General features: G+C 50.9%; 4 protein-coding genes, 1 long non-coding RNA gene, 1 other non-coding gene and 1 pseudogene across 17 annotated transcripts in view; 3 read left to right on the forward strand and 4 right to left on the reverse strand.

Moving 5' to 3' along the window:
- Positions 1–9,804: 9,804 nt before the first annotated feature.
- LOC120096118 (small nucleolar RNA SNORA17) lies at positions 9,805–9,923 on the reverse strand (annotated as a pseudogene).
- Positions 9,924–11,038: 1,115 nt separating this feature from the next.
- Spring1 (SREBF pathway regulator in golgi 1) lies at positions 11,039–33,976 on the reverse strand. 5 transcript variants are annotated; one of them, NM_001109066.2, is made up of 5 exons: positions 33,742–33,937; positions 22,167–22,323; positions 17,411–17,562; positions 17,001–17,114; positions 11,039–15,456 (listed from the first exon to the last, which is right to left on the reverse strand). In NM_001109066.2, exons 1-5 carry the CDS (start codon positions 33,850–33,852, stop codon positions 15,373–15,375), a joined length of 618 nt encoding a protein of 205 aa, NP_001102536.1. In that variant the 5' UTR covers positions 33,853–33,937; the 3' UTR covers positions 11,039–15,372. The 5 variants fall into 5 exon arrangements, with proteins under 5 accessions (NP_001102536.1, XP_063127665.1, XP_063127666.1 ...); XM_063271595.1 differs by lacking the exons at positions 11,039–15,456; positions 17,001–17,114; positions 17,411–17,562 and adding exons at positions 17,569–21,771; positions 30,017–30,193 and having other exon boundaries at positions 33,742–33,899; XM_063271596.1 differs by lacking the exons at positions 11,039–15,456; positions 17,001–17,114; positions 17,411–17,562 and adding exons at positions 17,569–21,771; positions 23,400–23,467 and having other exon boundaries at positions 33,742–33,887.
- Positions 33,977–34,005: 29 nt separating this feature from the next.
- On the forward strand, positions 34,006–92,108 carry Rnft2 (ring finger protein, transmembrane 2). Of its 5 annotated transcripts, none has more exons than NM_001107144.2 (11): positions 34,081–34,226; positions 36,344–36,518; positions 36,982–37,040; positions 42,368–42,837; positions 45,986–46,062; positions 47,805–47,905; positions 52,350–52,503; positions 80,032–80,181; positions 81,424–81,489; positions 81,620–81,721; positions 89,408–92,101. In NM_001107144.2, the coding sequence occupies exons 2-11, from the start codon at positions 36,495–36,497 to the stop codon at positions 89,540–89,542; spliced, it is 1,338 nt and encodes a 445-aa protein (NP_001100614.1). In that variant the 5' UTR covers positions 34,081–34,226; positions 36,344–36,494; the 3' UTR covers positions 89,543–92,101. The 5 variants fall into 5 exon arrangements, with proteins under 5 accessions (XP_038945422.1, NP_001100614.1, XP_063127414.1 ...); XM_063271344.1 differs by having other exon boundaries at positions 34,187–34,226; positions 36,163–36,518; positions 89,408–92,108; XM_039089493.2 differs by having other exon boundaries at positions 34,198–34,342; positions 89,408–92,108.
- On the reverse strand, positions 67,007–77,813 carry LOC102553921 (uncharacterized). Of its 4 annotated transcripts, XR_005492027.2 has the most exons (4): positions 77,491–77,808; positions 74,985–75,121; positions 70,322–70,582; positions 67,007–67,111 (listed from the first exon to the last, which is right to left on the reverse strand). It is a non-coding gene; the product is annotated as an uncharacterized LOC102553921 (long non-coding RNA). The 4 variants fall into 4 exon arrangements; XR_595364.4 differs by lacking the exon at positions 67,007–67,111 and having other exon boundaries at positions 70,238–70,582; positions 77,491–77,813; XR_005492028.2 differs by lacking the exon at positions 67,007–67,111 and having other exon boundaries at positions 70,238–70,602.
- A 186-nt stretch (positions 92,109–92,294) lies between the features above and the next one.
- Positions 92,295–114,454, reverse strand: Hrk (harakiri, BCL2 interacting protein). Its single transcript, NM_057130.5, has 2 exons — positions 114,084–114,454; positions 92,295–97,178 (listed from the first exon to the last, which is right to left on the reverse strand). The coding sequence occupies exon 1, from the start codon at positions 114,427–114,429 to the stop codon at positions 114,151–114,153; it is 279 nt and encodes a 92-aa protein (NP_476471.1). The 5' UTR covers positions 114,430–114,454; the 3' UTR covers positions 92,295–97,178; positions 114,084–114,150.
- Positions 114,455–131,267: 16,813 nt separating this feature from the next.
- Fbxw8 (F-box and WD repeat domain containing 8) overlaps positions 131,268–142,150 on the forward strand; it is a 90,611-nt gene continuing 79,728 nt past the window's right edge. Inside the window, exon 1 of the mRNA NM_001107145.2 lies at positions 131,268–131,634. Coding sequence (NP_001100615.2) covers positions 131,323–131,634 — 312 coding nt within the window. The 5' untranslated portion in view covers positions 131,268–131,322. The remainder of the gene's footprint in view (positions 131,635–142,150) is intronic.
- LOC120096099 (U6 spliceosomal RNA) lies at positions 137,301–137,406 on the forward strand. Its single transcript, XR_005492131.1, has one exon. It is a non-coding gene; the product is annotated as a U6 spliceosomal RNA (small nuclear RNA).

Consider the following 142,150-nt stretch of genomic DNA (forward strand, 5'->3'; position numbering starts at 1 on the left):
AACTCATGCTCGCCACACGGTGAGTGAAGGCCGACCCTGGACATATTAGACTCTGTCTCAAAAATTAAAAGAGCATTAAGGAATGAGATGATACCCCTGTTATAAGATGGGTGGACCCTGGGGACGCTACACTAACAGAAAGAGATCATATACAAACTACTGCATGATTTCAGTCCCCGGGAACCTGCTACCTTCAAATCACAGGGAGAGAAAGAGGAAGGTTGGTGGCCAGGCAGGAGCGAGGGGAATGGAGGTAGTGTGGTGTGGGGTAGGTGTCCCGCTCAGTGTGGGGTGTGAAGATTGGTAGCATTGGCTGTGCCACGGCGAAGCCACACGCCACACGTGAAAATGGCTAACGTGGCAAGGCTGGGTGTATGCTGCTGCTGTGATTCTTAAAACTTAGGTGAATTATGTCACTGATGACCACAACAAACAAATCTCCTCTTCCTTCTAATTACGTTTTTAATTAGCATGTAAAGTAAAAGGTTCCGTTACGACATTTTCAGAAAACGGGGGTGGGTCATCCACTCTCTCTCCCCTCTCCAGTTTATTTTTCAATACCCATTCCCCACCTCAACCCCACAAACACTCTCCATTCGTTTAAACAAAGCATGTTTGCAGGGAGGAGCTGGAGGGGTACAGAAGGAAGGAGGAGGAAAAAGCTGAATCTGGGTCTCCAGTGGTTTCTCCCCCTAGCCTAGGAGTCTCAGAAATCCCAGAGAAGCCGCCGGACCCTTATCTCAAGTATGACGGGAGCTGGAGTGCCATCAAATATTAAAAAGGGTAGAGCGACCGGCATAGTTTTCCATATAAATGACACTACTTACATATATGAAGATTGCTTTTCAAATTCAAATATAATTATTTTTTTTTAAAGGCATCCAGCAAGCTCTGTCTCTTTCCCTACTCTGACACTTCTGGCTGTTGTCATGTTTTAGTGAGGTGCCTGCTGGCAGGCAGCCCAAAGCACTTTGTAATATGCCCTACAGATCCTCGTTGAAAAATGATCAAAGAGTTGGCAGCGGGTGAAGACCGGGCTGAAACCAGCCCTGCGAGGGCTGGGGCCAGGCCATTGTCCCTCTTGGTGGGAACAGCTGCTTAGCGGACACTGGTACAGCGTGATTATCTCTCAGGCGCGATCGAGAAAGGCTGTGGGTTCTCTGGGGGCCTGCACCTTGCATTTTAGCAGACAGCTTGGTAAGGATTCGGTGTCAAAGCCTTTTGAAATGTCTCCTTGACATGAGGGCGGAGACGGTGCCTGGGAATCTCATTAGGGTCCCTGTCTCCCTCTGCCACATTCCTCTGCCAGTAGGACTCATGGGGCACAAATGGCTCTCCTCTTCAATCAGCCTCCTGAAATTGCTCTGCAGACATGGCGCAGGGTACCTAGGCAGACCTGGGAAGCCAGCTCCTGGGTCCCCTTGGAAGAACGATCTGTGGATCTACAGATCTGAAGTGGGCAGTGTGGCAAACTCCGGGAGGTGGGGAGGGGTGGCAAGAGGTCGACAGTACTGGATTGGTTTTTGTTGTTGTTTTGAGACAGGGTTTCCTAAAGCTCTAGGCATCCTTGAACTCACTGAGTAGCCAAGGATGGCCTTGAAGGTCTGTTCCCTTTTCCTTCCCCTCAAAAATGCTGGGATTATAGGTGTGCACGTCCTTGTCTGGTTTAGGAGCTCCTAGTTGCTATAAATGGTAAGAAAGGACCACCAAGCAGCTGGATTTCATATTCTCAGTATAGTCTGGAGTCGAAGTGGGGGCTCCTGGGATGGAGGAGACAATAGGAATATTGTTCATCTGATACTTCCCGACCGTCACCTGTCCTACCCTCCACTCCCCACCCCCACTCTCTCTCGTCCCTTTCCTTGGTTCCTTGTCCAGGCTTGAAAGTTTAGCCACTGGTCAGCACGAAGTCATAGCGGCCGGCACGGTGGGAACCAAAGGTTAAGAAGGGTATCTGCCCGGTGCCAACGTGCCTTGGCGCCTAGGTGGCAGGCTCAGTCAGGGACCTGCCTCGGAGCTCACACACCTCAGAGGCCCGGTTGTTTAGTCCTCTGGGTTGGCGTTCATCCACACCCCAAAAGGAAATGGGTTGGTTTCCTTTCACTGGGGTGGGGAAGGGCAGGGATATTAACCGTAGCCTGCTGCCCGGTAGTGCTGGGGGGCGGAGGGGGTTCAGAACAATTTCAGCACCTCGGCCTCCACCCGCCGGCAGCTGAAGCGCTCCTGGCTTTGGTCCCCAGAAGCAAAGGATGATGGGAGGAGGGCCAAGTTGCCAAATGAATAAATGCATGTGCGTCTTCACGCTAATCACCGGCACGTATTTTCGGAGAGGTGAGCAGAAAGGAGCGGCGGGGGGACCCCCATGAATGTTAACTTTATTTCAGTAATGAGATGCCAGGTCTGGAACAATCACCGTGGTTAATATGCTGTAATCACAGTGATGAAGCCTGCACGCTGGGAAGGGAGGGCAAGGTGATGGGAAGGCGGTCTTAGAGATCAGGGGCCACCTGATGTGGAAGAGGGGACAGGAACAGGACAGAGAGGCTCTGGGGACAAGTCCTAGTGGGACAGGCTTTCCTGAGGGTGTCCAGGTCAGGAGGGAAGCATCTTCGTCCTCATGCTGGCACCCAGAAGTAGCAGCACGGGGAGGGAACAGAAGTAGCAGCACGGGAAGGGAACAGTCACCGTCATGGAGTCCACTCAGGTGGGAGTTAGGAGCACAGATAACCTAAAACAAAGCCACAGCTCTGGATTAGGCTGACTCGGTCAGACCGGGAGAGAGTAGGAAGGGAAGAGAGGAAGTGACCCACACAGTTCAGGTTCCAGGGGCCATGAGCAGCAGCACGGAAATCAGCAATGTGCCCAGAAAAGCTCTGTGTCAACAAATCCTTGGAGACCTCAGCTCCCACTATTTCTAGGTGCTGTTGGTGGCTCATTGCTGAAGTTGGTGATTCAGTGAAGACAGCAGGCGGAGAGAAGCACGCCTGGCACCCAGGGCTTGGGAGATCAAGGCCAGCAGACTGGGTGAGAAAGTCCCTATGTGGGAAGGAGGAAGGAAAGAGGGAGGGAGGGAGGGAGGGAGGGAGGGAGGGAGGGAGGGAGGGAGGGGTGGGGGTGTACAGTACAGCCTGGGAGTGCAGCAGAACACCAAGTGATTCTCAGCAAACCTTTTAAGGGTACCTCACCCTGCTGAGAGAAACGGCCCCCGTGGAGCCCTGTGAGAGCCTGAGAGGCTGCTGCTATGACTTAGGCAAGGAGTGGGGGCTGCTGGGAGAACAGGAGCCAGGGAGGAAAGTATCTTGGTTCTGAAAGGCCCACCTGGGCTCCCACCTCTCCTCTGGGAGGTGTTGATGGCATCTAGGATTGGTAGGTAACTATCTATCCCAGACTGTCTGGGATGGTCCCAACCATTAAGGAGCAGAGGGACCAATGTCAGATCCAGAATCTCACCCTAATCAGGATCCTGCCCCCGCCCCCTCGGCCCCCAGCTCCTCTCCCACCTGGCCTGGTCCTGCCACTTGAGCTAACGTAGAAGGTACTTCATCAGACAGCTGAGGCACCCTCTCTGACACATCTCATGGCTCAGAGCCACATTAACTGTGTCTCACTGGCGCCTGACAGTGACACAGATCGGCTGCTTCTGTCTCTGCCACAACCACGTGAGAAACAGGAGCGTTGGGGAGCCAACTTATTACCCAGCTGTTGAGAGTCACAAAGAAGGCACCTAGCTCTGTCTGATCAGGTTGCAGGTGAGAGCTGCCCCTGCAGGGTGGTAAGGCATCCACAAGCCCCTCCTATCCCAAACCATGCCGCACCAGGGCCCGGCCTCCAGTGTACCACAAACGGATGGGTTAATTTGCTTCCTGCCTGTCCCCATCAGATGCACAAGTCGCCACCACCTCAGAGAGTGTGGCTTTCACAGGGCAGGTGCTGAGAACCGCACTCATGCCGCAGAAGGAAATAAAAGGGCTATCACGACAGAAATGCTTCTACTGGGGGTCGGTTTGCTTTAAAAACTAGGTTTTTTTCCCTCTGCAGGGTGTTCTTGCAGGCTTAGACCTCGAGCAACAAAAGATCACGGTTTCCAGGTGGTATCTTTAAGGAGCGTTAATTAGGGCTCTTGGCACTTAGAACATGAAACATTTTAACATTTTCTGAAAAGCAATTTGCCGACATTAGCTAATTAAAACACCCAGCCTTCCACAGAGGGGTAGTGGGAAGTGAGTGGAATCCTCCTTTCAAAGCATCTGCTCTAGGGTTAGAAATTCAAATTCCTCTTGCTCCTACTTCTCGGTCAAGGTCCTCTGAAGGCTGCTCCTCGTTGCTCTGAGCAACATACTCAAGAGCACTTAAGGAAGGATCCCTGTTTCCCTCACATTTGGAATCTTTAACTGGGACAACGTGAAAGGACCTTGGGCACAACGGCAGGTCCACTAAGCCAGGGGCCACAAAAGTAGTGTTGAAGGCCAGATCCGGCCCTTGGCTTGTGTTTGTAAATAAAGTTTTATCGATACATAAGCAGGCGCATCTGTTTGCACGCTGACTTTCATAATTCTCAGCGTTCACAAAGCTGAACCTACCCGCTGAATGCACTTCCCCTTACAGAAAAAATATTGCTAAAAAAATTGGTGCTAAGCTGTCTGGTCATATCTTTCCATCTAGCAAGTCCTCAGTTGTGACTTGGGGATATTATTAGATTGAAAGTAGGAAAGAGAACCTGAGAAAAAAGCAAGGGTTGCCTTTATCTGAATCCCCCCCCCCATTTCCCCTTCCCCCTACACACACACTTAAAGCGACGGTCCAGGGAGCTAAGAGGCTGGGAGGGAGGAAAGGGTGAAGAATGGCTGTCTCACCTCTTGTTATCCAGCAACTCAGCTCTGAGCACATCACCTCACTGCTTCTGGCTTGTTACCCTCATGTGTAAAGCGGATCACAGTACCTGCTTTATGGAGTGGCCAGGCTGTAGGGCTTTTGGATGTAGGGGTGTAGGATATACCCCTGTCAGTGGCTTTGTAGAGGTCCTGCTACGGCTAGATACATCTTGGAAGGAGGAAAAGCCGCATGTAGAACCAAAGGCTGTCAAAGATGCTATGGGGATCTGATGAGGCCCACAGAAAGGAAATATATGCCAACCTATAAACATAAAAGGCATTCAACTCAAAAATGAAGACACCTGGGGAATGGAGGGTGTAGAGGTTGGAATCAGAATGTCCCCCATAGGCTCGGATATTGAATGCTTAATCCTCAATTGGTGGGGCTTGGGGGGCGGGGCTTTAACAGTGCAGCCTTGTTAGAGGAAGTACATCATGCTTTGGGGGGCGGGGCTTTGACAGTGAGGCCTTGCTAGAGGAAGTACCTCAGTGGGGCGGGCTTTGAGATTAAAAGCCTCTCATCACTTCTGTTTGTGAACCGTTAGTTAGCTTCCTGCTCCCAGCAAGGTACCCGTCACGCCTCCTTGCTAAAACAGACTCTGATCCCACTGGATCAGAGAGCCAAATCAAACTCTTTCTTCTCTAAGTGCACTTTGTCACAGTGGTTCTCATCACGGCAACAGAAAAGCATCTAATACAGTGGTGTATTAGGCACAGCCTGTAATCCCAGCCTCTGGGGACTGGAGGATCAGGAGTTCGAATTCAGGCTCCATTACTTAACAATTCTAAGGCCAAACTGAGTTTCAGGGTGCGACAAACAGAATGACTTTGGAAGTCTGGCAGGTCCCTCAAAACACGGAGCGACTAAATCGGATCCAGCAATCCCACTGCTAAGGACCTCCAGGAAAGCTGAAGCCCACACGCAACCACACGAATTTCAAAGCAACGTGATTCATAGCAGCCAAAAGCAAAAGGGATCCAAGTATCTAACAACAGAGGATCTCCTGAACAAGTTCCAAGGGCACGCCGCAGCGCCACATTCACGGGAAGTCCCAGAGCAGATCCTGGGGCTTCCGGCCTCTGCACTGCTGATGTTGGACCCAAGTTCTTGGGGCTGGGCTGGCCTGAGAGCACTGGGAGATGCTGGGGACCCGTGTGGCCTCCACCATCAGCACGAGTGGCATCCCTGAACACGTATTCCTGAGTCGTTAAAAAAAACACATTCTTAGGGCTGGCTCGGCAGGTAAAGGGGTTTGCAGTCAAGCTTGAGGAACTGAGTTCAATCCCTGGGACCCACACAGCGGGAGACCACAGCCTACTGCAAGCTGTCCTCTGGCCTCTACAATAATTCCATGTCACACACATGTCCACGTACTCATAAAGATGTGTAATCAAAAGCCTCCAGACATTACTGAATGCTGCACTGGGGGGTGGGGTGGGCTGTCTCCCTCCAGTGACTGGCTTAGGTCAATGTTTTCCAGGTCGTGTGAGCCACCTTCAATCCTAAAATACAGTAGAAAGACCCCCAGAGGTTACCGTTTAAACCATTCGCAGAAAGACATTCAGGCTAAGGTACACAGAGACACAGCAGGGCCAAGGAAACTAAGGAGGTAGCTTTTCTCTGAATTTGGAGATCAACTGGGAAGTTGGCCCTTCCGAAGACCGAGTATTGGTTAACTAGCACCACCACAGCATAGACTGAGCCGTTCAAACGGCAGTTATTTTCCCAGATCTCTTAGCTGGAGACAGCTATGTATGATAGTCTCTCTCTCTCTCTCTCTCTTTCTCTCTCTCTCTCTCTCTCTCATAACAAGGACCACAGGACGGTAAGATGCAGCCCACTTGCCAGAGCTGGCCTAAAATGCTAACTTCCCCTTCTAGGACATTCTCCTAAATCCCTTCCTGGCAATGACCAGTGGATAGAAAAGGAGGCTGGAGGGGTTGGGGATTTAGCTCAGTGGTAGAGCGCTTGCCTAGAAAGCGCAAGGCCCTGGGTTCGGTCCCCAGCTCCGAAAAAAAGAAAAAAAAAAAAAAAAGAAAGAAAGAAAGAAAGAAAAGAAAAGGAAGCTGGAGAGATGGTCCAGTCGTTAAGAGCATGTACTGTTCTTCCAGAGGACCCAAGTTCGATTCCTCGTACCTATGTCAGGTGGCCTCCAGGGCGTCCGACGCCTCGAGCTAACATGGGACACCGCCACCACACATATACATAACTAAAAATAATAACTCTTTTTTTTTAAGTGTAAACTTTTGCTTAAACAGTAGTTCCAACCCTGGGCCAAAGAACAAATTTCAGGGCAAACGCCTAAGCTGCTACTCCCAAGGACCCCACTGAGGACCCCCACTTCCTACGCAGTAGGGGCAAGAAGCTCTCTTCACCGTGGAGGGTAATCCCACCCTCACCCCCTGCTAAAGCAAAGGTTCCTTCATGTTCCTGTTCCCTGTCACTGAAGGAGGTTTGTCACTGAAGGACGTTTCGTCCTGGCCCGGACCGAGGCTGAGAAGGGTGTGCCAAAGGACAGTAGCTCTTTTCTATTTTCTCCTCTGTGAGGGCCCTGGTCCCCCAAAATGCCAGGCCTATGAAGGAGTCCTGATTTGCTGCTCCAGCAGATAGCTCTCTACTCATAGTCATTGTTTGGGGGGGGCGGGGGCATCCTGGGGAAGCCTGAACCACAATCAACATCAGGCTCGCATTAGGGATAGAAAAAAGCCTATGCAACTGGCGCCACCAAGTGGCAAAGTCCAGCAACTGTCAGCATGCGCGCCGCCAGACACCAGCCCTGAGCCGCGTTGGCTGCAGCCAAAAGCGAGGTCCTTAAGATCATGCCTGACTAGGTCTGTGGTCCCCTGCAATGCTAAATCAGGTCAGTGAGCTTATTTGTGTCAAATAAATCAGCTGAACCAACTGGTGAGCTGCCTTAAGACTATTTGTCTTGGGTTAGCGCTAAGCACAGACTTCGGGCAAAATACCCAGGCCGCTTTGGATGCCAGGGACGGATCCCAAGGAGCTGAAGGGCCGTCCAGATCCACACCCACCAGGAAGATTTGTGCTCCGCATGGGGGAGGGGAGCTGCATGTGCCTATGGGAGACAGCACAGCTCCAAACAGAGGCTGTTAAGCAACTTTTAGGGACATCTTCACACTTAGGTCCCTGAATCTTTTTAAAAATCCACCGTGCGGAAGAGGCTCTTGCTGATGGGGGTCGGTCACGCGCTGTTCCAGTCATGGATTTTCTTTCCCCATCCTGCCTTTTCAGAATTGATGTTGGTCCCTGGAGCCTTCCTTAGATCTTTTATTTTCTCATTTTAAAATTTTAAAGATTTATTTTTATCTTTATGGTGTTTTGTCTATATGTATGTAGCTTTATCGTTCGCATGCCGAATGCACGTAGGGCAGAAGTGTTGGAACCCAATGGACTTACAGACGGTTGTGAGCCACCATGTGAGTGCTGAGAATCAAACCCAGGTCCTCTGGAAGATCAACAAGTCCTCTCAATGGCTGAGTCATCACACCAGCACCATTTTTTATTCTTTTTATTGGTTCTTTGTGAGCTTCACATCACAGACCTCCCAGTCCCACTCATTCCTCCCCCCCCCCACCTGCCCTCCATCATGGCAACACCCCCCAACAGAGAAAAAAAAAACCTCTTCATGGAAACAGCAATGTGTCACACAGTGTGTCACACAGCGTACCCACTTGTCCACTCTTCTTTGCTTGCAAATGTTCATTGCAATGAGTCATTGGTCTGGTACAAGGCCCCACTGACTTCTGTTACTCTATCAACACTGGATGTTTGAACTCCTCTCAGATGTGCTGTTGTTGCCTTGTGTCATGGAGATCCTGTAGTCTGGATCTGTAGGACTGGCCCCTCCATGTATTCCAGCAGTTCATAGATGGAGTAGATGTTGGGGTTAGCCAATTTAAAGCCCTGGATCTGGGCCTGAGAAGTATCTGAGCTAGTCAGCCCACTGGTTCTCCTGCTCAGGGCTGACTCACCAGCAACCCCTGCAATCAGGGCCAGCTCTACCTTGCTGCCCAAGGGGGATGCAGAACCCACTTTCCTAAGTATTGCAGCTAGGTAGCCCTGTCCCACTTTCATGACCCTGGGCCAGATCTCCTGCCTGCCATAGATGGCAAGGGGTGAGGTTGTGGGAGGACAACTCTCCCTCAAGCAAGTTGCCACACCACAAGAAAAAGTTGCTGGACTAGCTCTCTCATGTTCACACACACCCTCGGGGCCAGTTCTACTGTGCTGCCCAGGTAAGGTGCAGGGGCTGCAGGAGGAGGGTGCTGCAGCAGAGGAAGGGCAGGGCCAGCTCTCCTGCCCAACTCAGGTGGTGAGAGCAAAGAGAAGGGGATCCGTCCCTCATCCATGCCACCACAAGGAAGGTAGCGGCAGGGCCAGCTCTCCTATGCTCATACCCTTGGACCAACTCACCCACAACTCCCGCAATGGGTGGGCCCACTCTCCCAAGTGCCACACCTGGCTAAAGGCAGGATCAGTTCTCCTACTCTCATATTCCCCTTACAGGGCCAGCTGTCCCATGATCAGGTGAAGAGTTCTGCACAGCCCTCAGACATCAACATGTCCCCGGGTAGCAGATCAGACCAGGGACACCTGCCTGGCCACTGGTGGTAGCAGAACCCTGCTACTGCAGGGTCACGGACCCAGACATGGCCCCTAGAGACAGCACAGGCCAGGATCCCACCATGGTCCCAGGTAACATCACTGGCTACTCACATCAGGCTGTTCCTTGCTACCCTTGAGTCTCCAGTTCTGCCTCTCTTCATTGTGCCTACATCCTTCTGCCTCTCTCTCTCTCTCTCTCTCTCTCTCTCTCTCTCTCTCTCTCTCTCTCTCTCCTCCACTCGCTCCCCTTAGTGGTGCCCAGGGTCTCTGAGGGTCTGGGGTCATCTCAGGCTCCCTTTATCAGGGAGTGTTAGGCTACTACTAATCAGATGTTCACAGGTCAGAACACAAAGCCTCTCTCCTCTCTGCCACCTACTGATGTACACACGAAACAGCAGATACTCCTGCAAGGCCTCTAGGGCAGGGATTTTTTTTTTTTTTTATTCTTTTATATGTGCAATAGTGATTTTTGGAGAATCAACAATATGCCCAGTATTCTTGACTTCTCAGGATTTGGGGGACAACGCAGCCAGTCCCCAAAGATGCTGGATGCAGTTCAGCTCCGGCCTTGGAAAATGCCTGGAACCTATCTGTGTTTTTACAAAGACTTCTCTCCCCATTGGGTAAAATCAGAGGAAGAGAAAGGGTTAAGAATGCAGCCTGCCCCAAATACAGCAGGCGTAAAATAGCATAGAGTGGATTCCATTTTTATTTATGAACAAGTACAAAGTATGCATTTAGACATAAACCGTGGCAAAGATTCCCGTAGCAGCTGTGGGTATCCTTTGAGATTAGGAACTGAAGGGTTCGATTTAATTTTGAAAGCTTGTGTTTTAGGGTTTCTACCAAGAGATGTCTAGAGAAGTCCTGCTTAGGAAATCTGACATGCCCTGGGCATCTTGGCTCAAGGCCACCGAGTACCTCGGTGCTCCGTAAAGGGAATCTGCACTCGTATAGGTCTGTGCATCCCAGAGTTCACACTTAAGACAGGACCACAACAGTAGTCTCCACAGGTGCAGGGCAGCAAGCCTGACAAGCAAACGGTACCCAAGGAAATCAGAGAAGGAAGACAAAGAGAACGTCTGTCCAGGTTTGAGCTAGCTCCGGGGTGCCTCTGAGAGGAGTTGCTTTGAGGGCAAGGGGGGTTCCGGTGGTTGGTGCCCCCCTCCCCTGTGGGGAATCCAGTCAACATCAAGCAATGGAGAGACAGGGCTCTGGTCATGTTTACCTCCCTGCTGGGATCTCCCGATGGACAAAGCCAGGATGTGGGACCAACAAATACGTTAGCGACCACTCTCATTGACAAGGACAGTGAGAAGCTGAAGCCAGAAAGGCAAGTTTATCTAAGTTCGTGGATGCCTGGACTCCTGGGAGGTGGGTCAGGATGCTGTTCACAGACTCCAGACCACTCACTGCTCTACTTACACTGTACACAACTGCGCATGCACCACACACACACACACACACACACACACACACACACACACACATGCAGACCCACACACGGCCAATTCACAGGACATGACTGGGGCAATGCATATGTTGTTGTCGTCAGAATCACCACCATTAATTAAGAAAATATTTTATTAATCTTTAAAAAAAATTTTGTGTTTCAGGCAGGACTCTGCACGGAATCCAAGCTGTCCTTGGACTTGGACTCACCTGCCCAGCCTTCCGAGTGCCAGAAATTGAACCACGTGCCACCATGCCCGGTCTTACGTCTATTCTGAAACCTACTGAGACGGCTATTGGTTTGTGTGGATTAACTCACAGTGAGCCCCGCTGCGTTTTGACTGACCACTTATTTTAGCCTCTTTCTTCCTATTGCTTACTACAGAACGTTTTGAAATGAAGCCTGAAAGAATTTTTCTTTCTTGCTGCCCTTTCTCCCCACCCCTTTCTTTTGCTTTTGGGTTGGAGGGGGGTGTGTCTCTGTATCCCAGGCTAGCTCAAATTCTCTATCTTACACCCTCGGCCTCCTGGAATTTCAACCTCGGCCCAGCCTCTTCTCGATTAACTTTCCCTCCTGCAACCACTCACAGCACTTGGTTCACATCCCCAAACCTGTCTTTCTAATTAAGTTAGGGCAGTGTTTTGTAACTCGGGGGTAATCTCTCCCTGACCCTCAGGAGCCGTTTGGCAGTGTCCTGAAATACTATCTTCCCAGCTGGAATTGGGAAGATGCCACTTGTCTCTGATGGGTTGGGAGGCCACGATACTCCTTTCCCTGGCCCACAGTGGCTACTATAGTCACACCACGGATGCTGGCAGTGCTGAGTTTAACTGAGCCCAAGTCTAGGTCACCACTGTGCCCAAGGCTGAACCGAGAACTCCCAGCACTGAGTGCTGACTTCATTACTTCCCCACCCTGGAGAAATACCATGCTAAAGTGCTGATTAAATTATGCGGTGATCCCCACAGGACACGCTCGCATAACAGCACGTTCCTGCCTCAAGGCCCTGTGCGACGCGTGCTTGGTGAGCTCACCATCCACCCAGCCGAAACCTGTCTGCAGAATGAGCTAGAAGTTTGCAACCTATCGGTGGCTTGGTGTCATGGACAGCCCGGTACTAGACCACCGCCATACTTAAGGAGGTAGGAATGCGTGTGTGTGTGTGTGCCTGAATACACAAACACCTCACACGCGTGTTTGTCCTGCCCTGTGTGGATGTCACATGGGCCTGCAGATAACAAGGCAGGTCAGAGGAAGAAGGAAGTAGCTGGTCCTTAGCTCTAGGCTCTGTGATTTTTTTTTTAGTTTTAGGTGATTATTTTACCCATCGTGCCAGGTCCCAAAAACAAAACAAGCAAGCCTACCTCAGGACAAGTGGCTAGCTATGATGCTTGTTAGCCTGCTAATGTACACACTGGCCTCCAGGATTCCCCAGTCACTACTACCTACGGCTCCTCTCACCCAGCCCTGCCCTGGTCTCCAGATTCCCTTCCCCCAGCTTCCTGTCTCTTTAGAACTCTGCCATTTTGGCCATGAGCTCTTGACACCCCACCCCCCACGCCCAACTGTTTTGTCTGTCTGTCTGTCTCTTTCTCTCTCTCAGTCATGCTTGCCCACTGCTCTCTCCCTGTCCTCTGGGCTCTTACAGGTGCCCCCTTCATATCTACAATACCTTCTCTCAACCGTATCTTGAAGCGCTCATGGCCTAGTGCTCTTCCACCCCGCTAGCCCTCGACCACACACCCTTGCCTAGTAGCTTCCCGGGGCTGCCCACACTGGCCCCTCGGGAGGTAGAGTCTCACTCGGGACACCTCAGGGCACGTTCACAGGTAAACACGTGACTCCATGTTCTAAATGAAAAGCCCACGACTCAAAGGTCACACTGTTGAGAAGCAGTGGTTCCAGGCTCCAGCCACACTCCAGTCCTGGCTGTGAGAAGCGGCCAGCTCATGATTTACCTGCAAAGCCCAAAGCCGGGAAGAACCAGACCCAGAATCCCAGTGCACCACTGCTCCCCACACCACTTCCTGCAAAGGCTCTCGGTCAGCCTTCCGGGTCCATCACTGCCATAAAGGACCTCCTCTACTTCACAAGAACACGGGAGCTTACCCTTCTGTGGTCAGGCAGGGTTGGGGAGCTACATTCTTCTCCTGTAACAGTTTCAAGACCCTCTTGCTATTATGTTTCTTCTCTCCAAGGTTCCAACTGTGGTATCCCAGCAAGAAGCCCAATGAATGCGCATTCAGACAGGAGAGAAGGGCTTCAGACCCGCAGCCCCTCACACTTAATAACAGTAACCGTCCTTTCTAGGCTGAGGATGTTCTCGCCCCTGCTCTTCCCCAGAGCCCCCCTAGACATCGTGTGATTCACTTTTGTCTTGTACACGAAACCACAGCCTCTGATTCTAGGAACCCCATCAAGGGAGCTCAAGAACAACCCTTCAAGGGAGGTGAGTGGGGGGCCCTTCCCTGGCCAGTGCCACGTTTGTCTGAGATGCTGAGAATTTCTGAAGATAGGCACCTCTGTGCAGGCGCACACACCCCTACTTGATTAAAGCACAAAACCACATTCCACAGCCGCAGCAAATTTGAAAGTGACATTTGTGTTGCTGACTTCTTGTGGATGTACATGACAACTCTGCCCTCTCCTGTCTGGGACTATCTGTTCTTCGGAGAAACGGTGTGGAGGTGATTCTGCACTAGAGGACATGGGGTGGATTCAGGATGAGTTCCTGTGTGGGTTTGATCATTGTGTCTTGGCTGCCACCCATCTTCTAACCCACAGAGTGAAACACAAGCAGACCAGATTCTTGACCACAACAATGCAGACTGTGAACTCACCCACAGACACAACGTGTCTTTCTGGTGCCCGGTCAGGGAGAGCTGGCAACCGGGCATGTCTGTTCATACTAAACCTGTGTCAACACTCTGAAAATGAACTCAAGGGAGAGGCCAACCAACGCCACAGCTGACCAAGGGTGGACTCTTCCCAGGGGAGGAGAGTCAGGAGTTCAAGGCTGGTGTCAAACACATACCACACGTCGGAACATGCCAGAACATTCCAGTATGTACCAGAACGTGCAGGATCACCCAGTTCTTTTGTGAAGTTTGAGTCAACACACCGAGAAGTCCAGGGCAAACAGAAAAGAACTACTGGGATCTAACACTAGACATCGATTCCCTGGCCAGGGCCGTGGCTCCGTAACAGTGAGTTTGCCAATCGTACACAAAGTCCTGGGCTCGAGCCCGGCATGGCAAGACAAAACAAGAGAGCAACCGCCCGTCAGTCTGTCCTTCCGTAGAGCTGAGAGAATACAATTCCGACGCGAACAGCAAGAGGAAGCAGGAGGGAGCTGGGGGAAATTCCATCCTGGAGGTAAACACAGTAGTGAGACAAGGTTCCCCGAAGCCACGGACAGGAAATCTTGAGACTCACAGTAGATCCCAGGTCAACCTGAACCAAAACCACACAACACCATGGCCCATCGTAAGGGTCGGCAAAAGGTCTGGGGAGGAAATGTGTGCTAATGGGAGAAAACAGGATGGGGAGAGTACAGGAGGCGGTGTCTTGACCTTAGGCTTAAAACCTCCTTTCAGTTACTATGGACACAGACCTGCCTTGGGAAGCTCTCTCGACTGCGGCTCGCACATTCTCCCGCTGATAGGGGATGTGAAGCTGGCCTTGGCTGGAGTAAGACCTGAGGCTTTTCCTTATAAACACCATCGGGGGTGGGGGGGTGGGGGGGGCAGAGAGCAGCCAAGAGTGAGCGGCTGCTGTACTCATTCACGCAGACACTCGCCAGTCCCCACTGGCTTCTGTGACAGACAAGGGAAAGGCTCCCCGGCCCCGAGGCTGAGGAGAAACAGTGACGGCCAACTCCACTGGGAGAGTCAGCCAGGGATTCATCTACCATTTCAGTCTGTGAGCCCACCAAGGCAGCTCTACACAGGCTCAGCGGGGCCCGGAACCTCCCAGGCTTTAGGCACCCTTGAAGGTTGGGAATGTGGATACAAGGCTTGCTGGTCAGACGTTAAAACAGAACCAGAACTGAGCGTGCACACCCACACTGCCGGAGCACACATGCACTTGGGATGACACTCAGGAAGTGAGGGCAACAGTCACCTCCTCCACTGTACTCCTCTGGAAAGGCAAAGGTGTCCTGCACAAAACACAGCGCCTTCCTCCACTCTGAAGTCAGGACCAAACAGAGGCGAGCACCGGCCTCTGACTAGCAGTCCCAGGGCCCTGCGAGGTGCCAGGACCTGGTCCAGCATGCTCTGCAGAATGGCTCTGTCCATCTGCTCCAGCGGTCGGAGACACTCAAAGCCACAGACATGGTCAAGGCCAAGGATCCTTGTGTGGTTTTCTCCTTCATTACCCAGTGGACCGGACTGGTTCTGGGTGTGTCTCTCCGTCAGGCCTCACGCAGGGAAGAGTTCAGGCGGGCTCTCTCCGTAGCAGTACTTGGCTATGGGGTCACGGTACGTGTTCTCATGCTGCACACTCTGTTGGTGAGGGAGCATGTTAGAGAGGGTCAGCTGCAGTGACAGCCACACTGTCCCCGCCCCACCTCTAGCGCTCCTAGAAGGTTTCAAGGGACTTTCTAGCGTGAAGGAGGATGGTGATATCCCTGCACCATTTCTTCTGTCCACCAAGGAGCTTCTGAACAACCTGGGCATCCTGAGACTACTCAATCCATCAGGGCCTAGGGATGTGGTGTAGCGGGCAGAGTGCTTGCTTAATATGCATGAAGTCTTAGGTTTGATCCACGGAACCTTGTAAAACTGGGTGGAATATTCCATCCCAGAATATTCTCAGCAGCACAGTGGGCATGAGACCGATCTGACTACCTGAGACACCCCCCAACCCCGTCTCAAACAACAAAACATGGGCAGGTGAGATGGCCAGGGGCTAACACAGTGCTTGCTCCCAAGCCTGAGGGTCTCAGCTCCACCCCCAGAACCCAGAGGAGGATGAGAAGTGAACTGTATGAGTTGTCCTCGGACCTCCGCGTGCATGTGGTGGCGTGCCCCGCCCCCAATAGTAAATATGGAAAAAACAAACAAACAAAATAAATCTGAAACAGACGGAGATATGGTGGAACAGTGGGATCGGCCTCTGACCACGGAGTCAGACAGACCCAGTCCCTGGCGAGGAGTCCTGACATCAAATGGCAGTCACACACTAGGGGCCTGTACACAAGCCAAGCATCCTTCCCAAGAGCTCTGGGCACAGCAAATGAAGTTGAGCCCAGACAATGCCCTACCCCCAACCCCAATGGTAGATTTTTTTTTTTCCCCAGTAATTTCTTGTCATACAAGTGATTTGAGGCTTTGGCTTGTCTACAGCTCATTAATTAGCCTCTACCAACACACCATATTAATTCCACTTAAGAGACTCGCAGCCCAGGCTCCGGGCACTCGAACCAAGTGGCCATTGAGAACTCTATTTGCACACGAGGAAGTGACTTCCGGCTCAGTCAGCTGTAGGAACCAAGTCAGGAGGAGCCAGTGAATCAGCTCCCTTTTCTGCCCACTCACCTGAGCGGCCCCCCATCGAGACCAGGGGGGCTTTCACATTCTCTGAGCTCCCTCTACCTTGACCCAGGATATTCTCAGGTAAACCAGAGACGGGAAAGTGGATAGACAAACAAAACCTGAATGTATACCAGAGGAGTGTGCTTGTGCAAGAGACGTGTGGCTGTCTGAGAAAGGGCGGTGACGAGTCCCTCCCCACAATGATCAGGAACTTGGGGAGGTGAGATGGGTTAGTGTGGAAAGGTGCTTGCCCGCCAAGGCTGACGACCTGAGCTTGGCCCTCAGGATCCACACGGTGTAGGGAGAGAACGGACTCTCGCAAGCTGTCCTCTGACTTGCAGATATATCCACCTCCTATCCCCCTGGATCCTGCCTCCTCTCAATGACTGGCACTGGACCTGACTATCTCACCCTGACACAGCAGAACGTGTCTGGGAAGCCACCCAGAGGGATCGGCTGGAGTTCTCCAGCTCCGGCTGGCTCCCTTTTGTATCCCCAGCACCACCTCTGACCTGGGATGAGGTCCTGCATTTGGCCAAGCAGAGCTCGAAGTGGTCCTCAACTGCCATGAAGAGGTTCTGGAAGGCCACGGCTGCCCGGTTGAGGAAGCGCTCCAGGAGAAGTTGCTATGGAAACAAGGCATTCAGTACTGATAGTAACTCCAGGCCAAGCCAGCACACTGGGAGGGCAAGAAGGAGCCCAGGCTCTCTCATTCACCAGATACCTGGCTAGCAGTAGCACTGACCTTTCTGCAAAGGGACCATCAAGTGTGTGTGTGTGTGTGTGTGTGTGTGTGTGTGTGTGTGTGTTGGGGGATGGGGGGTAAAGACCAGTTCCTCTCTGAGGAGAGGCCACTGCACCTACACAACACTGCAGGAGGTGCACAGAAGACAAGGGAGGGGAAGCGGGAGCTGGTAGGTACCTTGCTGGGCTGCAGACAGCAGGAGACACAGTACTCGTAGGCTTCACAGCAGCCATTGGCCAGGCACCCATTACAGCAGTACTGCTTCGTGCTGGGGACACTGACGTCGCAACAGCCATTCGCCAGCAGGTCCTTCCTCTCGCAGACATAGCCTGAAAGCCAGGGACAAAGCTCAGAGGGAAACTAGCCACCTGTGCTCCCTCTGAGGATGAAGAATTGCACAGGAAGAAGGCAGACAGGAGCCATCCCATGCACCAGGACCAGATGTGGAAGTCACATGTCTAGGGCTGGCTTCACCTGAGCAGAGGATGATGGGAAGTTGGACTCCTCAGTCATCACTAGATCTGCGTTGTTACCATGGCTCAATCGCTTTCTAGTCTACCGCTGAAGTGTGAGCTCATTGCCAGGCTAAGTCATGCCCATGCGGCTGGGTTGTGGAATCTTTCACCTGGGCCTCTTTAAAAAAAGTCCAAGGTAGGAAACGAGGCGCCCATTCACAGAGACGAGTGCTTTGCGGATTTAGAAAGCAAGCACACCACTTTTGACGGTTTATTGCTGTTGTGGGAATTTGAAGGGACTGTTAAAATAGGAGGCCACAGTCGACCTTCCTACTCTGCTTCCAGTGTCTGCACACAAACGGGGAGACACAACCATCCCCTAGAATTAGGGATGTTCTTGAATCCTCAGAAAAGAGGAAAACGTACTTCGCTCTACCACTGAGAAACCGCATCACACAGACGTGTGCATCCAGCGCCCGTCAGGCCTCCTCATTGGGGCTACTTTATGCTCAGAGCTTCTAGGCAGAGCTCCCCACACCATTTGGGGAGTAGAAAAGAAACATCTCTAAGTCTATGAGGGCCACCACCTAACCTCAAACACGTCCCCAGTGGCCATTTAGGCCCTTGGGTATGTGTGCATGTGAAGAGCCTCAGGTGTTGCGGGGTACAGGGGGTGGGAGGTATGTGTGGACCCTCAGGTGTGTGCAAGGGTCCTCAGGTGTGTGTATGTACCCTCAGGTGTGTGCAGGAGCCCTCAGGTGTGTGCAGGAGCCCTCTGGTGTATGTGTGTGTAGACCCTCAGGTGTGTGCAGGGGCCCTCTGGTGTGTGTATATGGACCCTAAGGTGTGGGCAGGGGCCTTCTGGTGTGTATGGGGGCCCCTCAGGTGTGTGCAGGGGCCCTCAGGTGTGCAGCAGCTGTTCCCCGCCAGCCAGTCTGAGCGCCCAGCTCTGTCCTCAGAGAACGAGGCTGGTGGAGGAGAACTTGTTTTTAGAACTGCTCTGGAAAACAAGGTCTGTGTGGGAGCTGGCAGAATGCTGACAATTAGGGACACTAGAGGGCCCTCAATACTTGGGAGACCAGGAGATCCAGTCCCCTCAGAGGGAGCCGTGGCTTCTGTTGTTTCTGCTACTGCATCTCAGGGGTGAGGAGATGCGCATTCTCGCGTCCTGGTAAACACTTCCCTCATGCAAGTTTCTAATGGAATTCCCAGAGAGTCAGTGAGTTCCTCAGGACTCTACCCTGGGTGATAGCAGCACTGCGACTCCATCTGGGTCAAGCACATGATAACACCGTGCACCCCAATGTCACCTGCGGACGCCACCATCTGGGTCAAGCACATGATAACACCGTGCACCCCAATGTCACCTGCGGACGCCACCATCTGGGTCAAGCACATGACAACACCGTGCACCCCAATGTCACCTGCGGACGCCACCATCTGGGTCAAGCACATGATAACACCGTGCACCCCAATGTCACCTGCAGATGCCACCATCTGGGTCAAGCACATGATAACACCGTGCACCCCAATGTCACCTGCAGATGCCACCATCTGGGTCAAGCACATGATAACACCGTGCACCCCAATGTCACCTGCAGATGCCACCATCTGGGTCAAGCACATGATAACACCGTGCACCCCAATGTCACCTGCAGATGCCACCATCTGGGTCAAGCACATGATAACACCGTGCACCCCAATGTCACCTGCAGATGCCACCATCTGGGTCAAGCACATGATAACACCGTGCACCCCAATGTCACCTGCGGACGCCACCATCTGGGTCAAGCACATGATAACACCGTGCATCCCAATGTCACCTGCAGATGCCACCATCTGGGTCAAGCACATGATAACACCGTGCACCCCAATGTCACCTGCAGATGCCACCATCTGGGTCAAGCACATGATAACACCGTGCACCCCAATGTCACCTGCGGACGCCACCATCTGGGTCAAGCACATGATAACACCGTGCACCCCAATGTCACCTGCGGACGCCACCATCTGGGTCAAGCACATGATAACACCGTGCACCCCAATGTCACCTGCAGATGCCACCATCTGGGTCAAGCACATGATAACACCGTGCACCCCAATGTCACCTGCAGATGCCACCATCTGGGTCAAGCACATGATAACACCGTGCACCCCAATGTCACCTGCAGATGCCACCATCTGGGTCAAGCACATGATAACACCGTGCACCCCAATGTCACCTGCGGACGCCACCATCTGGGTCAAGCACATGATAACACCGTGCACCCCAATGTCACCTGCGGACGCCACCATCTGGGTCAAGCACATGATAACACCGTGCACCCCAATGTCACCTGCAGATGCCACCATCTGGGTCAAGCACATGATAACACCGTGCACCCCAATGTCACCTGCGGACGCCACCATCTGGGTCAAGCACATGATAACACCGTGCACCCCAATGTCACCTGCGGACGCCACCATCTGGGTCAAGCACATGATAACACCGTGCACCCCAATGTCACCTGCGGACGCCACCATCTGGGTCAAACACATGATAACACCGTGCACCCCAATGTCACCTGCAGATGCCACCATCTGGGTCAAGCACATGATAACACCGTGCACCCCAATGTCACCTGCAGATGCCACCATCTGGGTCAAGCACATGATAACACCGTGCACCCCAATGTCACCTGCGGACGCCACCATCTGGGTCAAGCACATGATAACACCGTGCACCCCAATGTCACCTGCGGACGCCACCATCTGGGTCAAGCACATGATAACACCGTGCACCCCAATGTCACCTGCGGACGCCACCATCTGGGTCAAACACATGATAACACCGTGCACCCCAATGTCGCCTGCAAACGCCACCTGTCCTTTCTTTTGGGAAGCTGTGAGTTAACATCTCAGGCCTTCTCCTACCATTGCCAACTCCCAGCTCTTGGTCTTGAACTCTGGTACTCACCTCTCCATGACCAGGCCTAATTTCTGGGGAGAGCAAGCTCGCCCAGGCCTGTCCCCATGTATCATGAATCACGCAAAAGTGACCTTTTACTTTTTGAAGTCATTCTTACTTTTAATTGCATGTGTGTGCACATGTGAGTGCAGATTCCTGCAGAGGTCAGAAGAGGGCCTCGGATCCCTGGGAGCTGAAGTTACAGGCAGTTTAGGGAGCTAGCTGCCTTCCCTGGATGCTGGGATTCAAAACCAGGTCCTTTTGAAAGAGCAGTCAGTGCTCTTGGCCACTCACCCATTTCTCCCGCCCTTTATTTTTAGCTGATGAACACACACACACACACACGCACGCACACACAGACACACACACACACACACACACACACACACACACAGGAATAGGTCATCATGATGTTTCAATACCCATATACACCAGGCAGTGGTGGCACATGCCTTTAATCCCAACGCCCAGGAGAGATGGGCACATCTCTATGAGTTCGAGGCCAGCCTGGTCTACAGGGGGAGCTCCAGGACAGCCAGGGCTGCACAGGGAAAACTGGTGCTTATCGGCTCTGAGGATGTTATTTTCACCAAGTCCTGGGAGACTAAGGCAGACAAATGTGTTGGTCTTGCCTGGGAAATTAACTTCCAGCTTTTGAAAAGTTTGTGACTCTAATTGGCTATCTTGTTTAACACTGCTGTTACCCTAGCAACGCGGAGGCATCTCATTGATAAACAGCATCAACCGTCACACGTTTTCTTCATTAAACCACTTTCCCCATATTTGTAAAGGTGAACGATATAAAACCTGTCGCCCCTGTGGGATTTTTTAGTGATTAAAAGACCGAGTGTTGGCTTTTTTTTTTTAATAACTGAAGGATTGTGTGAGTCTTTGTCTGACCTGAATTAACCATTTGTAGCTGTGACAAAAGAAAAGGACAAACTGCTACCTAATACTAAAACTTTTTTCTGAGTCTGTAGACACTGCACTGCGGGCCCCAGGTCCACCTGTCAGCTGACTGCATTTTCTTGGGAAGCGGCAGTCCTGTGCTCAAACAAAGGATACTTGCAGGCCAAGCAAGATGGCTCGGCCAGAAGAGGTGCCTGCCAGCAAGCCTGACAACCTGAGTTCAATCCCTGGATCTACATGGTGAAAGGAAAAAAACCAACCCTTAGAAGGTGTCCTCTGACTGCTACATACATGACATGGTGTACACACACAGAGACACACATACATACATAGGCACACACACACACACACCACACAAACACACATGCACACACACACCACCACCACCAACAATTAGACAAGAAGAGGAACCCCATGCCTAAGCCTGGTAGGCAGTGGCCTGGAACTGAGGCCAAGGCTGGCGCTGTAAGCAGAGGGAACGGCTCGGAGTCTGGGTGCTCAGCCAAGCCTCCCAGATGCGGCAGGGAGCCTGGGATGGAGAGGAGTATGGAAGACGGACACCGGCATCAAGACCAGCAAGAAGGAAGGCTATCAAACCCAGAGTGCAGGGAGGGAGGCTTACCCAGCTCGTCGGTGATGAGGTGTTTCCCTTGAACGGAGTTCCGGCACTGGTTACTAGGTCGGCTGCTGTTGCCTAGGTTAAACTGCACCTTCCAAGGGATGGGCTGTTCCCGGTCTTGAACCTGGAGGAGGTTCCGGTCTCTTATGGCCCTCTCTTCCTGTAATGAGACCACAGGGTGAGAGGAGGGTTCAAGGTGGTTTCCCTGCAATCTTACCTGCCCTCAAGGAGTCTGTACCTCCATCCCTCTACCCTCGCCCCAACCTTCTGGCACAGACTTCTGTACAGGGACCCAGAAGCAGACAAAAGATTCGACGGAATTCTGGGGGGGGGGGAAATATATATATATATCTGCCAGCAAGTTAAGTTTTTTTAGCCATATACAACACGGAACAGAACGCAAAGCCCGGGTGCTATTACAACCAGGAGGAAACTGTAATTCTAATCATCTCAAGCTGTCGCCTGATCCTTTTAGACCAGGAGGCCTCAGCCGCATGGGGCGGTCGTCCTTATGACTGCTTCTAGATGCTGTTCTACCTACACAGCCCTTTGCTGAGCCACGCCAGGAGAAGAGTGGACCCTGGGTGAGAGCCTGGATCCCTTCTTAGACCAGAACCACACCACTGGGCTAGGAGGAGGCAGCCCAGCTAAAGAAACACAAGGCAGGGTTGGGGATTTAGCTCAGTGGTAGAGCGCTTGCCTAGCAAGCACAAGGCCCTGGGTTCGGTCCCCAGCTCCAGAAAAAAACAAAACAAAACAAAAAACAAAAAAACAAAACAAAAAACAAACAGAAACACAAGGCAGCCAGCCACCTTTGGAAGCTTGCAGCCATGAATGTGTAACAAAAGAACTTTAAAAGACCCTTTCCTGCTGCCTTGTTTCATGTTTTAAAACCCAGCTCCTTACCCTGTAGTTCAGGCTTGCCTGGAACTCACTGCAATCCTCCTGCCTCAACCTCCTAAAATGGCCTATTGGTTTTGGAGGTTTTAAGGCTGGATCTCCCTGTGCAGCCCCAACTGGCCTCCAGGTCCTCCTGCAATAGCCTGCCGGTGCTAGGACTGTGGGATTGTGGTGTGCACCGCCATGCCTGCTATCTTGATGGCTTTGTTTTAAGTGTCACCAATGTTGCCCTGTGACTAAGGAGACCCTGCACATCTGATGGCGACACAGACGGGTTCTTTGTAATCACTGTGGGAAGGTAATCCGGGAAGTTGGCGACTTTGAAGATGTACATACCTTGCTCTAGAAAACGCTTTACTGTGTGCCGCCCTCTCAGAAATCACACACCGGGGTGTCCCGTAGCTCTGTTTCAACGGTAGGAAAAAACCAAAACCAAAACAAACAAGCAAAAAAAATCCCAGAAACCAAACACCACAGAAATGTCTGACTAAACGCTATCGGGGACACTCTACCATCACAGCTAAGTTCTCATGATACCTCCCCCGCCCTCCATCTTCTTACGCCTCCTCCACTCCAGGCCCTGTGTGCTCTAGACATGTTTCTACGACCCTGGGTATTCGGGTATATATAATACGTATACACAGGGCTGGAGAGAGGGCTCATGGGTTAGAAGCACTGCCTGCTCTTCCAGAGGATCCAAGTTTGGTTCCCAGAGCTGGCAGTGTGTGGCATACAACCATCTGTAATTCAGGCTCCGGGTTCCTCTGGCCTCTGTGGGCAACTGCCCTCCTGTGCACAAACCCACACACAGACACACATGCACACACACAATTTACAGCGCAAAAAGTTATTTAACAATTATCCTTACCCTTGGAATGACCTTACTTTTCATTTTATATGAAAATACACTTGTGGTTAATAGGAAGAGCTAAATGTCTTGGAGAAACTATGCCTTCCTTGCAGCTTTCCTGCTAAGCTTTCATTATCATCCCCAAAGAAAAGGTTTACTTAAAAAAACAAAAAAAAATAAAATAAAATAAAACAGTGCTTATCCACAGGAAATCCAGAAATCCCAAAGCTTAAATAAAAGCTCATTTGTTTTTTGCATGTTTACCTTTGACTTCTGACCTCTGACCTAGCATATGCCATCATCATAGGTTGCTCTGGACACTAATTGGCTAGCAGAGCATTCCCAAGGACCCAGCTTATCTAGATAATCACAGTGTCATGGATCTATCATGCTAATGTACCATCATTAAGTAAGCACAGCCTCCACAGGCTAGCAATGCTCGAAGGATGACCCTGCCGTTCAGTGTGGGGCTCTGAGAAAGTCCTGTCAATCACCTGCAGACAGAAGTGCCAGACAGTGCCTAACCTCCCCAAGGTCGGATGAAGCCTCTGAGGTATCACCAGCACTTTAACAGGTGGCCTCTCTCCTACCCCAAGCCTATCAGGACTGGGCCCCCCTTCTTCAGTTTGCTTGGTGTAAAACAGTCTCTTCGAGATGGCTTTCCTGTGGCCTGCCTTTCCTTTCTTTGTTTCTTTTAAAGGATATGGCTAGCTAGCACAGGACAGAACAGGGCAGGTGACAACTCAGTAGCTGTTACCTCAGTTACAGAAAGAGAGGGGCTGAGTGCAAGAACCATGGGAGACTGGGACTCCCTTAGGAGCAGCCTGTCGCTCAGAGGCAGGCCCTTAGCTGAAGCCCCGAGCAGTGTATCCCAGAGGGATCTCCGCCATAGGACCCCAGTCCTGGTGAACAGAAGGGCAGTTCTCCAGCACCTGAACTTGTCAAACATGAATATTCGAAAACTCGCCATGGGTATTGTGTGGCTAAATCACGGCTGTGCTGTACTTCTGGAGGCAGGACGGAAGGGTCCCAACGGGTTACTGGACTTCCCTAAAGAGTTCCCTCTGAGCTGTCTCATCTTCAAACATTTTACCAAGTATATGATTTTCTTCAAGATTCACTGAGGGTTGGGGATTTGGCTCAGTGGTAGAGCGCTTGCCTAGCAACCGCAAGGCCCTGGGTTCGGTCCCCAGCTCCGAAAATAAAAGGAAAAAAAAAAAAAAGATTCACTGAAAGCTGGGCATGGCAGCACACAAGAGGCAGAGGCAGGCGAATCTGTGGGTTCAAAGCCAGCCTGGTCTGTCTACACAGAGATGATGCAGGACAGCCAGGGCTACAATGAGAAACCCCATCTCAAATAACAATGAAAAAAGCCCATTCGAAGGGGATTTTCACAAAGTGCCGCGGACACTTTAGCTAAGTGCTCCAATGGGCTGCTGATAAGGCTTGTGTGTGAATCAGAGCCACCCGACCCCCAGGATGTTAGGTGTCCACAGGTGCTACAGGAAAGATGTGAGCCGGAGTAGGCAGAGGCACAAGAGAATGCTCTCTGTAAACAGTTGCAGAGCCTGCACATGTCCGTTAGCTAACGGACACGGCTTCTCAGACTTTCAAAGGGTTAATTAAGAAGTGTGCTGTGTACGGTTTTTGGTGGTTTATTTATTTATTTATTTATTTATTTATTTATTTTGGTTCTTTTTTTCGGAGCTGGGGACCGAACCCAGGGCCTTGCGCTTCCTAGGTAAGCGCTCTACCACTGAGCTAAATCCCCAGCCCCTTAATTTATCTTATGTATGTGAGTACACTGTCCCTATCTTCAGACACACCAGAAGAGGGCATCGGATCCCATTACAGATGGTTGTGAGCCACCATGTGGTTGCTGGGAACTGAACTCGGGACCTCTGGAAGAGCAGCTAGCACTCTTAGCCACAGAGCCACTTCTCCAGCCCCCAGGGAGCTTGTAAAGATGGGGAAACACTTGTCCATTAAGCAAGGAGACTGCACAACTCAAGTGTGAGAAGTGAAAACACTCAGATGAAACAAGAGGAAGAAATGACACCCAAATATCCCAGTGACCCTTCTGCGGGTAACCCCTGTGCCCACCCTGTCACGCCAATGTCGCAGAATTCAAGTCTTTTTGGTAACTAGTTTAAGGTGGAGGGGATAACACAGGGCAGTTCTCTGTATTTTATACAATGCCTGCGTGGTGCTTTGAGTCAGAATGGTCCCCACAGGTTCATGCATTTGAATCCATGTACTTGGTCCCCATTTGGTGGAACTATTTGGGAAGGATTAGGTGTGGCCTTGTTGGAGGAGGTGTGTCACTGGGGTGGGGGCTCTGAGGTTTCAAAAGCCCAAGTTAGCTCTCTCTGCCTAGTGGTTTGGATCAAGATGTGAGCTCTCTGCTTCTGCTCCAGCACTCCGCCTGACTGCCTGCTGCTACGATGGTCACATGACTGCCATGCCAGTCATGGACTCTTAACTCTCTGAAACTCTAAGCCCCAACCAACCAACCTCTAAGCTGCCCTGCTAACGGTGTATAATCACAGAAACGGAAAAGCAACACAGACAACCTCAGACAGTCTGCATAGGTAACTTCTTTGCAGCAGAACTCACCTGCCTACCCTCCCTCCCTCCCACTCCTGCAGCAGATGGCAGGCACCCAGGGAGCAGACTTGAGTGCCCACTCTGCCTCCATCCCCATGCACAGTGCTGTGCCCAGATCACCCAGCACCACTCACTGTCCCCAACACTCTCCCCTAATGGCATCCTCTCTACACTCCCATCTCTAACAATTTAATTATCCCCTAAAGCATTAATTAGGGTAAAAACCAAAGAAAAGAGATATCTCAGGATCCAAGGCAACGGGTTAGCAGTTGTCTGGGCAGAGGCTTGAGAAGCCTCAGAGATGCAGAGCCAAGGAGCCCGGGGGACCTGTGTGTAGCACAGTCTCCTCTCCATGTGGGAAGAGCATCTCTTTTCCTAGTCTGTCCAGTCCGTTCCTCTTACCACATCCACTTCAGAAATGAGAGAGGAAGGACCAGGCTGGGTGAGACCAGCCAGGCACCCAGCTGCAGGGTGGCAGGTGGCAGTCAGCCAGGCAGGAAACCAAGTCAGGATGGGACTGACTCACGACGGCAGAGCCCAGAGGAGGGCCTGTGTGAGAATGGTCCAAGCCAATGAGGATCCGCAGTGAGAACTTGTATCTCTTGACATATTAACAATTGGTTTTTTGTTTGGTTTTGGTTAGAGATTTTTTTTTAAAGTATTTATATGTTGGGTGTAGTGGTGCCTGCCTTTGATCCCATTACTTGGAGGCAGAGGCAGAGGGATCACTATGAGTTTTAGGCCAGCTTGGTCGACCTAGTGAGTACAAGAGTGGCCAGGGCTATAGAGTGAGACACCAACACACACACACACACACACACTATACACACACACACTATACACACACACACTATACACATATGCACATGTACACACCACATGCATAATACACATACACATGTACACACATATGCACATACACACATACATACATGCACACATACAATAGACACATACACACACATACATGCACACATACAATAGACACACACCACATACACACATACACATGCACACACCACATACACACACACACATAAAAATGCACATACACACATACATCCATGCACACATAAATATATACACACACCACATACACACACTTACACATACACACAGAGTGACAGAGTGATGAGCTACAGATGGCTTAGTACCATCTCAGGTCAGATTTGTGTTCAATCTACTAAGTGGACGGGAGCTGGGGCGGGAGTTAGCCCCCCATGAGTGTATGTGCAGATGGAAGGGAGAGGCTGTGACAGTTCTGCCTACATCCACAGGTGGTTCTTGTCCCATACCCAACACTAAGTTCTATACCAAATCTTGATAAATGTCTTTCTTACAAGTTTATCACAATGTGACCATGGGAAAGCAGCCACGAGGATCCTCACAGCTCTCAACTTCTGGCCCAGCAGTACATTCTTACATAGCAATACATCCTAGTTCTGTGCCAGTGAGTTATGAAAACACGTCCACACCAAACCTCCTAAGTGGGTTCTTTGCCAAAAGCTGGAACCCCAGTGTCCATGAGTGAGATGAGTGGCCTAATGTGACAGCTGCTCACAAGGGAACACTGGGTCATGAGGTAACACAGGTGGATCTAGAAACGTCACAGCATTCAGATAGATCACATTATAAGATTCCATCTAATATGGGGGTTGGGGATTTAGCTCAGTGGTAGAGCGCTTGCCTAGCAAGTGCAAGGCCCTGGGTTCGGTCCCCAGCTCCGAAAAAAAGAAAAAAAAAAAAAAGATTCCATCTAATATGAAGAGAGCAGAAGAGACGGCTCAGGAGGTAAAGCCTTTGATGCCCAGAACCTACTGGGCTGCTGAGATGGCTTGGCGGGTGAAGGTGTTTGCCACCAACCCGGATGACCTAAGTTCAATTCCGGGGGACCGACATGATGGAAACGAAAGACTCCCCGAAACTGTCCCCTGACCTCATGCACTCTTTCCTTCCCCGCAATACTACACACAACACACTCACACAAAATAAATAAAAATGAGACACATTTTCAAACAGGAAGGAGATTGGAGATTGTTTAGGGCTGAGGGGGAGGACAAGTCAACGAAGGTGCCCTCACCCGTGACTGTGGTAACAGCTACCTCACTGTGACCTTCCTAAAGTCACTGGGATACACACTCAGGTGAGCGGCTGCTTTGGAAGGTGAACTGTATGCCAACGTGCACACATGGGCTCTGAGTGTGGCCTACCCATGTCCAAGTGTTCAGTAATGTCCTGTTCTGTGAGCAGAGCTTCGCAGATCTGCCAAACGGTGACATACTTCTGTCACATTAGATATCACATTTGTTCACGTCACAGCTGATGGAAGTTAACAAGCTGAGGGGAGGAAACAGTCTCCAAACGTCTGATTTTTCCCTCGAATTGCATTTTATCTCTGGCAGTGGAGAATGTCAGTTGTCTCCGAGGAAGCAGACTCTCTCCCGTGTCTTTTTTGTTTTTTTTTTTTTAAAGATTTATTTATTTTATGTATATGAACACACTGTTGCTGTCTTTAGACGCCTCAGAAGAGGGCATCAGATCCCATCACAGATGGTTGTGAGCCACCATGTGGTTGCTGGGAATTGAACTCAGGACCTCTGGGAGAGCAGTCAGTGCTCTTAACCTCTGAGCCATCTCTCCAGCCCCAAAATGTCTGCAATCCTTGGCTCATGGACACTTTTGTATTTTATTGAATTTTTTTTTTTAATTTTAGTGCTCTGCTGCATATACATCCACAGACTAGAAGGCGGCAACAGATCCCCTTAGATAGTTGAAAGTCACCACGTGTGGTTGTGAGTCATCATGTGGTTTCTGGGAATCGAACTCAGGACCTCTGGAAGAGCTAGCCCCCTCTCCCAAGTCTTATAAACAAACCATTTACCATTCATTCTTCTAGGTGAGAAGAGGGGTAGCAAAGGGGCTGGATAGTTTAGCTTGTAACTCAAATGTCAGCCAGAGTTCAGTATGCAGAAGGCAAGATAGGCTGCCTAGCTCCCACCTCAGCACAGAGCAGACAAGAGCTTTCAATCAGTCATTTCCCCTGCCTCCTTCTCAGTGAGCTAGCTGCTGTGCCTGTCCAGGCATCAGGAAAGAATCTGCTCTAGGGCAAACGCTACGGCTCATGGCCTAGTGTGCTGAAAGCACGTTCCACCATGAACAGTTAACACTGGGGCAGGGGTCACCGCAGCTGAACACAGCCAACATGGTTTAAGTGTTATTTCAAACCTAATTCAGTCCTCACTGAATCCTTGAAGCGGGCTCTCCTGGGGTGTGCAGACCACACTCTAGAAACTGACTGGCTAGGTTACTCTCAAAAGCCCCAGGAGGTTAACACAGTATACATTTCTTGTCTGTGCCACCAGTGTACCACAGTGAGCAGAGACAGTGCTACAGGGTGGGAACTACATATGCACCTAGACCAGACGCCAAACCCCCAACACCCCCAAACACACACACACACACACACACACACACACACACACACACACACACACACCTTACATCTTTTTGGAACTCATGATGCAGACTGGGATCTGTGAGCCACTGTGTAGACCCACTCTGATCTGCATGCCTCACTCTCCTAAGTGCTGGGAACAAAGGTGAGCGCTTCCACTCCCAGCAAGATCCCATCTTTAAAAACACTTCACGCGGGATGCTGGCTGACGTCTGTCACCTGGTCACAAAAGAAGAACCTCAGTTTGGAAATCCCGGCTGGCCTGGATCACATTTACAACCCACACCTCTGCAAAGAAGTCTAATTCCTAACCACACCTAGGTCCTAGGAAAAGGACACTCAACGGAAAAGTAGATCAGCCACAGGACCTGAAGAAGAGACAGAGGAGCAATCAGCCTGCAGCTTCACTTCACAAACACCAGGGAAAGCAACACAGGAAGAAGGCAGTCTGAAACCAAAGCAACCCAAGAGCCTACAAGACTGCCCCAAGAGCTGCACAGGAGACTGCTCCAAGAGCTGCAGACAGGAGAGTGCTCCAAGAGCTGCAGACAGGAGAGTGCCCCAAGAGCTGCAGACCGAAGAGTGCTCCAAGAGCTGCACAGGAGAGTGCTCCAAGAGCTGCAGACCGGAGAGTGCTCCAAGAGCTGCACAGGAGAGTGCCCCAAGAGCTGCAGACAGGAGAGTGCTCCAAGAGCTGCACAGGAGAGTGCCCCAAGAGCTGCAGACAGGAGAGTGCTCCAAGAGCTGCAGACAGGAGAGTGCCCCAAGAGCTGCAGACCAGAGAGTGCTCCAAGAGCTGCACAGGAGAGTGCCCCAAGAGCTGCTCAGGAGAGTGCTCCAAGAGCTGCAGACAGGAGAGTGCTCCAAGAACCAGCATTGAAACACAGGTAGCAGCTGTTCTCCATACCCTAGGGCAAGAGCAGAGGCTGACAGTATAGGGCTGGCTAGGGTATGTGGAAGCATGGCTTCCATTCTTTCAGAGGCACCACTTCATAACCTGACAGCACACCCCACCAAGCAATTCTAAGGCCTCTATTTCACAGGTGAACATCAGGTGGACAGCATGCGACAGCCCCAGGACCATCAGAGTTGTGTGTAGTTACCTGACTGTCCACCCCCAATCCCAGAATCAATGCTAAGCTCTTCACACCCAAGACGACATGAGCGGAGCAGTAACATCACAGACTGAGAAGTGGGGTGTCTCCTACACAACCAGAATTCTGTGAGACCATGGGGTGGAGTTCCCCAGGAATGGACTGGTACCCTTGAGAGGGGCTGAAGGGATCAGGGTACATTTTCCACTGTGTAAGAATAAAGGAGGTCGGGGGGGGGGGGGGACCACCGCATGCAGAATCAGTTGGAATCCCAGTCTGGGACCTCCCAGCTGCCAAGGTGCAAGTGTGGTGTTCAGGCCACCAGAGTCCACGGTGGTGTTTCAATAGCACTAAGAGCACAAGCTCTTCTCAACCTCATGGGACTTGATCTCGTACAGGTTCTCCACATGTCCAGAGAGTTTAATCATCTACTGGCCAAAGGCCCATTGACACACAGGTCTGCAACGCTAATCAGTGCTTCTGGCTTCAAAGGAAACAGATAAAACAAACAAACAGAGGTTTCATAATATAGACCCTCATATAGTTTTAAATTTCAAGCAAAAAAAGAGAAAAAAAGAAAAAGAAAGCAAGGTGCTTAACCTTAGCATTCAGGCAGATCTCTGAGTTCAAGACCAGCCTGGTCTATAGAGTGAGTTCCAGAACAGCTGGGAAACCCTATTTCAGGGGGTTGGGGGAGGGGATACCTATACCTAACCTCACCGCAGACACACGTACACACCAAGTAATTAAAATGTGGCTGTAGGAAAGGTCACCAGGTAGGCAACATCTGAGCCAAGATGATAAAAAAAGGAATAGGAGAAAAGTCAAGTCACCTCAACCAAGACTCACTTGAGTCAACATCTGGTCCCCAGGAAATGCCTACGGGACGGGGTTGGAGAAGAAGGCTGGAGTATCCGACCAAGACAGACACACAAGTCTCTGTCCTCAAAAACATGTTGAACAAGAGGGTGAGGTGACACAGACAAGCAAACACACAAACAGGAAATGCTGGGTTGGTAATTACCACCAAGGCAAGTGGCCAGATGGTGGGCAGGACATTGCACTACAGTGGGGCACCCGGCATGGCCCGAGACACTATGGTCAGCTAGACCCAAAATAACCAAAAGCAGTTCAGTCACACAGACAACTCAGATGAGCTCTCTTCGCTTAAGCAAAGAATTACACATTTGGGAAGGCCTGTGGTGGAAACCCTGTCTAGACTATCACCCTGCCGCTGTCCAGAGAACAGACTATGAGACAAATGGGAAGCAGACTGGCGGGGCTACAACACCGGTCCAGGGAACAGATGAGAGTGTCTAGCCCCTGAAGGGGTGGCAGAAATAATTCAGGCAAATAAGTAAGTACGGCACATTGCAGAGCCAGAGTTTTGAGGCCAGGAGTGACAGGAAGAAATGAATGGCCTAACTGTGTGACTGGTGATGATGTCACTTAGTGAGATGCTGAGGTACAAAGCTGGCAGAGGAGAGTCGAGAGCTCTGTTCCAGGTGGGTGCAGTGGAGACAATGACCAAAATTTGGAAAAGCCAGACAGGATTACATGGTCACATCTGGACCAGAGAGTAAAGCCCTCCGTTAATAAAAACGGATACACTATGATAGGTTAAAAACAGAGAACGAACCAGTGAAACTGGATCAAAGGAGGCATGGGAGCAGGGAAAAGAAGAGAGGCAGCTGGCCTACAGAATGCAACTCAAATTTGGTTTCTAAGCAAATGCTGGGATATGTTTCCCACTAAAGTGGGATGCCAGGACTCTAGGAACTCTCAACCAGGACAAAAGGGAAAAGAAAGGTTGAGAAATTAAAAAAAAAAAAAATCCACCCAACCAAGTTGTGCCCAAAAAGGGGAACCTCCAAGAGCCTGTTGGATCACCCGGGTGGACAGGCAGAGAGCTCTTGTTCACTTCCTGGGCTAGCCATCTCTGCCTCCTGCCCACCTGTACATCAAGAGGCCTGGGACTGTGCAAAGCAGAGAACGTGCCACAGGAGGGTGTACGGGTCTGAGAACCCACTCAGCCTACCAGCAAGATGCGGCAACGGGGAGGAAAGGTACAAAGACCTGCAGGGGGATGTCTCCCTTTGCCGCCTTCGATGCAAAGGTGACTAGGAAGTTAGAGTCAGGAGGATCGCACAGAGGGAGGAGGACTAGAGAGTTGGGGACTAGAGAGCTAGAGGGAGGACCAAAGGATCGGAGGGAGGAGTGGTGGATGATCCAGGGGCTGAAAGGAAGAAGCTCAGAGGCTCAGAGGCTCAGAGGCTCAGAGGCTCAGAGGGAGGAATGAATGGCTGCATATCAGGAGGACTACAAGGTGGAGGAGTGGAGAGGACATCAGAGGACAGAGGATCGAGGGAGGGAGCAAGTGTGAGGATTTAAGATCAAGGAGGAGAGGTTGGGAAAGGACGGAGGGTGAGAGGGCAGAGAACAGAGCACGGAAGGGAGGAAGGCAGAGAATCCAAGGGGGGAGGAGTGGAGGATAGAGGGAGCGAGAAAAGGGGAAAAGGGACAGAGGAGGACGATGCAGCAGAGGGAGAAGAGCTGAAGAAGGATTTTAGATCAGAGGAATGAGGATGGGGAGGATGACATAGTATTTAAGGGAGGAGGGCTGGAGGAAGAAGAAGGACCAGAAGGACGGAAGTCCTGAGCGCAGTCGCTTACCTGCTTGAAGGTACTGCTAAGGAAGTAAACCAGCGAGAGCCCGAAAACCAGGGCGAGCACCCAGCGCTTGCGCAGGAGCCGGCGCCACAGCAGCGCCGCAAGGTTCAGCATCCCGGCAGGGCGCAGGCGCAGAGACGACCCCGCGGCATGACCCCTAGTACGCTCCCAGCACTGCTTTTACCTTCCCGCAGCAAGCGCGCCGGCCACGTGATCCGTCGCACGCCCCACCCTGTCCAGTGACACCACCGCCAGGCCCCTGCATGCCTCCTCGCCATTGGTTTTGCAGGAGCCACGGCCTTCCATTGGCTAAATACGAGGCAGAGGCGGGCCGTCTCGGGCCAGAGGCAGGCCTCACTGTGCCTGGGTCCTAGCGCCGACCATATTCTCTGTGGCTGAACCGGCCGGAAGTCACGTGCCGCCCTGGTCACGCCAGTGATTGGCTGGGCTGGATTAGCAGAGGCCGTGATTGCCGAAGTGTCTGGCAGGTAAAAGAAGGCGATGCTCGCCCACCGCTACCCTGTGGCCCTGCGAGCCAGGCCACTAAGGCGCTTCCCTGTCCGGTCTAGGGACGCCGCTCGAGCCCAAGCGTCCTGCAGGGACGGTATGGCTTCCTAGGGAGAGGCAGGGTGTGTAGGACCGAGACGGTCCATTCATTCATTCCGTAGCATCCATCCTGTGTGCTCCAGAATTCGATATGAGAGTAGTTGTACCGCCTGCTTGCCACAGAATCATGGGCACTTAATTTATGATGCTTTGTCAAGTTTGTAGATGGAAACTTGGGGATACCGTGTTTTATTTTCCCCGAGGATAAAGAATAGTGGGGCCACCCAGAGTATCAAGCCAGATTGCAAATTCTTGAGACATGTTACAGGATGACATTTCCTTTCTTTATGAAAATGGCAGGGCTGAGAGTGTAGCTCGGTGATAGAGGGCTTGCCTGAATATGAAGATGATACCAAGGAGTCTTTTCCCAGCTAATTTAACCTTGCAGAAAAGACAGGCGCCTTAGCTGGTGGCTTCCTAGGTTGGTGGTCCAGAGAAGGCTGTGCAGAATTAAAAGACCCTCCTCACCCACTTGTGCTGGCCTGGACTAGGAGATGGATCTCTCTCTGTAGGGAAAATATGCCAGGAAACTGAGCTTTTTCGTGGAAGCATATTCCTTATTTCTTTAAAGATTTTTAAAAAGAAAATTATGTGTGAATGTGGGCTTGTGCGTGGGAGTGTAGTTACCTCCCGAGGCCAGTAGAGGGAGTCAGATCACTTAGAGCTGGAGGTACAGGTAGTTAGGAGCTGCCCTTGTGGGTGCTGGGAACTGGACTTCTAACCAAACAGTAGCCATGCGGAACCTCTCTCATGGTCCGTCCCATCTTTTTTTTTTTTTTTTTTAATTGATGTGGGAGGTAGGACAAGGTGTAGGGATCTGTAGCTGGGGAAACTGAAGGTGGTTTAATCTCTGTACAAACGTTCACCTTCCATCTCTGCAATATTGGGGTGGAGGGGCAAACCAGATCTTATTAAACAAACCTGCATGCCAACGACTGGTAAGTACTGTGAGGAAAGCAGCTCAGATCCAACAGGAAATGCAAGAGAAGGGAAGGAAGGCTCTGGAAGGTGGCACCATTAGCATCAAAGGAGGTAGTGTCTAATCCTTGGCTGGAAAAGAATTTCCTGGGAAGGAGCAGCAGGTACAAAGGTCCGGAGGCAGGAACTCCTAACTTTAGAATGTCCCGAGGTAACTCAACAGAGTCAAGGCTGTAAACAGGTCACGATGTCTTGGGCATGAACTGGAGGCTTCCAACAACTCTGATTTTTATTCTGGCTTCCCTTAGAAGCCAGTAGAAGTTCTAAAACTGTTACAATTTTTTTTGAAAGATTTATTTATTTAATGTGAGTGAGTAGCTGTCTTCAGACACACCAGAAGAGGGCATCAGATCCCATCACAGATGGTTGTGAGCCACCATGGGGTTGCTGGGATTTGAACTCAGGACCTCTGGAAGAGCAGTCAGTGCTCTTAACCTCTGAGCCATCTCTCCAGCCCTAAAATTGTTTTTTGTATAGTCCCCAGTGTATGCGTGCGTGCATGTGCACAAGTGCGCGTGCATATGTACACATGTAGGTATGTATGTATGGATGCTCGTGGGGGGCGGGGTTGCAGATGTGTGTGGAGGTCAGAGGCCACCCTCAGGGATCATTCTGCCAGAACCCTCCACCTTATTTTTCTCACTGGGACCTCGGGTTCCTCAGCTGGAAGGACTGGGCCAGAGAGTCTGGGGAATCCTTCAGTGTTTGCCTCCCTGGTGCTGGGATTACACAGTGCAACACCGATGCCTGGCTCCTCACAGGGGTGCTGGGAATCGAACTCAGATCCTCAAGCATTCGTGGCAATCACTTTATTAACAGAGCTATCTCTCCAACCCCCAGGATGTATAGCTTGCTAATAGGCTGTAGTCCACCATCAGCACCTCAGAGGGGGATAGCTCAGAGGCTACCAGAACTCCTGGGCAGTAGGATTGGCTGCCACAGCTCCCAGTCACATTTGCCAGCTTATTCTGTAACAAGTCATCCCAAAGCCTGTTCAGGCAAGTGCTTTGTCCCACCCAAGGCCTGATGTCTCTGATGAGTCTCCTGCCAGCACTTCCCTCTGAAGAAGAGGAGGAAGAGAAGGCCTGCTCTCTCTGGGACCCAGTGACCGCATCGCATCAGGAACCCTGAATGTCCACGGCACGTTTCGTCAACATGGAGTTCTGAGGTCCATGTGGCTCCTTGCAGCGCACCAGGTGATGTGTCTCCATGGGGATTTGCCCCTTCACTTAGGAAATGTGTGAGGTGGAAGGGGCCCCTGGGTTCCACCGTTCTGTTCCCTCCCAGGAAACAGATGGGGAGTGGGGAAGCCACAGAGAGGTTCCTGGCTTTGTCTGAGGTCACACAGCAAGCTAAAGGGCAGCGCGTTTGGCTCTCTGCACCCCCATCTAGCACCCATCTGCACCCCCATCTGTGGTTTTCTCCTTTTGCATAGGGGCCACCTCCACCCTTGACTCTGTGTCCTCACTGTGAGATGGGACAGTACCCGTCTCCTGTGGGATTTAACACCAAGTTGAGGATTGTGTGGCAGAAGCAGTAGAAATGTAGTTCGCAAACTGTCAGACAGCCTCAGGAGTGATACTTATATACAGTCACCATGGCAACAGGCCAGGAAGGGGTGTGTCAGGAGATGTGGCTCACACACGTGTCGGCTTTCAGGTGCTAAGGAAAATGCAGAGACGCCACAGTAGCAACACGGACAACATTCCACCTGAAAGGTAAGCGTCTCTGTGCCCCCCCCCCCACCCCAGTTTCCTCCCATCTGGAGACCCTCCTCTCATCGACGTTAGTCATTGAAGACATAAAACAGACCCAAGAGAGAATTCCTTTCCAGTGTATTTGGAAGCTTCTCCTTCCTCTGAGGGCACACCCAAGGCAGCCGGCTTTATAAAGAGAAAAGGTTTACCCTCATCACAGTCTTGGAGGCCGAGAGAGCCAATGGCAAGGCTCAGTGGCTGTATTTGGCCTCATCACCTAGTGGTGTGGTCAGCAGTGGCAGCAGCCATGTAAACTCTGGAGTCTTGGGGCTGGAGAGATGGCTCAGCGGTTAAGAGCAGTGGCTGCTCTTCCAGAGGACCTGAGTTCAATTCCCAGCAACCACATGGTGGCTCACAACCATCTGTAATGGGATCTGATGCCCTCTTCTGGTTGCCTAAAGATAGTGACACTCAGAGTCACGTACATAAAATAAGTAAATAAATATTAAAAAAAAAAAAAAAAACAAAAAAAAAAAACTGGAGTCTTAGCAGTCGCCGGTAACACCAGTACCTGGAGGCAAATAAGTGTATAATGTGAATGAATAAATAAATAATGTAATTAAAGTTGCAAATAGATGATTAAAAATTACAAAAATAATGTGATTTTAAATTAAACCAACAATGTAATTAAAACTAGAAATAATGTAGTTAAAAATTAAAGCACAAAGTTTGACCGGGACAAATGGACCAACGGTCACATCTCAGCCCTTCCACTTCCTGGCTGTGTGACTTTGCTAACGGACCTGCCCCCTCAGAAATTCGGTCTTTTATCTTCAGGGTGCTCTTAGGGAGGGGTGGCGGATACCCTCAGTGCATGGTGGACAGTGTTTTACCTGCCGTTGTTTCTGCCCCCGAAGATGTCCGGGTTCAGTTGAGAGCAAAGCTGTCCTCAGCCCAGAAGATTCTATCAGGCTTGCCAACCAGAAGATAGGTGCTGCACATGTGTCCCTGGGCCCTCCAATACACGGTTCCATCAGCAACTCTGACATTACCTCTCTATGACTGGAGAGCCCCTGGAGGGGCTGCTTCCTACCAAAGACACCAGAGCTGGTGCATCTGTCCCCTATCCCTGTTTATGACAAGATGCCTGAGATTGCACACTGGTGTACAACACAGTCCTCTGGGAATGATGTGCCTCTTACCTTCCTGAAATCACAACAGCTGCATGAAATCCTCACAAGACAGGGAGACACACACACACACACACACAGAGACACACACACAGACACACACACACACATAGACACACAGACAGACACAGAGACACACACACACAGACACACACAGACACACACACACACATAGACACACAGACAGACACAGAGACACACACACACAGACACACACACATACAGACACACACATACACACACACAGACACACACATACTCACACAGACACACACACATAGACACACACACACAGACACACACACACACACATAGACACACAGACAGACACAGAGACACACACACAGACACAGACACACACAGACACACACATACACACACACAGACACACACATACTCACACAGACACACACACATAGACACACACACACAGACACACACACACACAGACACACACACAGACACACACACACACAGTGTGAGAGAGCGCACAATCGAGCAGGGAGGAGGTCATCAGACCCCCTCCCCTCCCCTGCCTCCTGAATCTCCACAGCTGCGGGCTGCCTCAGGAGGAGCTGGACAGTTTTCTGAAGGGAGGATTGCAGTGTGAGTTTCTCGCCTTCTGGGCTGGGCTTTGTGGTGATGCAGCTGCCTTGAAGCACTCATTTTCCTGGATTCCCTGCCTCTGCCTCCCAGGTACAAGAGACTGCTAAGCCTACCCAGTTTTTTTTTTTTTTTCTTTTTTTTCTTTTTTCTTTTTTCGGAGCTGGGGACCGAACCCAGGGCTTTGTGCTTGCTAGGCAAGCGCTCTACCACTGAGCCAAATCCCCAACCCCGCCTACCCAGTTTTTACGTGGGCTCTAGGAGTATAAACTCTTGTTTCCCGGGCTTGCCTGGCAAGCACTTTATCCGCTGAGGCTACCTGGTCCTCTCTGCCATGTTTGAGAAGTAAATCACTCTCACCCACACATGCGACCGTCACGGCCGACCACACCACTAGGTGATGAGGTCAAATCCGGCTGCTGGGCCTTGCCATTGGCTCTCTCAGCCTCCAAGACTGTGATGAGCATAAATCTTTTCTCTTTATAAAGCCGGCTGCCTTGGGTGTGTTCTTATAGTGCACGGGAGGTAGGCATGTCATGGTATGTAGCTCAGCTTGTGGGAGTCAGTCCTCTCTTTCTGCCTTTAAGTCCTTGGTATCAAACTCAGGCCTTTGTCAGCCTTGTCTGTGGACACCGGACACCCGTGAATGCATCTCATTGGCTCTTTGAGACCCATAGTTTGCCTTCTCCCATCCAAGTCGGTCCATTCCCCTGGGCTGTGAGAGCCGTTGCTCTTAAGTGGTTGAGTTGGAAGTGCATAGCCTCCCACTCCCTAAGGAACAGTCTGTCCCATTTAGGCTACAGTCCCGCTGGATACAGGAGAGGGGCTGAGGGGAGGGAGGCCAACTGAAAAAAAAAAAAAAAGCCCTTGGTGGTTTGAGCTTTCCCTACTTGTACCGCAGTTCCCTGGAGCCTCAGGAACTCAAGTGAGCTCAGGGGTTGGGGGAGGCTTTCCAGAGTCCCCAGGGATGGTGGGGTCATCCATACAGGCTTGGGCACCTGGCAGGACATGTGCTGTCTGAGCCAAGCTCTTGAAACACAGAGAAAGCTCAACCCCTCCGAGACACATAGCCATGGTGTCTGTTGTTGTTGCCGCCACTAATATCGTAAGTATTTTTATCCGGAGCCCAGGGGACGAGGACCACACAATTCCCAGGCTCTGGAGCCACCAGGGAGGGGGCCCAGAGGGGAGAGTAATGAGGTAGCCAGCTTCCAAGCTGTGCCAGGGTTAGGCTGATGTACCACGAAGCCCAGCTTGTGAAGGAAACAACCCCGAGGTTTCTCCAGACCAACCTGTTCTTTGCCCTCCGTGTCCTGTATAGCAATAGCGGGCTTTCCACAGTAAAAATAAATCCCACCATCGGGCGAGTTTTGTAAATACCAGGCTCAATCAAATGCTTTAAATGGTTCCATTTATCTGCGTATACTGGGCTACCTACCAGAGTCGGTTCTCGCTCTCCAACATGTAGGACACAGGATTTGAACCCAGGCTTTGCAGCAAGCACTTCTACCCACTAATCCATGCAGTTGGCCCCTAAGCTGTACTCTGTGAATTCCCGGCCGGACTGAACATGCACTGTGTGAGATGCGTTGGGCTTTCTGGAGAGGTTCAAAGGAAGTAATCAAGTTTGTTCCTGTCACCGCATGCTCAAACCTCAAGGAGATTTGTCAAAGTAGAGGAGGGCCCAACCCCAAAGATTTTGACACATGGGTCTGGACCTCCTGCAGTTTTGCTGGGCTCCGCACAGTAGCCACAGCACACAATTAGGATTGAGAGTCGGGAGTCTCTAGGGAAAGGCAAGCAATAGACTGACCACTGAGATCAGGCCCCTGCAGGCAGGCGCTGGTTTTAGAGGGAGGTGGCTGCTCTCTTCAGCTGACACGTGGGGAAATGCAGGTAACCTAGACGGGCTGGGGAGGGCTAGGGGACAGCCTAGTACCCACGGTAGCCTGAAGCGGGAGGCCCTTGAGAGGCGAGAAGTCCACTGAGAGACTGGGGTTTGGGGTGCTCATCAAGAACCTCAGTTTCTATCTATAAAATAGAAATGCTCTTGGTATCTGTTTCTAGAACTTAGCAGAGTCTTCTAGAAATATAGACTGGGAGCCCTTAGAGAGCTTTTAGTGTGATAGCAAAATACCAACTATACCTATACTTAATTATTATATTAATTGAATTAATGATTAGCTAGGAACTAAGCAACTAATTATATCCATATAATAAGTAAAGCCTGGACTGCACAAGGTCAAGGCCAAAAGCAGCATTTATGGGGGGGGGGTGTATGAGAGAGAGAGAGAGAGAGAGAGAGAGAGAGAGAGAGAGAGAGAGAGAACCCAGTGCTGGGCTGTGGCTCAGTGATAGAATGTTCACCTTGCTCTCAGAAAGCCCTGGGTTCAATCCCCGGCACTGTGTAAACCTGATGTGGTGGCACACACATGTAATCCTAGCATCCAGATGGTGAAGGCAGAAGATTTGGAAGTTCAAAGCCAGCCTCAGCTACCTAGCAAGTTTGAGGCCAGCTTGGGGAAGGATTAAGACCCTGCCTCAAAAATAAATAAATAAATAAATAAATAAATAAATAAATAAATGAATGAATGAATAAATAAATAAATGTAGGGTGTAGAGTTGGTCCACCTGGGATCAAACCCTCGGTTCTTATTCCTCACCAGCAACTCACCTGTAACCAAGTACTTGCGTCCGCGTGTGCCTCCGTTGGCTTATCTGTGAAATGGGGATGTTATGTGTACCTGATATAGGCTGGGTAGGAGGATTTCATGAGTCAGTCAGAAGCACACAGGACCCCTAGCCATACCACTGAGTAACAGTCCCCAGCCTTCTTCCCACTTTCCCAGGACAGGTAAGCCGCCCGGCCTGGTCTTGAGGTTAGGCTCGTCTCAGCCTCCCAGGCTCCGGGATCCCAAGCCTATTGGAGCTGGAGCCACTGGTGTCTTCACACACAGAGACCTGCTTTCTCCTTGGGCTGGAGACTGCAAGGGGCAAGGTCCACTTTCTGGAGTCTCTCTTCTCCACCTGCTGTGTCTGTCCCACAGAGACACGTGCCATTCTGGATTGGGGTCCACTATCTAAGACCCTGCTCTAAATAGGGTTACAGTCTGAAGTTGGGGGCCTAGGTCTCCACCCAGCATTTTGAGGGGAGACAGTTGCGTTGGTCATAGCATTGGTGCTCCGTGCAAGGTTTTTTGTCTCGTGTCTGTTGATCTGCATTTCTGTGGCAAAAACAGACCACTACAGGCTGGGTGACGTTATGAAGAAAGAAGGTTTGTCTCACTTACAGTTGGGGATGTTCGTGATGCATCTGACTGTGGGTTTTTTCTGGTTCACCTCTCTTCCCCTAAAGCTCTGGGGATTCAATCCTGGGGAATACACTGGTTATCCTCATCCAGTTCTAAGTGTGCAGACCCCACCCGCTTCCCTCTAGACACCGTAGTGGAGTTAAGTCTGCCCCCCCCCCGGGGGGGGAGCACAGAGAGGGATCTGCAGTAGTGTGAGTTTGGGGCCAGGTCTTATGTGAAATTTGCCTGCCATCTTGCCTTGCAGAAGTCGCAGCCAGGCGCTCAGCCCTGAGGCCAGTGTGGATGAAGGTGGTGTATTTGAGAGCCTGAAGGCAGAGCCGGCCTCCCCCCCTACGCTCTTCTCAGGCCTGGCAGGTGGCCTTCCTGCCAGTCCCTTCCCAGCAGGCCTGGTGCTGGGCTCCACAGCCGGTGGCGGGGATGTCTTCATCCCTATGCCGGCCACCAGGGATGAGGCCGGTGGCCGCAGCACCGAAGGAAGCACCTACCACCACCGCCAGGCCCATCACCACTTCCACCACGGTGCCCACCGCGGGGGCTCCCTGCTGCAGCACGTGGGAGGGGACCACCGCGGACACTCGGAGGAAGGGGTCGACGAGCAGCCCGGAACTCCGGCACCCGCTCTGTCTGAGCTGAAGGCTGTGATCTGCTGGCTTCAGAAAGGACTGCCCTTTATCCTCATCCTGCTGGCCAAACTGTGTTTCCAGCACAAGCTGGGTGAGTCCCACTGGGCCCTGAGCTCCGGGAAAGGACTGCCCGTGCTCAGAGAGAGCCATGTCCGACCGTGCATCAAGGACTGCGCATGCCCAGAGCCAGGACCAGCCAGTAGAGGAATTGTGGTGCACGGTGCTTGAGTGCATGGTGTTTTGGGTCAGCCCTGGGTTCACATTTCCAGCCTAACTGTATGACCTTGAACAAGTGGCCTGGCCTCTCTGACCCTCTGTTTTCTCCTCCGTCCAGTGGGGTTGAGATAAAAACTTCTTTAGCTGGGCTGTCAGTAGAAAGGAAAGAGATGGTTCGGCTTTGGGGAGCACAGCCCCATCCCTTCCTAGCTAAGTACACTGGGTGTTTTATTTAGCTCCCTGTCTTGGCTCTGTCTTTCAAATCGTGGTTACATGCAAAAGGCCGTTCTTCTCCATCCCGGTTCTGCATCTGTAGATTCAGCCAACGACCATGGGACATTCGAGGACGAGATGGGGGTGGCTCAAGGGGTAAAGTGCTGCCCATAGACACGGGGACTTCTGTTAATCACCAGGACCCATGTAAACAGCTGGATACACACCTAGCATCCCAGTGCTGGGGAGGCAGAGACAGAGAACCCCCGCAGCTCACCGGCCAGGTTCAGTGAGAGAGCCCGTCTCAAAAGCTAAGGTAGAATGTGATGGAGAAAGACACCTGGCGGCGATGTGTGGGTCCCAGGCGCACGTGCACACATGGGCACACATGTGCACACATGTGAATACACTACACTGGGGAGGAAGAGAACGTCTATTGTACTTGCCCCGCTAACATTCCATCCACGGCACAGTATGAGGCATTTCTGTCACAGGGAGCGTTCAGAGGTGATTTGACCTACCCAGGGGGATGTGTGTAGGCTCTATGCAAATACTGTGCCATTTCATGTTCCAACTGAGGTAGCCACAGATTTGAGTGTTGACAGGGATCCCAAAACACTCCCCACAAGGATGACTTACGTTGTGGAATCACGATGAGCATGCATTTGAGCTCATGCGTGTAACACCTATGAAGGAAGCATTCTGCAAGTGCGTGTTTATCTCCGTGTTCATTACTACCACATATTCAAATCACCAGAGCCGGCGAGATGGCTCGGTAAAGGCCCTTGGCACCAAACTTGATGACCCGAGTCCAGTCCTCCAGACCCATGTAGCAGGAGAGAACCCACTCCTACAGGCTGTCTCACACACACATGCACACACACACACACACACACACACACACACCGACAGATCCTGGGACATGGCAAGTACTCAGCATGACGGGGCCTCGTAGAGTACTTAGCCAAGTACCTCGCACACACTCACGACTTTGTGATGCTCTCTGCAGTGCTGATGGCGCTGCTCTGCCCTGTGGTATTTGCAGGCTGTGACTCAGCTACTTCTTCCCAGACAAGACAACCAGGGCCAGCGAGGCAGCTCAGTGGGTGATGCTGCTTGCCTCGCAAGCCTGTTTGCCGAGCTCTATCCCCAGCAGCCATGGTCCTGAGGAAGAAGACAGCTGCTAAGGGTTGTCCCCACCTCCTTACATGCACTGTGGCACATGTAGCCTCATGCTCAGGGACTCACACCCAACAACAACAACAACAAAAGAGAGAATCTCAAGATGAGACCATCTTTTGTTTCTTATTTTCCCCTCTCTGGGAAGCTCCAGCCAACATTGTCACCCCCTTCCTAGCTGGAGCCCCCATGTCACTCCCCTTCCCTTCTGTCCCTAAGTGTGGAAGCCAGCACGTCCTTAAGTCTCACCCTGAACCCTGCCAAACTTATGTCTGAGAGTTTTTAGCTCGGTTTTTTTATTTTTTGAGACAAGGTCTCATTTGTAGCCTTGGCTGTCAGTGTGATTTTGTAGCTGAGCCTCACCTTGAACTTGCAGCAATCCTCCTGCCTCCACCTTCTCGGTGCTAAAATGATGGGCGTGTGCCACTGTGCCCGGCCCTTGCAGCTAAGTTGTCCTTGAGCGTAGTCACTGGATTTCTTGTTATTTATCATTTTGTTTCGGACAGTGTCTTCCTCAGCAGACACCAAACTTGGTGTCCTCCTGCCTCAGGTTCCTTGGTGTGGGGACTCACAGGTCTGATAAGTGTGCACCGCCACCACGCCTAGCTTCCGTGTGCTATGTGGTTGTTTTTAATTCACATCTGTCTACTTAATGTGTGTATGTGTGCACAAACATATGTACAATAGCACCTACATGAAGGTCAGAGTACATTTTTCTTCTTTTTTTTTTTTTCTATTTTTCAGAGCTGGGGACCGAACCCAGGACCTTACATTTGCTAGGCAAGCGCTCTACCACTGAGCTAAATCCCCAACCCAGAGTACATTTTTCAAGAGTCGGTTCTGCCCTTCTTCATTCAGCATGGGTCCTGGGGATTGAACTCAGGTTGTCAGGTTTGGCTGCAAGCCCCTTTTACCAGCTAAGCCAGCTCACCATTCCTGTTGCTTAATCCAAAAGAGAAACAACTAGAGTTACCATTCTTACATGTTTCTAACGAGAGAAACACTTCTTCTATGCAGTGGATCTAGAAGAGCCTAGAGTACAACATTGCAACGCCAGCCACACCTCAGTCCTGTCCGAAGCAATAGCAGCCTGGGGAAGCTTGGCGGACAGTGGTGATGAAATGGGTTGTGGAACCCGGCTCAGTCGTGTTCTCCCCTCTGCCCGCCCTCAGCTGACAGCAGAGATTCTGTCTCCCCCCCTTAGCATCTTCTCTTTCTGCGGTCTCCTGTGTCCATATTACAAACAACTTCAGGTTCATTTATGATTAGACAGTGAGGTAGCTGCTATTAGCTGTCTGTCCATCACACAGATGAGGGTACTGAGGCTCAGAGAGGGGCAGCAACTTGCCTGCACTAACACGTTAGAAGTAACAAAGCTGGGATTTGGACTCTGGTCTGGCTACACCGCCCAACTCTCTCTGACCTCTCTAAGGCCTCTCCCCCAGATGAGAGGGACTCAGCATTCTTGCTAAGGAGCCTGTTTTCCTCCCCTCAGTCCTTCACTTGCCAACTCCAGAAACATGGTGGGTTGTGTCCCCCCCCCCCCAGCATTGTTTAGAGTCTAGGACTAGGCTGGAGGTCTGAGTGGATGGAAGCCAGCAAGACCCCATGTCAATCTGCTGTTCCCACAGGCATTGCTGTGTGCATCGGAATGGCCAGCACCTTCGCCTATGCAAACTCCGCCCTCCGGGAGCAGGTGTCCTTGAAGGTGAGTCCCTGTGGCTGCAAGAGCGATCGATTTCCCGAGTTGCAACACTGCAGACCGCAGATCTGACAAAGGGTCACAGTAGCCAACAGGGTGGAAGGAAGGCGAGGACCTCCAGCTAGCGTTGTCCTCTGACCTCTACACACACCCTGTGGCATGTACACACTTGGCAGCTACAAACACACGCACATCTTTCACACACACATATACACTATTAAAAAAAAATTCCAGGGTTGGGGATTTAGCTCAGTGGTAGAGCGCTTGCTTAGCAAGCACAAGGCCCTGGGTTCGGTCCCCAGCTCCGGAAAAAAAGAAAAGAAAAGAAAAAAAAATTCCACTCACCTTCAGGTCCACAGTAGGTGCCTTTAAGCCGTTGGCCACGGGCTTTTGTTCAGATTGCTCCTTGACTTACGAGCCCTTGAGTTACCGCCTGACCGTTATGACAGTAGCAGAACAACACACAAGTCCTCTGTCGCTGACTAGAGCAGGGTTCAGTGGCTACACTGTTAGTCTCAGGACTCAGGAGGGTGAACTGGAAAGATCTGAAGGCCAGGAGTACGAGGCCTGCTCCCTGCCAGCCCACAGGGGTGACAGCCGATGTGCTCTGTGTGCTAGGCTACCAAGCAGGGCTGCCCAGCATGCTGGGTGTGACCCGAGTATTATCACTGGTTATTTACAGCTTAGAGTGGGTTCATCAGCACACCATCGCCAGGCCTTAAGTCAAGGCACTCCACCAGCTCGGAGCCATCACGGCGATTAAATGAGACAGAGCCCGGAAGGGGCTGAACATGGCGCCCAGCCTACTGGGGAACGTTAGCTTGAGCTGTTTTACAGAACTGCTTTCTGCAGAGCGGGTGTATGTGCACACTGATCCACCCCTCGAGGTGGATGCTGCTGCAGGCCATTAGTGAGAATTCTGGAATCTTGGTTTCTTTTAAAAAGACAGAAATACTATGAGTGTGTTTCTGTCTTAATCCCGGGTGTGGGGAGATGGGGCTGCTTCGCAGGAGCTGACTATGATTTGCCTCGTGCTCTAGCAGAGGCGTGATTTGTGTGAAGTTTGGAATTCTGGGGACTTCTCAGAAGGCGCATAAATGCTAGGGCCTTGAGAGGTAGGGTGAGTGCTTGTCGGTCGTTCAGGGGGTTGTTTGTGGTTTGTTGGTAGTTGCGCTCCAAGAAGAAACAAGGAATTAGATTCTCTCTCTCTCTCTCTCTCTCTCTCTCTCTCTCTCTCTCTCTCTCTCTCTCTCTGTGTGTGTGTGTGTGTGTGTGTGTGTGTGTGTGTCTCTCTCCCTCCCCTCTCTATCCTTCTTTCTCTCCTATCTGGTGATAGGGGGTGAAGTGGGAGTGTGGAGGATAAAGGGTGGGGAGAAAAAAAGAACCCACAAAGTAGCAGACAGACTACACCCAGTCAAGTAGCCTGTCCGGGGTTGGGCAGCTCCCAGATGGGATGGAGCCAATAGGAATGTGTCAGATGCAGGCTAACAGGAAACAGCCAGCCCATGCCACTCCTGAGTCTGTGCTCGGAATAGGAGCTCTGGCCTTTCTAGATGGTTCTCCAAGCAGGCGTCCTCCCTGTCACCTTTAGTCTGCTAGTCCTTGAGTCTCAGTGGGATGGAAAGTCACCAGAACCTTCCCTCGCCTTCCCCTTGCTTCAGGACTGTGAAGTTTGCACACACTCCAAACATTCTAGAATGTTCCATCACAGCACCGTGGTCTTCACAGCACCCCCTCTTTCTCTGCAGGAGAAGAGATCAGTTCTGGTCATCTTGTGGATTCTGGCCTTCCTGGCAGGGAACACACTGTATGTTCTTTATACCTTCAGCTCCCAGCAGCTCTACAGCAGGTGAGAGGGCCGTCTCGGGGATTGGGGGTGCACAGCCGCATGCCATTAGCCATTACATGAACAAGGATGCCAGCCTCAGGCCCTGATTAAACTCAGATTCGACCTGCATGCCTGCGTGCGCGTGCGTGGGCACACACACACACACCAACCACACACACACACACACACTACACACATACACCAACCACAAACACACACACACACATACCACACACATACACCAATCACACACACACACACACCACACATACACCAACCACACACACACACACCATACACACACATACACCAACCATACACACACACACCACACACATACACCAACCACACAGACACACCACACACACACACATACACCAACCACACACACACACACCAACCACACACACACACACCACACACCAACCACACACACACACACCAACCACACACACACACACCACAATACACCAACCACACACACACACACACACCACACACATACACCAACCATACACACACACACCACACACATACACCAACCACACAGACACACCACACACACACACATACACCAACCACACACACACACACCAACCACACACACACCAACCACACACACACACACACACACACCACACATACACCAACCACACACACACACACCACACACACACATATGGGAGGGGAGAACAGTGGATATGCAACTTTGCATGAAAAAGAGGAAGACCATGTGGAGTTAACTTTAGTGATAATTTTTATTGAACCATCAGTTGTGTGTTCCGGAACCGCTTATCCAAAGTACTCGGGAAACTTATGTTAACTTACAGGCTGAACCAATGCAGGCTCTGTCCAGGCTACTTCTCCTGAACCTTACAGCAACTATTCGTATGACATTTACAAAACATTTACATAGCATTTGATATTTAGTCTTCTAAAGACTGGCTGGTGAAGGTATGAGAGGTATTTTGCAAATCCCAGGCAAGAAACTTAGTGTTCAGACATCTTTGGGACACCCTGGGACAAACCCTTCATGGGTGCCAAGGGATGACTGTGTGTGTATCCAAAATATCATTTCAATACTCAAGGAAGCTGAGGCAGGAGGATTTCAAGTTGGAAGCTAGATGGGCCACATAATGAAACCTTGTATCAAAGGAGAGAGGGAGGTTAAGTTGGGGGAGGATAGAGAAAGAATGGTGGTTGGCAGGAGGGGGGAGGAGGGGTGGTGTTGCTGGCTTACTGTTTAATGAGTTCTGGAGTTTTGTGGAAGGGGACTTGAATGGGAGTGAGAGCTGTCCACAGTGGGAATGTGCTTATGTTAACTTACAGGCTTAAATGATTAAGGGAGGAGATATTTCCATTACTTGTGTTGTACTGCAATTGGAAAGGAATTCAAATGTCCCAGCACCCCCTCCTGCCTGGGGGGATGTTTTAACCCCAGTGTTTTGTTAAGGATAAAGAGTGGTAGTGTGGGCAGAATGAATATCCTAGAACGTCTGAGAAAAAGTTGGAGTCTTAGATTAAGAAAATCTCACCAGAATGCTCCCACTGTCAGAAGGATTGCTTTGGGTGGACAGGAGGGTTGGACTCTGAACAGGGTGGAGACACAAGGAAGGCTCTTGGATTTTGGATAAGGGTCCCCCTGTGAGAATGGGGCCTGCAGCAGTGACAGGGGAGGGAGGTTCCACAGCAGTCTTGGGAGTCAGTTAAAGCACTGCGCTGGTGGAAAATGCTAAGGTCCTGCTGCTGGGCCAGAGAAGGTGAGGTTTCCCAGCAGTCAGGACCAGTTCCCGCTCATGCTGTTTTCTAGATGCCATCTTGTTCCCGGACACAGACCCTGGGCCTCTTCAGACCAGCACTGAGTCATGCTGGCAGCTCAGGAGACTGGCAGAGAGGGCAACAGAAAAGCCACAGGGCCAAGACCTTGTCCTTTCTGGTGCCACCAGTCTCCAGTTGTATGTGAGTGGTTCCATCAGCCACTGCGTTATGCTTGGTGTTCTGCCCAAGTGGGGAAACACTTTTGTATCGCTGCCCCACCCACCCCTACACACAACTGCCACCACCAAAAGCTAAAAAGAAAAGTCACTGAGATATAGGCATATACTTGTCATCCCCACACTGGGGACACGCTGAAGCCAAAGAGTAGCCTGGCGAATTCAAGGCCAGCCTGACGCACGTAGGAAGACCAAGTGTCAGCAGCATGGTCTGGCTGAGGTTGGGATCACCAGGAAAGGTGAGAGCCCCAGGAGTGAGGTCAGTGCCTCAGACCTGTCTCTGGAGGCCACTGGAGCTGCTAGAGTACAGGGCTTACCCTACACTGCTTCCTGCCCTGTTAGGTTTGCTTAGAAAACATCTCTCCGTGTTTGCTGAGTTTCCCTGTGATGAGAAGCGGGGAGCCTTGTTGGCCATCACACAGAGCCTCTAAGACAGCGGGAAGAGAGGAGAGAAGCCAGTGTCACCAGTCTGGTTCTGATCCTCGTGCCACACTCCAGCTGAGACACATGAGGAGGTGACTCCGCCTCTCTGGGCCGTGGTGTCCTCACTTGGAATGGCAACATCTCTGTACCTGCTTCATCCCCTCAGACCCTTAGGGGAGATAAAGTGAGTTGAGATGAACTGAGCAGGGCTGGAACGACAGAGGGAGACAGGATGTTTTCCTGCTGTAAAACTTATGAATGGGAAATTGGGGAGCAGAGCCAAAGTGTGGGCCGTGGACTGGGACCAGTTTGGAAACTGCCTGTGTTGTGTTAAGTACAGCAACTAAGCGTGAGATTCAAAATGCAGGGTCCCAGACAGTGCATCGTGTTCGCAGTGTGCTTGGCTGTGCACGGGTAAAACGGTCCCGTCCTGCACACGTGATGTGGGTTTGCAGCCTCCCTAATCCCAGGTGCAGTGGGTTTGCCCCTTACAGGTCATACACAGGCAGATGGCACTGTGGCCCACCTGGTGTAGACAGGTGCAGTGGGTTTGCCCCTTACGGTCATACACAGGCAGATGGCACTGTGGCCCACCTGGTGTAGACAGGTGCAGTGGGTTTGCCCCTTACGGTCATACACAGGCAGATGGCACTGTGGCCCACCTGGTGTAGACAGGTGCAGTGGGTTTGCCCCTTACAGGTTGTACACAGGCAGATGGCACTGTGACCCACCTGGTGTAGACAGGTGCAGCGGCCTGTGCTATCGAGTCTAGTCATGCACTCAGTGTACGGCCTAGACTGATTGATGCCATCCCCTGCCACCAGGAGGCCTGACTGCACACCCACCTCTGTCTTTTGCCAGTTGCACAACTTGACCATGTTTCTTTCCTGTGCCTCTGTTTTCTTATCTTAAAATGGGGGTGGATGACAGAAAGTCAGGTTTCTGTTGCCACTGTCACCACTGAGTCACAGGGTCTACAGTACATCTGTGATCTCATCCTGGCCTGTCAGTTAAGCTAGGGGAGAGGGAGCGAGCCCAGATTTGCTGATGACACCGAGTTAACTCAGCCTAGATGGGAATGCAAGTCTGTGTGGTTCTGATGCCCTTGTCTGGCTTGTGACCTTGAGCTCAGGCCTCATCTCTGAAGTGGAGCTCAGACATGCTTACTGCAGAGCCCCTCATGTTGGGATACTTATGAGATGCACGGAGTATGGACCCTAGCATAGGGCACAGGCACAGGCACAGGGCTTAGGGCATAGGACACAAGGCATAGGACACAGAGCATAGGGCACAGGGCATAGAACATAAAGCATAGGGCACAGGCACAGGGCATAGGGCATAGGACACAGAGCACAGGGCATAGGACACAGGGCACAGGGCACAGGGCATAGGGCATAGGGAACAAGGTACAGGACACAGGACTCTCCTTCATGCCTCCTCTCTTCCTCTTTTCTATGAAAACAATTTTGAATACATGAAACTGAAGGGGAGGGTGGCAGGATGACAGGGGGTGGGAGGGTGCTCTGTAGGCAAAAGGTAAGGACCTATGTTTGATTCCCGGAACCCTAGCAATGAGGATGTGGAGGAAGGGGCATCCTTGGGTCTCTCTGGCCAGCCTAGCCTAGTTGCCAAGTTCCAGGGCAGCGAGTGATCCTGTATCAACAAAAAGGAACACTGAAGGTGGATGGCTTCTGAGGAACACTGAAGTTAACCTCTGACCTCTACATACATGTACAGACTCATCCACACATATACACCTGTACACACATGAATACATACAACACAAACTCTAATGGTGGGGACTTTTATGATGCCCCCAACCCAGTTTTGTCATTTAATCCCCAAGGGAACTAGGCTCAGAGAGGTTGAGAGTCCCGTCTGAGGTCATACAGCAGGTCAGTGGCAGATGGGGAATCAGGCCACAGAAGTAAGATGGATGCCAAGGTTGGTGTATTTTCTGTTGGTGATGTTTGCAAGGTTGCCTAGTGAGGGAAAGCTGCCAAGACCAGGGTCTAACTGAGCAACCTGGTTCTCTGAATGTTCCCCAGCCTCATATTCCTGAAGCCCAACCTGGAGACGCTGGACTTTTTTGACCTGCTGTGGATTGTGGGGATCGCTGACTTTGTGCTGAAGTACATCACCATCGCCCTCAAGTGCCTCATCGTGGCCCTGCCCAAGATCATCCTGGCCGTCAAGTCCAAGGTAAGCCTGCTTGCTGCCACCCATGGCCCCAGGCACCTCCCAGAGGAGGAAAGAACCGGGGCAAAGCTGATGCAAGGCTGCCACCCACCATGATGTCCCTACATCTGCACCCCTTGGTGCGTTTTCCTTGTGGTTTTCGTCCTTAAAGCTTGTCCACGTCCCTGGGTCCTGCATCTCTCAGAGAAGGGTGACACTGACAGCTTTGACTCTGTACATTCCAGGGACTCTTTTTGCAAAGGTGACTGATGCTCAGTAGGAAAGGGCTCTGTGATCAATTAATAATGCCTGCCACAGCAAAGGAAGGAATATGTGGGGAGCAGTGATGCTTTACAATGTACATCAGGGAAATGCTTTCGGATGAGTTCTTGAGACATGGTCTGTGCCTCGGTTCCTCACTCCAAGGACAACAAGTAGAACTGGCCCTCAGCCGTGAGTGACAAATGACCCAAGCCACTAGGGGTTAATTTTTAAGCAATTCCTTCCTCTCCCCACCATGCACTGATTCTGGTGAGCTCAACCCCTAAGATATTGATGTTTTCTTAGATGGAGCCAGGACTCTGTGCCCTAAATGTCTCTGTGTTCCTCAGGAGAGGACCCACTGGGCATAAAAGAGCCCAGAGCTACCTCTCCAGACTTGCTCAGACCATAATGACCAGTGGTTAGGCACAAGGACTTGAACATCTGGCACATTTGTGTCTGGTTCCAGCTAGATTCCTCCCTGCCTGTGTGATGTTGGGCAGACAACGAAACCTCTCTGATCTCACATGTCTACTGTTAGAACTTACTCCTTCCCTCAGAAGTGCTGACCTTGTAGGAATGTTTGCTTTTGGGAAAGAGAAAAGGCTATGCCTGAGCCTGGTGCACGGGGCACAGCTCAAGGAGGGCTTCACGGCACAGGTCCATCATCCTCCATCCAAAATGCTTGAATCATAGTTTTTCAGATTTTATTTCTGCTGTCTGCATGAGTATGTTGGAATAATGATCTATGCACAGAATTCACCTGCGTCTCACCCACATGGTGAAGGTGGCATCAGACAGCGTTGTTGGCAACACCTGCTTTCCACTGCTGTGGTCGTGGGAGGTCAGGGTAGGACTTTCCACTCGTGGGTATCTTCATGTCTGAGCAAACAGTTGTAGATTTTTGGGCATTTGGGATGCTATAGTTTTGGTTGGGGTGCTCCAACTGCACAGATAAGGCTTAATCTTCATGTCACCTAATCCAGAGGCTTTTCCTGATATCTGAGGTGGCAGAGTCCTGCCCAGGTTTCTCAGGCTTCGTGTATGCTGCATGGTGGCTTTGTACTCCAGGACTGGGAAACCCAGGGTTTTAGAAACTTCCACTTTCCTGTCTCTTCCAAGCTCTAGTGGGTCTAATGAGTGAGCATTCAAGATGCTTGGTGTCCTCCTGCTGGAGGCCATGTGTCTTGACAAGGAATAGCTTACAGCCATTAGCTGCTTGAACAAAGTAGGTTATTTCCCTCAGGAATACAGGCTTAGACAGCCACTTGTGGGCACAGAGCATTTCACCTTCGTGGTCCTCTTGTCCTTACCCATAGCCAGCGTGGAGCCCAGCAGTGCAGGCTGGGGAGGAACTGGGCCAGAAGCTCGCAGACACAGCTGTGCCCCTCCCTCCACTCACCTGAGCAGCTGTCACTACTGGACAGTCCTGGTTCTGCACAGTCTACAGGATCAGCCTTGGAGGTGGGAGAGGCAGAGTGCCTACCAGAACTTGTGGCAGGCACTAAATGACTCTGAGAACAGACTGTCAATAGAAGCCATTTTTCCTGCCCATTCTGGCTGCTATCAGGAGCAGCTGCTAAAATGTCCACCACTGGTGGGGCCCTTGGCGTTTGTTGGTCATAAACTTGATCTTGCTGTGACTGTCACTCTCTTCTTGCATATGTAGAGACCCTGGCACGGGGTAGTTTGATGGCTTGCCCAGGACCACAGTCAGATGCTAAAGAACAGACAAGACAGTAGGAAGTCACCCCTGAGTCAGAGGTGGCTCTGCTGTGGCTGGACTATGCATGCCTGCTTCAGACAGTAGCTGGTGGCACAGAGGGTAACAGGGGTGGGGACCTCCCACATTTGTAGTGACACATTTGTAAAGTTCACTGCCATGTGCCTTGTCCTCTGGAATTCTCTTCCTGTCTCTGGGAAAGGGGTCCCATTTGAGTCTGGCTCTTTGTAGCTTAGGGGATGGCCAATGAGTAAGTTTCGTGCTGTGTACACACACACACACACACACACACACACACACACACACACCCCAATCTATTCACACACACACACCAATCTATTCACACACACACACACACACACACCAATCTATACACACATACACACACACCAATCTATTCACATAGTCACACACACACACACACACACACTCTCTCTCTCTCTCTCTCTCTCTCTCTCTCTCTCTCTCTCTCTCTCTCTCTCTATTCAGTTGCCAGCAAGGGAAACCTGGACTATGGTCACCTGCGGAATGTTTTTCCAGCACAGGTGTGGCTGAGACAAGCAATGGTCTAGTTTCCAGGCATGGGAAAGGCACCTCCTCCAAGCCTGGTGTCTGGGCATCTTCTGGCTAGTCTGGACCTCAGAACACAGCTGGTCATGAGCCCATAGCATATGCTCACAACCTGGGAATGAGCTTAAACAGTTTTCCTTGCTTCTTCCTGGTGGCCATCTGCTCCTGTCCACTTTGTATCTGAAGTGACTCTGAAGTCCTACGCTGGCCTCTGTAGTGAATAGCATCCTACTATATGCTGCTGTACCCTAGGCTTTGCTGCCAGGAAACCCCGTGGCTTTTCTTGGTTTCTCCTCTCTGGCCCCCTTGCTCTGTCCTGCCTTTTCAGACAACTGCAGGATGGTTCAGCTCATCACTTGTCTCTGTGCCCCACAGCTAAAATCCTTGTCCCTAGCAGGGAACGGGCACGTCTAGCATATTTGTTGTTGGGCCACAGCATCTCTATGCATTCAGAATCACAGGTGCACACATGCATGCCTGCATGGTTGCGTGTGCACCTGTGCACAGGCGTGTGTGTGTGTGTGTGTGTGTGTGTGTGTGTGTGTGTGTGTGTGTATGTGTGTGTGTAATGGATGGAAATGGATGGATGAAGTATATGAATGGGGGAGTAATGGGTAGATTGTGCATGGTACAGGAATGTATGAATGAGGGGAGGGGAAAGATGGATGAATGGAGAAGTGGATATGTGGATGGATTAATAAATGAATAAATGGATGAAGGCAGAAGGGAAGATGGATAGGAATCTGGACAGAACAACGGACAGATGGGTGAGTGGAGAAAAGGGTGAATGAGTTGGATGGACAGGTGGATGAGAATAGACAGAAGGAAGGAAGGAAGGAAGGATAAGTGGGTGGATGTATAGCTGGACCAGAGGATGGGTGGAAGGATGAATGGAGGGAGGATGAACCTGGCTATCCCCTCACTTCCTCCACTTGGGACAGCAAGAGCTGGGATCCCATCCTCAGCTTGGCTCTTTTCATTACACCCGTGCAGATGTCCGAGCAGGGCAGTCATGAAAACAGAAATGCACAAAGTAATATTTTCCTCTCTGCTCTGAAAGACTGTAGAACTCAGGGAGAACTCTGGAGGCCCAGCGACACTCATGATGGCAGAACATTCCCGGGCCATCACCATAAGCCAGGCAGTGTATGCTGCAGGTGGTTTGCTCAAGAACTCTATGGAGACTGACAGGGGTGGGCTGTATTGGAGGCTCAGGGGACATCGCCAGCAAAAGCAGACACACACCTTCCCTGTGGCATTTAGAGTCCCCGGCACACCTTCACCTTCAGTCTCTCCAGTCCTCAGGAGATGCTCTGACCTCTCCTCACACAGACTAAGTGATTTGGCAAAGACTGCAGCCCTGCTCACAGAGGCCTCATAAAGCAGTGTGTGTTTAGAATATTTTATTTGAGGAAAAATTCACATAAAATTAACAAGTTTCAGAACATTACTATCACCCCGAGGGAAGCCTGTATTCATTAAGCAGTCACCCCAGGCTCCCCCCGCCAGCCCCAAGCAGCCATTAATCTGCCTTCCGTGAATAGAGTGGGTTTGCCACTCTGTACCGTCACACACAGGATCACACCATAGCTTTTAACCAACATTCATGTGAGTTCATCGGCGTTGTGCGTGGGCTGGCACAGCCGCACATACATGTCACTGTGGTGCTCAGGAGACAGAGACAGGTGGATGGGAAGCTCAGGCAGCCTGGGAACAAAGTAAGAACTTATTCAAAAGAAAACAAAATGATAAAACCACAGAGATTAGGAGATGTCCCAGCGCTGTTAGATCTCTTGCTCCACAGGCAGGAGGTCCTGACTTCAAACCCTGGGACCACAGGATACCCAGGTCTGGCTGCAGGTACCCGTAACCCCAGCATTGTAGGGCACAGAGAGGCGGATCCCCAGGGAGTTTTCCATCCAGAGAGAGACTCTGTCCCAGGCAGTAAAGGGGAAAGCGATAAAGGATAACTCAGAAGGTCCTTCTCTGCCCTCTCTGACAGAGTACCCTGCACTCATATTCATGCGTGTGCAAGAAAACACAACAGCACCACACTGGAGCGTGGCTCAGCTCTCAGTTCTCTCCATGACTGGTCCCCATCCCAGAATGTGTACAGACCTCCGTTCACTTAGCCATCTGCCCTCCGGAGGACTTCAGGGTGCCTACCACCTGGCGGGAGTGGTGCCGACAGGGCCTTCTGTGTGTAGGAACGCAACACGGCCCATCTCGCTTCTTAGACTTTAGTGAGCTCCTCTGAGCTACTTAAGAGTCAGGTTCGTGGACACACACTCCCCGCCATACTCAGCAGTCTAGGCTGCAGTGTCCGTCTTTCCTCTCCTTCACATGGCCCTCTGTCGGACCAGGGGGTGGGGGTGAGCGCTGACACCCCTTCCCCACACCTCCGAGGTGTGGGTGACAGTTATTAATGCCTCTCTGGCAACTGTCCAGCTCCTTCCTTGATGATTATTATTTTATTCGGAGAGATTAATGTGCCAGGTCAGAGCGTAATCCAGCCTGTAACAAGTGATGTGAATGGTCCTCCCAAGATAAATTGCAGGCTGGGAAAAGGTCCGCAGCCTCTCCTTGCCTGTCTGAGCGCTCTGCAGAGTCCTCATCAATCCTTGTCTGGGAGGAAGAAAGCCACGGGTGTTCCTCTGCATCTGGGGTGGGGTGGGTGTGGGGGAGGCACATCTGTCAGGGACCCCTAATGGCCCTCAGCACAGATGCTCCTACACAGGCCTCCGTGCCAGCCGCTGAGAGAGTGGGCTGGTTGAATAATGCAATTATGATATTGGAGGCCTCTGGTATTTGGCCCCATTTGATGGCCTGACGTGAGGCTGAGTGAGCCACCTTGCCTGGGGACTCGGGGAGCTTCTTCATTTTCTTCCTCTTCTTAATCATCCCTCTGCTGTGACCAATTCCCAGATTCCCTCGTATCTCCTACCATGACAGGGTCTATCAGGGACCCTCACAAACGGGCCCCTTGGTGAGTCAGGATCCTTGGGTTAAAGATGGCGACCACTGGAGTTAAGCTCAGCTCCAAATGGCACCCTGGTCTGGGTGTTCTGAGCCAGCATTTGCTTTTGTTTCTCTGAGTTTTGTGTATCCTGGGCTGGCTTTGAATCCTTAATCCTCCTGCCTCAGTCTCTTGAGTGCTAGGATTCTGGGTGTCAACCACCATACCTGGCCCTGGGCTACTGTTTGTCATAAACCCACATAATAGGCTAGGGGTGTAACTTGGTAGAGCGCTTGCCTACATCAAATCAATCAATTAATTATCCCCATATAATATATACAACACATGTATCTTGGGCCTGCCAGATCTGGCTTCTACTCCACCCCTCTCCTCACCATACTTCCTCCCTCCTTCCTCCTTCCACGTAGACCAGCTTCCATAGGGACCTTGCATTCTCCTTCTCAAGCCCTTTATACTTCCTGTCCCCTCTGCCTGTGGCAGCCACCCTACTGTTCCCATGGCTGCTTCCTTCCCATGGTTCCGCCCTCAGCTTTCCTGACCCACACCACAACATCGTGGACTCATCGTCCTCCTTTGTATCAGATTGTTTTGTGTGCATCTGTTGCCCGACACCCTGCCCACCCTGCATCACCTCCCCTGGGGGGTGAGCTCAGGTGCTCAGGGACTTCAGGTCTTAGCAGTCTCTGTCCCGAGCACTGTGAAGTTGCTGTGAGTTGAAAAGAAGGCCCCTTACCCTAATCGCCTGTCAGGGTTAAGGCTGGAGCTGCCTCCCCATCCTCACAGTCCTGTCTCGGTCCAGTTCACAGATGGTTCCAGGGCCTTTTGCTTGTAGAGCCGTGGTGCATCTGGAAGCCGAGTAAGACACCTTCCTAGTCACTGTCCACACCGTTATGCCGTTCTCGTTTCTCATCTTTGCGTGTCTATGCTTTCTCCTGATTTTGTATTACATTTACTTACGGGAAGGGCACATCTGCCCACAGTGCACAGTTGGAGGTCAGAGGCCAGCTTAGAGGGGTCGTTTTCTATCATGTGGGTCCCTCAGGTCATCAGGCTTAGTGGTAAGCACGTTTACCCACTGAGCATCTGACAAGCCCTTGTTTCTGGCCTTTCAGACAGGGTTCTACTACTCGTGTAGGTTAGTCTGGAGCTGTCAGTCCTCCTGCCTCAGCATTCTGAGCTCTGGGTCGCAGACTTCACTCCTCACACCGGTGCTCATCCTGTCCCTAATTAGGAGGCTGAAGCTGACCTAAATTCACAGGACACCATCCACCCCAACCTCTGCCACTCTTAGGAATAGAGGAAGCCGTCAGCTAGTCCACAATTCTTTCTTCCTATGAAAATGAGTGTCACTTGGTCCAGGATCCCACAGCTCTGTGGGCCCACATGGAGGACACAGGCCGCCCGTGCTCTGTACAGGGAAGTAGCTGAATTCTTGACACTCCTCTCCTGCACAGGCCTCATTTGCTCGGGCTTGTAGCTGCGCAGCCAGCACGGGCACAGTGACTTCAGGGCCAAGGCCGCAGCTCAGGGATAGAGAGCTTGTCCAGTGTGTGTGACATTCTGAGTTCTAGCCACACCACCACTGCTACAAGTTCTGCTGGACATTTAGAACATTCTCAGGGTGGGGTTAGCTTGAGCACCCCACTAGTATGGTGAATTCATTTTTCATTATGGGATAGCCATGAGCCCATGGGGTCAGGGGTGGAAGATGACCGCTCAGAAGTGATCTGCTGCGGGGTGTCGGGCTGACAAGGGGCAGGCTCCTGAGGGTTAGTGTTGATTTTCATCTTGACGAGATCTAAAATCACCTAAGAGACAAACTGTGAGCATGTCTGTGAGGGCATTTCTAGACGGGGTTAATTGGGGTGGGAGATCTACTCTGAAGGTGGACAGTACTGTCTGAGAGCTGGGGTCCCAGACAGACAGGCAGGCAGGCAGAGAGACAGAGGCAGACAGACAGGCAGGCAGGCAGGCAGAGAGACAGAGACAGACAGACAAATAGGCAGATAGGCAGAGAGACCGAGACAGACAGAGAGAGACAGAGAGAGAGAGCACTCATCTCTCTCTTTCCTAACTGTGGCCAGCCACTCAAGGCTCCTGTAGCCATCTCTTCCCACCACAATGGACCACATCTTCAAACTGTGAGTGAAAATAAGCCTTTCTTCCCTTAAGGTAATTCTTCTCGGGTGTGTGGTCACAGCACTGAGTAAGGCGACCAGTGCATATGAGTAGTTTGGCAGGGGTCATTCTGCCCAACTCTGTGATGGAGAAACATAAAACAGCATGTTGTCTTAAGAACTTGCAGCCCCTTGTCAAGGGAGGCCACCACATGGCAGCTGCCATCCAGGCCTTAAATCTTCAAAGCTGGACTTCAGTCCTGGCTCCCTCATTTAGAATGGAGAACCTTCGCTGCTCACCCAGTGCTCAGCTCTCTTCTCTCGGAGGCCGCTCACCTTTATTCCTTTATATGCTGAAGACAGGGTCCGGCGTCTGTCCTGCTGCCATGTGCACTAGGGTGAGCTAGAGCACGGTGAGGTTGGCTCTGCCTGACGGGCTGCTCCGAGGGACCTTAGGTTGCCTGCTGTCTGCCTGAGGATCAGGGAGGAGAAAGCCACTGCCAGCAGCCGTCCCGCCTACTGTTAAGTGGGGCTACTTAGCAATGCCACTAAAGCTAAGTGTCTCCTTGTGTCCCCAGGCTAGACCCTAAAGTAACAGCCAGCAGTGTGTATCTTAGAACTTGTCATGTATTGAAGTCCTTACACATACTCCATCAGCATGGGAGTGTATTTGCGTTTTTAATTTTTATTTTTTAAGTTATACTTAGCGTGTGTACGTGCGTACGCCACAGCTCACGTGGTGGTTAAAGGACAACTTGCAGGTGTGTTTCCTCTGTCTCATGTGGTCCTGGGGATGAGCTCAGTGCTTCAGACCTGACAGCAAGTGCTTTGCCCACTGAGCTACCCTGTCACCCCTGGGATGGCGTCTTTGAAGAGTGATGGAGAAGGATTATCTGTTACCTTTCTTATTCCTGTGATGGGACACCTGACAGAGCGACCCAAGCATGGAGTCCATGGCAGGGAAGGTACGGAGGCAGGGGCTGCCCTTCGCTGTGGCAGAGGGACCCTGAGGGGACTGCGGACATCAGATAGGATGTAAGGAAGCAGTGGGTGCAGTTTAAGCCCTCAAGCTGCATCCCACATTCCAATCCTGGTCTAAAACAACAGCACCTCAGCTGGGGAGCGAGTGTTTAATACACGGGTACAAGGTGGATGTTTAGAGTTCAGATACAGCGGGAGGTCACAGGAAGGGCCCTGACCCTGTGTGACCCTTAGTACCTTCTATCCACAGGAAATGTACACTGGCCCGCCCTCCCTGTTCTAAACCCCAGGCTCCTCCCCTGGGAGTTGAAGTTGTCACAGCCACTGTGCACACACAGAAGCAGTGGCAGGTCACCTTGCTTTTCTTACTTCCCATCCCATTAACCCTGGATGTGGCTCCAACCAAACACACACACACAACAATCTGCTGACCGAAAGTTGGGACCCAGAATCTGTGCATTCCCTGCCAGCGTGTCCTCCTGCCACTTACCTGCGGCAGCTTGGCCTCTTCTGCTTTCACTGCCCATCTGCAAAATGGGTTCATAATCGAAGCTCTTGCTATTCACTTTCCGTTGCTGCCCAGAAAAGAACCGCTGACTCAGCAACTTCAAAACCAGCCATCAGGGCCTGAGGAGGTGGCTCGGTCAGGACAAGTAGGAGGGTCTGAGTTCTGATCCCCAACACCCATGTAGAAGCTGGGCATGGCCCTGGGGAAGAGCACGGAGCACAGACAAATCCCTAGAGCTCACTGGCCGTCCAGTCTAAGCAACTGGTGAGTGTTCCATGAGAGACTCTGTCTCCACACATAAGGTGGAGAGCACCTGGAGAAGATGCCCAACGTGGACCTCTGGCCTCTGCATGCATGCGCGCGCGCACACACACACACACACACACACACACACACACACACACACACACACAAAACGTGCATGACCTAACTCTGCAGGCAACCAGTGTGAATACACATCCTCACGCTTAAACTCCAGAGCTAAAAACTGCAGGGGTGTGCCCTGCAGTCAGGACCATAGCAAGCGCTCTGTCTGGTCTGAACACACACCGTTGACCTATAGGGTTTAGTTTTTTTCAGTGCTGTGTAATATTCCCAGTGTTAAATGACCCAATATAGTGTGATGGTTAGATTATTGTCTTTGTCAACATGACAGATACAGTGCCCACCATCCCTGCAAGGACACAAGGTTTCTCTAACATGGCCGTGCAGGACGGAACTACTGGAGTACCTCCCACTTTATGGAGAATCCCAGTGGTTTCCCTGTCTCCCCGTTGACTGTACCAATGTGCATACCTACAAGGTTGGATTCCAGCTGCACTTTCCTATGTCTGTCTTCCTGCTTTAGATGACTGGGAAGTGATTCATCTTCAGGGTGGACCAGGAAGCCATCCTAAGGAAGGCTAAGCCGCTGTCCTTTGGAAAGGCCCCAGGGTGAGATGTGGACCCAGCATGACTCCAGCAGTGCCCTCTCTCCCAACCTGTCCACCCGGCAGCTCCCTTCTTGGTTTTCGCCAGAGCAGCAGTCAGCAGTTTAGCCTCCCTGACTTTGTTGGGAATCTGTCAGGGATCCATACCAGGCAGATTCTCTTTCCAGAGAAACAGAGCCAACAGCAAACCTGTGCTGAGAGCTCAGGCCTGGGCTCTGTGGTGGAGGCTGAGCAGATCTGAAGTCCTCAAGGTGGCCTGGAGGCCCTGGCAGGAGTCAAACCCTAGCCAAGAGCAGTAGTCCCTCCTTCACAAGGAAGGCTTTGCACGGGCGAGAGGGGACATACCCACAGGATGCAGAACAGTCCCTCCCACGTCCTGGCCGAGGTGTCAACCAGTCTGCAGCTCACGGTGACACCCAGTAGAGTGCTAGGTGGCAGAGTGGACAGTGGCCTTGTTAGCAAAGTGGACACAAGATAGCAGCTACATGATGCTTTCCTGAGGCAGGACAGCACCCAGATGCACACAGGGGCGTTCCTCACTCCAGCAGGGGCTCCAGTTCAAGGCCAGCCTGGGCTAGAGCAAAACATACATGCGACTCTTATGAAATTTTTCTCTGTGCTGTGCATACATGTGGAATCAGAGGACAACCTCTGCCACTCCTCAGGTTCCGCCCACCATTTGTTGGATGGTCTCTCACTGGCCTGGAACTCAGCACCTAAGCTAGGCGGGCAGGCCATGGAGCCTCAGAGCTCTGCGAGTCTCTGCCTCCCGTCTCGTCCTCAATGGGACGATGTGCACTTTGCCGCTAAGTCTGGTTTTATACGTGGGCGCTGGGGATCTGAATACATGTCCTCTGTGAAGGGGATTTGCCAACCAAACTGTCTCCCTGGCCCCACGAACAACAGAGAATTTTTCAGAGAAAAGTATCAGGAGGTGGCATATATATAATTACACAGCTGGGGAGCTGAGGCAGGAGGATTGCCATGAGTTTAAGACAAGCTCAGGCTACAGAAAGAGACCTGTCCCAAAAAGCCAACCATGGGGAAAACAAAACAAAACAAAGGAAGTGCCCAGTCTCATTATCAGCACTGAATTTGATAAAAAGTATCTCATTTTGTCATTGGATTTGTGTCTGGGAGGCACTGCATCATGGGGCTGTAAGATTTCCTATCATGGACATCATCCCACATTCCCACAGAGATGATGTCAGGGCTGTCCACACTCGTTGTTGTATGTATGTATTCCATGCTTGCCGTGGCATGTATGTGGAAGTCAGAGGACAACATGTGGGCATAAACTCCTCTCTTTCCACCGTGCGTGTTCCAGGGATAGAACGCAGGTCTTCAGGCTTGGCCGCAAGCACCCTGAGTCACTGAGCCATCTTGTCTGCTGATGGTCCTGCCTTAGGGCTTTTGCACTGGTTTCCCCATGTATCTCCCTGCCTCAAAGAGCTGCTGTCCTACTAGGATCCCATTGGCTCTGCCCAGCTGTACAAATGGACCACTGGGCTACCCTGTCAGTGCCATGGAGCCAGGTGCTATTGAGGCTAAGGCCATGTGCAGAGTCTTCTGTTGAAAGAAGGGGACAGGGGACATGAAGAGACACTAGTCTCTGCCCCAGGACCTTTACACTGCACTGCAGATGAGCCAGCCCAGCAAGATGTATTAATTTCTCTAGGGTCACACAGCATTCCATGGCAGGACAACGGTGTGAGACTCCAGGCTTTTCAGATGGTGAACATGTCCTTGGGGACCCATGGTATTAATCAAATAATAAATCTGTTACTGCAGTATAAACATGGGAAATGCAGATGTGTCTGCTCCCATGCATGGAGCCCTATCTATGTAAGCTCATTCCAAGATGTTTTAGTTACTGCTCTGTTGCTGTGAAGAGACACCATGGCCATGGCAACTCTTATCAAAAAGAGCATTTAGTCCATGATCATCATGGCAGAGAGCAGACAGGCGTGGTGCTGGAGCAGTGGCTGAGGGCTTTACATCCTGATCTACAGGCAGACAGAGGAACACACACACTGGGCTTGGTGGGTCTTTGAAACCTCAAAGTGACACACCTCCTCCAGCAAGGCCACACCTCCTAATCCTTCCCAAGGAGTGCCACTAACTGGGGACCAAGCATTCACGTCTATTAGCCTGTGGACGCCATTTTCATCCACACCACCACCCATGCCCATAACGCCTTGTGAGGTAGATAGTCTTAGATGCTTCGCTTAGCAGACAGACAAGGAAACTGAGGCTCAGGGAAGCTAACTGACTTGATGGGGGTTAATGGGCGGTGAGGCACACACTTGAATTCCATTCTTTAGTTTCAGAACTCAGTTTCTCAAACATGCCGTCACACACACGGCACACGTGCAAACATACACACAAGTGCACATTAGTGTGCATGCACACATCCCGGGCCCACACCTGCCAACCTACCATAGGACAACAGCAGCCACTGCTGCTTGACACGGTGGGAGACTGTCACAACTGCTCCCTGTCAACCCAGGCCCCACATCCTCATCAGCCTCTCAGACTCATGCCTCAGCCCTCTGCCCCAGCTACTGTCTCAGGGGACGATCATTTTTGTTTTGTCCCCTCACCTCCTTATTCTGACTCCTAGGAGACTCTCAAAGGCTACAGTTGGTCACTAAGGGAGACAGCAAGGACAGGACCCAGTGGACACATGGGAGTTCTCACCCCTCGGCTCACACTCATGTGTGGTGGGGGAGAGGGGTTTACATTATTTATTTATTTACTCAGCCCTGCCCTGCTCCACACCCCCCAAGCTGTTGTTCCCCACTGGGAAAAATGAAAAACAGCCTCAGACAACAGCAGACAAGGCAGACCACATGGCCCCCGCAGTTTAATTTCCTTTAATTCATTTTATATTGAACCAAATGATACTGTTTGTTTTTAATGGCAAACACTCAGCACGGAGGAGGAGCAGCCGGGATCCTGGGGGAAAATCAGGAACACAGCTGCTGTTGAAATCCCGGCTCCTTCTATCCCCAGCCCCCACCCCCACCTCCCCATCTCCTTTGGAAATAGGTTCCCAGGTTGAAGGATGACATTCTTCTCCAGCTCAGATGGTGGCTGTCTAGAGGGCAGGCCTGCCTGTGCCCCAATTCTGTCACCCAGCATAGGGTGGCCCCCGTGGAGAAATGGAGACCCAGGCTGGGCTGCCATGACTGTCCTCAGTGCTGCTCCTTGCTTATCACTGGCAAGCAGGACCTACCCAGTGCCCAGTCCCAAAGTGTGGACAAGGCTTACGGAGCTGGGCATAATCCAAGTGCATCCCATAACTCCAGAGCCTGGGGCTGTCTCATAAGGGGGTCCACAGCAGCTCCTGTGCTCAAGAGACAAAAGCAGGGGTGGGAATAACCACCCACATCAGACCAACTATCTGGGGCCTGCCCTTCTGTGGGCTGGGTGGGTTCTGGTGTATCTTTGAAGCCTTCTGTGGCCCTGACTCTTCAAGACCCCTTTTTGCTGAGCTGAGCCTTAGCTGGTAACTCTTCTTACACAGGAATAGAACTCAAACTCTGAAGCCCCTGGGCAAGGAAGCAGAGGCCTTTGGCCTGATCGTGAGGCCAAGCCAGGATGATAGATACCACAATACCACAGGAGGTCCTTTCTCCCAAAGGCTACCTCGTGCTGCAGTGGGGAGCCACACCTGCTCTCTTGTCCACACTCAGAGACTCAGACAGGCCTCTGTTCTGCTGGTAAGGAAATCAGGCTAATTTCGGGTCACGTGCCTCATCCCCAAGCATGATTGCCTGAGACTGGCTTCTACCCACTCACTAGCCAGCTGGATGCTGTGCTGGAGGAGCCCAGGGCTTCCACGCTCAACCTACCAGTGCAGCAGGGGGCAGGTAAGGAAGCAGGCATCCCCAAACAGCCACCAACAAAGCTGCCCGAGTCTCACTCTGTAGTTCAGGACGAACCCATGGCAGGCCTCCTGCCTCAGCTTCCCAGATGGCGGGATTACAGGTGTGTGCCACCTAATGAGAAATGATTAGGGCGGAGCTGGGCAGTGTGAAGGCAGAAGGGCCTTCCAGAGGCGCAAACAGCCACAGCCCTGGGGTGACTTTGCAGGTTCCAGTAGAAAGTCTCATTGCTAACGGTGATGCCTACCAAAGTATCCAGAGGCCAGGAAAGACTGGTAATGTCGGACAAGGCAGGGAGGCCGAGCGTTCGTTCCCAGAGTCAACTATCCTACTGAGCCGTCCATACTGTGAGTACAGACTGCAACTTCCCAGATGTGGCCTCCAGGAGAGTCCACCCATCCCTCTAGTAAATGATAGCAGCTTGCATCCAGGGCATGGCGCCGCTTCTGTTTCTTCTACCAGCCCTCCTTCCCTGGGTAAAAGAGTCAGAGCCCACCTGTGTGAGCCTCCACTTTCTCGCCTGTTCACAAAGGCTCCAAGGAGTTAGGAGAGAGCTGGACCCAAAACCATGTGTGATGGTGCACATCTTTAATCCTGGCACTCAGGGAGCAGGGGCAGGCAGAGCTTTCTGAGTTCAAGGCCAGTGTCTGGATAGCGAAGTCCAGGTCAGCTGGAGCTGCAGAGTAAAACTGTCTCTCAGAAAGAAAGAGAGAGAGAGAGAGAGAGAGAGAGAGAGAGAGAGAGAGAGAGAGAGAGAGAGAGAGAGAGAAAGGAAGGAAGACGAAGGAAGGAAAAGAAAGAAAGAAAAGAAGGAAAAGAAAGAAAAGATACAGGAATGTGTGCAGATTTTTTTTAAATAATGGAACCCTACCCCCACCTCATGACATTTTCTGTGGCCATCTATCCCCCTTTTCATTGTCCATAGGAAGCCATTCCCATGTCTGACTTTTGTACATTTGACTGTCTCCATTCTAGCCAAGCTGTTGTTGATCTCATGGACAGAGCGAACATGGAAATATCCCCAGTTTTTCCCCTCAGTCAGGCCAGAGTTTGAATGTCAACACTGCCCCAGCCAACAATTCTTTGCATTCACCTCCAAAATATTTGTCATACACAGTCTGAGAAACACTGACGTGTGGTATAAGGACTGAAAAAGCGTTCCAGTTGAGGAGGCAGGGCCTGCCCCTTTGGTCAGGTGATCCTAGTTAACCACAAGCCATCAGATCAGTCTGCACTACTCCGGATGAAAGTAAATCCCGGTCACTGGAGAGATGGCCCAGCAATTAAAGCCCAGGCTGCTCTTGCAGAGGACCTAGATTTGGCTCCCAGCACCCACAAGGTGGCTTACAGCCATCTGTAACTCAATTCCAGGGCACCTGATACCGTCTCCGTGGGCAACAAGCACACATTGTGGTGCATACACATGATGCAGACAGAGACACATACGCATACATACAGGCATACACAAAACCGCATCCTGGAGGCTTAGGTCAGTGGGGAGGGCTCTCAGTTGTGACTACAATGATCAGGTTTTTCTGCAGTAGGGTTAACCACGGCCTGGAACTGGGACACGGATGGCCTTAAGTGCAAAGCTTGCTAAAAGCCCAGCACTGTCTCTTGAGTCTGAAACACAGCCTAGCCTTGTCATGCCGAGAGCTCCGCACTCTGGGAACCAAGGTCTCTTGGCGCGAGAGTGACGTCATCGCACTGCGCCGTCCCGCGGGCCAGGGGCACTCCAGACGCGGGCCAGGAGCCTGTTGTGGGGAGCTGGGGAGGCCACGATGATCTCATCCACCTGGGAGAGGCTAGGCGGCCGCTGACGTCATCGCAGCACCTGTTGCCAAGCAACGCGGAGCCGCTGGGCCCACCCCAGCTTCCTAGGTTCCGAGTTGCTCTCCCCTTCCCCTTTCTCCTGCCAGCGTTCCCTTCTTCCTCTTGCACCATCCTCCTCCTCTCCCCTTCTCTCATCTTCCTCTTTGCTCGCATCTCACTATATTTCTTAGGCTTTTGTTTTCTGTCTTCCTCCCGGACGTCTTGAAGCACGCCACAGAATTTAAGTCCTTGCCCCTCTGCCTGCCCTGTCTGAGCCTGCTTCCTCACCTGCTAGCGGTGCTAATACGAACAGCCTCTGATCAGCCATGGGGGACAGCACGAGGGTGCTAAGCTTTCCACGCACAGCCTCTCCTCACCCAACAGGCCGCCCATCTCCTTTTCGGTCCCTTCCCTCTCTGCTCAAATGGTGCTTGCTCTAAATGGCTTAGCCTAGTGTTTGAGTTGTCTCCACTTTTGCTTGGTCATAACCACCTCCCTCTCAGAGGGGCCCTGGCTGCGCAGTTCCTGCTTGGGATGTGCTAAACAGTAGGAGAAAATAAAACGGCCCCGGTGGGGCACCTGTAATCCAAGCACTTGGGAGACTGCAGCAGGAGGATCATAGGCTCCAGGCCGACCCGTTCAGTGGCCTTTTCTAACAGGCCTCTGACTGGCTCATTTCTCTTGTCTTTGGCCTAGTCTTTTGTTCCATGGTCCTCTCTGCCTCTCTCTCTCTCTCTCTCTCTTTTTTTTTTTTTTCTGTTTTCCTCTCAGCAGCCTTTCCAGCTTCTTCTCCCAGAGCTCAGAGGTCAGCTAGCTAGGAGCCTCCTCTCTTGGAGAAGTCCCGATGTGGCCCACTGTTCCTGGCTCTGCCCTTCAGATGATTGCTGGCGATGTTTTGTTCTGAGGGTACTGGCAGCTGAGGCCCCAATATCCCAGCAGCCTGGCAAGTCACTTTCCTAGAAAAACAAGCCTTTATTTTCAGCCCTCTGTGTCAGCTTGGGGGAAAAAATGCAAACAGGACCTGGAGCCAAAGAGCCCCTCTGCCTTCAGGGCTACAGTATTTTCCATTTATTCCCTCCACACTAAAGAAGGCTTTGGGGTGCCAGGTTGTGGGCTCAGAGCTATCTACCTGCCTTTGCTGGACCCTTGTCTTACCAGGGGAACCCCGGCTCTCTGTATGGTTTTGAAAGAACTGTCATAGGGCCCTTCCCACCGTGGCCATTCAGAGAATCAGGTGACCAAGTTCAGACTCAGCCCTCTGTTCCCAGGAGGAGGCTTAACTCCAACAGGGCCCTTCCAACATTTGCTGTGTACTTTGGTGCCCAGGCTCAGGAAGAAATACAAACCCTGCCCTCTCTGTGGGAATTCAAGCTATCAAAAATGTCACTACTGGCTTCCGTGGTCTTAACAGATCTGCTAGGTCCAACCTATTTCTAGCTGTGTGACTTGGAGCAGGTTCCTTTGCCACTCTGTGCCTCAGTCACTGACTACAGAGTGAGAGTCCACTGTAGCTGGACTTTGGTTACGTCGTGGATCCTTTACCCTTCCCCACCCCTCCTCTTCCATCCTGTCAACCCCTAACACTAGGAAGGAGAGAAAAGATAGAGGGGAAAGGGAGCGAGAGAAATCCCTGAATAAAGTTGGGGTAGGAAAGGGGGCGACCGTTCGACCGCTTCCTGCTAATTGGGAGCATCAAGTTCCTTGGGGGAAAGTTTGATCTTCGCTGTCAGGACATCTCATTTCGTCTTCTCCTCTCTTTGCACACAACTATTTAACAAACGGAGGCCCATTAACAGCCACACTCTCGGAGCCCTAGCATTCATGTAGCCTCTGAAAAGTTCCCAGAATTCCAAATGACACACACTCACAAGAAACCCTCGGCAGCTGGCAAAGCCACAGCCCTGCCAGAGCAGGAGGTGGACCACAGTCACCTTCGGCGAGGCAACGCCCACATCCCCACACCTGGGATTAAAGTGAACGCACATTCGCATCATATTTCCGTGGTTTTAAAAGAAACCAGCGTTCTCACCACAGCCACGGCGATGCTGTGTGCAGAGGGGTGCCCAGCACATACCTCCTAAAAGTCACCAAAGAGGAGCAGAGACAACCACAGCTGACAAGCAGGGAAGCGAGGGAGGGAATCTTGACTCCACGTTTGAGCTCCTGGATTCACCAGTACTCGAAGCTGCAGCCATTTTGCCTCCGGTGTTCTGAGATATCCACATACTCCTCCAAGCCACCTTGTTACCTCTCTGACCCTCACGATCCCATGGGACTCCAGTACTTGGGATAGCAGTGAGTAGAGGCTCAGAAGGTCAGAGCTTGGTTAATACCTCTGGAATACAAAGCAGTCCACTGAGGTGGGTGGGGGGAAGGGATGGGGGGGAGAGAGAATGCCTCATTCCGAGTACCAGAACCGTGAAAGATGTTCACCGGGCTCTTGGACTCACAACCACACACATTCTGCATTGATCTCACGGTACCATTGCCAACTTGGGAAGGCCTTTTTTTTTTTTTTTTTTGGTTCTTTTTTTCGGAGCTGGGGACCGAACCCAGGGCCTTGCGCTTCTTAGGTAAGCGCTCTACCACTGAGCTAAATCCCACCCCCCCCCTTTTTTTTTTAATCTCACTGTCTCAATCAAGAAGTCTCGATGCATTCACCACAGGGCATTTTATGATTGGCAGACTGCCCACAGGGCCACAGCAGATCCTCTTGGAGTCCTCCCATGTCTCTGGATGAACCCAAAACCTCTCAGGCTCTAGCTTATTTCAGTCCTGAGGGGGTTCCCATTGGCCCGTTACCAGTGTCAACAGGGGCTTCCACCATTGACTTTGCCAGGAGAACCTCAGGGAGAGCGCCTTAGAACTCTAACCCAGGGCACAGGAGCAGAAGTGCACACCCTTTACAGATGCCGGGGAGAGTCCAGCTGAGCCCTGCCTCCACCCCAGTCACCTCTTTCCTCACTGGGTACTTTTCATGATAATTTTGTGACCAGCCCAGCAATGGCCGCCAAACTATCTTCCTCACCCAACTTCAGAGGTTTCTTTCAAAGTCGTTTCTGGATACAAGGATGATCTCTCAACCCACTGATCACCTTTATGTATACACTGGCTGGCTAGGTGGATGCTCCCTCTCTCTGTCTCTCTCACTGCTCCTTGTGTGCCCCTTGCAAAGCTGTGTGCTTGCCCAGGGGAAGAAGACACCCTGAGGGAACTGTGGGAACTAAGGAGGGCTGGTCCTCTGTCAAGAGCATACGAGTAGCTGCCTCTCCTGCTGAAACAGTGGTTCTCAACCTTCCTAATGTTTTGACCCTTTAATAGGTCCCTCGTGTTGTGAGCCCCAACCATATAGTTGTTTTTGTTGCTGTTTCATAACTAATTTTGCTATTATGACCCATAATGTAAATATTTGATATGCAGGAGAACAGATACACAACCCCTGTGAAAGGTTGGTTTGATCCCCTAAGGGTTCAAGACTCGCAGGTTGAGAAGCACTGTGCCAGAACCTTCAGACAAGCTCTCAGACTTGTCTTCTTTAAAGCTACTTATGGGCAAAGATTCCCTGTTGGTAGCATCAGAGTCCTGTGAGACTATGGCTGTAGGAATCCTGCTAGCTGTCTGAACCACAGTTTACCCAAGACTCTAGGAAAGTGAGGAAGCCAGCCTAGCAGGGGGCAGGCGCTCCAGGAAGGTGGGAGTGGGGCTGGGAGGAACCAGTGGGAAGGCTCTGAGGTTCAGCTGTGCCTGGCTTACAAGGATGCTGGTTGGGTTCACTGGGCAGCAAATGGAAGGCACAGTTAGTGCTTCAGATGCCTGCCTCTCTGAGTTTGGCAGAAGACGCTGGTCTGAGCGAGTCTGACAGTTTGGAGCCCCAAGATTGACCTTGTATTCTGGCCACCCTGCGAGGAATTTACTGCATAGACCGGGAGCTATTTGCATTAGGATCGCTAAGTGAATTGAACCTTGGTCATGACAGCCAGGGACACTAAGGCCATGGAAGGGGCTTGGTCACAGAGAAGAGATGTATTTCACCAAAGGTGCCCAGTCGGGAAAGGGCAGGGTTAGGATTTGAACCTCACCAGCAGGAACATACAGAGACCTAAGCTTGAATCAGAGGTCCACTACTGGCCAGCTCTACACATCTGTTTAGGTTGCTATGACAACCAACCTGAACCTGAATAGCTTCTCACAGTGCTGGAGTCTATAGAATCCTCCTATGATTCGGTTCGTTCCAGTGAGGCCCCTCGCCCTGGCTTTTGAGCACCTGTCTTCTCTCTGTATAGGACAGGATGACCTCGAACTCATAGCAGCCCCCTGCCTCAGCCTCCCAAACCACATGAGGATGAGGTTGGGATTACAGGGGTAAACCTATTCTTTTTTTTTTTTTTTACTTATGTGTCTCTGTGAGTGTATATGTGTACCCAGAAAACTTAAGATGTTGTCAGCCTTCTGATGTGGGTGCTGGGAACCAAACCCCAGTCCCCACTATAAGAACAAGGCCCTTAACTGCTGAACCGCCTTTCCAACCAGTGGTGTCTCTTTTTGTTTGTTTGGTTGCTTGGTTGGTTAGTTTGAGACGGATTCCTTACTGTAACCCTGGCTGTCCTGGAACTCGTTCTGTAGACCAGGCTGGCCCCGAACTCAGAGATCTACCTGCCTCTGCCTCCCAAGTGCTGAGATCAAAGCCCTACACTACCACCACCCAGCTATGGTGTCTCTTATAGTGGCACCAATTCTGTCACAAGATGCCACCTCATGTCCATATCACTTCCCAGGGGCCTTGTGTCCCAGTGCAGCTGGCTGTGTCCCCAGGTTCCACCCCAGTCATTTAAACCTGCGGTGGCTCAACATTACTCAGGGGGGTTGCAACTGTACTGAAGTGGGCAGACGGTTTGTCATTGTTTCCTAAGCAACAGAGTCTATTTACATAGTGTTTACATTGTATCCATATCAGAAGCTACTGCAGCCTGCAGGGAGTGGCGTCCATGCAAACATTCTACTGTCTTGTATGAGAGACTGAGCATCACGGATTTGACCGTTTTGTTTGGAGGATTCTAGAATCCTCCCCTGTGGATACTGAGGGATGGGGATTAGGGCTTTGGTGCATGAGTTTGAGGAGATGTAGTATGGTCTAAAGACTGCAGAATGCCCTTACCAGAATGCTGCTACTCTCCTCCTCCTCCTCCTCCTCCTCCTCCTCCTCCTCCTCCCCTCCTCCTCCCTTCTCCTCCTCCTCCTCTCCTCCTCCTCCTCTCCTCCTCCTCCCTTCTCCTCCTCCCTCTTCTTCTCCTCCCTTCCTCCTGCTCATTCTCTTGCCCCTTCTCCTCTTCTTCTTTTTGTTCTTGGCTTGAAACCAAAGTCATTAACTCTCTGTTCTGTGACTACCAAGTTCATTTGGGGTATGCTGGGGACAGCTCATCTCTCTGCCATATGATGTCCTCCGAGCCTAGGCAGCCCATCCGGGCCTTGTCTCTTGATTCTGCCACCTCAGCTGAAGAAGCAGAAGTGGCTGGCCCAGGATCCCAGCCTCTTCTCTTGCTCCCTCCCCCAGCCAGACTCTCATAAGGGCAAAAACAGGGAAGGAAAAACTGCCCCATTTCTTCAGGTCTGGGCTTGGACAGGCCAGACATCTCTGCCTCAACTTGAACTTGCTTTCCTCCCTTCCTTCCCTGGTCTCCTCCCACTCTAATGTTGGGGATGGAACTCAGAGTTTCATGTATGAAGCCACCCTGCCCCACCCGTGTCCCCACCCTTTATTTCTCTTGAACCTGAACTGTCCCTTGTCTCCTTCCAGTGTACCACTCCCAGGCCAGGCCCAGCATGAGGCTGAGCAGCGGCTCTTGCCATGTCCTGCATGCAGTGAACCTGTGGTTTAGCCCTCTCAGTCCTTGGGACCTTCATGGTATCTGTGGTGTGGAGGATCCAGGTCACCTGGGCTCCTGAGTGGAAAGGTGAACTTCCAAGAAGTTTGCAGTGGACCTTATGGGAGTCTTTACACCACAGAAATCGGCAAACACACAAATCAGGGACTGTTCACCCCCAGGGACCTGGTTTACCCGAATGCCACTGCATGGAGTTGTGAGTGTGTGAGTTTTTGTGGTTGTGTGTGTGTGTGTTTGTGTGTCAGCATATGAATATGTGTATGTATGTGTGTGTGTTGTGTCTGTGGGAATATGGGGGTGTAGGTGTTAGTGAATGTGTATGAGTGCAGTAAGTGGGTGTGGACTGTGTGTGCGTGTGTGCATATGTGTGTCTTTGTATGTAGACAAAGGAAGTGAGGCTCAGAGATGTTACTGTCCATTTAGGGAGTGGCAGACAGGAGCGAGCAGGGCAAGTCTCCTGCCTTGAGCTCTGAGCTCTTCTGCCTCATAGGTAAATGATCAATGTGAATATTTATTAGTCTCAGGGATGTGTGAATAACCAACCCTTCTTCTCTGTGTCAATACTCATGTCTTGGACAATATGTCCCTCTCCTCCATCCTCCCCACTCTTCAGATCAACTGGAAGTGCCCTCTGTTCATCTCCTTCCTCCGTGCCCTGCCCTTCTCACCAGCCCCAGGTTCTTCAAGCTTTTGTTTCCTTGTTTCCCTATTTTTCTGTGTCCCAACCCATCCTGACAGTAAGGAAGGGAGACTGCAGCTCGCCTGGGACCGCCCCAGCCTGCACTCCCTTCCCCCATCACACTCCAAGCCCAGAACCCTCCCATCACCTCCCCACCCTCACCCCACGAGCCTTACAACAGTCTCCACGTGTCTCTCCTGGTGACAGGGAGGAGAGGCGCCCTCACTCCATCTCCATCGCCCTCCCTTTGTTGGACTTGCCAAAGAAACCCCGCCTTCTGTTTGGTGGTCGTCAGAAGTAACATGCAAGAAACCTGGAATTAGGAAACCGCTTAATTAGGGAGGATGTGTGTTCTCCCTGGATATGCACACTTCCCAGTGGCCACCCCACCCCACAGCTAATTGCTACTTTTAAGATGGTTCCGCTAGGCTCTCACTCCCTTGATTTTATTTCCCTGACACAAGGGCTTGCTGATGAAGTGGCGTTCTTTCCCACATTCCAACTCACTGAGGCCTCCAAAGTGTAAGAAGGCACCGGGGTGATGAGTTGGAGCCTTCTGCCCTACTGTATGCAAGGCAGACGCAGGGTGGATGCCCTGAGCGCAAAGATCTCCTGAGGACCTCGGGGTCCCTCAGGACAGATGGGAGCTGAGGCTGAGGGGAATGAGAGACAGATGGGGGAGGAGGGAAGATGGATATAAAGAAAGAAACATGGATGGATGGGTGGATGGATAGATGGATGGATGGACGGACGGATGGGTGGATGGGTGGATGGATGGATGGATGGACGGACGGATGGGTGGATGGGTGGATGGGTGGATGGATCAGTTTCTGCATGGGTGCATAACTGGGTGCCATTATTGGAAGGTGGTGAACGATAGAGGTGTAGCCTTGCTGGGGGAAGTGTCACTGGGTCCTGTCCCTGGAGGATACATCTTACTCTGGTCCCTTCTTTCTATTTCCCATCCACCATGAAGAAGCTGCTTGACTAAACACTCCAGTTGCCATGGTATTCTTCCTCACAGTAGACCTAGAAACACAAAGCCACTGTCCACTCGCAGAGTCCTCTGATGGCAAAATAGTCCTCACCTCCAGTCATTTTTTTTGTCAGAGTTTTGGTGTAAGGCCAGCAGTTCTCAACCTGAGGGTCGCAAGACCTTCAGGGGTCGCTTATCATATATCCTGCACATCAGATGATATGGAATCGTGGAACAACTAAGCTTGGGAAACCAGGAAAGCAGTGGATTCCACAGAGCTTGGGACCTGCTGTTGGGTGGAGAGAGGGTGGAGCGTCCTTGCCATCTGTGTCTATAGCATCATGGCAGCCATCCCTGACTCCACAAGTTCCCAAAGGAATTAGATTTGCCTCCAGGTGACACTTTTGGGATGAGAGACCATATGAATGGAGCATCAAAGGGAAAGGAGGGCCTTCAACAAACAGGAACACAGACAGACACACATACAGGGGACACGCACACACATACAAGGGACCCTCCCCCCACACACATACAGGGGACACACACACACATACAAGGGACCCTCCCCCACACACACATACAGGGCACACACACACATTCAGGTGACCTCCACACACACACACATACAGGGGACACACACACACAGGGGACCCACACACACACACACACACACATTCATGGGACACACACACACATACAGGGGACACACACATACAGGGGACACACACACAGGGGACCCACACACACACACACACACACACATTCATGGGACACACACACATACAGGGGACACACACACAGGGCACACACACACACATTCATGGGACATACACATACAGGGGACACACACACAGGGCACACACACACATTCAGATGACCCACACACATACACACATTCATGGGACACACACATACAGGGGACCACACACACACACACACACACACACAGGACACACACAGGACACACACACACACATACAGGGTCCACACACACACAGGGCACATACACACATACAGGGGCCACACACACACAGGGCACATACACACATACAGGGGACACACACTTTCAGGTGACACACACATACATACACATGGGACACACACACACAGGGCAACACACATACACACATACAGGGGACACACACATTCAGGTGACTCACACACATACACACACACACATTCAGGTGACACACATACATACACAGGGAACACACACACATACAGGGGACACACACTTTCAGGTGACACACATACATACACAGGGAACACACACACATACAGGGGACACACACTTTCAGGTGACACACACATACATACACATGGGACACACACACACACACACACACACACACACACACACAGAGGAACTCAGCCAACAGTCACAGTGGGAGCAGATGGCTGGATGACCACTCCTGGTCCTTACACGGATAAGCTTCAGGGAGTTGCCTTTGGATGCCAAGCGCCTGGCCATCATGATAACTAGCAAGAGTAGAAAGTCTCCCTTCAGGCCTTTGGCAGGTGAAATGGCTTAGCTCATAAAGGTGCTTCCTGCCAAGACTGATGATCTGAGTCTGACCCTGGAGCCTGTGTGGCGGAAGGAGGGAACGGACTCCTGCAAGTTGTCCTCTGACCTCCGCACACAAGCTGCGGCTCACACTAGAGAAACAACAGATAATGGTTTCTGTAAAGAATTCACGTTTACGTACCGCATTGACTTATCCTTTCTCCTGGGCCTTCTCCCGTCACTGAGTCCTTGATCTTTGTCTTAAAGAGCGCTGGGTGGTTGGTTATTCTGCACACTCGACTATTTGGATTTATCTCTCTTTTTCTTGCAGTTCCATTGAGAACAACAGAAGTGACACTGTCCTTCCTGGTGTGTCACATCCCAAGATTCATGGTGTTAGGGTGACTTATGAGTAGAGGTGCTGACCCCGGTTGCTTGGGTAATAGGGTGTGTGGTTAACCACAGAGTTGGTGTTTCACAGGATAATCCTTCATGGCTGTGTGGCGCTCCATGATAGACCTCCAACAGCCATGCCCCGCCTCTGTGTATTTCCTTTGTGACCTTTTTGCTGTTAACAAAGGTCATCCTGGTGACAATCTTTCTTGGCATGAGTGTGGGAAGTCCTGGTTACTTTGTTAGAGGACTTACAGGCACAGAGCTCACTGACATTTTTAAGGCTGTGGACATCCGAGGAAGGACTGTTGGCTCGTGTGTGTGTGTGTGTGTGTGTGTGTGTGTGTGTGTGTGTGTGTGTGTGTGAGAGAGAGAGAGAGAGAGAGACTCAGTCTTATTTATTCAAGTGTGATTTATGTATAATAAAGTACACAGGCTTGCAGCATAATTTCTGTGGGGCATGTGACCACACCTACATAAGTACCACCACAGTGAAGAAGCCATTTTCCATAATCCCCTGGTGCTCCTTAGAGTCTCATCCTCACCCTGGACAGCCACAGTTCATCTCACGCTGGCTTAATGTTACCAGGTCTAAGACTGTGTGTAAGCAAGGGTTGTCGTGGAGAGAGAGGTGGGGTGCATGTATGTGAGAGAGAGAGATTGTGTGTACCCGAGTGTGCATGTGTGTGTGAGAGAAAAAGAGAAGTGCATGTGTGAGAGAGACAGGTCTATGTTTGTGCATGTGTGTGTGTGTGTGTGAGAGAGAGAGAGAGAGAGACAGAGACAGAGACAGAGAAGGGGTGTGTGCGTGTATATGTGTGAGAGAGAGGGTGTGTGTGTGAGAGAGAGGGGTGTGGGTGGTGTGTATGTGTGTGAGAGAGGGATGTGTGTATGTGTGAGAGAGAAGGGTGTGTGTATGTGTGAGGTGTGTGTGTGTTAGAGAGAGAGGGGTGTGTGTGTGTGAGAGAGAGAGAGGTATGTGAGGTGTGTATGTGTGAGAGAGAGGGGTATGTGTGTGTATGTGAGAGAGAGAGGTGTATGTGAGAGGAGGCACGCGTGCATGTGTGTGGATGTGTGTGTGTGTGTGAGAGGGGGGTATGAGTGTGTAAGGGGGACATGTGTGTGTATGTGTGCATGCAGACTCCCCAAATTGATGATGACTGTCTTTCTCAACAACTCTACTCTATATACTGAGGCAGGATCTCTAACTGAACCTGGAGCTCACTGACCCACTGCTCTAGTTAGCCAGCTTTCCCTGGGGATTCCCTTGCCCCTGCTCCCCAAACACTGGGGCTATACCCCGCCTGCCTGGGTTTCTATGGGTGGTAGGGACCTGAACTCTGGTCTTTACATTTGTTTGATGAACTTCTTTATCCACTAAGCCATCTCCCTAGCCCAGCATGGAGGCTGTTATAACCATCTTCGAAGAAACACAATGCCTGTGAAACCCGTCCATGTTGATAGACTAATCAGTCCTCTGTTACTTACAATCATGGGGTAGTCTCCTATTTCATAAATATTGCCTGAATCGGTGTTGAGTGCTCCGCCACGAGGGTGCACCTGGGCAGTTTCCAGTCAGTGGGTGACTATGGCTGCCAAGAACATTTTCTACAAGTGGGCCCAACTCCATTTCTGTCAGGGAACATCCATGTTTACATTCAGTAGAGCCCATGATGAGGGACCTTACTCCTCCCCATCTCCTAGCAGAGGCCCTCCCTCCTGAGGTTTGTTCAAGGCCAAAGGGAAGCGGAACCTGAACCTCGAGCATCCCCAGCACTGGAGCAGGTCCTCTCCCTGCTCAGTATTCTTGTCTCAGAGCAACCCCTGGGGTGAGAGACGAACCTCATTCTGAGAGTCAACCAGGAGCAAGGCCCCAATGCTAAGATATTTCCCAAGATGTCATCTACAAGAGGTAGAACTGCAGGAGTGGCTTCTGCCTTGGCTCCCAGCCTGGTCTCCCTTACCTCTATCCTGTGGTGCCAGAGTCGGCCCTCTTGGGTAGTTTGGGGGAGGTGGCGAGCTACCTTCTGCCCTCCTTACTGCTCTCAGGTGGACAGTTGACCACACCCACGCCTTATCCCAAGCGCTCTGCTTCACCATCCCTGATACCCGATCCTGACACTTCGATCCTGGGGACAGTGGGCAGTGGGTGGTGGACAAGGACTTCAGGCGGGAGCCACGTCTCCTGGCCATATCCATCGGTCCCCATTAGAGCTGGCTTGAGTGCTTTCCAAAGCTGATTAATGGCCTGCCTGTGACCTGGACTGTCATTACGGCCCTGCCTGGGCCCCAGCTCTGTCCTCTGGGTCTTTGCTGCTAACACTAATTGATGCTTTTTGTGTGGCTGCAGGGAAAGTTTTATCTGGTCATCGAGGAGCTGAGCCAGCTGTTCAGGTCGCTTGTCCCCATCCAGCTGTGGTACAAGTACATCATGGGGGACGACTCCTCCGACAGCTACTTCCTAGGAGGGGTCCTGATCATCCTCTACAGTCTCTGCAAGGTAAGGGGCTGGCTGAGCCAGGCTCCAGGGGCCGTTGAGCATCCAGGACCAGTCACTAATGTCTCCATGTTTTAAATCAAAATGTGTCTCCAGTAACATAGCATTAACCATCCATTAGTCTGTCCTTTGCTTCCTTCTTTCTGGTGCTGGGAACTGAACCCAGGGCTCTGCGCATAGCAGGCGGGCACTCTACCGTCACACTGTATCCCTGTCTAACATCAGTGTTAGACATCCTATGTTCCCAAGCCATCCTTGAACTCCCAGTCCTCCTGCATCAGTCTCTGGAGAAGCTGGGAAGGATTATAGACCTGCATGACCAGGGCTGGCTGCTGCTTACCTTAGGCTGTGGACAGGCAGTGTGGCATTTGCTCTCACAGTGTGGTGCAACCACCTCCTCTATATGGTTCCAAAGCCTGTCCCAATTTCACCAACAAGCCTAGCACCCAGCTTTTCTGGAGAGCGGCCATTCTCCATCCCTCCTGCTCCCCAGCCTCCAGCAGACACCAACTCTGTCTTCACACATTTGCTGGTGCTGGGTGTTCACTCATGCTGGGATGTACAATGACATCTTGGGTGTGGCTTGTTTGACTTAAAACATTTTTGAGATTCACCTACATCCTAGCATCATAGCACACACTAATACTTTTAAAAACTGTATTTAGCATTGGAGGTGAGACATGCACAAGCTATGGTGCACATATGAGGTCAGAGGACAACCTGTGGGAAGCAGGTCTCTCCTTCCCCACTGGGTTCTAGGGATTGAACTCAGGAGGTCAGGCTTGAACCTTGAACCTTATTGAACCATCTTACTGGCCCCAAACAATAAACTCCCATTCTCTTGCTTGCCTCTCTCCTCTCTTCCTTCTCTGTTTCTGGCTTTAAAGGGCCTAGGGACAATGAATGTATCCACTTTGCTTCTTTCCACCAAGACCAGCCAAGCAGTCTGTGCAGAACCAGCCTTGGGGGCCTTATCTTGCTCACTGTGATCAGCTACGAGTGGCTGCCATAGTGCTGGGAAAGCGACGTGATCGATTAGTAATGCCTGCACTAGGCTTGGCAAGGGGAAAGACAGTACTCACGCTGTTTGATCAGAGTAAGGGAGACTGTTGATTCTGGGTGTCAGGACAGAAGTCAGGCAAAACTGATAGAAACTGGAAGACGTTTTTCTGAAATGATCAGTCAAAGCCCAAGGTGGAGACTGCTGGGAGATTGTTCTCAGCCTTCCCTCTACTCTCCTTTCAGTCGTTCGACATCTGCGGTCGCGTGGGCGGACTCAGGAAAGCACTGAAGCTCCTTTGCACCTCCCAGGTAAGTGAGTCCCAGCCCCAAAGAACCAGATGGTGCAGCCCACAGCAGCCCTTCCTTACCTTGCAGACATTGCCTCACTGAAAGGCTTATGGCTGTGTTTTGTCTCCCCTTCCCCTTCTCCCTCAAACAGAATTACGGGGTCAGAGCCACAGGGCAGCAGTGCACGGAGGCTGGCGCCGTCTGCGCCATCTGCCAGGCTGAGTTCCGAGACCCCATGATTCTCCTGTGCCAGGTGAGCGCCCCCAGTGGGACCCTACTCTAGGAAAAGCCGGTCCTGTGAGCGCATGTCTGGGCTCCAGTGTGGTCTTTAGGGGCAATCTGCTCACAACTAGAGGCGTCTATACCAAGGTTTAAATCTCCGCCCTCTTCTTTCTGGCTGAGTTGCTTTTCCTCAGTGTTGTTGGTAAATGTAATGCGTGTCCATCCATCTTGGTGTGGCGTAACACCAGACTGTCCTGAGTGCAAGTCCCAGACACCTCCATTCCGATAGGTATTCCCTGCTGGTGAAATGAACCAAATGAAAATATATTGCCAGGTTTACTAGGGGCACCTCTCAGCGTGGAGGAAGAGTAGTTAAGTCGCCACAGACAGGAGGACAGAGAGAAAGAAGAGAGAGAAGCAGGTATGGAGGGTGGTGATCAAAATGTCTGGATTATGTACTGAGAACTAGGGGAGAGGAAGCCTGGGCCGGAAAGTTCAGCATACAGGGCAGGGTACCCTGGGAGAACCTAGAGGCTAGGTCTACTTTGGAATACAAAGTAAGCACCTCAACTGCAGGCCCCAGGTCTGAAACACAGTCTTTAGAAATGGCCACATGGACGTAGCTCAGGGCTCGCTCGTGCTGACTGTGCATTGCACCACCCAACACCTCCGGCCCTAGCAACAGTCGATGGTTTTTGCTGTTATTTTGAGACAGGGTCTCATTGTCTAGCTCAGGAATCCTCCTGCCTCCACCTCCCAGCACTGAGATCACAGGCGTGCACCACCACACCCGGCTTCTAGGAGTGTTCTTGATCCCTGGGGCAATATGGGGGTGTCACCCCATCTCCCCAGGACAGATGTAAAATGACCATGATGCGTATACCGCGTGTGTATCCCGTGTGTCCGACCACAGTTAGAGGAGTGTGGAACTGTCTGCACCATCGCTGTGTGGAGCTGACGCTGCGTGACTCACCACGGCAGCTGCCAGTTCCGTCTTTATTATTTTCAGTAAAGTTATCGATATCCATTGTTTTCATTTTTATCGGGGTCCCCAGGCCACAGTGGTAAGCACTTTGACTCCCTAATGTGCCCCTTCACCTCTTCCTGACCCCCGGGGGCCAGGTGTCAATTCAGTAAGTGTGGGCTGGGTGCGGGCAGAGTTCAGAGGAGAGGCGGAGGACACACAGAGCCGGTCCCCTCCCTGGGAAGCTGGCGCTCTCCTTAGGGATTCAGACTCATACTCATAAATAACTATGCAACGAGGCAGGCAGTGATAAGAGCTGTGGAAGAGAGATTCATGGAGAGTCCCCAGGGGCCAGGGCAGAGAGCGAAGTGTTCCAGAATGGGGAGGCTTTTTGCATAAGCCCTGGTTCCAGAAGGAATGAGAAGAAAGGCAGATGGCCTCCCTAACACCCTTGGAAGATGGGATAGGAGGTGGGGTCCTCTTTTAGCATTAGCAAGAAAAATTTGTTATTGCTGTTTGAGAGACTTTGAAGGAGTTTGGTTTTAACTGAATTTTTAATGCTCTTTCTGTCTTTTTTTTTTTTTCCTTTGAGACTGGGTCTTACATAGCCCAGCCTCAAACTCACGAAGCGGCTGAGAATGGCTGAGCCTGAGTCTTCTGCCTCTGCCTCTCAAGCGCTGGGATTACAGGTGTGTAACGCTGTGCGTGGCCAGGACCTCAAGGGTTCTGAACAAACAAGCTACTAACTGAGCCGCAGCCCCATCCCCTACTGTGATCTGCTTTTACATTGGCAGCGAGGCCAGGCGTGGTGGTGTACTTCTTGAATCCCAGCACTTGAGAGGCAGACAGAAGGATCTGCCTCCATGAGTTCAAGGCTAGCCCGGTCTCCCTGGCAAACCCCTGTCCAAACAAGCAAATAGAACGGCAGTTTGCGTGCCCAAGACAAACTTCAGAAAGGAGGCATGACAGCCCGAACTAGAATTTGCAACTGGGTTTGGGTCCCAGGACGGGGAGGAAGATAAATCTGCTGTGTTTTGAAGATGTTTAAATCAAGCTGAGAGTCCTTCCTTAATAACAAGTCAGCCCAGTTCTCGCAGCTTTCGTAGATGTGCTATTCAGTCATGCAGTAATTGGAGGGGAAACTGAGGCTGGGTGAGGGCCAAGTTTCCATCATCGAACTTTCCATATTCCAGAACAAAAGGCTTTTTTAAGTAAAAAGATTGTTTGCAGGATATACAAGGATGGGAGCTAGCAAGGCAACAAGGGCCTCGGTGGTTGAGGGCGTTGGCTACATAGCCCGATGGCCTGAGTTCAGTCCCTAGAACCACGTGGTGGAAGGAGAGAACCATTCCCCATATGTTCTCCAACCTCCACCACAGCGTATGCACACACAGGGAATAATACATCCACACATACGTACACATATATATACATACATACATAATACATATATAGTGATAGATACATATATGCATGCATGTATACCTATGTGTATACAGGACACACAGATGCATGCATAGTACATGCATGTATACGTGCATGTATGCATCCATATGTGCTTGGTACATGCATCTATACATATGTATATACGTAATACATACATGTATACATACTTACTTGCATGCAAAGACTGGTGACAGGCTGCTTGCCCTTGTCACCAGGTCTCTGTCCTGTACTAACCACAGAAGCAACACATTTGCCAGCTTTCTTTATCTCTTGACAAAGACATTTTATAGAATTCACAATCACGACAAACATAGCACATGCACGTGTTTACTGTGCACCATGTCTGTGTACACGCATACAAACACGTACACCCATAAACATCTTTTAAAACAAACTGAACTTGCAGCAAATCTCCCTGAGCTATGTGTCACTCGGTGCCATTGTTACCTGTGGCTGGTGCTCAGAGACCACCCCTCCTTGTGCCTTACAGCCACAGAGCTGACATTCAGTGGATAGACCACCATTGGTGTGGCTATTTTCTGAGAGGCACAGCCTCTTACCACTTCTTGCGAAGAAGGCTGTCACGAAGGTGACTGAAATAGATTGATCGTGCCTGCCTGAGCCCACGGTGTTGATTAAATGAGTTCACTCAGGTAGCTCCTCAGAAGCCCACGTGACCTGGGATGGGGCTCATCACATGGTAGCTGTTCCCGGCAGGCAGACGCTATGTCTTGGTGGTGGGCTCTTGGCAGGAATTCCTAGTTGGTAGAACTCCTGGGTGAGAGGGCCCTCAGTTTGATGGGTCTTGCTAAATTGCCTTCAATGGAGAGACTGCCTGCCTGTTCTCCACAGAGTGCCCCAGCCCTTGCCCCTTCCCTCGCTTGCACACAGCATTACCGAAGCCCTCGCTCGCTCGCTTACTCGGTTTTGCCAGACTGACAGGTGACAGTGCTGCCGAGCTTCGCTTTCATTTGCATCTCTCTAATTATGAGCGTGGCTGGGCAGCACCGCTCGCGCTTTGGAGCCATCTGTATTTCCTTCTCTGTGACGGGGATTATCTGAACATAATGGCGAGGTGAAATTCGTTCTCCTGGCAGTCTCTCTGAGCCTCAATCTGCCTGTCTCTTCCATTCTTGCACCATGTCTTCCCAAAGGTGGATGCGGAACTCTTGGGAGGGGGGCAGACAAGACACCACTGTCCTAGAGTTAGGAGTGACAGCCGCAAACAATGGCTGAAGACACACAAGCATTGCCAGACGGAGCTCACATCTCCACCTGCTCGCTGGTGTATTCTGGGCCTGCAAGGGTAGCGGCGACCTGTGAGGCGAAAGGGCCTTACCTCACTGAATGAATGAATGAGCTCAGATGTCACTTAAGAAAGGCTTCCCCATTTGTGCCCCCCAAACTAGCTGTGATGCTGGCTACTGTGTTCTTACATAGCGTGTTTTTATACGCTATAGACTTACACACAGTGGTCTCACACACTGGGTTTTCACCACAGACACCTTTCCAGTTGCATGATTACTTATGGAGGGAATGATTGTGTGAGACCTCTCTCCCCTTGGCCAAACTGCAAACACCTCGAGAGTGGAGGCTACAGCTCTCTTGTTTAGCAGTAGAGACATAGTCTGGGCACCCGCAGTGAGTGGGTGGGGAGATGGGATGGATACTTGGATGGATGGAAATGGGTGGATATGAGTGGGTGAGTGGATGGGTGGGTGGGTGGATGGGTGTGTGGGTGGGTGTGTGGGTGGGTGGATGGGTGGGTGGGTGAGTGGGTGGATGGATGGATGGATGGGTGGATGGATGGATGGATGGATGGATAGGTGGGTGGGTGGGTGGATGGATGGGTGGGTGGGTGGATGGATGGATGGATGGGTGGATGGATGGATAGATGGGTGGGTGGGTGGGTGGATGGATGGGTGGGTGGGTGGATGGATGGATGGGTGGATGGATGGATAGATGGATAGATGGGTGGGTGGGTGGATGGGTGGGTGGGTGGATGGGTGGGTGGGTGGGTGGATGGATGGATGGATGGATGGATGGATGGATGGATAGATGGGTGGGTGGGTGGATGGGTGGGTGGGTGGATGGGTGGGTGGGTGGATGGATGGATGGATGGATGGATGGATGGGTGGATGGATGGATGGATGGGTGGATAGGTGGGTGGGTGGGTGGATGGATGGGTGGATAGGTGGGTGGGTGGGTGGATGGATGGATGGATGGATGGATGGATGGATGGATGGATAGATGGGTGGATGGATGGATGGATGGGTGGATAGGTGGGTGGGTGGGTGGATGGATGGGTGGATAGGTGGGTGGGTGGGTGGATGGATGGATGGATGGATGGATGGCCCACCTGTCTGACCTTCTAAGAGTTACCAGGTGAACCCTAGCACATCACTTCCTCTGCCCTCAGTGTTCCCCTTAAGGTAGTGCCCGGAAACAGATTGCAGATGGATAGTAGGCAGTGAGTATCCTCAGAGGCTGCAGCTCTGTTCCAGTGCTGGTCCTAGTAGTCTTCCCACATGTGCTCATGGTATGCTGCCTACCAAGATACAGGAACTCAGGAAATGGGGATGCTCAGCCTGCAGTCATGCTCCTTTGCCAGAGAGCAGAGAGTGTCAGAGAACAAAGCACATTCCTAGTTCTGGGTCGCTGTGAGCCTGGCTGAGGCTGCGAACGACTGACAAGACACCCTTTGATTTGGGCCTAAAAAGTGCTCATACCTGATGCATAAGAGGCTATATCTTTACCTTAAGACTGTGGGGAGGGGTTGGGGATTTAGCTCAGTGGTAGAGCTCTTGCCTAGCAAGCACAAGGCCCTGGGTTCGGTCCCCAGCTCCGAAAAAAAGAAAAAAAGACAGTGGGGAGAGAGGAGCCTTGCTTATTAACAGAGCAGATCTGGGCTCAGAAAGGCAAAGACATGCTTGCCCAAGATACAGAACCAGAATTCACACCCAGAGCCTCTAGTGTTGTTGGCTCTGCCCTTTCTGCTAAGCCTTGGCCTCTTGCCTGAAGTCAATGAAGGCTGTGCTGGGGAATTCGACTACCTCTCCTAGAATTCTTGCCAACCTGACGAGATCTGTCCAACGCACCCTCTTCAGGGAGAGGGAATAGCTCAGCTGGGATCCAGGCTGTGAACACCTTCCCGGGACTGCTGCACCCTTTCCTTTACGTGCACTTTCTTTTTTTTTTTTTTTTTTTCTTTTCTTTTTTTCAAGCTGGGGACTGAATCCAGGGCCTTGTGCTTGCTAGGCAAGCGCTCTACCACTGAGCTAAATCCCCAACCCCTTACATGCACTTTCTAAGCACCAACTTCCCTTAAGTCCTAGCTCCATAACCAAGCAGTACAAGTCACACAGTGACCCTGGCCCTCCAGGCCATCATCCACCCAAGGGTGAGAAGCATGTCCTGGGCAGGTGTGGGTCTCTTGATGCAGTCAGAGGGAATGATGCTTGCAGCTGTGTGTTAAAAAGCAAAACATGTCTTAGGCTGCAGCTTAATTCCAAGTCTGGACATGACTGGCCTAGTTGTGACTGAAAAGACTCTAAGATTGATTGATCGATTGATTGATTGATTGACTGATTGATTGATTCATGTATATTTGCGTGTGTGTGTTGTTGTTTGCTGCATAATAGCCACATCTTCAGCAATGCTTTTACAGAATAGGTTGTTTCTGACCTCACGTCTCAGACCCTCACAGTATGCACATATACACAATGGCACAGGATAGACAGTGAGTGACTTTGCTCTAGGCTCAGGCACTGTGTATCAGCTACCACTGCTGCGTAACAAGTTATTCCAAAATGTGGCGACAGCACTATAAACATCTGTGCTCTCACAGTCCCACGGGCCACAAATCCAAGCACGTATTCACTGTGCCTCTGCTTCGAGGTAACTCATGGGTAGCAGTGAGAGCCTCCTAGCTCCTGAGGGAGCAGCCTCTTCCAAGCTTTAGGAGATGGTTGTGAGCTGGATTCAGATCCTTGTGGCCTGTGGGACAAAAGGTCCTTGGTGACTGTTGTGGCCACAAATAGCCCTAGCTTCCTTGTCAAGCTGGTATTGTTGGAGCAAGCCCATGAGGACCTCCGAGAGCAATAAGCAAAGTTAGTCATGGTTTTGTAATCTACTCCAGAGGTAACTTTCACTACTGTATTGTCCTTGTTTATAAGCAATGCACCATGGGTAGGGCCACAAGGAGGAAAAGGTCACAGCAGGCCCTGATACACTCTTGACTCCTACTGCCTAGCTGCTGTGTGTCCTCGGCCCTGTGTCTTCCCCTCTCTGAGTCTCTTTGCTGGGATGTGACCACATGGGTAGAGTTCATCACAGTGAAGGGACTACGAGACTGCTCATATCTGCCGCCTGCTAGACCCACCTGTGTCTGTCTGCTTGCTCTAGGCTCAGACAGATCTCCTGAAACGAGAGATGCCCTCTCCCTCCACAGCCCCTTCTTGCATGCAGGCCTGTGTCTTGGGTCTATCCATCCCTGTGCTGCTTGCTCTGAGTGTAACGAAGTTATTGATGAGACTCAGTCCCCAGGGCTCCTCTCCCAACTCCACGATTAGTGAGTCACAGCCTCACTCTCCATAGGGGCTGCACTCCTGCCCTCTGACCCCAGCTGGGGGAGTTTTCCAGCCCATCCTTCATATGCCTCCTCCCTCTGCAGGGGTGGACAGGGGCAGGCCAGGCTTCCTCAGCCCCTCAGCCAGGGCTCTGGGCAGGCGGGGTTCCCCGAATTCCTTCATTGCCGAGGAGGGTCTTCCTTACACTAGAGTCTCCTGAGTCTCCGTCCTGACTCACATTAATTTCTCAGACACAGTGATAGAGCTACTCAGGGCTGGACAGGGGTGGCACACAGTCACTTGTAACTCCAGTTTTGGGGGACCCAACACACATACATGCAGGTATAGAAATCTTTAAAAGACTATTAAGTCCACATTAGTATAAGCTGGTTTGTATGTGTAACAAACTGGGAAGGCAATTTGAGCTAGGCTTGGTAAGGAATAACCCCTGTCTGTCTGTCTGTCTGTGTCAGCATCCTCTTGCCCCTTGGACTCAGCCACACATCCTGGCCTCAGGACCTTTGCACATGCTGTCTTCTGTCAGGTGTGCCCTGCAGCCCACTCCACCCTCCCACGAAAGGTGCCACTTTCCCAGGATTGCTTCCCCAGGCCCCACCTCTGCCTTCCAGCCAGGGCACCAGCTACCCTGTGGTCTCCCCTCCTGGAGGGCATGCATGGATGACCTGGCTGCTATCGCCAGGCTCCTGGGTCACACTCACTCTGTCTGCTGTCCCCACAGCACGTGTTCTGTGAAGAGTGCCTCTGCCTATGGCTGGACAGGGAGCGCACCTGCCCGCTCTGCCGCTCCGTTGCCGTGGATACCCTGCGTTGCTGGAAGGATGGGGCCACGTCTGCACACTTGCAGGTGTACTAAGCTAAACACAAGTGTCTGGGGAGATGGGGAGGGCCCAGCATTGCTGAGCCCAGCCCTGAGGGTCCCTGGGAAAGAGCCTCCAGGACTTCCTCCTGCCTTCCACCACCTCTACCTGATGGCCCCAGGGCCCCCACGCCAACACTTCCTCACCACCCTGGTACAGTGTGTGCATCCTACCCCACTGGGAAGGGGAGCCCTCCTCACTCAGACTTGGCTTCGCCACAGGTAGGTGGTCTGTCCCCTGTAAGTGGAGAAATTACTGATACACAATCTCCCCTTATTTAACCTGCTTCCAGCTACTGGTACTCAATGCTGAAAACTGGTGTGAGCTGAGAGGGTACAGTCTGACCCAGGTCTGCACACAAGAGCCACTGGGAGAATGTCCAACATGTGAACACCAGGCTTCACCCACCTAGCTGACTTCACAGCATACAGGCAGTGAGGTCGAATGGTAGGAGCCTTAGAAAGACCGGACCTTGGTGATTCCTTTTTTCCTGGGCCCTGCCTGGGACAGTCAGTCTCAGAAGGGTCAGCTCGGGTCCAGAAGTACATGCCACCTGCCTTCTGTCATCTTCCGCCCTTCTCTTCTGCATTGTCCCTCACTGACAGCTCAGGCCTGTGCAGAGCTCTCATGGACATGGCTGCCTCTCCCACCCCAGGAGCCTTCAGTCCATGTCGTAAGTAGCACAGGGCTCCGGAGCGATCCATTTCCCATCCCTCTCTCTAGTGAGGTAATTAGCTCAGAGTCTCTGAAAAGACTGCTTCACATCCTTAACCAAACGCCTGAGCGGGACGAGGGGAGCATCAGGAGCAGCTCGCAGGTGCGCTTCACCGCAGCTTCTCCCCCCCACCCCCCCACCCCCCGGAAGCTCACTGATTGGAAACCTGGGACGAAATAGCACAGGTGACCACACAGAAGCCTCTGGAATTCTGCTGCCTCCACCAGCTCCCAGCTCTGCCCTCTCATGGTGGGCATCGCACAGCAGGCCAGCCCAAGCCACATTTCAGAAAGCTGCAAGGCCGGTGGGCAGGTTAGCATACACTCCATGGGTGGGATGGGGGGGGCGGTCCTCGGTGCTGGTCACCTCCTCTCTGTAGATTCAGGACTCCTGGGCACCCCTGCTGGGACTTCTTCCTCTGCATGGTCTCCCTGGCACTTTCTTGGTAGCAGTAACACAGCCTTTGCAGGGGACCAGGGCATCCTTCAAGCTCTGTTACTATGGCAATGGCCATGATGTTAAGCAGTCCCACTGTCTGGATGTTCTAAGAGGGAAGGGAGATTGACCCTTCTGTCTGGTTTGTCGGGGTACTTAGGAGAACCGCCTGCAACTGCCTAGCAAGCGCTCTACCACTGAGCTAAATCCCCAACCCCCTGCAACTGGTTTTTATCAAAGACATTGCTTTGCCTGAGACACTGTCAGCATTGTGGAGGGGTTGGAGCTGCAGGGGGTGCACAGAAGTGTAGCATGGGATGAATCAGAGGCAGCCATTGGGGTTGGGATTGGAAGCCTGACTTCAAACCTTGTGATATCCCTATACCCTGTATCCACCCCCACCCACTCCGTGGGGTCATAAAACCTAGCATGTTTACTTGCTGGGACCGAGAAAACTAGCAACAGGACTGAAGATGTAGCTCGGTGGGTAGAGGACTGGGCCAGCATGCCAGCAGCCCTGAGTTCCGTGGCCAGCACCACATAAACTAAGCATGGCGGCGCACACCTGAATTGCCTGCTCTGGGTGGGGGAGGCAGGGGGATCAGAAGGACAAGGTCTTTCCTTGGCTACATAGCAAGTTCCAGGGCAGCCCAGCCTCCACGAGACTCCATTTTAAAAGGGGGAAACAGGTAAACCAACAGTGTGGGTTACTTGGTGCACCAAGGGTTTAAACTGCCCCCGCATTACTTCTCTAACATCATGTAAATATAAACCATGCCTCTGCTATACAAGGAGCATCCCCGGGACAGTGAGATGCTCTTCAGTTCCCGTCCTTCCAGGGAACACCCTATCTGAGGAGCTCTTCAGGCAGAGCTCCCCAGGCACCAGGCTGTGGAAAGTGGACCCTGGAGAACACTCCCAGTTCACCTGCAGCACCACGTCGGTCAGGGGAGGATCAGGGGTCAGAATCTGGCTCCCAGTGTTTTGTGGATCACAGACTCAAATCCCTGAGTCCACAAAGTCTTGTTTGTGGGTGAGAACCTGAGAGTCCTAAGTTGGCAGAGGCCAATGAGAGGGCAAATGTTAAGAGTCTTTGCCCTGAGCTCTTAAGAGTACCCAGGTCCAATCCCAGCACTCACACCAAGGGGTTCAGAACTCAGAACTCCAGCTCCAGGGACACAAACGTCATCCAGAACCATGAGGGAAGAAGAAAAGTCTGCTTTGGGCCCGAGCCTAACAGGCCCAGCACCTTCCAAAGGGAACGACACAGGTACAGAGCCCTGGGACGACCGTCCCCCTGCTGAAGAGGAAGTGGGCGGCCAGCAGTCTGAGGTCTTCTGTGCTTTTGCTTTGGGACATGTCTTTGGTGTCGCTGAGAACCTTCTGCCAATAAACCTCCCCTGTGGCTGTAACTTGTATCCGTGAGTCACTGTGCCTCCTGAGGCCGGGTTGACCTCAGACCTTCAGATGCAGGCACACGTGAATACACACAAAACCGGAGGATAAGCGTGCGACCTGATGATCTTCACAGTTGCCATGGTTATCTCCTGGTCTCTGAGGACCCACTTTCCCAGAGAAAATACACAAAGGCCTTCATTAGAGGTGCACGATCAATTTTTTAATAAAAGTGTAACAAATATGTACAAAGCATCCAGGCAGGGAGCCCCCCACCCCTTACAAAAGAGCACAAGGCAACAAGGTCAGGACCCAGACAGAATGTCCCCCCAAGTTACTGCCTCTCCCCCAGTCTCCAAATGCCCTCACAGCCACCTCTGCCATCCATACCGGCTCCTTGACTCTTCCAGTGCAAAGACCTTGGGGATCCAGGGTTGGGAGAGGAGATAGAGGAGAGAGGGGTGGGAGACTCCCCAGGGCCTCCAGAATGGTTGGGACAGTCCGTTTGCACATTAGATACCCCTTACCCTGGAGGTTTCTAAAACTGGAGACAACCTTCTGCTCTCAAGTGTCCCCAAATAAGGCTTGCTTTCTTTTCAGCTAAAGTAGACACTCCCTGCTGGGCCACAGGTTTGTCCCTGCCCTTAGACTAGCAATGTCTGCCTTTGACCTAGAATATCTTGCCTTCACCCATAATGCTTGCTTTTAAATGGGTGACACCAGAGCAGGCACCACATTGGCTTGTGGGGGGGGGGGGCACGAACTCAAATGCAACCCTTAGTTTGCCATTTGGGTGCCCTCAGCTTCCTCGCCTGTAAAATGGGATCAGTGGTACTAACCAATAGGATGGGGCTCTCTCAGGGGAAGCCTTGGGAAGCGCCTCCTGCAGTGTTCAGTGGCCGTGCTCCTGTGTGTGTGTGTGTGGGGGGTGTTGATTATTGTACAAAAGGGACCAATCCTCTCAGTGGAGAAGGAGACAACGTAGCAAAATTTTTAATTGCATTCAGCCCAGAGAGTGGCATGCAGAAAATACTATATAGCAATCTGCCAGCAAGGCTTGGGGTCACAATGGTGACCCGGCAGATCTGTTCTAAATTATGAGCCAGACTGGAAAGGGACATTTCACGGCATCTGGTCTCCAAAAAGGACTGTTGCTGTACCATAACTAAGTCACTTTGCTCAGACGTGGAGGTCTTCAGCTGGTACACGGTAGATGTTCAGTAAATAAGCATCGAGTGAATACATTAAAATGTCAAAAAGATAAACTTTTGGCTAAAGCTTTCAAGAGACACTGTGATGTACGCTTTCCCTCTTGGTGGGGCTTCGGACCAGCTCCTGTGGAAATAGGCTGCGGCCCCTCTCCCCGAATCCCCAGCACCTTCTGACCCCCTGCTCTCCCCAAGTTGACTTCAGGCTCAGAAAAGAAAACAGCATGAACCCGGGAGAGACTTGTGTTCTAACAGTCCACGGTGGACATCCAAAAAGTCCACAACAAAAGCCAGTAATCGGCCCATTCCAGTAATCAGGAGGTGGAGGCAGGAGGATGAGGAGTTCAGGGCTATCCTCTGCTGTATAGAGAGTTCAAGGCCAGCCTGGCTCCGTGTCTCAGAAAACAATAATAGTAATAACAAAAACAAGCCGTCGTCCCCAATAGTGACCCAGGGTCTCCCAGAGATACCTGGGGAGCTCATGCGTGGATCTGCCCCCTCCCCCAGTTCTCAGTGAGCAAGAATGACACTTTGTCAATTTTAGAAACATGACAGTACAGTCAGGTGGCATACAGGACATGAGCTCAGATCTAAAGAGTATCATCAGGCCATTCAAGGCCTCGTTATCCTGTGACACTAGGCTTCAGTCAGTATCCCCCATCAAGGTAGAAAGGAAACAGAACAAGGCTATCACAGAAGTGGGGAGGCAGTCTCCAGGGTAACTGTAAATGGGGTGTGGAGAGGGACAGGGAATGGGGGGGCATGGCCTCCCAGCCCAGGACTGTGGACAGTGGGCACAGTCCTTCCTGGGCTCTCCAAAAGAACTCTGGCTCAAACTCCATCTAGACAAAGGGAAATTGAACCCCAAATGTGGGCAGAGCTCTTGCTTGTGGGGGATGAAGTGAGGGAGAGAAGCTTCCAGAAGGGAGTGGACCTACTCTAGAAGGCTTCAGTCCCACAGACTCCCAGGACTCCCCCTCAGAGAGCAGCCAGCAGCTTTTAGACCCGGGTGGCGCCTCAGCTCCTCACACAACCAGCTCCTTAGCAATGATCTCAGAGGCCTCCCAGTCGGATGGATGCACACACACTCACATGCACGAACACACACACACATACCCACTGCTGTCTGCTGAAACCCAGTATGAGGTCTTTTTAAAATTTATTTCAAAGCCTCTCTCCCTCTTCACAGACTCTACATAGAAGCGAATCAAAATCAATGCTCCTTGGCAGCCAGGGAGAGCAGGATAAAGAGAGGGAGATTGTGCCAGAGCTTCACACACTGTGGAAGTTGGGTTGGGTTTTTTTTGTTTTTTTTTTTTTCAATAACACCAATAACAGAAAGGCTGTCCCATTATCTCATGCAGTCCAAGTAACACCACGGCAGAGACAGTGAGACAACAGTGACACAGCCAGCATGCTTCAATATTCTAATACAAATGTCCATCAAGAAGTCAGATCTCATAGAAAAAACAGGCATTTAAAAAACAACCCCATCAAACCCGGGGCAGGAGAAGCACACTCAAATGAACAGCGTGCGAGCCAAGGCCCAGATTCGACAAATACGTGGTTTCCATTACTACGGGAGAGTATTTACAGAGGACTTGGCTGAGAAGTTCCATTAGGAAGGTCACAGGGTGCCCGGCTCTCTCGGCAACACAGCTTCATTGAAATGAAAATGACCAGAGAGGCTAACCCCTGTGTTTGGAGTTCAAATCCTCCAGGGAGCTATCACTAGCTAACAGGCAAAGCCAGGCTCAGAAAGCAAAACACAGAAAGAGAGGTTTTCTCTCACTCCTCACCCTTTGCGCTGGGTCTCTCCAGGGTCAGCGCGCCCCCCGCTGTGATCTGGACCGTGTGTCTTTAAAGAGGCTGACACCACAGAGTCCCACCATGTTGAAATGTGATGCTTGCAAGGACTTGTTTCCTTGCTGGGAAAGGGACTCAACACAAGCAGAGGGTGTCTTCCAGATCATTCTGTGTAATTCTGGCTGGGCGAGGGCATGGCCTGCTGCCTGCTGCTTCCCCTGCCAGACAGGCTCTCTCCTTTTATTTAGTTTTCTTTGCTGACTTCGGTTCTGGCAGATAAAAGGGGGAGGCTTCAGCATTGAGTTCCCGGTTGTGTTTTTTTGTTTTTTTGTTTTTTTTTTTTTAAGTGGGTTATTCAGAGAAATATAAGGCATGGATTTAAAATGGAGAGAGGAGCCTGTTGACTACAAACTGGGAAAGGGTGCATTTTACTGATCACACTCAGCAATGTTGGCCAGGGACCGGTTCCCTTGAAGCCCTGCGCACCTGAACAACCGATGCTTTCTAGCAGAAACCCTGATCCCCCAGGTACTAGGCAAGTCACCTGCAAATCCAGCCAGGAGAAAATGACGCTCCCCTGGTAGTCAGAGTCCCAAATACCAGATACAGGGCAGGGAGGCTCATGAGCTGAGGTCAGCCTGGGCTCCAGGGTGAGGCCTTGTCTCCAAAATTAGAAAGGAAAAAAAAAGATAAAATAAAAACAAGAGTAACTGTCTCACTGAGCCCAAGCAAGCATCCCTCACCATCTCGGCTACAAAGACCTGGGGGGGGGGGGGGTGTGATACAGTATCCATGCAGAGGAGTAATACCTGTTCCTTAAAAAAAAAAAAAAAAAAAGCCACCAGTCCTGAAGCCGTGAGCCACTGCAGCCAAATGTCAGTCTAGCGCTCAGCTTCGTTATATTTGTGTATATATATTTATATTTATATTAGCCCTTCTAGAAACTTCTGAAAACAGTAGCTTATTCCGTGTGTTTGGGGAGCAGGGGAAATCGGACATTTCATTTAAACGGTCCGCCCCCCTCCCCCCACATCCCCTGCTTAGAAATCACGCTCCGTCAGAACGCAGCTATTTCTTGGCTCTTGAATCTACAAAAACCTAAGCCCTGAATCCCCTTAGGAAATTGGAGGAGTCCACAGCAGTCTCCCAGAGTGCTGCTGCAGGGAGAGGAGGGACTGCCACCTCCAAAGCAGCTCCTGTATAAGGCCCGCCCCTCCCCTTCGTAGCCCTGCCCCCTGGGGGAGGGGCTGCTCTTAAGCCCTGTGAGCACCACCCCTCCCCCCAGAGAGAGACTTTCCAGTGGCAATCTTGTCACCTGGCCCTTTTTTAAAAAAGCAACGAGAGTCTATCCAAAGAGCAAAATAGAAACGTCTCATCCCCTGGCCTTCCCGGTCTGTCTGTAAGACTCTGTCTGTACCAAGAAGGATACACTTAGCACCAAGAAACTGTGAAGAGAAGCACCAGACACACTTGTAGGTAGGGAAAGAAAATGACATCCCGTTTCTCTGGCTATGACCGCCATGAGATCTAGAGAGCTGACTCAACGGGGACAGTGAGAGGCTAGGACATGTCAAGAAATGGAGGGATCCCAGGCTGCCCCCAACAAAACGGGCCCCACGTCCCCTCTGTCTTGTCCATCTTGCCTTCGGCCGCTGAGTTCCCTCTACTCCACACCAGCATCTGTGCTGAGCAGTTGGTCCACACTGAGGCCGATCCCACAGGTCCACGTAAGTTCCCTGCACGCGCAGCAGCAAGCATCTCTCTCCCCTGCCACCCTAGACATCACAAAGTCTCAGAGTTCACATCGCAAGGTTGCGTGGAAAGGAAAGGGACCACGTCCCCCGCAGGCATGCACAGATACGGAATTTTGTATTTTTCTCCTGTTTTGTATATATATAGCTCTATGTAAATAGCACTGAGGTGGCTATCTCTGCAGCTGGACTTCCCGAGGGGCTTCCTCTGCCCGCGTTCCCACCATCAACTCTGTACACTCTTGGCTTCCTTCCGCACTCCGGGCTACTCCCTCAGGAAAACAGGAACCAGCTTCCTCCAAGGACACAGGGTTTCGCCAACCTGTAGAAATAAAGATTTGTTTTTTTTCTGTCAGTGCAGTCAGCTTCAGGGGTGATGTCAGTGTAGAAGGGGAGGGGAAGAGGGGGATTTGAGACACAAAGCTCTGACTGGGAAGGGAAGGACTCCCCAAAGCCAGGCCTGGCTCTCCACAGCCCCAGAGGCTCTGTCCATGAGCACCACACACACACACACACACACACACACACACACACATACATACACACACACACACACACACACACACACACACGCATGCACATACACCTACCTGCTCTCAGATCTGGACATTTACATGAGCATCATCTGTGACTAAAAACAGACTTTGAGCCAGCCGTAGTGACCCACACCCTTGATGCCAGCACTTGAGAGGCAGAGGCAGGCAGATCTCTGTGAGTTCAAGGCCAGCCTGGTCTACACAAGGATTTCCAGCATATCTGGGGCTACATAGAGAAACTCTATGAAACCTAGCATGCCAGAGAGCTCCGGTTTCACCCCTAGCACTGCTGAAAGCAAACACAATCTTGCATGTCTGCAACCCAAACTCTTGAGAGGAGAGGGAGGGGGAGGGGCAGAGGTGGGGGAGGGGGAGGAGAAGGAGGACATCATGAGTATAAGGTCATCCTTGGCCAGGCTCAGAAACTAGGAAGTTCCAGAATAGTCTGTGAGACATAAGATCAGGACTGGAGGTGGGAAGGTGGGATAAATCGAATTTCGACTCTGAAAGTAGGTACTGTTCTCTGTACCAAAATTAAATAAGTTTGATAATTAATAGATAAATGATGGGTATATGATAGGTAAGAAGGTGGATGGATGGATGGATGGATGGATGGATGGATGGATGGATGGACAAGTAGTTGGGTGGTAGGATGGATGGACGGATGGACAGACAGACGGACGGATGGATGGATGGATGGACAAACAAGTGGTTGGGTGGTAGAATGGATGGATGGATAGATGGATGGGTGGGTGGATGGATGGGTGGATGGATTGATTGATTGATGAAAATCTTTCTGCAATTTTTTCCTTTATATGTATGATTACTTTGTCTACACGTATCTCTGTGCACGGTGCTGTGAAGGCCAGAAGAGGGAGTCAGATCCTCTAGAACTGGAGTTACAGACGGTTGTGAGCTGCCCAGTGGGAGCTGGGAATTGGACCTGGGTGCTCCAAAAGAGCAGCCAGTGCTCTTAACCACTGAGCCATCCCCCCCAGCCCAGATTGATGAAAATCTAAGGCCAATTACCCTTTCCCACTTAGGAATGAGTCCTTCACCTGTTCCTCTCACACTTCCACCTGTCCATATTCCAGACAGAGTGACAGACAGTCTGGTTTTCTCACTCACCCGTCATCCCTACACACCCCACAGCCATGGCCCACTGTAGTGCTCCCTGCCTATGGGAAATTCTGGGGCCACTGGAGCCAGAGGGGAAGTGGTTCCTAACCTCTCCTGAAGAAGAGTGCAGACTGAGGAAACATGGGCTATGGCAGCCCAGGGAGAGGCAGCACATAGGCACAGAGAGATCCATCCCTACTGAGAATTGGATTCCAAATAACTAGCCAGACTACCACGAGGCTCTCGGGGCAGGATGTGGGTGGGCGGGTGGGGGATAGAGCAAGCAGGCAACTGAGCGATCACACCCCCCAAACATCAAATCTAGTACATAGTAAACACCACACAGCCTGCTATGGTGAGATCCCCTGAGGAAGGATGGAGTGGTACTGATCCATTGGCATAAATATGAGTGTTCAGAAGACACTTTGATAACGTGACTAACAAAACAGTAATAGTAGGCTCTCTCGGGGGCTGTGGTTTCCCCGGAAAGGGGCTCCTGATCAGGGTTACACAATTAGTCAAGAGTTCCCACCTGTGGTTACAACTGCAAAGTGGCTGTTGGTTGCTGTTATAGCATTGATGGCCATTATTGCTCCAGAGGCTAGAGCACCTCTAAGAACTATGCCTTTTGGAACGCTCAGTCCCAAAGGGGACAGATAGAACAGTCCCTCAGAGACCCAGGGGACATCGCCAAGGACAGGGCAGAGAAAGACTGTAAGAGTTGAGGAGAGAACCTGTAGCAAAAAGACATCTTCTAGACATGACACGGCTGTAGGACTTGTTGATTGGACCCATTGACATTTCGTCATGGATGGGGGCGGAACCTACAAGTTCCCACTGCTCCTAGGAGGGAGGTGTCACCACCTTCAGTGGTGTGGCCACAGATAACTTGCCCTTGCTCCACGGGGTAATTTCTCGCCCGCACTCGGGCTGGTAACTCTAGTTAAACTCAATGGACCATAATGGAGAGAAGACACAGCAGCCTGAGGGGGGCCTTGTTGTGAATAAGGGAGCCAGTGGGGAAAGGGAACTAACTGTTTTCACTATATAAATGTAAGAACCAGTCAACAGAAAGCACAGGGAAAACTTGAACACAGACATTCATAGCAACATGAGTCAAAATCAACAGGTGGAAACTCTCAAACATGCATCCGAGATGGATGGATTAGGTACAGTGTGGTTTGTCCGTGCTGTGGAATATTATTTGGTCATAAAAAGGGACTTTCTACTGATTCTTACACAAGATGAATTAAACTTGGAAATCTTACACTAAGGAAAAACTAGGAAGAAAGCAAGAAACAACATAGTGTACATTTATAAGAAAGATCCACCATACCAGGAAGGTCTCTGCACACAGAAAACAGTGTTGGTTGCTTAGGGCTATGAGCATAGGGCAGTTCTGGGGAGTACTTGCTCATGAACAGCTTATTTTCCTATGTAGCCCAGGCTGGCCCAGAACTCACAACTTTCCTGTCTCCACTTCCCCATTTGAGGATTTGAGGTGTGCACTACCGTGCCTGGCTGAGTTTGGAAGCGAAGGCAAGGCAGGTTATCGGAGGAGGCACAGCCAGGAAGAACACAGCCAGTGACTTGAGAGAAAGCCCACAGATCTTTATTTCCTGGTTGGAAAAAAATCTAGGCTGTTGACTGAATCAGTGGGTGTCTGTGGTGTCTGGCTTCCTGCTGAATGTGGCCAGGCAGGCTCCCTTGATTTGCCCTCTAATCTCACTGGTGAATGTGGGCCAGGTCAGAAGTCAATGCTTGTCATGATTTGCATAAGAAATGCCCCTCATAGGCTCATGTATTTGAACACTTGGTCCCCAGCTGGTGGGGTCTCTAGAAATCCCTTCATGATGGACCACACAGTGTATGATGATATAAACCCTCCCCTCTTCCAGTTGCTTTTGGTCAACCTTTATCACAACAGAGAAGTAGACTGGGGCAGCCTCGGAGAAGACCCAGGATGCAAACAGAGCCTTGGGACCCAGGCAATGGTCTCTCCATCTCTCCGTATACAGGAGGGATCATTAAAATGAACTGGAGCAACAGGAGGGCTCAGGCAAAGGGGGTGGGAACTGTGCCAGGAAGTAATGGGAACTGGGGTTGTGCCGGATGTTAATTGAATGCAGCTGGTGAAAGGAAGCCACCCATGGCTTCAAGATAGAGGAAAAGCTGTGTTCAGAACTGTCACCCCCTGTGGTAGCATCCCCTGGCTTGCCCTACCTGTAAATCATTGAGCATGTGAGGAGTCTAAGGGTTTCCTGAGTTTGTCAGCCAGTTTCCCATCACTGTAACAAAATACCTGAGGTGACTGAGTTATCAAGAGAGAAGGTTTACTCAGGCCCACAGATGTGACTGCATTGCTTTGGAGCTGAGATGTGGGGCTCAGCAAAGATGCTTTCCTTATGATGACCAGGAAGCAAAAGAGGAAGACTCTGGGGTCCCAACATCCTCTTCAAGGTATGCCTCCGATGGCCGGAAGATTTTCCAGGAAGCCCCAGCACTTAAAGGCTCTACCATCTTAACTCTACTAGCACACTAGAGTAAAACAAACAAATGTTCAGTCTTTGGGGGATACGTCAAAGTCACAGCCCTGCAGCTGCCAAAGGGACCGACGCTAAAGCCCATCTAAGCACTGTTTACTGAGTGATATCCACAGACACAGCCCTTGTGTTCCACTAATGAGCGTGTGTCCCTCACACGCAGATGCCATGTGACCGAGTCCCAAAGTCAGAGACTGACTTGGGTGAGCATTTTTATTCTGTGGGTTGCAGGTCTCTCGTGTAGAACAGATCCCATAAATGTGCCCAAAGACCTTAGTGTGCAACCTTCCACCCTTCAGTACAGAACCGCACCCATTACTCCTCCTCCGAGTCTTTTCTCCTTTGCCGAGTGCAGACACACACACACACACACACACACACACACACACACACACACACACACACACACTTACTTGGTATCAAAGTGGTTTGGGGGGTTGTAGGAGATGGAGAGATGTCTCAGTGGTTAAGAGCAATCATTCCCTGCTAGAGAGAACCCAAGCTCCATTCCCAGCTCCACAGAGCAGATCCCAACCCTCTTGAACTCCAGTTCCGGGGAAACATCTCATGCCTTCTTCTGGCCTCCGTGGGTACTGCACACACATGGCGCACAGACGTACATGCAGGTAAACACCCATACACATAAGAATAATAAAGAAAATGCTCAACATTTTTAAAGTTTTTAAATGAAAAAGCTAAGCAATTGTGAAAATCCATCTGGAATTCCTGTGCTTAAGAGGCAGACGGGGGGGGGGGCTGGAGAAATGGCTCAGTGGTTAAGAGCACTGACTGCTCTTCCAGAGGTCCTGAGTTCAAATCCCAGCAACCACATGATGGCTCCCAACCATCTAGAATGAGGTCTAATGTCCTCTTCTGGCATGCAGGTATATATGTAGGCAGAGAACACTATGTGCCCAGTAAATCAATCAATCAATCAATCAATCAATCAATCTTTAACAAGAAAAAAGAGGCAGACAGGGGTTCCCAGAGTGTACTGTCCAGCTAGTGAGCTCTGACTTCAAGTGAAAGACCCTGCCTCAATACATATGGTGGAAGCCACCAGACATAACTGTGAGCCACCAGTGTGCCCACACACAGTGCTTTAGAGTTCCCATTTTCCGATTAGGGTTGCTCCTGTGGTCCAGCAAAACGTGTGGACATACAGACAGCTAACTGACAAACATGATCTAGTACATATGTACTATTACGTATAATTTGACAGAACAAGATGATACAAGTTCTTCTCTTTTCTCTTCTGTTCTGTTCTTTTCTTTTGTGTATGTGTGTTGTGGGGGCTGGGGGTGAGGGCCAGGTTTTCTCTGTGTAGCCCTGGCTCTTCTGGAGCTCATTCTGTAGACCAGCTAGCCTCAAATTTAGAGATGTGCCTGCCTCTGCCTCCCATGTGCTGGGATCAAAGCTACCAGTGCCCAGCTTTTTGTTTCTTTCCTATCTACCTTTCGGTCTCTGAAGCCCAGCACTGTGCTGAATTCCACGTCTGCTCACACCAGTGACCACGGGTATGTCAGCTGCTAGCAGCCTGATGAGTTTGAAGGAGTCAGATGGCGACAGCGCTCCTGATGCAGGGGGTTCAGAGGAAAGCTGTTTGGGATGGCATCCTCGAAGATGAAAGATTGCTCTAGTGGATTCTCATTTTGGTCTCCACCTGAGATTTTCATGCTGGAGACTGAGGAGAGCTAATGGGACTGATAGACCTCTGGGAAAGGTGGCTCCGCTTGGTCCAGCCCATGCTAGCAATCATTAGACGGCCACACAATCTGCTAGAGAATAAACCGTTCTAGCTACCACTGACATTCAGGAGGGCTCCATCAACCTAGAATCAAGCCCAAATGAACTGGGCACTCCTTTCTCTCTTTGATAACATTCCTTCCTCTCTTTGATACCTTTCTCTCTTTGATACATTCCTTCTCTGATACATTCTTTTCTCTCTTTGATACATTCCTCTCTTTGATACATTCCTTTCTCTCCTTTCTCCTCTGCTGAGGCTAACCTCAGACTCCTTCCTGCCTCAAGCAATCCTCCTGCCTCACACTCCTGAGCTTATGCTACTCCAGCTGTGTGTCACCAGGCCCAACCTGGACAGGCCCTTCATAAAGCAGACTAATGGATACGAAGATGATTACGCCCGTATGTGCCACTTGTTATAACACGGCCATGCTTTGACGAGACGTCACCTCTAAGAACTATGCCTTTTGCTTGGAAAGTGTCCAAACAAAACTGTTCGCTGCGAGCTGGTTTCCAGGGTTACAAAGTGGGGAAAGGTGGATGTCCATGGAGGAGGTGACTAGCTCAGTGAGCGGTGCTTCGTAGAGACAAAGGAATGGCTTGCAGCCACAATAAAAGGGTGATGCCTATCTCCCAGTGTTCGCAGGGTGAGATCTCAGTGGATGAGCTCAGGCGCTTAAAGTAGGATCTGCACAGGTGTGCGTGGGCCTGGAAGGAGGACTGCCAGGGAGGGGGAACCTTCAGGTTGAGGGAGGACTGCCAGGGAGGCCCTCACAGGTATGCACTGAAATCCATTGAGCCCCTTCGAGTGAGCCAGGATGAGCTGCGGTCTATGGATGGGTCAGTAACCCATACCAGGGGGTCTTACTGCCATGTGGGCACAGAGACTCAGTGTTGCTAGGACTTTCTATAATTTCAAGAAAAACTGGAGATACAGGCTTCCGGTCAGAGAGTGCCTGCCTTGTAAGTGTTTCAGTGAAATCCTAAATAAAGTAGGCCAGAGGCCGCATTCCACATGGGGGTCATCGGTACCTACCCATGCTTAGGAACAGCTAGGTGGCTTTTAATTTTACCACTGTGGGTTTTCTCTGGGCCTCAGTTTCCCCATCTTCAAAGTATAGGAGATGGGTTGAATGATATCTATTGTCCTAATATCAGGTCTGGATGTTTTTAGAATACTAGTATTTGGGTGGGTCACAGATCTTTTGGGAACAGATCACAACCAGTGCTGGTGTCACTGGGACCCCAGTTGACAGAGGAGCAGTGGGGCCTGGAAGGTAAATGGACATGCTTAAAGTCACACTACTGGTAAATGACAGGTGGGGACTTGAAGTTAGCCTGACTCCAGAATTCATGTCACCCAGATGCTCCCCCTTGAACATGAAATATGGGTGGCTATTCTTTCCTTTTTTATGTAAATGAGAACTCTGGGAGTTGGGGATTTAGCTCAGTGGTAGAGCGCTTGCCTAGCAAGCGCAAGGCCCTGGGTTTGGTCCCCATCTCCGGGAAAAAAAAAAAAAAAAAAAAAAAAGAAGAGAACTCTGTCTTCATGCACAGCAGAAGAGAGCACCAGATCCCATTACAGATGGTTGTGAGCCACCATGTGGTTGCTAGGATATGAACTCAGGACCTCTGGAAGAGCAGCCAGTGCTCTTAACCACTGAACCATCTCTCCAGCCCATGGGTGAATATTCATTCCATGGGTGAATTCTTAATGGTGAAATCAGAATTGATAAATAAGTCCCATGCTTTGCAACAGGTGGTGTTTCTTTCATTTCGTTGTTGTTGCTGGTGGTAGTGGTGGTGGTGGTGGTGGTGGTGTGTGTATTAATGTGGGTTTTGTGAGGCCTGAGGGGTAATGTTGGATGTCTTCAATTCCTCTCCACCTTAGTTTTTTGAGACAAGATCTCAGGGAACTTCAGCAAGCTGTCACATTGCCTGGGTGGTCAGAAACTTCAGGGGTCTGCCTGCCTCTGCCTTCCCAGCTCTGGGATTCCAGGCATTTGTGCAAAGCCTGACTTTTGCATGGGACCTCAGAATCCAAACCTGGGTCCTTTTGCTTATCTGGCAAACTCTTTATTCACTGAGCTGGATCCCCAGCCTCTACAGGTTGTATTTTACATCTGGGCTGGTTTTCAGAATGGCAGTTCTGGAATCCATTCCATTGTGTTCAACAAGCCCACTAACAGCCATTTCCCCATCGCTAATATCCTACGTGGGTCAAGTCCCCAGTACTAGAACTAACATGGTAGATATTACTCATGGCCTTAGGGTCAGATAGGCCTAAGGGAAACTCTCCAAGGTTTTAGGAACACAGCCCTGACTTGGGGTTATGTGCCCTCCCCCACTGGCTAGAGGTATAGACCTCCCAGAGAAAGATAGGCATTGGGAGTCAAAGGCAGGCAGGTATCTAGGAGCTCGGGGCCAGCGTGGTCTACATAGAGAGCTCCAGACTAGCCAGGGCTACACAGTGAGGCCCTGACTCCAAAGATTCCATAGGAATGAGAAAAGCCAGAGTCAAACTGATGGGTCCCTAATGTTCCCAGGCCAGGGGTGGGAATGAGAGTGGGTGAGACACAGGAGTGACTGGCAGTGTGAGGCTAGATTCTAGACACACACTCATGGTAGAGACTCAGAGAGTGCTTCTGGATTCTTCCATGAGTTTATGTTTTCTAGACGGTCTGTGTGATTGCACATGCTGACCGCTGCTTCTGTACCAGAGTTCCACGTGTGGCCGTTTTTAATCAGCATCTGCTCAGAGCAGGGCGTCCTTCAGCACAGCGCAAACACCTGGACAGGGGAAGGCAAATGATAAAAGAGCCAAAGGAGGGGGCTGGAGAGATGGCTCAGCCGTTAAGAGCACAGATCTGCTCTTCCTGAGGTCCTGAGTTCATATTCCCAGCAACTACATGGTGGCTCACAACCATCTGTCATGGGATCCGATGCCCTCTTCTGGTGTGACTGAAGACAGCTACAGTGTACTCATATATAATAAATAAATAATTCTTAAAAAAAAAAAGCCAAAGGAAAACAGTACAGACCAACCCTGGAGTGTCAAAGGGAGCCACAAGGATGGGCCAGCGAAATGGCTCAGTGGGTGAAGGTGCTTGCCACCAAGCTTGAAGACCTGAGTTTGATCCCACAGAGCCCCATGGTGAAAGGAGAGACCTGACTCCAGCAGGTTGATCTCTATTCTCCACACCTGGGGTGTAGACACCCACACAGACAAAACACACGCAAACACATACATACACACTCGTATACATACATATGTACATACATACATACACAGACACATGTATAATACATGCACACGGAGACACAATATATACACATTCAAACTAAATATAATCATTTTTTATTTTTGATCTCTTGAGACAGGGTCTCACTAGGTAGCCCTGGCTGTCCTAGAACTCACTTTGTAGACCAGGCTGGCCTCGAACTCACAGAGATCTGCCTGCCTCCACCTCCCGAGTGCTGGGATTAAAGGCATGGGCATGAACATGCCCCGCATTTTTTTTGTTGTTGTTGTTAGTGTTCGCTTTGGGTTTTGAAAAAATAACTTTAAAGAAAAAGAAAAATACTGTAAATATGAAGAAGTCTGTGCTGTCGACATTAACCCTTTGTATTTGCAGCTTCTCCAACGGCAGGTTCTTGTGCCAGTGTATTGAAACAAGAAACAATGGGCACCAGCACCCAACACAGGCAGGGGTTTTCGTTGTGTTTCCCTGAACACCCCCATCTGTGCAGGGAGACTCTAAGTATCCTCTCAATGACTTAAGCACACGGGAGAGAGCCACTGGTGATGTGTGAATGCCACACTGGTTTGTGTAAGGTTCTTAAGCCTGTCCGCCTATTGATATCCCAGGGTTCCTGCAACAGGCCTTGGCCCATAGAGGGACAAATGCATTTTAGCTGCGATGATCAGCACTGTAATTCTAGGACTACAGTACGAGAGGCAGGAGGATCAGAAGCTGAAGTTCATCCTTCACTTAAGGCATTTGGGGCCAGCTGGGCCTATAGGAGGCTTAACCACCACCACCCCCCCCCACACACACACAAATAAGCTTTAAAAGAATTGAGTTTTGTGATTAAGATTGAGCCCAGGGATTGCATAGGCTAAGAACATGTGAAGCCTGGAGCTAGCTACCCAGCCTGATGTGTTGGTAAAAGCAAAAAGCAAGTGCTGGAGATGTCTCAGATACTCAGGGCACAGGCTGCCCTTGCAGAGTACATGGCTTCGGTTCCCAGCACCCACACAGCGGATCCTAATCTGTAACTCCAGTTCCAGAGGGCTCTGCCTCCTTCTTCTGGTCTCTTTATGTACTGATGTATGGGGTGCCCAGACAAACAGGCAGGCAAACACACATAACACATAAAATAAATATATATATTTTTTTAAGCACACTGCCTGCAGGAGCCACCCTCTCATAGGACGTGCTCACACTGTCTACAAGATGCTATTTGTCTAGTAAAACACATGTTATCTGGGTCTCTTAGAACTAAGCCATCTCTGCTTAGAACAGCTGCAGGGGAATGGGTTTATTTGGGCTTTTGGTAACCTAGGCTGGATTGGGACTGCTCTTAACTCAAGTGACTCTCAGAGCTGGGTCAGAAAAAAACCAAAGCAGCTTCCTCCTGGCTCCCTGCTCACTTCTTTAAAGAGTTCTGAGTGGGGCTGGAGAGATGGCTCAGAGGTTAAGAGCACTGACTGCTCTTCCAGAGGTCCTGAGTTCAAATCCCAGCAACCACATGGTGGCTCACAACCGTCTGCCCTGCCCTCTTCTGGCCTGGGCATACATGCAGGCAGAAAGATGTATGATGTATGATGTATGATGTATGATGTATGATGTATGATGTATGATGTATGATGTATGATGTATGATGTATGATGTATGATTGATGTATGATGTATGATGTATGATGTATGATTGATGTATGATGTATGATGTATGATGTATGATGTATGATGTATGATTGATGTATGATGTATGATTGATGTATGATGTATGATGTATGATTGATGTATGATGTATGATTGATGTATGATTGATGATTGATGTATGATGTATGATTGATGTATGATGTATGATTGATGTATGATGTATGATGTATGATTGATGTATGATGTATGATTGATGTATGATGTATGATTGATGTATGATGTATGATTGATGTATGATGTATGATTGATGTATGATGTATGATGTATGATGTATGATGTATGATGTATGATTATTACTATTATTATTATTATTATTATTATTATTATTATTATTATTTCCGAGTCACCAGTTTCCATGTCAGAATCTTATGCTAAGTCTGCTATGTTGTGAGGGAGCCCAGGCTTCAGGAGAAGGCTCTGACTGACAGCTCCAGTTCTTGCCCAGCCTCAAGATTCCCTCATCGCAACCCAACCACTCCACAGCAGGAATACTGCATCTCTGACTGTGCCCTGACCGGTTTCCCACCCCCACCTCCCCGCATGCACAGTCTAATGAAATAAGCATGGGAGTGATTCATTACATAGCCAGATAAGCCTCTTCGCTCTTGCCTGCCTGTTCCCAGTAAAATATCTCCCAGGGGCTGAGGAATGGCTCAGGCACTAAAGCGATCGATCGCTGTTCAGTCATGAGGACCCCGACTTCAGATCCTCAGCACCTGAGTCAAGAGTTGGGCGCCAGGGTGTGCACCTGTAACCCCAGGACTGGGGAAGGCAGAGGCAGGTGGAGCTCTGTAGCTAGCCAGCATAGCCCATCGGTGAACTCCAGGTTCGATGAGAAAGCCTGGCTTTAAAAATGAAGTGGGAGAATGATCAAGGACTCCCATGCTGACCTGGATCCTCTATACCTGCACTTGTGTGGACACACACACACACACACTGTGTGTACACACAAACGCTTTAATACTGTGCCTAGCACACAGTAGGCAGGCAGCAATGGTTAGTCCAGGGTTAGGGTAGAACAGTTGGGTCCCACCGCTGGGTCTATGGTTTTCCTCCCCAGCACCATAGAACACTCCTGCCATCGACAGGAATAGTAGCAGAAAATAAGAGAAAGAGGGAAAAAAACAACCAGTGATGGATTTCTCTCCCCAGTGCATAGCTTTGCAGCAGGGACCAGCAAGTCACCAGGGGCTGAGCAGCTCTGCTTCCTACAAACATTAGTGGTGCGCAGTGGGGAACAGAAGCTAGGTCCCTTCCTGCCTCTAAGGTACATCAAAACCTAGAAATGGATGGCTGGATCCCCTTGGCTACATCTGGGGCATATTTAAGTATCCAGTGAAGCTGTTTCTGCTTCCATGGGTAACTCTGGCACTCGTGCACTTGTGGCGTGCACTGGGCATGAGAATGACTCAAAGACAAGGATACCATGTGACCAGAAAGCTGGGCCTCTGGCACATCCCGGCCCCTTCCCCAGGGTTCACCCTTAACAGCTGTCCTCCTGCATCGACTGTCTCCCTCCCCTGCCAAGCTGGAGCCCGGGCTTTGGTGAGCCCAACACAATCTTGGCGAGTGCCGAGAGGGCAGCCGGCCTGGTGCACCTCCAGATTTAACCACTTAATCCCCAGACCGACCAGCCTGCCATTAATCCTTTAAGGTTTCCCTATTATCTGTTACCTCCCTAGTCACTGACCACTGCTGGTGCCCCCTTTCTCCTCTTCTAGTCCCTAGGCAAGAGCCCGAAGCTCTTCCCAGGTTCCCCTCTCTCAAAGACAGATCCCAGGGCCCTCCTCCCCCTCCTCCTCTCGTGGCAGGCAGCTCCCAGCTCCCTCCCTCCCCACTCCCCACACAGCCTCTTTTGTTTCTCTCCGGTGTCTTTGGGCAGTGACTAAGGTTACCTCACACCCATCCTCCCCCTGGCCTCCCCAGCCATCGAGGTGCAGAACGTACTGCGCACCCTCCCACTCCCACCCCCGCCCCACTACCTGACCAGGTGTCGCCCTCCTTCAGCCCCCTCTGCCCCAAGCCAAGGCAAGAGGTGGCTAGCCCATCAAAGCTCAAAGCACCAGCTCCACCTCATACTTTGCAAAGACTCAGATCCATGCTCTCTCTGCCTCAGTTTCCCATTTTTGAAGTGATAAGAATGATCCTAGCCATTTTGAGTGGACTGAATTAAGAGCTAGGGCAAGCACTGGCCTTAGCACCCCTCCCCCCAGCCACGCACCCTGGAAGGTTCTCCTTTATGGCCAGGTTGAGCGCAGCTCTTACCGACCCACAAAGGACAGGTAACCAAGTCTGGTGCTAGGGTTGGAACCCAGGACATCCTACAAGCTGAGCAAACCCTTTAGCATTGAACTACACTCCCAGCCCTTCTGGTTCCTAAACCTACCTCATACGTATGCAAATTCAGATAACGTTAATCCAGGTGTGCACACGGAGACCAGAGGTGGAGGTCAGACACCTCTCTCTCTCTCTCTCTCTCTCTCTCTCTCTCTCTCTCTCTCTCTCTCTCTCTCTCTGTCTCTCTCTCTCTCTCTCTTTCTTTCTTTAAATTTCTAGAGTCCTTCCCCACCTCCCAGGTCATTTTAACTCAGCCAGCTGGCCAGGGAGTGTCAGGGTCACCTGTCCCTGCCCTCACTCCACCCCTCCCTCTAGAGCACGGTGTGTGTGTGTGTGTGTGTGTGTGTGTGTGTGTGTGTGTTACAGCCTTGGGTCACCCCACTGGACAAAGATACAGGGGAATCCAAACTCCAAGTCCTCGAGAGCCTGCACAGCAAACACTTTACCCACTGTCTTAAACTGACTTCCCCAGAGGGCTTGGGGCAGGAGGATGGCTCAGGAGGCACAGACATCACCACCACCGTGCCTGACCACTTAAGCTTGATCTCCCGGGAGATGCTCCGAGGAGGAGAGAATCCACTCATGCAAGCTGTCCCTGGGCCTTTGCACTTGTGCCAAGGCCCTTGCATGCCCACACACAATAAACAAACAAGCAAGCAAGCAGTTTGTCAAAAGAATGGTGCCCTTCACTCCAATGACCATGGTAGACTATGGCCAAAGGTGGAAAAAGACCCAGCTGTTAAATGCTCAGTAGTGGTCATGGTAGCTCAGATCTGCAACATTATTATTATTATTATTATTATTATTATTATTATTATTATTATTATTTTGATGCCATGATCCATTACCAAGCCACACAGGAGCCCCAGCCCTTACAGTCACCCCAGAACAGTAAGGATTGTTCATTCAACCATCTTAAAGTTACCTGTGCTGTCAGCTCATTGCTATTGTCCCCATTTCAAGTATGGAAAAACTGAGCCTTGTGGCTTTGTTTCTTTTGTCCCTTTTATTGGTAACTTTGTGGAACAAATGTTACTGGCTCACAGCTGGGGCTCAGAACAGGTTTGTTGGGCCACTAACACTGGTTAAAGCTAACCTCCTGAAAGATGTCCCCCAGCCCAACACCCTCCCGGAGACACACAAAGTAGAACAGAGCATTCTCCATCCCCTCCAATGCTGAGGTAAGGGGAGAGCATCCCACATCCAGAACCCAGACTTCATCTTCTTAGCGGGCTTTCCTGGCTATAGCCAAGTAGGGCAGACTGGGAAATGATGGGTGTGGTCATCTTGTCACAGGATGAGGTAGAGAGCCCAAGCCAGTGTGGGAGAACACCGACATGGGCTTGAGGGGTGCAAGGGACCGTCTGGAGGAAAGCACTTTCAGGGGTCCGGAACACCAGAGAAGTGAGAACCCTGATGGGTGTGGCAGTTGGAGGGGAGGGGGATGCTGTATGCAGGAGAAACCTGGAAGTTGCTGGGGGCAAGAGTCAGGGCACAGCCTGGAGCAACCTCTGGGACAGACACCAGAGCTAGGATAAAAAGTTAATTCTAAGGCTAAAGTTATCTGCTGTCTCTTCCGCACCCCACATCCATACAGCACCACCGGGCTCCATTTTCAGAACTTTGAACTTCTCACCCTTGTCAAGGCGCAGAGTGGAACACCAGGTCCGTCTGGACCAGAGTCTCTTTTTCCCCGGGTTCCCTGAGCACCCAAACTACTGACAGGTATGCACACCTGTACAAACTCTCTCCCTACCCCCGAGTCTCAGCCTCCTGGGTGGAACAACACTAACAGAGAATCTCTGCCATCTGGCCTGTACTCTAAGACTCCAGGGTTAGCACCCCTCCCCACCTCCACCCCCACTTCTATTAGATTTCCTTTCCTCCCCATTTACTTCCGCACCCTTCCATTTCTCCCCCTCCCCATGTCCCCGCTCCTCAATTCATAACCAGTTTCCCCTTTCCTCTCTCACCCTCTTTCTGCCTCCTCCAAATGCCCACATTTAGGGCGTCAAATCTGCGGCACCCTCCAAAATATTGGTCTCACCCCCGGGATTCCGCAGCAGCGGTACTTTTGAAAAGAAGAGCGGAGAGGAGGCGCGCATGGGACCTCCCTGGGCGCAGGGCGCACGGCGCACGGAAGCGACAGTTCTCTTCGCCAGAGCCCGGGCTGCGCGGGCCCACGCGACATCTGTCGCCCGCGCTCCCGACTCACACCCCGTTCACCCCCGCAGCTCTCCGGGCGCTGCCACCCCCCACGCTCCGGCTGCCGCCTCTCCCTGCGGCGCCGCGCCAGCTTCATAAGGTGTCTGCGCGACCGCGGGGCTAGGCTGGCTGGGATCAGCGCGATATCTCAGGGTCTCTGGCTACCCCACCTGTGATCTTCTTATCTCGCCCCACTCTCGGAAGGTAGTCTAGTCCCGCGCCCCAGCTCCCACACTCCGTTTCTCTGAAGCCTCTCCACTCAAGAACCTAGAAAGGTGATCCCGACACTTCTTACCCCCACTCCCCACCCCCAAACGCCTAGCAGGGCACCTGACACACAGGGGGTGCTCACAGGTCGCCCTACCGAAGACCAAAGACCAAAGACCCACCTACAGGCTCCGGACACATCAAACGTTAGGTGCCCGGGACCCTGTGTGTCTGTCCGGAGCACACAGCAGGCGCCCATACCTTACACCACGGCTAGGGAGGTGACAGGAGGCCAAGCTGTAAACCGCGACACCTCGTGGTAAATGAAGCAACAAAATTACCCGGGAGATGGGACCCTGAAGCGCGCCTGCCTTGGGGAGAGGACCAGGACCTAGCCATGAGAAACTTCCACGGGAGCGGGGGTGGGAGGAGTGAGGGTCGTAGAAAATAGGGGTCACAAATTGCAGCCCCCTGAGGAGAAGGGAGTTGACAGTGAGACGTGGAGACCCGGTCAGTTTGGAATGCCAGGCGGCTTGGAAAGGGTTGAGGACTGGAGAACCCGTGGTGCATAATTAGGGGAGGCTCTTAGTTCGGACTGGTGAGGTCCTTCTGAGTGTGTTTACTGGGGTTCGATTGTAGTGGCTTATGTCCTTCTAAAGCCACTACGCTGCAGAGGAAAGAGGGGGATAGAGGAGGGGGGAGGGAGGGGGGAGCGGGAGACAGATAGACACAGAGAGAAGACAGAAAGACACAGAGAGGAGAGGGAGAGGGAGAGGGAGAAGAGTATGGAGAAGGAAGGGGAGGGAGAAGACGTGAGGGGCAGCTGGAGAGAAGAGAGACGGCAGACTGCAGAAAGTGAAAACGCGAGAAAGTGGGAAGGTACAGCAGAGCTAGACAAGGAGAGGCATGGGGAACAGGGGTGTGGGCCAGAGGATGGTGAGAGGGGGTGCGAGGAAGAAGAAAGTGAAAACAGTGAAGAGATAAGAGAGTGAGGGAGACAAGAGAGGGGAGGGAGGATGGGGAGGGGGAAAGGGTGAGGGGAGTGAAGAAAGAGTGAAGACAGAACAGAGATGGAAGAGTGGGAGGGAAGAGGGGGGAAAGAGGGAAGGAAAGAGGGAGGGAGGAGAGGGAGAGGAGGAGAGGAGAGGAGAGATAGAAAGTAGAGGAGAGAAAGGAGAGGGAAAGAGAGAAGGAGAGAAGAGAGGAGGGGAACAGAAGGAGAAGAGAGAGGGAGGAGAGGGGAGAGAGGAGAGAGAGAGAAGAGAGAGGGGAAGAGAGAGGAAGGAGCGAAGAAGAGGGAGAGAGGAGAGGGAATAAAGGAAGAAGAGAGGTGAAGGAGGGAAGGAGAGAGGAAGAGAGAGGAACGAGGGAGAGAATGAAGAAGAGAGGAAAGGAGAGAGAGAGAGAGAGAGAGAGAGAGAGAGAGAGAGAGAGAGAGAGAGAGAGAGAGAGGGGCGCGGAGCAGATACTCAGGTTCTGGACCGAGAGGGGCAGAGGGCAAGCGAGGAGGAGGTGACCGGGTCCGCAGCTCCCTGCCGAGGAGCCCTGGCTCCCGCTCCCTCTGTTGCTCTCCCGCCCGCTCGTCCGCGTACCTGTTGCTCCGTCCGGGCTGGGTCTCGGCTCCGGTCCCCCCCACCAAGAAGGCCCCGCGCGCGCCGCCTACGCGCTCCGCCTGCCGAGCAGCCAGGCCGCCAGCGCCGCCACCTGCGCGGCCGCGCACAGCCAGGGCCAGCGGGCGCGGAGCGCGGGCAGCAGCGCGGGCAGCGGGTCCCGGGGCCGCGCGCGACGCCTCATGGCGCGTCGGTGCAGCTCGTCGCCCAGCGCCTGCAGCCGCAGCGCGGTCACCTGCGCCGCCGCCCAGCGCAGCCCGGGGCGAGCGTCGCCGCAACCGCACACGGCCGGGGGCCCGCGGCCGCGATGCCGGGGACACGGGCACATGGCGTGCGGAGGAGCCTCCCTGGACCCCAAGTTTCGCTCTGCGCCGCGCGTTTGTTGTGCTGACGGCGCTATTATTAATTAAAGTGTCACATGGTGGAGGGGGCGGGGAGGGCGCGGGGAGGGGGTTACATCATCCGGCCCGGGGGGTGGGGAGTGTGTGCAGGAGAAAAAGCCGAGAGGTAACTTTTAACCCTCGAGACGCCGGCAGGGCGGGGACAGGCGGGGATGCGGGGCTTCGAGGACGCTGGCCCAGGGCGTCCGCTGTCTCATTTCCAGGGCTGCGGGAGGCTCCAGATCGGACATAGCTTGGAAAGCCAGCTCAGTGCACACTGTGGATGGAGCTCCAGGAGAATTCGGCTGTTATAAGAAAAGATGCCCGGGTTGTTGTGAGGCTTGGGTGGTGGGAGGCAGGGGGATTCAAGCCGACTTGACCGGTTTCCGGGCAGAATCCGCACCTGTCAGCTTTCGGGTCGGTGCACACATTCCTGACACGAGTTCACACCCCCTTCTGGTGACCTGACCTAAGCGCACCCGGGGTGAGAACCTGAACCCTGAAATGAAGGCGGGGGGTGGGGTGGGGTGGAGGGTGAGGGCAGCGTAAGGATCGGGACTGGAGGGGTTGGACTCCAACTTGGGCGAGTCGCCTTTGCACTCAAGACACCCCCCAGCCCTAACCAAGAACATGGTTTTAGAGAGAAATTCTTGCTGCCCGCTTGCTTTGTGAGTTTTATCTTTCCTAACCGGGTCATGGTTTGCTGGCGACTCTGTTAGGCGCTGGCTTGGTGCCTAGTGAGGTTACCTAACCCAAAGGAAGACCAATCTAGTTCCACTCCAGCTCCAGCCTGGGAAGTCCTCTGGGGGAAGGAACGGACCAGCAAGAGGGAGCTTCCAGGACTTCTTAAGGGTGCTAGACCAACCCTCCACGTCAAGGCCACTGAAATTTGGGCAGCTCTAGGATTGGGACCTGGACGAGAAGGGGCCCATGAGGAAGCTTCCTTGGCCCCTTCAGACCTGCAGAATATTGGTTGTTAAGGCCTGGTGAGGTCTCTGGTCCCTTGGAAAAGGTTCTTCATGACCATGAACTTGGTGGAGTAGCACCCAGCAGTAATCCTCCAGTCCCAGGACTACAGAAGCAGAGGCAGGGGGAATCACAAGTTCAAAGACAACTGGGTCCATATAACGGTTTCAGGCCAGCCAGGGTTACAGAGAGAATCTTATATTTAAAGGGTCGAAGGGATGACTCTGTGGGTAAGGGTGATTGCAACCAAGCCTGATGACTTAATTCCAGCCCTGTGAATCCGTGTGATCCAATCTGTGTGATCCAAGGACAGAACTGATACCCACAGGCTGTCCTCTGACCTCCACATGCATACTAACCTATGTGTATGCACTTGCATAAAATAGACAGATAATAGATAGATAGATAGATAGATAGATAGATAGATAGATAGATAGATGGATGGTAGAGATAGGGAGATAGATGGATAGATAGATAGATAGATAGGTAGGTAGATAGATAGATAGATAGATAGATAGATAGATAGATAGATAGATAGATAGATAATAGATGCTAGCTAGCTAGATGGATAGACAGACAGATGTGTTTAAAAAGAAAACAAAAGACAAAAAGCTATGAACTCACCCTTTTCAGTTTTGTGATGTTATTATTACTTCTGTTTTGTTTCAAAAAAAAAAAAATCCTGGGGCTGGGGATTTAGCTCAGTGGTAGAGCGCTTACCTAGGAAGCGCAAGGCCCTGGGTTCGGTCCCCAGCTCCGAAAAAAAAGAACCAAAAAAAAAAAAAAATCCTGCATTGTAGTCCAGTCTGCCATTTAACCGGAAACTCCCCTGCCTCACCCTCCTGCACCCTGAAAGACTGACAGGCCTCTGCAGCTTGACCGACTTTCAGCAGCATCAGTGACTGCTGGCCCCCTTGGCAGCTGAAGTGACTGTCAGAGGTCAGCACAGCCTGGCTGTCCCTCGCCTTCACCCAGTCTCGGTCATTGTGCCTTAACTGCCCACCCTACTGAGGACCTTCCATGCCAGCCGCCTGTCAAGGTCGAGGCTTGTCCTGCTTCAGAGAATCTCTTGGTGCCTTGTTTTCAAGATGAGGAAGCCAAGGCCCCCATTCATGAGTCTTCTTGCCCAAGAGAGGGGTTAGTGCAAACCAGAGCCTGGCCCTGAACTAGAGCACCCTGTAGCGGGCTCAAAGCTCTAGCTGTGGTTTAACATTGGCCCCTGTATTCTGAAACTGATAATACCTCCCTCCCAGGACTAGGGCCCAGATTAAATGAAAGAACTGTGTGCCAAGCGCCTGGCACGAAGTGGGTTCAAATAAACCTTGGTCCTCTCTGCTTCTAGCCAGAACTCCTTACCCATCTCCCGGGACTCCCCCTCCCTAATCCCAGCCATCCCTTACAGAGGGCAGCTGAACCATTGCCCGGGTGTAGTGGTCCAAGATTGAAGACACAGTGTCTATTTGAAAAGCCCTTTGGATTTAAATTGAGCAACCCCCCCTCCCTTTTAATCTTCACGCTTTTAACGGCTCACTTCATGGACATTAATTTTAATGGGACGATTATTACCCTGTTTGGAAGCCTGCCCCTCAAAACGCTGGGCTCACAAGGTGCCACTGGGTTGTCTCCCAGCAACTTGGATATTTTTGAAGCAGAGAGACCATACAGCTTTGGCAGTGGGGAGGAGAGGAGAGGAGAGAAGAGGTTTATGGGAGAAGAGGGTCAAAGGAAGGCTCCTGTCTCTCTCCATCACTGAATCAGAGTCTCTAAAGTTTGTTCATACCAGTTACCCTGACCCTCTCTGCACTTGGCGAGCTGGACCTTGAAATTTAGCCTTTAAAGTTTTCATTTGCGCTCTCTCTCTCTCTCTCTCTCTCTCTCTCTCTCTCTCTCTGTGTGTGTGTGTGTGTGTGTGTGTGTGTGTGTGTGTGTGTGCACATGTGCGACATGGAGTACATGTGGAGGTCAGAGGACAATTTGCAGGCTTAAGTTCTCGCCTCCCACTGTGCGGGTCTCGGGGATTGAACTCCTGTTATCAGGCTTGGTGGCAATCACCTTTATCTACTGAGCCCCAAGATGGACCCTTTTTGAAGTCTCCATTTCTCTAACTGAGAGGTAAACATGACATCTGTATCAGCTCTCTGACATCTCATGACATCTGTATCAGCTCAGGACTCTTATAGGCCACCCCACCCCCACTAGCCCTGAGCCTAGCATACGGTGTTGATTTAATAAAGGAGCCCAGGCCTCATAGCACATGCTCGTCATTTCTGCTACTCAGAGACTGAGGCAGGAGCATTGCCAGGACCTTTTGCACTACAGAGTGAACTGAAAGCTAACTTGGACAGCTCACTGAGGCCCTGTCTCAAGACCAAAGCTAAGCCAAGGGCTGGGGTTACAGTTCAGTGATAGAGTACTTGCCTCAAACACAAAGGGCCCTGCGTTTAATCTCAAAGACCAAAGCCCTCGGAAGAAGGGAGGGTGTGTGCAGCCTCCTGTCTGTATTTCTCTCATCAGTCCCTGAGGTATAGCATTGACCAGGGGAAGCAAACCCTCTCCCAACCCTCTCCCAACGCTTCCATCAAAATTAGCTTTGCTAATTTTCAGGCTCTTGTTTGATCCCCAGCATCACACACACAGTTAGTTTGAAGCTGACCTGGGCAACATAATAAAAAGGAAGGAAGAAGGGAGAGGAGAGAAAGAGGGAGGGAGAGAAGACAGGAAGCTTTACGAAGTTATTTCAGCAAGCCATAGGATTAAAGGCAGTGCATGCCTTTAATCCCAGCTCCTGGGACAGAGGCAGGTGAATCTCGGTGAGTTTGAGGCTAGCCTGGTCTACAGAGGTAGTTCCAGGATAGACAGGGCTACACTGAGAAACCCTGTCTCAAACAAAGCAAAGCAAAACAAAACAACAACAACAGCAACAAAGAAAAAGTCACTCCAAAACGCAGCTCATAAAATTCCAAATGAAAAATTTTTCAGAGAGAACATTCCTGTCAGTCGCAAGGTAGTGCAGTACAAACCGCTCCACATGGAGGAAGACAGAACGTAGAGATTCTAGTCTGAGAAGATTCCTCATCTGTCCAGCAGGGAGTGTAGCTGGTAAATACTGGTCAAGACAAAGACTGACTAGTTGAATGGATGACCATCTCACTGAGTGAGTGAGTGAATGAATGAGTGGCAGACTGACTGGATGACCGACTGGCTGACTCTCTGACTGAATAATTTGGAATAATAAACGGATGGATGGATGAAGGGATAAAAAAGGAACTTTTAGGGCTCGAGAAATGGCTCAGCGGTTAAGAGCACTGACTGCTCTCCCAGAGGTCCTGAGTTCAAGTCCCAGCAACCACATGGGGACTCACAACCATCTGTAATGGGATCCAACGCCCTCTTCTGGTGTGTCTGAAGACAGCTACAGTGTACTTATATAGAATAAATAAATTTTAAAAAGGAACTTTTATTGGTCTTTTTCTCTTTTAGCATATGATGTGGGGGCTGGAGAGACGGCTCAGATGTTAAGAACATTGGCTGCTCTTCCAGAGGACCCAGGTTCAGTTCCCAGCACCGGCATCTGACAGCTAAGCATCACCTATAACTCTGGGTCCAGGGGATCCAGTGTCTTATGGCCTCTGTGAACATCTGCATACATGTGGCATATATTTATGCACACATAAACATATATAATATACAACACACACATACACAGACACATACATATATACACATACATACATACACATACACATGTACATACACATGCATGCACACATACATACATATATATGCATACACATGCATATTCACATACACATACACATGCATACACACACATGCATACACATACATACTCACATACACACAGATACACGCATACATACACACAATTTTAAAAGTCTGGAAACACAATGATGAGTGTGGAGATGTTATAAAAATAACATACAATGGTGTATGTATGTATGTATTTATAAGTAGATGTATGTTTGTATGTATACAATGGCCCAGGTCATTCTTTCATTTCTTACAGAAATCGACACTATTTGGGGGCTGGAAAAGGTTGTATAGTTCTTTTCTTTGATTAATACATGTTTTACTCTCTCTGGTGTTTGAGAGTCAGGGAGCGTCTCCTCAGGTGTTTTAACGTGTGCAGCTGTGTCAGTGGTAACTGGAGGGACAGCTCGTTGCCTCTTCCACACAGCTGTGTTTCTGGAAGACGTCTGTCAGTGCCAAGTCCAGCTCTGGTGCCAGGAGCCAGCTCACAGGACCCTGCATTCTCCACCTGAAGCTGGGGAGAGCAGGGTGATAGATTCAAGTCGGGGAGCCGGAGGGAGCTGGGTCATGGCCACACTAAATGACAGCTGGGTGCCTTAGCAAATTGCTCCTCTCTCTGGGCCTTGGGTTTCCCATCTACAGATCGGGAATGCCAAGCCTACCGTTGGGATGGCTGGGAGTACTGAATCAGAGAATGTATACAGGGAGTTAATGATGTGACTGGCGCGAAAAATGACTTGTGGCCTTTGTGGTTGTCTTGGGACTAGTAAGTATCCACTTAAGGAACGAAATAGGGACTGTGACCCAACCCCACTGAGAAAACAAGGAAAATCAGTCAGTTCTCGGAGATCCTGGATCCTCTGCCTCACAGCTACTCCTAGGAGCACCCCCTCCACCTGACAATGGAAGCATAATGGCTCTTGTCCTTCCTGGGTATCCTGAGAACATAGGGTAACCCTTTCCGGGGGTCTGGTGCCTTCCCCTGAACGCCTTGTTGAAAGTACAGAGCAGGCGAACAGCCACAGCAGGGGAAACACAAAATTAACCAATTACGGCAGAAAGCCTAATTCCTTGATTAGAAGTCGGGAGATACAGGGCTGATCCGACTACCCCACCCCATCCCATGCTGTGAAATTTGCACCTTATTGCCCCTCATTCAGGTAATCATCACCTTCCTGAGGTGACATAGACTCAAGCTGATAAGTGAGGGTGACTGTCATCCAACTGTCCAGGGACTGAACGCAGACCTCTCTGACCTAGATATTCAGTCTAGACCAGTAGGGACAGGAACTAAAGGGCCAATTGGCATCTAGCAGTCAGTGGCCAAAGCAACGTCCGAACACCCCGCTGTGCACAGAGAACAAATCCCATGGCCCCCAGATGTCAACACACTGCATTTGAGACCCACCCACCGGGCAGGCTGCTCAGCTCAGCATGTATTTGGTGCTAGAAGCAGCAGCATCAATCAGACGACGTTCTATTATTCACTTGACAACCTCAGCAGAAGGGGCCTTGTGTGCCCGTCCAGCCTTCGCCTTGCTTTTATAATAGTTTTATTATAAAACTATTCATTTGTTTTATACAACTATTCATCCATTTCTGTACAGTGGCTCAGCGTCTCCGTACTGGGGCGTACAGAGTCGAAGCCTTTCGTGGTAGCGCACAGCTCAAGAAGCTGTTAGTTATCTGGCTCTTTCCAGAAAAAAAAACGGAAATGTTGTCGACTCCTGGCTCAGAGGAAGGTGGAGCGTGCAGTGCTAAGATCTCTTCAAGGGGTCAGGTCCTACCCGGCATCCTCTGCGAGCCTGTTTTAATCCTGATGACCCCCTTGGATCAAGATGGTGATACAGAGAGGAAGAGGTGTGAACCGACTCCAGGTACACATCGAAGCTGGCTGTCAGGGCTCGCCAGTGTGAGAGGTTGGTGGACAGAGAGGTTTCTGCCTAAGGCACCTGACTGCTGCCATTGCTTGATGAGACAGGAGAATGTCGGACAAGGTTCCAGAGATCTCTGTTGGTAAGGAGGGTTTGTCTGGAGCAAGGAAAAGTTGGGGCGACTTGGAATTTAAAAGAAGAAAAACTGGGGCTGGGGATTTAGCTCAGTGGTAGAGCGCTTGCCTAGCAAGCGCAAGGCCCTGGGTTCGGTCCCCAGCTCTGAAAAAAAGAAAAAAAGAAGGAGGAGGAAGAGGAGGAGGAGGAGGAGGAGGAGGAGGAGAAGAAGAAGAAGAAGAAGAAGAAGAAGAAGAAGACATGTTTCACCTAAGAGTCTGGATGAACATCACGGTGGGAAGAGTGCCTTGGGACTGGGAGATGGCTCATGAGTAGGAGTGTTCTCTGCACAAACGTGAGGACCAGCGTTCGAGTCTCCGGCACCCACCTAAAAAACGGGGTGTTGAGAAGGCAGAGATGGCTCAGCCGTTACGGGTGCTTGCTGCTCTCTCTCAGGTCCAGACTTCAGTCCGCAGTGCCCTTGCTAACAGACTCATAGCTACATTTAGTAACCATAGCTCCAAGCGTCCCAGTATCCTCTTCTTGCCCACTTGGGCCCATGTTCATGCATACAGAGACACAGACACAGACACAGACACAGACACAGACACAGACACAGACACAGACACAGACACACACACATAAGTAGGAATAAAATTAAAAATATTAATTTTAGGGGCTGGGGATTTAGCTCAGTGGTAGAGCACTTACCTAGGAAGCGCAAGGCCCTGGGTTCGGTCCCCAGCTCCGAAAAAAAGAACCAAAAAAAATATTAATTTTATAGACAGCTAGATGTTGGTGCACACGCCTGTAAGACCGGTCCTTTGTGGGAGCACAGCAGGGTTGAGCCCTGGGGTTTGAGTGATACCTGTCACCACATAGAAAGGTTCTTGTTCCTCTTCAGTCCAGTGGGTGACAGTTTTGAGGATTAGAAAACAGAGGAAGGTGTGTGTGTGTGTGTGTGTGTGTGTGTGTGTGTGTGTGTGTGTGTGTGTCGGGGAGGATGATGGATAGATGTTAAGTCATCCGACTGGGGCAGCAGCAGAAACTAGCTGGGGTTCCTAGGAAAGCACGCCAGTATCAACAGTGGGCCCAGAAGACCCTGCTGACCAGGGAGAGGCTGCGGCTCCATTCCAAGAGTTCCCTCTGTGTCAGGGCTCTCGAGAGGAGCCAGACTCAGAGCGCGCTGCGTGTATGCTTCAAAGACGAGTGATCTGGTTGGCTGGTGAGGTGGGGCTGACCATTAACAATGCCTGACTGCTCGGTCTGAGAAGCCGGACTCCTCGGCAGCTCCAACCCACTGCTGAAGGCCGCCTGGAAAGTTGCTGGTACGGAGTCTGATGTAAAAGGCTGAAGAAGCTGGGGTCTGACGTGAGCAGGCAGCGGCAGGAGGCACATTGGCTCAGAACCACAGAGGGCTTGCTTTCATGGGTGCGTGGCCTTCCTCTATTGTCCGGCCCATTGGAAGAGTGTGTCTCCATTTATGGAAGGCTCCCTCTACCTCAGCCACAGTCTCATGTGTCAGACCTATCTGGAGTCGTTCCCACACCTATGGAGATGTGTTTCAACAGCCTAGGGGACAAACAAAACCTACCATCACTCTGCCTGAGGGTGATACTCTGTCTCCTCTATGTTAAGCACATCTGGACATTCAGTCCCCAGCCCCACCCCCAGCCCCTACCAGGTCAAAAGTTGACCATGTGACTCAGGGCAGCAGTCTGTACTGAAGACCAGAACCATCTGGAGGCCACTGGGGTTGCAGACGCATCTCTGGCCTGAGGCGGCTGCACAGAGCTAGAGCTCAGTGACTTCCTGGATGGGCTGGTTCAGGGCTGAACTCTTAAGCTTGGCTCCAGAGGAGCTGCTTGATGTTCCTAGTCATCCTTCCAGTTCAGCTGGTCTTTAAGGCAGCAAGGCTTGGGGTCTGGTGCTTGTGAACGAAAGTCCAGGCTCCTAAGAAGCTTGCCCAGTATGGCAGAAGGTGGCCCACATAGCCATGTGGCCACCACATGTGGTTCGGCATCCACAGAACCCATGGTTGATGATGTCTCTGTCTGCCAAGACTTATGGGTCAGAGTTTGTCTTTCCTCCCTCTCTCCCTCCCTCCCTCCCTACCTACCTCCCTTTCTCCCTTCTCTCTCCCCTTCCCTTCTCTCTCTCCTTCCCTTCTCTCTCTCCCTCCTTCCCTTCCTTCCTCCCTCCCTCCCTCACTTCCTTCCTTCTCTTTCTCCCTCCTTTCCTTCCTTCCTTTCTCCCTCCCTTCCTCCTTCCCTTCTTGCTTCCTCCCTTCCTTCTCTCTCCCTTCCTCCCTCCCTCCTTTCCTTCATTCCCTCCCTTCCTTCTTTCCCTCTCTCCCTCTCTTCTTCCCTCTCCCTCCCTCCTTCTAACTTTCTTCCCTTCCTCCTCCCCCCTCCCCTCCCTTTCCCACCTCCTCCTTTTCTTCCTTCTCCTATTCTTCTTCTCTCTCCACTCTTCCTCTCACTCCGTATTTATACCAGGCTAGGTTCAAACTTGCAATTCTCCTGTCTCAGACCCCTGAACATGATAAGTGACGGGTGAGCCCTCACGTCAGGCTTCATTTCATTCTTACTGTGTCACTGGCTGCACACCAGGAAGCCACATGGTTCTGTGCCTCGAGGTAACTATGGGACCCAACAAGGACCACAGAGTGACTCCAGCAAGCCCAAGTGTAGCCTCTGTGATAGCTGCTAAGTTGGGGTCACTTGAGATGTCTCTGGAGAGGGTGTGGCATTGCCTCTTCCTGGTGGCATGCCTTGGAGCTGCTCTGGTTCCTCAAAGGCAAGTGGGTTTTCATGTTCATCGGGAAAGGGCGGGGCATGCATTTGTACCAAGAAGAAACAAGAGCACAACCACAAAGGTCCTGACCCCCAGAAGCCAATCCGCTGCCCAGGACTGAGCCCTTTCTCCTACTGTGACTAATAAAATCCTCGAAGGAAAGCATTACGTGCTGTAGATACTGCTGCAGCAACCAGCTTTGAGTTTGGCCAAGCTGACAGTCTTTATCGTTTCCTGCAGGGAGGAGTGGCCCTTACTCTCTGCCCCAGGACATCTTTACTGTATTGGTATGGGTGCCCATGGCAACCCATTTACTGCCCCGCCAGGCTGGAGTGGGAAGGGAATCTCTGGATAGCTAGCTCTTACCTCACTGTGCTCTTCGGGCATCCTTAAAGCACCTAGTGGGCTGGAGCTCAACCCACACACAGTAGGACTGATTCAAGACATGTTCATTGTGGGAAACTACATGTACACATGATAAAGAATGCAGATTTGGATCTGTAATCCTAGCTCTTGAGAGTCTGAGGCAGGGGGATCCCCATGAGTTCAAGGCCACTAGGGCTACAGAGTGAGCCATCGTCTCAGAAATGACAATCACAAAGTCCTAATTCTGTCCTCTTTGAAAAGTCCTTCTGTTGGCATTTGGGTATATATCCTCTCTCCATCCCTCCTCTCTCCCTCGTCTCTCTTCTCTCCCTCCTCCCTCCTCCCTCCTCTCTCCCTCCCTCTGTCCCTTTCTTCCTCCCTCCCCTCCTTCCTTTCAACTCACCCCCCACACACACGCCATCAACAGCATAATGTCCCAGCACTTAGAAGAAGTAGGCATATTCCCCACCCCTAATCAAAAAATGTTTGCAATTGATAGCTTTTGGGAGAGGGAAAAAAAATCAGTTTACTTAAATGGAGTGACTCTGGGTATGTCCACCATACCCTAGGGCAGGCTACATGGTTAGGATCAGTGAACCAACATAAACTGGACTACACCACCCCTGTTTTTAAGAAGATTTATTTTTATGTGCATTGGCGTTCTGCCTGCATATCTGTGTGAGAGTGCCAAATCCTCTGGAACTGGAGTTTCAGACAGTTGTGAGCTGTCATGTGGGTGCTGGGATTTGAACTTGGGTCCTTTGGAAAAGCATCCAGTGCTTCTTTTAACTGCTGAATCATCTCTCCAGTGCCCCTGTTTTGTTTTGTGTGTGTGTGTGTGTGTGTGTGTGTGTGTGAGTGTGTGTGTGTGTGTGTGTGTGTGAATTGTGCCTTTTTGTCTGCTTTTTTTGTGTTAGTTTTGGCTTTTTTTTTTTAAAGATTTATTTATTCATGTATAAGTACACTGTAGCTGTCTTCAGATACACCAGAAGAGGGCACCAGACCTGATTATAGATGGTTGTGAGCCACCATGTGGTTGCTGGGAATTGAACTCAGGACCTCTGGAAGAGCAGTGGGGCACTCTTAACCGCTGAGCCATCTCTCCAGACCCAGTTCTGTTTTTTGTTTGTTTGTTTGTTTGTTTGTTTTTTAAACAGAATATGAAGCTGAAGTTGGATGAACAGGGAGAGAGGATTGGGGGAAGTTGGGGAAGGAAAAGAGTATGACCAAAACATTGTATTAAAACATTTAAAAATTAAAAATACCCTCAAAGTAGGTCCTCTGGGGGAAATTAATTAATTAAATTATTATTATTTACAACAGACACTGGTGGTACACACCTTTAACCCTAGCACTCGGGAGGCAGAGGCAGGCCGATCTCTGTGAGTTCAAGGCCAGCCTGGAGTATACAGAGGAACTCTAGCTCAAAAAAAATTTTTTTTTCACAATGAACATGACAGTGTATTGCTAAGGTGTGGATATGAGTGTCCCTCCGAGGCTTCCTGTGTTGAATTTAATCCCCACATTCAGTTTGGAAACTTAACTGACTATGCTATTTTGAGGCTTGGCTTTAGGAGTGTCTTAGTCAGGGTCGTATTGCTGTGAACAGACACCATGACCAATGTAAGTTTTATAAAGGACAACATTTAATTGGGGCTGGCTTACAGGTTCAGAGGTTCAGTCCTTTATCATCATGGCAGCATCCAGGCAGGCATGGTGCAGGAGGAGCTGAGTTCTACATCTTCACCCAAAGGAAGCCAGGAACAGACTGAGCATCCCTAGGCAGCTAGGAGGAAGGTCTCCAAGCCCACCCCCACAGTGACACACTTCCTCCAGCAAGGCCACACCTTCTAATAGTGCCACTCCCTGGGCCAACCGTATGCAAACCATCACAGGGAGGAAGCTACAATGAAGGCCACTAGGGTGGAGCCCCCAAGACTGAACCAGGTGGTTAAGTAGAGAGACCAGAAGGGACGTCTGCAGACTCAAGTGCTCCCTCTCTGCCATGTCAGAGGAGGGCACTGGATCCCCTGAGCTGTGGATGCTGGGAATCAAGTTCAGGTCCTTCGGGAGAGCAGCCAGTGCTTTTAAAAAACCATCTCTCCAGATCCAGAATCACATCTTTTCTTTCTTTTTTTTTTTTTCTCTTTTTCTTTTTTTTCGGAGCTGGGGACCAAACCCAGGGCCTTGCGCTTGCTAGGCAAGCGCTCTACCACTGAGCCAAATCCCCAACCCCATCACATCTTTTCTTAAGATTTTGGTTCTCCACCCTTTCACCGGGATCATGTATCAGAGATTCCCATGTATCGGATATTTATGTTATGATTTGTAAGAGTAGCAAAATTACAGATGTGACGTAGCAATGAAATAATTTCATGGTGTGTGTGTATTGGAGGGTGGCAGTGTGGGGAAGGTTGGGACAGCTGCATTCAGGTGGCATGCAGACATTTCCCAGAGTTTGACTCACGGCATCCTTATACATGGCATCTGCCACGTCCCTCCCAGATACACTTTCCACTGCTGAGGATGAAGGAACAGGATCCTTTCTGTGGTTTCATGGAACTGGAATTCTAGATCCTTCTATTTGAACCAGGATGCCCTATCTAACAAACTTCCCGTGGTGGCCTTTACATCACTTGATTAATTTTCTGTTTCTATTCATGCTTCTGTGAGGATTGAGGTTAATCTTCTTTTGATGTTGACACCCTTGGTGTTCTCTTTATTTATTTATTCTATTTTCTTGGAATTAGAATGGCTGAAAGTGTGAGGTCCAATCTGAGCCTCTTCCAGGACCTCTTAAATGAGACTCACAGAGGTGGTGATCGATGCAAGAGCAAGAGGAGTTTAATTCCAACATGTTGGGGTCATCCCACTTCAAGGGGAGATGACCCTGAGCAGACTTTAACAGAGAGTTATATATCTTGCAAACAATTGGGGCAGAATTCAAACAATTGGTACAGAATTTGCGCAATGGTAACTAGGGAGGGTACTTTGTGCATTTGGTGGCTCAAAAAAACTTTCAGATCAGACTCAGTGTACCATTCAGGACTTTCCAAGGGGAGTCAGTTGGGAGTAACAGGTAGCTTTGTGTGACAGTTTGGCTTGCAGCTATTCCAGGAACTAAACCAGCGTTTTTTCTTCCTGGAAGGGAGGGGGCCTTGTGCTTGGAGGTTTGTGGTGGGAATTTTCCCATTGGCCTCAGATTGGCTCGAACTGTGGCTCTTTCAAAAGAAGTGGACATATGTCCATGATGTGTTGGGATGACCATTTCGGTTGGTCTGTCTGTGTCCAATCAGTCTGTTGTAACTTCCTGGTTTCTTTTTGTTTTTGTTTGTTTGTTTGTTTGTTTGTTTTTCGGAGCTGAGGACCGAACCCAGGGCCTTGAGCTTGCTAGGCAAGCGCTCTACCACTGAGCTAAATCCCCAACCCCTCCTGGTTTCTTTTTCTTTTTTTAAAGATTTATTTTATTTATTTCATGTATATGAGTACACTGTAGTTGTCTTCAGACACAACAGAAAGGAACATCAAATCCCATTACAGATGGTTGTGAGCCACCATGTGGTTGCTGGGAATTGAACTCAGGACCTCTGTAAGAACAGTCAGTGCTCTTAACCGCTGAGCCATCTCTCCAGCCCCCCTCCTGGTTTCTTAGAAAAGGGATTTACTAGTTTTTTCTTTTCCCTGTGTCTCTACATGCCTTTGAGTTTATGTGCACCAAGTACCTGCAGGTGCCCCTGGAGGCCAGAGGGCACCAGATCCCCTAGACCTGAAGTTACAGGCCAGGGTGGGCAGCCTGACATAGGTCCTGGGAATGGAACCTGAGTCTTCTGAAGGACCAGAAATGTTTTGATCCACTGAGCCTCCTCTCCAGGTCCCTGATGGGGCTGCTAATATCACTCCATCAGAAAGCAGACAAACACATGGTAGAGAAAGCCATCTAGTTTCCTACCTGCCTAGATAGGGGTTGAGCGCCTTAACAGTTAACTGGATGGATCACTGTCCTCTGAGTCCGAACAGACAAGAAGCAAACAAGCATACACACCGGTAGAACTTTTGGGTTTGCAAATTACCAGTCATGTAGTTTGGAACGTGCTACTCAGACTTCTCTTCTTGGGTTTCCTCATCTCTAACAAGTCACTATGCATCTGTTAACTTGCTACCCTGCTGCCTGCTCGTCACCAGCTTCCAAGCTAACGACCAACCATCTATCTGCCAGTGAAGGGAGAGAGAGCTCCAGCAAATTGTGCTAATATAAAGTCACCAACTGTGTTACGTGTTGTGTCGGGGCAGACATGATCTGGGGGATGAGCATCAGGGAGATGTGATGGATTCAGAAGAATCAAGTTGTGACTTGAGATACGGAAGATGTGTGAGTGGGTGCTCACCAAGCCACGGCGAGGAGATATCCTTGAGGTGGGCAGGGGAGGAGCTGGGCATTCCTGTAAGAAATAACATCTGCTGGGTTCATTTTCAAAGGTGCCTGGAGACAGCAGCGTTGGTTTCACTACAAAGAAGCAGACGACACTAGAGTCCTGTGACTAGAGCCCTGCTAGTCTTGATTCCCCACCCCTCAAACACAAACTAGAAGTTTAGAACAGAAAATTACTCACAGCCAAGCTTGCCTGGAAGGCCATGGGTGGATGAGCATTAAAATAAACAGGATATAAAATGTAGAGATGACCCACATGTGGCTTTTGTTGATAAAAAGTCGGTGGGGGGTTGGGGAGTAAGCTCAGTGGTAGAGTGCTTGCCTAAGAAGGCCCTGGGTTCGGTCCCCAGCTCTGGAAAAAAAAAAGTCGGTGGAAGCAACAGAAGGAAACATAAAACCTAGATGATGTAAGCTTGTGCCCAGCCAACGAGGAAAAGGAGGAAGAGGCTTGCATTTAGGTTTAAAAACTTTTCGCTCACTCAGCACACCCAGCCTTGATGTCAAACTGGGACACTCTCGCTGCCTTGACTCTCCAGTGCTGTTATTACGAAGCAAGGGTCATTGCGCCTCACAGTTATGATGGGGGAGGGGTGCCACCTTATACTATGTCAACATAAAACCAACTCTCACCTCAAAGGGGAAAGTACATAGTTTATTCTGGAGCCAAACAGGAGTGACTGTGCTGTGGGGGGACCGTCGTCTGATTCCAGGAAAGGAAGAGGGGTCTGGGGAGGCTGGAGGTTAAAGGCCTGGTGACGAGCAGAGGTCAGCTGAGAGGTCAGCCGTGTATTAACCAGCACACGGGTGGTGAGGCAATCAAGCAGCCGCTGCGGGCAGGCACCCAGGCACACACTGATGTCCACAGGTCATACATAGATTGGCATGTGGGCTGCACAGAGATAGGCACCCAGGCCTACAGCCAACCATACATACACATAGTTCTACAGACACAAACAGGCCACCCAGAGACGGGTGCACAGGTGCATACAGGCACAATGGTAGATACACAGGTCTACAGACAGACATGCAGGTCACACAGAAGTACACACACACACACACACACACACACACACAGGGGCAGACAGACAGACAGACAGACAGACAGACACACACACACACACACACACACACACACACACACACAGGCCTTCTAGTGAAGGCTCAGGCCTCTGACCTGAAGGCTGTATTTATAGAGTCCACATAAAAGTGGCAGTCTGACAGAAGTGGCTGTATAACAGATGACATCACCGTTTACTTTTGGGCTCCCAGGACATCTGATGTCAGCCATTTTATGCTGACTCAGAGCACCCCTCACCCCACGTTGAGCACGAGCTATCCTTGCCCACATCAGTACCATGTTGTTGACACATTAAACTGGCCCTTATGTCTTTCTATTCACAACACATATCTGGGAACGTGGACTTAGGTCACCCCAATCCCACACTCCAATGTGGCAGAGGTTTCATGAAAAGAAGCAAGGTGGGGACCCACTGTTGTAGGATCAGGCACTATCTGGTGACATTCTGAACTTTTGGGTTGGTGGAAGACAGGAGTCGACCAAGCTAATATAGCAAAAGGTTTGACACAGAGGTGGGAACAGAATGGTTAATAGGGGGCGCTAATGATAGCCCAAGATGAACCATAATTATATACTCTGGACTAGCAACATTCCAACCTCCCCACAGTGACTGAAATTCTGATCAGTTAAGCAGACTTGCAGAAGGTTCAGTGGGAGGTAGAGGTTCTTTCCAGAACGTTCCTTCACAGATCCTCCCCCCACCCCAAGACCGCCTTTGGATTTGTAGTCCTGGAAATCTCTGCTAATTTCCCATGGCAGGTTTTTCTGTTTATCAGCTAGAACGGCATTTCCTTAGAGAGACCTTCATGACTACCCTTCATCACTAATTGGCTCCTCCCTCTGTCAATCACGCTGTTATCTGACCTTATTTCTTATATTTCTATATAATCTTACCCGCGGATTCAGACAAGCCCATTAAAAAATGTTTACCTCTGTTTTATGTGAATGTAAATTTTTAAGAAGGCAGAGATATTTATTTGTGTGTGGTATGTGTAGATGTGAATGCTTACTTCAGGATGAGCTGGCTCCGCAGAAAAGAGTGCTTGATGTCGGGCCTGACGACTTGAGTTCAATCTCTGAGACCCCACTTGGTGGAAGGCAAGAATCGACTCCTTGAGTCGTTCTCTGACACACACACACACACACACACACACACACACGCACACACACTCTAAATAAAATGCAATAAAAACTACTACATTAAAAATGCTACCTTTGCAATATGTATACAGCAGCCATTTAAAACCAGGTTTGCGGGACGAAGGAAAAATGCTTCCTTGGTACAAAGGTGGCAAAAGCCAGGGATAGCAGAGCGGAGGGGCGTGGCTGCCCGGAACCTAAGAGCCGCGGTTCCGGAAGTCTCCAGCCGACTACGGACACTTCCGGCGGATGGACAGTCCGTCCACAGCTGGCTGCCCCTGGGTGACGCGTAGGCCTGGGAGCGGCAAGCATGGAGGACCATAACCTGGAGGAGTTCCGCCAGCGCTGGCAGGAGGAATTGGCGCAGTCGCAGGCGCTGAGGCGACGGCGGCGGCTCGAGGCTGGGGAGCGGCGGCCCCGGAGACCGGAGGCGGGAGCGCGCGGCGAGCCGGCCTCGGGGTACCTGGGGCTGGCGCAGGGTCTGCTGGAGGGCGCGGGCCGACCCCCGGCGCCCAGGCCCGGCCGGACCGACAGGAAGGATGTGTCCAGCCGTTCGCGCTCACCCCCGGACCGCGACGCCGCGGAGCCCGAGCCGCTGGTGGACCAGCTCATCCGCGACTTGGTGAGTGACAGAGGCGAGATGGCTTTCCCTGTGGCCCACCCTGTGGGGTTAGGGGCGCAGGTACAGCAGGGATCCTGCACACCCAGGTAATCCCTGGAAGCAGTGGTTCTCCTCTGGCAGCTTTGCCTGTAAACATTTTAGGGTGTTGACAGTAGGTGTGCGCGCGGTCTTGGGCTTGCAAGAGGGTAGAAGAATGCTCGCAAACACCAATGTTCAGGACACCCTCTCCCCACCCCGCAAAGAGAATCCACCCATAAAGGACTGCGGATGAGTTTGAGAAATCCTGCCCTAGAAACGTCCTTAACCTGTCAGAAAGGTTGACTCTGGAGAGGGAGGTTAAGAAAAAGCAGAGGACGGAAATTATGCTCACTTTTCTCTGTATTCTTTGATTTTCCTAACGTAACGTGTTACTTAAAGAAAAATAGCAACCATAAATCAGAAGGAACGAAAGGACTATGGCGAAGAAGAATCCTTTGGTCAGCATTTTTAGGAGGCCTTTGGAGGGCATGGGTCTCTTGGAGAATCAGGAAACCCTTTTCCCCAGCCTCATTTACCAAGTCGATAGAATCAAATCAAGAACCCCTAACATGGATCCATGGCTTTCAGGTTAAGAGTTAGGTCAGAACAGAAGGTTTTAATGGTTTCACTCAAACCAGGTTCAAAGAACATTTCTTTTCTTTTTTTTTAAGTTTATTATATTTTATTGTGCCAAAGAACAATTCTACAGTTCAGTAGGGAATACTTTTCCGTGAGTGAAAGTTGTTTAGAGGAATAACAGGATCAAGCTGGAGAGATGGCTCCGTAGTTAAGAGCGCAATATGCTCTTCTGGAGTTGGGTTTCTGGTACCCATGTCAGGTGGCTCACGACTTCCTGAAACTGCGGTTTCAGGATATTTAATGTCTCTGGCTTCCATGGACACTTGCACACATGAGTACAGCCCCCCCCCCCCAACACACACACACAGACACATACTTTTTTAAAAATGGTTAACTTTATGCAATGGAAAGTTTTGTTTAAATGCTTCTACATTGAGTTTTAAGGCCATCTTTCTTTTAAACGAGTGTCTGGTGCTCTGCCTTGATTCTATAGTAGCCATAATATGAGGTAGATAACTATTTCCTTTTACATACGGACCCCAAGGCAATGGTATTTTTATTTAAATTTTATTTTATTTCTTTTTTTCAATTTGCTTAGAATTACCCAACTGAGAAATTCTGGGGATTGAATTTGGATTCCTGTGTTTTAACTTCACCAAGTGAAGCTTGAGTTCCCCGACCCCCATCCCCCTGGCCTTAGTGTAGGTTCCTGAGTCCTCTCAGACCTGCTAAGCAGCAGCCTGGGGAAGTAGCTCATCTGATGACTGAGAACCCGTGGGGGTTTAGATACCGTCAGCTGTGTAGCCTCTGTGCTGGCTAGTTTTTACGTCAACTTGACACAAGCCAGAGTGACTGGAAAGGAGGAGCCTCAACTGAGACGATGCCTCCGTAGGATTGAGCTGTAGGCAAACCTGTAGGGCATTTTCTTAATTAGGGATTGGTGGGAGAGGGGATGGTTCATTGTGGGTAGAAACACCCATGGCCTGGTGGTCCTGGTTTCCATAAGGAAGCAGGCTGAGGAAGCCAGTAAGCAGCACCTCTCCGTGGCCTCTGCAGTAGCTCCTGCCCCAGGTTCCTATCCTGACTTTCTGCAGTGATGGACTATGATGTGGAGATATAAGCCAAGTAAATCCCTTTCGCCCCTCATCTTGTTTAGGGTCATGGTTTTTATTACAGCAATTAAAAACCTTGACTAAGATAGACCCGAAATCCTAATACACAAGACTTTCCAGCCTCACACTCAGGCAGCACTCCAGAATCAGAAATAAAGTGTCAGGGACCTAGGAGGAAGGTCCAGGGCATACCAGACTCTTAAGTTTCATATGGAGTTGGCAAAAACCTTCCCTGTGTCTTGTCCCAGGGGTGAATGATAGTAGGCTCCTCTGCCCAGCCAGAAGCACCACACTAGGAACTGTTTTGGTTTCTTCTGAGCAGCAGCCAGCTCTCCAATTAGTGACATCTGTACAAAAGAAGACGCCATGGGTCATTGTGTGCTCAGGTGACTGGAATTACACAGGTTGAGCCACCTGACATGGGTGTTAGGAATAGAATTTGGGACCCTTGGATGACAGATTCTGCTCTTAACTATCAAGGTGTCACTGTGTACCTTAGACTGGCATTAGATTCTTTCTTTGCCCCCCAACCCCCGTGTGTGTGTGTGTGTGTGTGTGTGTGTGTGTGTGTGTGTATGAGAGAGGAGGGTGGTTGAGATTTCCTGTAGATGTCTGTGCGCTCAGCCTGCATGTGGAGAGCAGAGGACAGCCCCGGATGTTGACCCTCAGGCACCTCCACATTTTATTTGGCTTGGAGCGTTGTCACAAAGCCCAAGCTAGCTGTCCCTTGCACTTCCAGACATTTGTTTCTTCTCTCTTCCCACCTTCTCTGGTATCTCAGGCATATGTCTTCATGCTTGCCTTTTTCCATGTGTCCTGGAGGTCTAAGCAGGGTCCTTACACTTGTAAGGCGAGTGCCTTACTGACTGAGCCTCCTCCCCCCTGGCCTGGCCTTTTTATTTTCGTGTCTCTTCTTCCCGAGGGCTGTGGTCACAGTGCTGGCTGCCCAGTGCTTCACAGACAATATCTTCATCATTCCCAACAACCCTCTCCTTTGGCTGTCTTCTACGTGTCCTGGTAGCTGAACAGGAGGAAGGTAGGTTTGGTTTTGAAGGACAGTGAACTCATCCTGTATCTTCAGCCTAAGAGATGGCAGTGATGTTTATTAAGAACCTCGGCTCCCTGTGGCAGTAAATGTGAGCTCCACAGCACATGGGGTCAGAGGGCAACTGTGTAGGTGTGGGGGTCTTGCCTAGTTCATCAGGAATTTTGTTCCATGTCTTCCGAGACAGCTTTGTGATGATTCGTTTTATAGTGGCAACCAAAATTAGATATTAAACATGGTGGGTAGTGTAGGGTGTTCTTTCCAACTGTTCAGTTTTCTTTACTTAAAGTTTATACATGATCTGAATAAAACCATTCTGTATCCCAGCGTGGTCACTGGCCAAAGTACACATTACATCAAGGAGCTTTTTTCTCCTTTTTTAAAAAACAACAACAACAACAAATAAGGTATCTTAGTTCTTTTGCTGTGAAAAGACACTGCGACCAAGGCAGCTCTTATAAAAGAAAGCATTTAATTGGTGGCTTGCTTACAGTTTTAGAGCTTTAGTCTATAATCCTGGTGGAAAGCTGACAGGCATAGTGCTGGAGCAGGAGCTGAGAGCTTTGCATCCTTTTGATCTGCCAGCAGAGACCTCAGAGCCCACCCTCTCCTCCTGACAAGGCTTCTCACCTCCTCCTACAAGACCACACCCCCTAATCCTTCCCAAACAGTTCTTCTAACTGGGGAGCAAGCATTTAAGTCCATGAGTCTATGGGGGCCATTCTCACTCAAACCACCCCACAGGTGCCAGCCACTATGTAGACCAGGCTGGCTTCTGACTCAAATCCTCCTGTCAGTTCTGGAATTGAAGATGTGGTTGTTGTGTTGGGAAGTGGGTTTTGATTGTGTTCTCTCGGTGGAACTTTTGTGAAAAGTGAAAAGACTTTTGTGAAAAGTCTTTTGTGAAAATTGTCTTTGGACACTTTAGTAGTCATTCTAAGGTACAGACCTTAACCGCACAGCTCGACACCTTCTCTAGCATGTGTGCATATGCTCATCTGAAACAGCAGACCACAGGACTGGGTCCTAGCTGTCCGCACCATGCTCCTCACTGTCTCCTCATCCACAGGGCCTGAGCACTCGCTCCACTTTTGACTCCTCTGCAGTGGCATCAGGCAGCTTTACTCGAGTCTGGGTTCTTGTGCAGAGCTTAAGGACAAGTTGTCCAACACTGAGATAACTTTGGTTAGATGGTAGATGGCTTGGGGCATAGTGCTGCCAGGAACATTTCGTCTGACCCTTGAGATGTGTACATGTTTCTCTTGGTTATTTGCTCAGGAGTAGAATCCTGGGGTGTGAGCGTACAGGTCATAGTTAGAGCAGTCCACCCTGCAGACTTCCCATGTCTACCAGTTGGTACTAAATAGAACAATAGCAACAATGGTTTAAGTGTGCCAGCACTGCAAGGTAAACACTGGCAGGATCTGATATCGTGTGCTTCTCCCAGAGTGTCTAAAGAAGGAGTAACTCCCGGAAAGGAAGGTGGGGTTCCCCTGGGATTCCTGAACCAACAGGATGATGCAGCCAAGGCAGAGTGTGCAAACCTGAAGCTGGTTCTTGTCACATTGCTGTGCCACACTAAGACCTCCTATTTGAGACGGGTTCTTGTAGCCCAGCCTGGTCTTGAACATGCTGCAGCTGAGGGTAAACTTGAATTTCTGATTCTTCAGCCTCTACCTCCCCCAAGGTACTGTGGGTTGAACCCAGCTCCTTATGCAAGCATTCCTCTAACTGAGCTACATTTCCAGCCCCTGTCATTTTTTGGGGGCGTTGTCTTCACTGCAAAATCACTAGTGCGAGGGCAACCAAGAGGAAAGTTGCTCTCCATTGGGCACAGCTGCGTCAGAGTATCTTTGGCTGGATATAGGCCAGAACCTTTGATGGACAAGCACAGCTGGAGTGAAACTGGAGCGCCTCTCTGCAGCCCTGCCTTCTTAACGAGAAGCTTTAGTAGCAGCACTTGGCCAGCTCGCTTATGGGAGTGGCTGGTGAATACTCATACTGGCAGTTGGCAGGTTTGGGTGGGCCAGTACAAGGGATGTCGAATCCCCGAGGCAGTAGTTACTGTCATTCATGCCCCCCTCCAAAACCAGGTTCCTTGTGGACAGTGGTGGCATTTTAGTTACGCTTATTCAAGCTTCTTTAGTGACTGCCAGTTGCTTGGTGGAATTTTGTTTAGGTGGTTGATCACATCTGATCCACAAAGACACAGACGCCCAACTCAAACTGGCCTAAAAACACCCACTGGGATCTGTTGACCCATGTGTTTGGATCCATGGACGTGTCCAGGAGGCGATGCTCATTTTGGGCAGTGGTGTCTCCCAGCTGGGACCTTGTGGTCCAGTCCTGATTGTCTGCTGGCTTTCTCCATGGGACATTGGCTCCCCCCCCCCCCTCTCTCTCCAGGAGAGGACGGCTAGCAGCTGCAGCCTTGTGTGTGATCTGCCAGCATAGCAGTGCTGGGCGAGCTCAGCATCTGTTCTGTGGGGCGCAGCTAAAGCTGCGTTCTTATTGGTCCAGACTGGGTCATCTGAGCCATCTCAAGCCAATTACTGATTGAGATTGGTCCAGATCTGCATCCGTGCTCACTCCTGTTCACCCAGCAGGTCTGTACTCGTTGTTGAGCCAGAGCTGGGGAGTCAGCATCCAGCCTGGACTCTACACTGGCCTCTCCAGCTCCTTGACTGATAGATTGGTGTTAGTGGAGGCAAGCCCAACTCATATTCAGACCCCACTGCTGGCTTCTCCTGGTGTAGGCTGGAGTGATTCCCCACCTCTGCTGTTCTCTATCTTCCTATTAAGGCTCAGTTTAATTGCATTTACTGTATTAGCTCTAATCCCCTCAGACCGAATTTCTTTTATAACTAAAATGTTCTTATATCAATGCCATTCATTTAAGAATGTTACTCAGTGTGCTCACTTCAGCAGTACATGTAGTAACGTTGGTGCGATACAGAAGAGATTAGCATGGCCCTGTGCAAGGATGATGTGCAAATTCTTGAAGCGTTTCTTTTCTTTTCTTTTCTTTCTTTCTTTTTTTTTTTTTTTTGAAGTAAATCATGAGAAGGTCATGTTTTTATCTGGCATCTCTGGTTATTAGTAAATCAGATAGAGACATTTGAAGACTATGTTAGAAATGTTGCACTTAAAGAAAAATATATTTTATTGAGCTGTGATGTAGAGACACATTTCTCATAGCTGAAATGTGAAGAAAAAGGACACACAATTAGAGAAACATTGAAAGACCAAGATGATTGTCCCACATCTTTCTTTCCAGCATTACTAGAAATTAATGTCCCATGAGCTATAGAGAGTATTGTGTGCAGTGCTCGGAACCAAGACCCAGATTTTCTTCTCAGTTCAAAACCTCTGTTAAACCTTTGATTTGATTTTATAATTAAAATAAGTATGTTTATGCTTTTATTTTTGGATGGAATAAAGAATTAGTATAATTAGTTATTCATGAACCATCAGGCCTTTGCTTGGGGGGCCTTTCTTCATGATCTCTCTGTATTGACTATAACAAATTTGAATGTCTTTACTGGAAGGTTCTGCTCCTTAAAGAGGTATGGGCTTTGTCCGTCCATCCATGCATTCATCTGTCTACCTACCCACCCACCCACCCATCCACTCACACACCCACCCACCTATCCACACATACACACACACACCCACCCACCCATCCACTCACACACCCACCCACCCATCCACTCACACACCCACCCACCCACCCACTCACACACCCACCCACCCATCCACTCACACACCCACCCACCCATCCACTCACACACCCACCCACCCACCCATCCACTCACACACCCACCCACCCACCCACCCACCCATCCACTCATATACACACACACACACACCCACCCCATCCACTCATACACACACCCACCCATCCACCCATCCACTCACACACCCACCCACCCATCCACCCATCCACTCACACACCCACCCACCCACCCATCCACTCATACACATACACACACACACACACACACATACCCATCCACACATACACACACACACACACACCCATCCACTCACACACACACACACACACACACACACACACATCTACCCACTTATCTATCTTTCTCCTCGATCCACATATTCATTAAGTGGCTCGTTAGCACCAGACACTATTCTGAGCTCTGAGGATACAGCAGTGAACAAGACAAAGTCTGGCCTATTTGAGTAGATACTTGCCGGGCAAACAGGTGCTCTGGAGAGAAGAAGCCCTAGGCAGCGTGGAGAGTATTTTCAAGGAGAGGGGCTCAGTCTTACCCACTGCTGCCTGCAAGGCTCTCTGGAAGGCCAAGCTGCTTGCGGAGGACTGGGGGAGGGGCTGGCAGAGATTCTCTGGTGCCAGTGGCTTCATGGTTATGCAAGCTGAGTGGTCACATAGGTCATACCCTGCACTTAGTTTAATGCTTGCAATTGTTCTTTATTTTAAATGATGTATGTATCTATATGTCAGTCTGTGCACAGTGCCAGCACAGGCATCAGGTTCCTTGGAGTTATGGGGGTTGTGAGCTATCTGACATGGGTGCTAGGAACTGCAGGAGCAGTAACTGCTCTTGACCACCGGCCGAGTCACCTTCCCAGCCCCTACAATTTATCACCACCACCACCACCACCACCACCACCACCACCACCACCATCATCATCATCATCATCATTGTTCCCTTGATTTGCAGCCCCGCAGTTGTTAAAGTTCTCTTGTCTCAGGAACCCTAGCTCACTTGTTCTCACACCAAGCTCCACATAGTCTACAGCAGACACTGATGGTGGGCTGTGCTGTATTTACCAAACAGTTCCCCAGCACTTCCTGAGTTGAACCCTCTTCCTGTGAGTGCCTCTTCTGCCTTCTGTCCAGTCCAGATGCTCAATCTCGGATCCTAGTTTGACTCGGCTGGGCTCTGAAAGCACAGGCCGGCCTGTTTGCCACACAGATTGTCTTCAGTGCCACGCCCAGTCTCCTGGGAGTTCAGAACTGCCCTTTCTACCTCCCTTCTGCTGACCCTGGGATGGAGAAACCCACACTGCACAGTCCCACCACGGGGATGGATGGCGCCCAGTCTCACTGTGGCTTGAGAAAATCAGCTGGTAGACTGGGGAAAGTCTCAGCCACTCTGACAACAGTCTCGTGTGTTTGGAAAGAATAGGGATTTCCTGGGAAATCACCAGCACGTGAGGAATTAGAGTGTACCTCGCAGTTTTGAAACCAGTTCTAAATAAGTAAATTTCAGGTGTCTCCCAGGCGTGGACAGTGTGACGTACTGGGCAGGTTAGCTTCTGTAGGTGGCTTGTCTCTGCGGGCAGTCCTCGGCTTGATTGACTACTTCTGCTTGGGATTACGTTCACTGTGAAGAGATAAATCAGCTTTTTGTGCACTGCTTAGGAACTTAACCTCTCTTTATAGCAAGAGAAAGGATTCCTAAGCTCTAAGTAGCTGACTTACTAATGAGGCTGGGATACCTCCGGGACCATCTCCTGTATTTATTCTGCTTTATATGCGATGATTTATCTCCATAAAAGATTTACCTCTTTCAATATAGTGGCCGTTTCTCATACATTTGCTAATAGCACCTCCCTCCCCCCAGCACTAGGCATGTCCCTGAATTCACAGTTCGCGCACTGATTTAAGCTGGGTGGTGTTTGCCTTTACCGATGTGTGCCTCCTGTACCGATGTGTGCCTCCTGTACCGATGTGTGCCTCCTGTACCGATGTGTGCCTCCTGTACCGATGTGTGCCTCCTGTACCGATGTGTGTCTCCTGTACCGATGTGTGCCTCCTGTACCGATGTGTGCCTCCTGTACCGATGTGTGGGGCTTTAGAAGAGCAGAAGCGGGGGAGGTAGCTCCAGTGTTGCCTGTGTTGGTGTCTGGTGCACTGGACTTTCCTGTTTGCTTGTGCAGGCAAACGTGTTTCAAGACAGAACAGTGCCTATTTCGAGAGTGGCTGTGACTTTCCCCAGTCTACCAGCTGATTTTCTCAAGCCACAGTGAGACTGGACGCCATCCATCCCTGCGGTGGGACTGTGCAGTGTGGAGGGTTGATAAACCGTGTAGATAGCAGGTCTCTCCATCACAGGGTCAGCTGAGTTAGCCTTGCAGATCTGTTTAAGCACCATTGAGAGAGAGAGAGAGAGAGAGAGAGAGAGAGAGAGAGAGAGAGAGAGAGAGAACACGCCCGAGTGGCGGTTGCCCCAGAGACACGTGTTGGGAAGTGCAGTGCATCTTGGAGTCGGGTCGGGTTCTTCCCCCTGCTCTGATTTGGTCTTAGTAATTACAGTTACTCCTCTTCTGCTGAACAGGAGAAGGCAGATTAAGTTTCTAACACAACAGTACAAAGGCTGTCCATTTACGGAGTTAGGCTTATAGTAGAACACGAGGACATTAGCCTCTCTGGGGACAGATCCCATCACAGTTTGTCTCAGCGTTTTTTGGAGTGAGGCCAATAGACTTTGGGAAAATCAGGATGCACTGACCTTAGCCGTAACACAGCCCCTTTGTGTGATTCCTCTCTGGATTTTCTATCTGCTCATGATTTAGGGCCGTGTTTCTCAACGTGTAACTTGCATAAAGCATCCCTGAGAAAGATCCATGAGTCCTGTCCATGGGATTTGGGGGCACTAGTTCTAGGAGGTGCCCTGAACATTAAAACAAGCCATGTGTGATTTAAGTGTCAGACAGGAGTCACTAAGGTGGAGGCTGGTTCTTGGCACGGTGGTGAAAGCCATAAAGTGCAGCCTCACCAGCGAGGTTCTTCCTTTGTCTAGAGCTTGAGCTTAGAGAGCCGCACTCCACCCTTGTCAGCTCATGTCCTACAGTGTCACATTGCCTTCAATATTTCTGTGCCTTCTTTCCTGAGAACATGCGTGTTGTCTGTCAGTCATGGGGTTGTCCTGCTGTGGCTTGTGACTTCTGGCTGGCAATGTGCTCCAGGTGTCTGGGTGGCAGCCTGGCAGCATCCTTAGTATTGAGGGCTTTCTTCACACACACAAATACAGGCAGTATGTGTCTGCACATTCTCTGTACACATGGGAGGAGTGGCTTGGTGTTATCGTAGGACCCTTCTTCAGCAGCTAAGTGCTCGGAGTAATTGTGGAGCTACAGCTTGGGTCAGAGTGTCATTGAGTCCTGCCAGAGGGTTGACCAAACTCGTAATGTAGTCTCTGGTGAGGTGTTTCCTGTGTGGACAAACACCATGACATGCTGAAGCTTCTAGCCAGGCACTTAGCTGTTTCCTCTGTTGGAGCGTAGGAGAGCATCCCTCTTCACCCGCGTGCTCTTCATCTCAGTGCATGTCGGAAGGTGGTTTCCTCTCTGCAGCTGTGCACTAAGAACCCTTGGGGTTGCTCGTACTCCGCATAGGACATGGACTCTCCGGTTGACTGGGGGAGGTTGGACTTAATAGAGTCAGCTCTCGGGTGTAGATTTACGTATGGCTTTAGTGGGTTGGCCATCCAGGTCAGAAGTGAGGTGAGTGGCCTTGTCCTCAATGCAGACTCTTGGGGGGATGGCACTTTGGTGAGGCAGCCCTTCGGGCCAGAGGCAGCATCAAGGATGGGGCTCAACTGTGAGCCAGTGACAGGCAGCCTTCTCTCTCATCTGGGGGACTGCAGTGGCTCTGCCCCGTCAGCACAGCAGTCCAGCTGCACAGAAGTTAGCGTGTGGACTCCTGACCGTGGTTGTGCGTGTGTCATGAGCTGCTGGTGCCTCTTTGGTGCCTGGCCTCCTTTTCCCTCCTGCC

Source organism: Rattus norvegicus, chromosome 12, assembly GCF_036323735.1.
Source record: "Rattus norvegicus strain BN/NHsdMcwi chromosome 12, GRCr8, whole genome shotgun sequence".
NCBI classification, from domain to species: Eukaryota; Metazoa; Chordata; class Mammalia; order Rodentia; family Muridae; genus Rattus; species Rattus norvegicus.

Excerpts from the sequence above, each read along its gene's own strand:
- Spring1 (XM_063271595.1), bottom strand. The coding sequence starts at position 20,511 with ATGTGTTTGACCCAGATGGTGGCGTCCGCAGGTGACATTGGGGTGCAC.
- Hrk (NM_057130.5), bottom strand. The coding sequence starts at position 114,429 with ATGTGCCCGTGTCCCCGGCATCGCGGCCGCGGGCCCCCGGCCGTGTGC.
- Rnft2 (NM_001107144.2), top strand. The coding sequence starts at position 36,495 with ATGTGGCTCCTTGCAGCGCACCAG. Across the intron at positions 52,504-80,031 it reads TCCTGGCCGTCAAGTCCAAG|GGAAAGTTTTATCTGGTCAT; the intron begins GTAAGCCTGCTT and ends GTGTGGCTGCAG. Across the intron at positions 81,490-81,619 it reads AGCTCCTTTGCACCTCCCAG|AATTACGGGGTCAGAGCCAC; the intron begins GTAAGTGAGTCC and ends TCCCTCAAACAG.